At 45.5% G+C, this 129472-nt stretch overlaps 1 protein-coding gene across 1 annotated transcript; it reads left to right on the forward strand.

The window, feature by feature from the left end:
* The first annotated feature begins 20373 nt into the window (after positions 1-20373).
* Positions 20374-116469, forward strand: SLC67A1 (solute carrier family 67 member 1). The gene is made up of 10 exons (XM_073604142.1): positions 20374-20625; positions 29157-29254; positions 45223-45368; positions 53289-53421; positions 78242-78357; positions 78450-78560; positions 83873-83973; positions 103870-103971; positions 109593-109713; positions 115323-116469. Exons 1-10 carry the CDS (start codon positions 20389-20391, stop codon positions 115508-115510), a joined length of 1353 nt encoding a protein of 450 aa, XP_073460243.1. The 5' UTR covers positions 20374-20388; the 3' UTR covers positions 115511-116469.
* The last annotated feature ends 13003 nt before the right edge of the window (positions 116470-129472 follow it).

Consider the following 129472-nt stretch of genomic DNA (forward strand, 5'->3'; position numbering starts at 1 on the left):
ACAAACTCACATTTTATGCAGATCAAACAGGCATGTAAATCGTATAGCGGTAGTTGTGAGGGGTCCACCCAACATGTTTCAACTAAAAAAGTCGTCTTCTTCAGAATCTTCATCTACATCTTCAGAAGACGACTTTTTTAGTTGAAACATGTCGGGTGGACCCCTCACAACTACCGCTATACGATTTACATGCCTGTTTGATCTGCATAAAATGTGAGTTTGTTTTTTATTGTTATTTTTAATAAATCCAAGTTAATACGTTATTACACTATGTGAGTGTTTTCATTCCTCACATGGTACACGAATCTTTCGCTTGGCTTGGTGGTGCGATTATTATTGAGGAAATCGTGCTGATTGCTTCCCCCCCTTCCCTCCGTTGATGTGGTGATGACATCTAACCAGACAATACATCTAGACCAGTTGGTCACCAAGCCTTCTTGACCTGTTTTAGCATACGCTATTTCGGGCCACTACTTCTGGTAAGCCTCCATATCTTCTGGTGATGGTCCTGGCACCGTTTTCAAATTTCTGTGCACCTCTGGTCGTTTATGGTCCATTCATCTACCAGGCTACCGGGTCTAATTGATCTTCCTGCATATACAGGAAATACACCTGCATACCATTTATACACTGCTATCACGGACTTTTTCTTTTTGGTGTTATGGACTCTATATTTGATTTTGCCTTTGATGTTTAATTCATCTAAACACACATATGTATTATTCTTTCACTAGTCACTGTCATAAGTGCTCACATGAGATGTTTATGATTTGAATAATTTATGTTTAGTTTTTTCATACTGTATTCACATAATAGCGCCACACTGTGCATTTTTTAGTTGTTTTTTTTTTTTTCTCCCTGAGTCTACGGGTGTGTTGGCTGCTTACTTAGTTTGTTGTAGCGCAGCGCTGTATCATATTTCTTGAAATTCTATTACAGGGAATGTAAACCTGTAATAGGAATAGGGCATGATCGGTTCTCTTTACAGGCAGGAAAGACAAAGATTAAAAAAGAAAAAAATGACCTTGGCCTTTCCACGGCAGTGTTTACATCTGCCGAGCCAGATGTGACGTCATAACGTCACGCCCAGGCCTCCGAAGGTCATAGAGACTATCTGGGATGTCCGCTCCCACCGCCTGTAAAAACAATCAAGCAGCTGAACAACCACTATGATTGTTCTTATGTTGCAGGGAATCACCTGCAGAAAAGAATGATATGTGAATGATGCCTGTAGCTGCACCCATCATTCAGAAATCTCCACTCAAAGTCCAGGACGTCATATGACGGTGTGCGGGCGGGAAGTGGGTAAAGAGTTTTTCTGCCCTTGCCACTTCTGCACTTTGAAGATTGCATTTTATATGGACTACTAATTATTCTGATTAATGCATGTATAAGAGTATTTAAAGGGACAGCACTGTAAAAAAAAAAAAAAAAACGTATATAGCTACTATAAGGTTTATTTCACCTATATTGCAGAAAGCCCCAACATTCTCACTAGGAAAATTTCTTTGGCAGTTGTTAGTGATTTTTGATTTTGGTTGGTGTTGAGTTTAATTTTACACAGCATATCACATTATTTAATAAAAACAAGATGTTTCATAGTATATATTAGCGTGTTTTTACACAAAAATGTGTGTATCCAGGTAAATTACTGCACTCAAATGAAAAAAAAAATTGTTCCACTGCTCTGTACTTAATGCTGTATTACTGATCTTGTGTGCATGGTTCTATAGACAACAATGCATCTCATTTCAGATCAATAAAAAAAAAAACATCTTTTTTTTACTTCATTACTACAAGCATAGAATTCCTGGATTGCAGAGACCTCTAGTGGCTGAAACATATAACTACATCGCCCAAACCACTCAAAACAATAAAACACATGAAGTATTGAAAGTTGTCCAGGAAACAAAAATTTGGGAATGAAAGCTGTCAGCGTAGCCGTAGAACCTTTGGTTGTTCAGCGGATGTTATTTTGTTTCACAATGGCATCTATGATTTTTCTTTCAAGTTTAGCTAAAGTGGACTAAGCAAGAGATTTTTTGGAATTTGACCCCAGACATTGCTTACCGCTATGCCATCGATGTTTGGGATTTTTTTTTCCCCCAATGTTTAATCACTTAGGGACCGGAAGGATTTGCCCCCCTTAATGACCAGGCCATTTTTTTGCCATACGGCACTGCGTCCCTTTAACTGACAATTGCGCGGTCGTGCGACGTTCTACCCAAGCATAATTGACGTCCTTTTTTTTCCCACAAATAAAGCTTTCTTTTGGTGGTATTTGATCACCTCTGCGGTTTTTATTTTTTGTGCTATAAACAAACAAAAAAAAGAACAATTTTGAAAAAAATTTTTTTTTTTAAACTTTTTTGCTATAATATCAAAAAAGAAAAAAAAATCTTCATCAGTTTAGGCCAATACATATTTTTGGTTAAAAAAAAAAAAAAGCAAGAAGCGTATATTGATTGGTTTGTTATAGCGTCTACAAAATAGGGGATAGATTAATGGCATTTTTATTTATTTATTTTTTTTTTTTACTAGACGACCTGCAATTTTTAGAGGGACTGCGACATTGCGGCGGAACAGATCGGACACTTTTGACACTTTTTTGGGACCAGTGACGTTTATACAGCAGTCAGAGCTAAAAATAGCCGCTGATTACTGTATAAATGTCACTTGTAGGGAAGGAGTTTAACACTAGGGGGCGATCCAGGGGTTAAGTGTTCCCTAGAGAGGTGTTTTTAACTGTGGGGGGGGGGGGGGGACTGACTGGCGGAGGAGACAGATCGCTGTTCCTGATCACTAGAAACAGCAGATCTCTCTCTACTTCCCTGACAGAAAGGGGATCTGTCTGTTTACATTGACAGATCCCCGTTGTGGTTCTCCGAGGAGCGATCGCGGGTGGCCGGCGGACATTGCACCCTCCGGCCACACACGTCGCACTTGCGCCCCTCTATAGCTTCTTAAAGCGGTCGACGTACAATGAAGGTGATTCGCCCAGCAGTGCCAGTAGTTAAATACCTTCGGCATCCTGAAGCGCTGCACCTCTGTATTACCTCGCAGCGGCCATGTCCTCCTGACTGATGGCTACTGGTATACAGGTGTCATCAATCCCAGCAGTCAACGGGCATCCTCCGCACATTGCCAAGTGCGCCTCGCTTTCTTCACACTGCGCATGCGCGAGATCGGAGGTGCATGCTGGGTAGCTACACCGTATCCTGGAAGAAAGTCTGAACGGGCTTCAGATGCCCACACTGGTGATGGATGCCTAGAGAATCAAGAAGAGGCAGTGAGTTACATTGTATTTACAAGTAACACAAACGATTGCATATGCAGCTTTTGCCAATTTGAATGGCATAAGCTGCGACCATCACGGGGGGTGTTTTTAATTTAAAAAAAAAAAAAAATAAGGCTGGAGCACCACTTTAAAAAATCTCTCATGTTGTGAGTGCTGCCTGTGTGTTGGCCATCTCTTTACAAAATTTCCTGGATTCCCGGCATGCTTTGCAGCTTTTTCTCAATTTCTGGTTCAATAAATTTTATTGAAGGTTTACAGAAGTACAATGACTTGTAACAGGAATATAAAAAAAAAAGATGCATACAATGCTACAGTAAGGGCTATTCAGCACTAACTTGTCCTAAATTTCTAAGGACTACATATCCCATGGTACCTTGCTGACTGCAGGCAGTGATTCCTGCCCTGACTCCGCCTCCTGAAACTCCTCCTCTGTAGTTCAGAAGGCGGGGTCTGTGAAATGTGAGACAGAGCTGTGCTACTCACAGGGCATAGTGAAAGTAAATTTACAAAATTCAATATCGCTCAGAGTAATAGGAATAGGCTAGAAATAATTGGGATACAATCTGTAAATTAAGATATGAGTTTAAATTATGACCAAGAGATACACTTTATCCACTTGTCTACTAAGGTATGTTAAAGGTGGTTAAATCAAGCTTGGCTTTAAAATGATTGTAAGCCGTCACCTTGTAAAAAAACTATTAAATTTAAAAAAGAAATGAAAACCTTTGTGTATAGATAAAAAAAATGTATAGAAATACCATTTTTCCCCTTTTTTTTATAAGTGATCACATACCCTCTGTTCTCAGCTGCATAAGGAACTCAGAGAGCTGGGGGAAGAGAAACAGCACCACACTGATCTTCCAAATGAACGGCTGTTGGATGTCAGGACAAGTCTGATCGTTAGAGGAGAGCAGGCTGAGTTCCCAGCACAGCCAGAAAACTGACCACACCGTACTCTCATGCCTAGTGTGGTCAGTTTTTGCATAGTAAAGCAGAGGGACTGGCAGGAACACCAGGGATTTCACACAATGGAAGCAAAACAAAGAGAACAGGAGACTTTTTAACCACTTCCATACCAGGCACTTTCCCCCCTTCCTGCCCAGGACAATTTTTAGCTATCAGCGCTGTCGCACTTTTAATGCCATTGGCGCGGTCATGCAACACTGTACCCAAACTAAATTTTTATCATTTTCTTCCCACAAACAGGGCTTTCTTTTGGTGGTATTTGATCACCTCTGCGGTTTTTAATTTTTGCGCTATAAACGATAAAACAGACAATTTAAAAAAAAAACAACTGATGGACATTGATAGGTGGCACTGACGCCACTGATAGGCACTGGATAGGCCGCACTGATGAGGAGCTACTGACAGGCATCACTGAGTGGCACTGATTGGCACTTTGATGGGGCACTGACAGGCATTACTGATGGGGCACTGATTGGCACTGTTGTGGGCACTGATCGTCACTGTTGTGGGCACTGATAGGCGTTTATTATGGGGACAGGCTGACAGGTGTTGGGCACTGATTGGCACCTTTTAATGGGGGCAGTGCTGATTATCAGCACAGACCCCTCCTATGACAGGGAGAGCCGCTGATTGGCTCTCCCTGTCAGCGTGAACCGAGCGAAAGCTGTGGTTCACGCAATGATCAGCTGTGATTGGTCATAAAGGATCACGTGGTAAGAAGCCTCTGTCATTGGCTTCATACCACGATCGGAGTTGCGGTGTGTCAGACTCACACACAGCACCTCCGATCGCTGCGCTGCGCGCCCCCGCGGGCGCTCACCGGCTGTGTTATCCTGATCACGTCATATGACGTCCGGTCAGAATGTCTCAACCACTTTGCCGCCGTCATTCTGCTATATGGTGGGCGGCAGGTGGTTAATACAAGTACATGGTACAGCAGCCACATTCAGTATCAGGGATATGAAATGTTGGGTTTACATATTCTTTAAGAGCTGGGGATGGGTAAGAGCTGGGGATGGGTAAGAGCTGGGGATGGGTAAGAGTTGGGGATGGGTAAGAGCTGGGGATGGGTAAGAGTTGGGGATGGGTAAGAGTTGGGGATGGGTAAGAGTTGGGGATGGGTAAGAGCTGGGGATGGGTAAGAGCTGGGGATGGGTAGGAGCTGGGGATGGGTAAAAGCTGGGGATGGGTAAGAGCTGGGGATGGGTAGGAGCTGGGGATGGGTAAGAGCTGGGGATGGGTAAAAGCTGGGGATGGGTAAGAGCTGGGGATGGGTAAGAGCTGGGGATGGGTAGGAGCTGGGGATGGGTAGGAGCTGGGGATGGGTAGGAGCTGGGGATGGGTAAGAGCTGGGGATGGGTAAGAGTTGGGGATGGGTAAGAGCTGCGGATGGGCTTTCCCATAAGAGGGATTCAGGCGGCTCTAAAGCAAATCTGATCACTTATCTGAAAGTGCTCCTCCTTCCCATTGGCGGCACCACGGGGACCAGCTTGGCCAGTGAGAGCAGAAGGAATGCAGGGAACATCTATTGCCCAATCCTTCCTGCGACTAATGATCCCAGAAGCGACGTGTATTACAGTATGTCACTTCCCAGGTCACAGCTGTCATTCCTTGACTAGAATAGCCGAGGATGCAGCTATTCAAGCATGATCTGTGCTTGAATAGCTGCACTGCCAGTGTCTCCATAAAGAGTAGCTGTCACCTATAAGACCCCTTTCACACTGAGTCGCTTTACAGGCGCTATAGCGCTAAAAATAGCGCCTACAAAGCGCCTCTCCTCTCACTCCAATGTGAAAGCCCGTGTGGTTTCACACTGGAGCAGTGCGCTGGCAAGACATCAAAAAAAGTCCCGCTAGCAGCTTATTTGAGGCGCTTTATACCCGCGCTCTTAAAGCGACCCTGCCCATTGAAATCAATGGGCAGCGCCGCTGAAGCGCCAGTGCTTCCAAACCTTTATCGGTTAAAAGCGCCCCGCTAGCAGTCGAAAAGTGCCGCTAAAACAACGGCAAAGCGCCGCTAAAAATAGCGGACTTTTACCGCCGACGCCCGGGCGCTGCGGGTGTGAAAGGGCTCTAAATAATAAAGTCAATGCTAGAAAGATGGTCTATAAAAGGCAGCCAACATTCGCGTTGACAAACAAAACCTCAAAACATAAATATTAATAAATCAGTGCCACAAACAAAGAAACGTACAAATAAAAGAAAATGTGTGAAGTGTAATGTTCAAAAATGTCTTTTTCCAAATTCAGTTTCCATATAAGTCTCCATCACTATTAAATATAATATATTGAAAATATTAAATCACTAGATATCCATATATCTCAGTCTCTCGACTGATTGCAAACTCACCAGAATTAATGGCTGCCAAATCACAAGCATCACAAGCGCATAAGAGTGATTTATAGGTTTCCCCTTTAAATTGGCTCCAGCTTCTGTCCAGCTCCTCAGGGTACTTCACTCCAATGGGGGGGGGGGTGGAATTGTATCAGGTTGCTGTATAGACAAAGCTCAAATACCAGTGCAAAAAATAGGGGCCATAGTGTAGTAGTTATATCAAAATACAGTTGTAGCCCCCTCTAGTGTGCAACTAGTGTTAGTGTAGGTATATTTATTTTGGTATGACTCATAACTGTACGAGTCTGCATTTAGGTCAGCTTACTGCAGGTCAGACAGGTCAGGATGGCTCTACAGTGCAGGTCTTTGATACCTCTCCCTGGATCTAGAAGTTTGGAGAAGCTTCTGGAAATTACTGGGCGGAGGTCAGGAACTCCTGATCTGCATACTTGAGGCATACCTCCCAACCGTCCTGGATTGCCCGGGAAAGTCCCGCCTTTGGGAGGTCTGTCCTGGGTCCCGGGCACTTTCATTCCAGGACAATACAGTGTCCCGGGATCGCCCCCCTGGGCCGGTCTGATGCCCCCTAAAAATGCAACCGCATCGCCGCTGTCACTCACTGTCCTGGTGTACTGTACTCCTGGCCAAGACCCGCTATTATTCACTACCAGCCACTGCCTGGCTCACTGCCCAAAGTGGTTGCTAGCCGTGGCCTGCCTGGCGTCTAGCAACTAGTGACGTCATGACGAGGAGGAGAGCGGGGCCCCAGCATTCAGAGCGGAACCAGAGAAGGATTTAACTTCCTCCTCCACGCCTAGTAGTTAGCTCCACCCACCCCCTCCCTGTATCTTCTCCAGCAGCATGGATGCAGCTTTGATCTGTGGCTGCAGCGCTCCCCTCCCTCTCTCCTCCTCGTGTGTCACACACAGCGGGCATCTCCCACTGTGTGTCACAGAGCTGGATCTTTGTGTGTTCCGTGGCGCTGTAACAAGGTCCTGCGTCCTACACTGACTGGCTGGTGTGATAGTCTAGATGGAACACTGATTCAGTGTTCCGCCTATCATACGAGGCTGTGTAGGTGGCGGGGTCTTGTTACAGCGCCGCCGAACACACACAGATCCAGATCCGTGACACACAGTGGGAGATGCCCGCTGTGTGTGTAATCCAGGCTATGGTGAGTGCGCATCCATGGGCACAGTAAAGCTGCATTTGATGGACACAGTGAGGCTGCACTGATGGGCAGTGAAGCCGCACTGATGGGCACAGTGAAGCTGCATTCATGAGCACAGTGAGGCTGCACTGATGGGCAGTGAAGCCGCACTGATGGGCACAGTGAAGCTGCATTCATGGGCACAGTGAAGCTGCATTCATGGGCACAGTGAGGCCGCATCCATGGGCACAGTGAAGCCGCATTCATGGGCAGCGAGGCCGCATTCATGGGCATCGAGGCCGCATTCATGGGCATCGAGGCCGCATTCATGGGCAGCGAAGCCGCATTGATGGGCAATGAGGTTACATTCATGGGCACAGTGAGGCTGCAGTTCATGGACACAGTGAGGCTGCATTGATGCCCAGTGTCCTACTGTCACTCCACACCACACCCACCGCAGTGCACGTAGCATGCCGTCGGTCGCTTCCTCCTTCAAGTGTCCCTCATTCCGAAGTTCAAAAGTTGGGAGGTATGTTGAGGGAATCTGGCCAGTCCCCATGCAGAGGACCTGGCAGAGTGGCTGAGTCAGCCCTTAAATATGCCCAGCAGGGGAGTCAAGTGAAAGATGGAGTTCGGAGGAGGCAGTCGGTGGCCTAGGAGGGGTCCCCTAGGTGTAGGGGGGGTTCTACCTCCAGGTCGGGCTCGTGCTGGCATTGGAAGATCCAATCAACGTCTCGGTTTGAGAAGGAATCTTGCCCAAGGAGCAGCAGGAAGCAAGGAGGACAGTGTGAGTACATCACCCAGGAGGATAGACTGCCACATGTAGCGAGCTTTTAAAGGACAGCGCTGTGCTTTACCCTTTTATTCCTTGTCCTGGGAGATCTTTGGAGCAGCCAGGTGGGCTGGTAGACAAGCAGCCAGGATGTCTGGTAGTACCTGCAGGCAATGGAGCTGGAAGCAGTTCTACAGAGGAGATACTCCTGCATGTGGTTTTGCAACATTTTTGTGCTATTCTCCAAAGGGGAGTAAGAGCTCCGAGCCCACAAAGGACGTTTGCCAACTGATCCTTAACCCCTTGCCGCTTGCGCTATAGTCGAATGGCGATTTACTTTGCCGGGTGCATCTATTGATTGGTGTAAAGGGCCAATCATAGTGGCCCTTTACCACGTAATCAGCTGTGTCCGAAGACAGCTGATCACGGTTGTAAACACAAGCCGGATTCTGTTAACGGGACATCGGCACTGATTATGTGTCCTGATTACCAGTGCAGTCCCAACAGTGCCCATTAGTGCCTCCTCATCAGTGTCAGCTATCAGTGCAGCCTAAAAAAAAAAAAAAACCCCAGTAGTGATTAAATACCACCAAAAGAAAGGTCTAATTGTGTGAAAAAAAGATAAAAATGTCAGATGGCCACAGTGTTGCATGACCGCACAATCGTCATTCAAAGTGTGACAGCGCTGAAATCTGAAAACTGGCCTGGGCAGGAAGGGGGTGCCCGGTAGGCAATAGAGATTAGTCCAGAATTTGTTTTTCGACGAAATTCGACAAATTTGTTAATTCGGAAATGTTCAAATTAACGGAAATCCGTTTAACAAGTTTTTCTGAAATTCGAAAATTCGAAGATCCAATAATTCGAAAATTCAGAAATTCAAAAAATCTGAAAATTCGGAGATTCAGGAAATATGAAAGTCTGAAAATTCGGAAATTCGAAAGTCCGAAAATTCGGAAAATTGAAAGTCCGAAAATTCGGAAAATCGAAAGTCCGAAAATTCGGAAAATCGAAAGTCCGAAAATTCAGAAAATCGAAAGTCTGAAAATTCGGAAAATCGAAAGTCCGAAAATTCAGAAAATCGAAAGTCTGAAAATTCGAAAAATCGAAAGTCCGAAAATTCGGAAAATCGAAAGTCCGAAAATTCGGAAAATCGAAAGTCTGAAAATTCAAAAGCCTGAAAATTCAAAAGTCCGAAAATTCAAAAGTCCGAAAATTCAGAAGTCCAAAAATTCAAAAGTCCGAAAATTCAAAAGTCCGAAAATTCAGAAGTCCAAAAATTCAAAAGTCCGAAAATTCAAAAGTCCGAAAATTCAAAAGTCTGAAAATTTGAAAATCTAAAATAACTAACCAACTAATAATAACTATTAAATTATAAGTATTGGAATTTCCTTTCAAATTTGGATGTTAGTGAACGTAATGAATATGAATTTATCCGAAGTTACGAATTATCCGAAATAACGAATGCCGCATCTAAACGAACGGAACGTAACAAACTAATAATAATTATTAATAAAAAAAAATTATTATTTATTATTAATTATTCGTTACGTTCCATTCGTTTAAATGCGCCATTTGTTATTTCGGATAATTTGTAACTTCGGATAAATTCGTATTCGTTACGTTCACTTTTTTTAGTTTTCGTTCTTTCTAATCTTCGGATTTTCTTTCTTATTTTCGGATTTTCGAATTTTCAAATTTTCAGGTTTTTGGATTTTTGGATTTCAGAATTTTCGGATTTTGAATTTCCAAATTTATTTGAAATAACGAATTTCGATCGAAGTGAATGACCCGAAAAAAATAAAAAATAAAAAAAATGAATGAAATAAATTTTTTTGTCTTGTAGGCAAATGGTTAAAGACTGATTGTGTCCAGGAAGGAGAAGAGTCCAGGATCTTTTCTCTGTAAGTTGTCCCCATCTTTTAATTCAGTCAAGTTGGGCGTCCCATCACCCCTCTACCCCATCCGAGTTATTATTCCCAAAAAAAACAAGCCCAGGGACTGAAAAATGCCATAAATCTATCCCCTATTTTGTAGACACTAACTTTTGCGCAAAACCAATAAATATACGCTTATTGCGATTTTTTTACCAAAAATATGTAGAAGAATTTATATTGTCCTAAATTGATGAAGAAATTTGTTTTTTTACATTTTATTTTTTTTGGATATTATAGCAAAAAGTAAATAATAATGTTTTTTTTTTTCAAAAGTGTCGATTTTTTTTGTTTATAGCGCAAAAAATAAAAACCGCAGAGGTGATCAAATACCACCAAAAAAAAACCCCTCTATTTGTGGGGAAAAAAAGGACATACATTTTGTTTGGGTACAGCGTCACACGACCGCACAATTGTCAGCTAAAGAGACGCAGTGCCGTATCGCAAAAAAATGGCCTGGTCATTAGGGGGGAAAATCTTCCAGGGCTGAAGTGGTTAAACAAAAGAGTTGGGGATGGGTAAGAGCTGCGGATGGGCTTTCCCATAAGAGGGATTCAGGCGGCTCTAAAACAAATCTGATCACTTATCTGAAAGTGCTCCTCCTTCCCATTGGCGGCACCACGGGGACCAGCTTGGCCAGTGAGAGCAGAAGGAATGCAGGGAACATCTATTGCCCAATCCTTCCTGCGACTAATGATCCCAGAAGCGACGTGTATTACAGTATGTCACTTCCCAGGTCACAGCTGTCATTCCTTGACTAGAATAGCCGAGGATGCAGCTATTCAAGCATGATCTGTGCTTGAATAGCTGCACTGCCAGTGTCTCCATAAAGAGTAGCTGTCACCTATAAGACCCCTTTCACACTGAGTCGCTTTACAGGCGCTATAGCGCTAAAAATAGCGCCTACAAAGCGCCTCTCCTCTCACTCCAATGTGAAAGCCCATGTGGTTTCACACTGGAGCAGTGCGCTGGCAAGACATCAAAAAAAGTCCCGCTAGCAGCTTATTTAAGGCGCTTTAAGAGCGGCGTATACCTGCGCTCTTAAAGCGACCCTGCCCATTGAAATCAATGGGCAGCGCCGCTGAAGCGCCAGTGCTTCCAAACCCTTATCGGTTAAAAGCGCCCCGCTAGCAGTCGAAAAGTGCCGCTAAAACAACGGCAAAGCGCCGCTAAAAATAGCGGACTTTTAACGCCGACGCCCGGGCGCTGCGGGTGTGAAAGGGCTCTAAATAATAAAGTCAATGCTAGAAAGATGGTCTATAAAAGGCAGCCAACATTCGCGTTGACAAACAAAACCTCAAAACATAAATGTTAATAAATCAGTGCCACAAACAAAGAAACGTACAAATAAAAGAAAATGTGTGAAGTGTAATGTTCAAAAATGTCTTTTTCCAAATTCAGTTTCCATATAAGTCTCCATCACTATTAAATATAATATATTGAAAATATTAAATCACTAGATATCCATATATCTCAGTCTCTCGACTGATTGCAAACTCACCAGAATTAATGGCTGCCAAATCACAAGCATCACAAGCGCATAAGAGTGATTTATAGGTTTCCCCTTTAAATTGGCTCCAGCTTCTGTCCAGCTCCTCCGGGTACTTCACTCCAATGGGGGGGGCGGAATTGTATCAGGTTGCTGTATAGACAAAGCTCAAATACCAGTGCAAAAAATAGGGGCCATAGTGTAGTAGTTATATCAAAATACAGTTGTAGCCCCCTCTAGTGTGCAACTAGTGTTAGTGTAGGTATATTTATTTTGGTATGACTCATAACTGTACGAGTCTGCATTTAGGTCAGCTTACTGCAGGTCAGACAGGTCAGGCTGGATGGCTCTACAGTGCAGGTCTTTGATACCTCTCCCTGGATCTAGAAGTTTGGAGAAGCTTCTGGAAATTACTGGGCGGAGGTCAGGAACTCCTGATCTGCATACTTGAGGCATACCTCCCAACCGTCCTGGATTGCCCAGGAAAGTCCCGCCTTTGGGAGGTCTGTCCTGGGTCCCGGGCACTTTCATTCCAGGACAATACAGTGTCCCGGGATCGCCCCCCTGGGCCGGTCTGATGCCCCCTAAAAATGCAACCGCATCGCCGCTGTCACTCACTGTCCTGGTGTACTGTACTCCTGGCCAAGACCCGCTATTATTCACTACCAGCCACTGCCTGGCTCACTGCCCAAAGTGGTTGCTAGCCGTGGCCTGCCTGGCGTCTAGCAACCAGTGACGTCATGACGAGGAGGAGAGCGGGGCCCCAGCATTCAGAGCGGAACCAGAGAAGGATTTAACTTCCTCCTCCACGCCTAGTAGTTAGCTCCACCCACCCCATCCCTGTATCTTCTCCAGCAGCATGGATGCAGCTTTGATCTGTGGCTGCAGCGCTCCCCTCCCTCTCTCCTCCTCGTGTGTCACACACAGCGGGCATCTCCCACTGTGTGTCACAGAGCTGGATCTTTGTGTGTTCCGTGGCGCTGTAACAAGGTCCTGCGTCCTACACTGACTGGCTGGTGTGATAGTCTAGATGGAACACTGATTCAGTGTTCCGCCTATCACACAAGGCGGTGTAGGTGGCGGGGTCTTGTTACAGCGCCGCCGAACACACACAGATCCAGATCCGTGACACACAGTGGGAGATGCCCGCTGTGTGTGTAATCCAGGCTATGGTGAGTGCGCATCCATGGGCACAGTAAAGCTGCATTTGATGGACACAGTGAGGCTGCACTGACGGGCAGTGAAGCCGCACTGATGGGCACAGTGAAGCTGCATTCATGAGCACAGTGAGGCTGCACTGATGGGCAGTGAAGCCGCACTGATGGGCACAGTGAAGCTGCATTCATGGGCACAGTGAAGCTGCATTCATGGGCACAGTGAGGCCGCATCCATGGGCACAGTGAAGCCGCATTCATGGGCAGCGAGGCCGCATTCATGGGCATCGAGGCCGCATTCATGGGCAGCGAAGCCGCATTGATGGGCAATGAGGTTACATTCATGGGCACAGTGAGGCTGCATTTCATGGACACAGTGAGGCTGCATTGATGCCCAGTGTCCTACTGTCACTCCACACCACACCCACCGCAGTGCACGTAGCATGCCGTCGGTCGCTTCCTCCTTCAAGTGTCCCTCATTCCGAAGTTCAAAAGTTGGGAGGTATGTTGAGGGAATCTGGCCAGTCCCCATGCAGAGGACCTGGCAGAGTGGCTGAGTCAGCCCTTAAATATGCCCAGCAGGGGAGTCAAGTGAAAGATGGAGTTCGGAGGAGGCAGTCGGTGGCCTAGGAGGGGTCCCCTAGGTGTAGGGGGGGGTTCTACCTCCAGGTCGGGCTCGTGCTGGCATTGGAAGATCCAATCAACGTCTCGGTTTGAGAAGGAATCTTGCCCAAGGAGCAGCAGGAAGCAAGGAGGACAGTGTGAGTACATCACCCAGGAGGATAGACTGCCACATGTAGCGAGCTTTTAAAGGACAGCGCTGTGCTTTACCCTTTTATTCCTTGTCCTGGGAGATCTTTGGAGCAGCCAGGTGGGCTGGTAGACAAGCAGCCAGGATGTCTGGTAGTACCTGCAGGCAATGGAGCTGGAAGCAGTTCTACAGAGGAGATACTCCTGCATGTGGTTTTGCAACATTTTTGTGCTATTCTCCAAAGGGGAGTAAGAGCTCCGAGCCCACAAAGGACGTTTGCCAACTGATCCTTAACCCCTTGCACTATAGTCGAATGGCGATTTACTTTGCCGGGTGCATCTATTGATTGGTGTAAAGGGCCAATCATAGTGGCCCTTTACCACGTAATCAGCTGTGTCCGAAGACAGCTGATCACGGTTGTAAACACAAGCCGGATTCTGTTAACGGGACATCGGCACTGATTATGTGTCCTGATTACCAGTGCAGTCCCAACAGTGCCCATTAGTGCCTCCTCATCAGTGTCAGCTATCAGTGCAGCCTAAAAAAAAAAAAAAAACCCCAGTAGTGATTAAATACCACCAAAAGAAAGGTCTAATTGTGTGAAAAAAAGATAAAAATGTCAGATGGCCACAGTGTTGCATGACCGCACAATCGTCATTCAAAGTGTGACAGCGCTGAAATCTGAAAACTGGCCTGGGCAGGAAGGGGGTGCCCGGTAGGCAATAGAGATTAGTCCAGAATTTGTTTTTCGACGAAATTCGACAAATTTGTTAATTCGGAAATGTTCAAATTAACGGAAATCCGTTTAACAAATTTTTCTGAAATTCGAAAATTCGAAGATCCAATAATTCGAAAATTCAGAAATTCGAAAAATCTGAAAATTCTGAGATTCAGGAAATTTGAAAGTCTGAAAATTCGGAAATTCGAAAGTCCGAAAATTCGGAAAATCGAAAGTCCGAAAATTCGGAAAATTGAAAGTCCGAAAATTCAGAAATTCGAAAAATCTGAAAATTCTGAGATTCAGGAAATTTGAAAGTCTGAAAATTCGGAAATTCGAAAGTCCGAAAATTCGGAAAATTGAAAGTCCGAAAATTCGGAAAATCGAAAGTCCGAAAATTCGGAAAATCGAAAGTCCGAAAATTCGGAAAATCGAAAGTCTGAAAATTCGGAAAATCGAAAGTCCGAAAATTCAGAAAATCGAAAGTCTGAAAATTCGAAAAATCGAAAGTCCGAAAATTCGGAAAATCGAAAGTCCGAAAATTCGGAAAATCGAAAGTCTGAAAATTCAAAAGCCTGAAAATTCAAAAGTCCGAAAATTCAAAAGTCCGAAAATTCAGAAGTCCAAAAATTCAAAAGTCCGAAAATTCAAAAGTCCGAAAATGCAAAAGTCCGAAAATTTGAAAATCTAAAATAACTAACCAACTAATAATAACTATTAAATTATAAGTATTGGAATTTCCTTTCAAATTTGGATGTTAGTGAATGTAATGAATATGAATTTATCCGAAGTTACGAATTATCCGAAATAACGAATGCCGCATCTAAACGAATGGAACGTAACAAACTAATAATAATTATTAATAATATTATTAATAAAAAAAATTATTATTTATTATTAATTATTCGTTAAGTTCCATTCGTTTAAATGCGCCATTTGTTATTTCGGATAATTTGTAACTTCGGATAAATTCGTATTCGTTATGTTCACTTTTTTTAGTTTTCGTTCTTTCTAATCTTCGGATTTTCTTTCTTATTTTCGGATTTTCGAATTTTCAAATTTTCAGGTTTTTGGATTTTTGGATTTCAGAATTTTCGGATTTTGAATTTCCAAATTTATTTGAAATAACGAATTTCGATCGAAGTGAATGACCCGAAAAAAATACAAAAAAAAAAAAATGAATGAAATAAATTTTTTTGTCTTGTAGGCAAATGGTTAAAGACTGATTGTGTCCAGGAAGGAGAAGAGTCCAGGATCTTTTCTCTGTAAGTTGTCCCCATCTTTTAATTCAGTCAAGTTGGGCGTCCCATCACCCCTCTACCCCATCCGAGTTATTATTCCCAAAAAAAACAAGCCCAGGGACTGAAAAATGCCATAAATCTATCCCCTATTTTGTAGACACTAACTTTTGCGCAAAACCAATAAATATACGCTTATTGCGATTTTTTTTACCAAAAATGTGTAGAATTTATATTGTCCTAAATTGATGAAGAAATTTGTTTTTTTACATTTTATTTTTTTTGGATATTATAGCAATAAGTAAAAAATAATGTTTTTTTTTTCAAAATTGTCGATTTTTTTTGTTTATAGCGCAAAAAATAAAAACCGCAGAGGTGATCAAATACCACCAAAAAAAACCCTTCTATTTGTGGGGAAAAAAGGACATACATTTTGTTTGGGTACAGCGTCACACGACCGCACAATTGTCAGCTAAAGAGACGCAGTGCCGTATCGCAAAAAAATGGCCTGGTCATTAGGGGGGAAAATCTTCCAGGGCTGAAGTGGTTAAACTAAAAAACGCAGAGAGTTTAAAACTAATAGGCTCCATTTGCAGTTGTGCGACTTGACATGTAACTTTGGACACATAAGGAGGGGATTTACTAAAACCGGAGCACTCAAAATCTGGTGCAGATGTGCCTGGGAGCCAATCAGCTTCTAACTTCAGCTTGTTCAATTAAGCTTTGGCAATGGGCGGGTTTGAAACCGTGCGAGTCCAGCTGGACTGGATGGACTGGATGGACTTGTGTCTTTTTTCAACCTAACTACGATTTCAAACTTGCATTTCAGTGCGAGTTCGGGGGGGGGGGGGGGGATTTGAAAGACATCTGTGCTGGTTCATGCACAGAGATGTCTATTGAAATCGCCCCCCAAAGTCGCCAAAAGTCGTGCAGGAATGACTTTTGGGAATTGGTGCGGCGCCACAAAGTCGCCGTCGCACCGATTTGGCTGGTGCCGTTGCCGGCAATAGGCTCCAAATTTGGTATGCGATTTGACATGTCAAATCGGGCCCCATGTGAACGGGGGGGGGGGGATGCACAGCTGCACCAGATTTTGCACGCTTCCGTTTTAGTAAATAACCCCCATAAAGTCACATGACAAGTCGCAGCCCATGTATTTCAATGGAAGCCATGCAAATCTATACCACTTAAAGTCGCAGCGACTTTAAAACAGGTCCCTGCACTAATTTGGGGCGGCACAGTGGTGTAGTGGATAGCACTTTCACTTAGCAGTAAAAAGCGTCGCTGGTTCGAATCCCAACCACGACACTACCTGCCTGGAGTTTGCATGTTCTCCCTGTGTCTGCGTGGGTTTCCTCCGGGTACTCCGGTTTCCTCCCACACTCCAAAGACATGCTGGTAGGTTAATTGGATCCTGTCTAAATTGCCCCTAGTATATGAATGTGAGTTAGGGATATTAGATTGTAAGCTCCTGGATGGTAGGGACTGATGTGAATGTACAATGTATATGTAAAGCGCTGTGTAAATTGATGGCGCTATATAAGTACCTAAAATAATTTGATGTGCCGTAAACTCACAAAAGTCGCATCTTAACCACTTCAGCTCCGGAAGGTTTACCCCCCACCCCCACCTTCCAGACCAGGCCATTTTTTGAGATATGGCACTGCATTATTTTAACTGACAATTGCACAGTCGTGCGACGCTGTGCCCAAATAAAATTTATGTCTACCCCCCCCCCCCCACAAATAGAGCTTTCTTTTGGTGGTATTTGATCTGTGGTTTTTATTTTTTGCGCTATAAACAAAAAAAGACCAACAATTTAAAAAAAAAAACAATATTTTTTTACTTTTTGCTATAATAAATACCCAAAAATTAAAAATGTAAAAAAGCTAATTTCTCAGTTTAGGGCAATAGATATTCTACATATTTTTGGTAAAAAAAAAAACAAAACGCAATAAGCGTATATTGATTGGTTTGCGCAAAAAGTTAGAGCAAAAACAAAAAAAAATATATATATATATATTTTTTTACCTTCTGCTATAAAAAATATCCAATAAGAAAAATGGAAAAAAAAATTAAAAATTCTTCATCAATTTAGGCCAATATGTATTCTGCTACATATTTTTGGTAAAAAAAATCCCAATAAGGCCTCATGCACGCTGGACGTTTTTACAGCTGCTGTTTTTGGCTTCAGACAGTTTTTTTTCTACAGTCAAACTCCCCATTATGTTATCAGCTGTTTTTGGCTGGAAAAAAAACCCCAAAATTAGTGGGTTCCGAGAGGAGTTTTTCAGCTGGAAAAACGCTCTAACATCAAAAAACGCCTAAAAACACTGATAGATGCGGCTTAAAGTTTTTGATCCCATTGGAATGAATAAAAAAAAACACTTAAGAATGCTGAAAAAAAAACACTGGAAAAAAACTAAAAAACATTATTACAAAAATGTTGAAAAACTCATTGCAAAGCTACTGGCATTTTTATAACATTATTATAATGTCCAGTGTGTATGAGGCCAGTATATTAATTGGTTTGTGCAAAAGTTATAGCGTCTACAATGGGATTTTTATTTATTTATTTTTTACTAGTAAAGGCGGCGATCAGTGACTTATAGCGGGACTGCGATATTGCGGTGGACAATCTGACACTTTGTGGGAACCAGTGACACTAATACAGAGATCAGTGCTAAAAATATGCACTGTCACTGTACTAATGACACTGGCTGGAAAGGGGTTAACATCAGGGGCGATCAAAGGGATAACTGTGTGCCTAGCCTGTGTTTTAGTGTACTATGGGAAGTGCTGCCTCTGTGCTGGATGATTGGCGGGTGCCAGCGAACATGGAGTCCGCGGTACTCGCAGATCAGCTCCCGCTGTGTATAATCAGAGCGGGAGACTCTGAGGTGTCGGATTACATACTAGCAGGGGGGGGGCCCATCCATTAAGGGCGCGCCCCCCCCCCATCCAGGCGTCCATCCCCTTTCAGGACACCAGCGAATGGATTCCAATGCGCACACCTCCCAACTTTTTGAGATGGGAATGAGGGACACCTATCAGCAAAAGTATGCAGGCATAGGACACACCCCTTGCCACGCCCCCTTAAAGGAGAATTGTACAAAAAAAACAAGATTGGTTAAACCCACAAGTGCTTTTTTTTACCACTACTATTCCTTTATATTGGCTTTCGGAATTTACAAATGCAGCAATTTAGAAATCAGATGAAAGGTTTAGTGCTGGAAAACACTTTTTGATAGATAAAAAGTGCATTTTATATACATCTATACAGATCTCAGACCAAAATGAGGGACACATGAGGAGGAAAGAGAGACAGAGGGACATTGCTCCAAATCAGGGACAGTCCCTCCAAATCAGGGACAGTTGGGAGCAATGCAATGTGGGGAGGGGCTGTTTTGTTTTTTTGAACCGCCGATTAGAGCCAGAGGCTCTAATAGGCTTCAATATAGGGTGGACTCGGGTCGCAGAGAGTGCACTGCAATCCCACCCAGGTGTGTTACAACAGCAAATTAATATTCCCTGTTGTAACACTAATTCTCCTCCCGGCCAATCAGGAAGCCGATTTTGACACTGGTCTCCGAGTGGCTGAAAGGACAGGCGATCCTATTGGACGCCTAGGAGGAGGAGGGGAGGAGCTGGAAGCCACCATGGAGGAGAGGACACGGAGCCACTGCACTACACTGCCTGACACCCACCGATGGGGTAAGTGCTGGACCAACCGGCAAACGGCATGGGGGTGGGTGCCACTTGGTGGGGGTGGGTGGTTGTTTGCCACCCCCCCCACCGAAAAAAACCCACCAGCTGCCACTCCGTACTAGATACGTGATCCGGCGCAGCAGTGCCACCTTGCCACCGTATAAGTTATACGGACGACAAGTGGTTAATGTTATCATAGCTCCCTACTGTCCCTGATTTGGAGCAATGTCCCTCTGTCCCTCATTCCTCCTCATTTGTCCCTCATTTCGGTCTGATCTATATAGTTGTATATAAAATGCACTTTTTTTTATCTTTCAAAAAGTGTTTCCCAGTGCTAATCCAATTTCTAGATTGCTGCATTTGTAAATACCAAAAGCCAATATAAAGGAATAGTAGTGGTAAAAAGAACTTGTGGGTTTAACCAATCACTTTTTTTTTTAATATATATACAATTCTCCTTTAAGGGGGTGTGGCAGGGGGTGTGTCCTATGCCTACATACTTTTGCTAGTAGGTGTCCCTCATTCCCATTTCAGAACGTTGGGAGGTGTGATGTTATCAATGCGGCAGTTGCGCAAAAAAAAAAAGTTGCGTCCAAGTCGCACACATCCAAAGTCGCGATGTAAAAATCGCATAGCTTTGGAGTCGCACACGTGTGAGTGGAGCCTGAGAGTGAACTCCCTGCACTGCTCTCCTGCTGCCTGTTCTTGATGTAGACAGACCTTATATCAGGGTCATTTCCACTATTGTACTAACTGATATTCCTAGGTGCTGCAAAGAGAAGTTGCAGGAGTGGCCCCATGAATTGTAGTGACCCCCCCCCCAGTGTATGCAAAATCATATACTGCACCCTATCATTACTATAGAGCAGCAGTGGCTGCCATGGAAGCTGTTGCTGTAAGGGAGGGAGGGACTTGGTCTGAACTTTGCTCTGCACACAGGAACTGGGGAAAGGAAAAGTGGAATCCTCTTTATTCCTCCAGAAGTGTTCAGAGCATGCAGGCTGCAATGGCATCAGATCCGGGGCCCTCCAGATCCAAGCAGCAGGTCATCAGGATCACCTACCTGCTCTCAGCCCTGGACATCTCCTGCCTCTTCATGCAATTTGCAGTCACGCCGGTAAGTAGCCCAGACAATTATGAAATACATTGTAGCAAAGGTCACTGTGCTGACAGCCTTCTTCTATAGCGTGCATGACAACCTCCGTTATTACTTTGTTGCCAAGTAAATATCTTTCCAGGAACATTTCTGTGATGCCGGTGTAATGCAATTATTACTCACAATGCTGTCTTGGAGGACCACAGAACACTTATGCCCCGTACATACGATCGGACATTGATCGGACATTCCGACAACAAAATCCTAGGATTTTTTCCGATGGATGTTGGCTCAAACTTGTCTTGCATACACACGGTCACACAAAGTTGTCGGAAAATCCGATCGTTCTGAACGCGGTGACGTAAAACACGTATGTCGGGACTATAAACGGGGCAGTAGCCAATAGCTTTCGTCTCTTTATTTATTCTGAGCATGCGTGGCACTTTGTCGGTCAGATTTGTGTACACACGATCGGAATTTCCGACAACGGATTTTGTTGTCGGAAAATTTTATAGCCTGCTCTCAAACTTTGTGTGTCGGAAATTCCGATGGAAAATGTGTGATGGAGCCCACACACGGTCGGAATTTCCGACAACAAGGTCCTATCACACATTTTCCGTCGGAAAATCCGACCGTGTGTACGGGGCATAAGCCCATAGCTCCCAACTGTCCCTGATTTGGAGGGACTGTCCCTGATTTAAAGCAAAGTTCCTCTGTCCCTCTTTCCTCCTCATTTGTCCTCATTTTGATCTGATCTATATAGTTGTATATAAAATGCACTTTTTATCTATCAAAAAGTGTTTCCCAGTGCTAAACCTTTCATCTGATTTCTAAATTGCTGCATTTGTAAATTTCAAAAGCCAATATAAAAGAATAGTAGTGGTAAAAAAAAAAAAGCACTTGTGGGTTTAACCAATCTTGTTTTTTTTTTGTACAATTCTTCTTTAAGGAGTCGTGGCAAGGGGCGTGTCCTATCCCTGCATACTTTTGCTGATAGGTGTCCCTCATTCCCATCTCAAAAAGTTGTGAGGGTATGTAAGCCGCGCTCACATCGACAGGCCAAATTGCATGTCAATTCGGAGCCTATTGCCGGCAATAGGAGCGTTCCAAGTAGAAGAGAAGAAGAAGACCTGGACAGCCGCACACTGGAATGGATAAATCCATCTTTTTATTCAAAATACAGGATCATGGGGTACACAAAACACGACTGTGGGGTGGTACAAGAATAGCTGACACGTTTCGCACTTACACCAAGTGCTTACCAAGAATAGCTGACGCGTTTCGCACTTACACCAAGTGCTTACTCATGGTGTAAGTGCGAAACACGTCAGCTATTCTTGTACCACCCCACAGTCGTGTTTTGTGTACCCCGTGATCCTGTATTTTGAATAAAAAGACGGATTTATCCATTGTCCAGGTTGTCCAGGTCTTCTTGTTCTCTTCTACTTGCATCAGCATTTAGCCAGCACCTGGGGCTCTTCTCTTCCTGGAGATAATGAGACACAAGCACTCTGGTTTAAGCCCCTCTCTGAGCGGAGGATCCCACATCATCTCAATAGGAGCGTCCCAATCCGTGCGACGCCAACTTTGCTGCGCCGCTCCGATTTCCAAAAGCAGTTCCTGCACTACTTTTGGCGACTTCTGGGGGGGGGGGGGCAATTTTAATAGACATCTGTGCATGAACCCGCACTGATGTCTTTTCAAGTCAACCCTCGAAGTCGGACCTAAAATGCGGCTTTGTAATCGTGCGAGTTCATCTGATCAAAACTGTGTTCAGTGTGAACGAGGGGTAAGGCTCGGTTCACACCTCTGCATGGTGGCTGCGATTCCCGCACCCCAACCGCCGGCAGTGAAAACACACTGCTCGCCCTTTTCTTTGACTTCATATGGGCACACAAAAGACCCAGACTTAATAAGCGACAGCTAACACTACCCAAACTGTATGGAGGTTTGGCTGTGCCAGATCTTCACAAATACCAACAAGCAACTCATTTGACCAGACTGATTGACTGGAACCGCTACCAGTCTACCAAACTATGGACCCAACTGGAACAGACTCAATGTGCTCTACCCTTGAACAGAGCTCCCTGGTGCCATAAATCCTTACCAAGAAACATGAAAAATCATCCTCTGATAGGGGTTACCACGCGAACATGTTTCGTCTCTCTTTACACGATCCCGCCTCACGTCTATTAACTCGCCGCTGCGCCCGATCTTGGGATCCCCGGAATTCGTTCCGGGGTACACAGACCCAGTATTTCGCTACCCTATGAGCCTCAGGCTACTTTCAGGCGTCCCATTTCATTACGGACGGTCGGTGGCCCTCCCCAGCTGCCCTCATGAATTTAGAGGGACCATTTCGTTTAGATTTCTGGAGAGCCCTCCACCTCGATCACTTTTTCAAAACTCTACCCCCTCCGGGGAACTTTGAGCAGACTTTGACTACATACGAAACTCACTGTACAGAAGAGGGAGCTTTACCACACACCTTATCTGTCTCCTACCAACTGTTGATCACGCCACCAGACGGCCATCAAATGCACGCCCTCACAGCATGGGAAAGGGACTTACAATGCACCTTTACGTCACGGCAAAAACAAAATATTCTTTACTTTACATATAGATCTCCAATATGCACCAAGATGCAGGAAACCAACTATAAGTTAGTCACCAGATGGCACAACACTCCCGTGAAAATACAAAAGTTCTTCCCTTCTTCCTCGGATCTCTGTTGGAGGTGCCAGGGAGATCGGGGAACGATCCTGCATGTTTTCTGGACCTGCCCCAGCTTGGGGCAGTTCTGGAAGACCGTTCAACATACCGTACAGAAATTCACGGGAACGTCCTATCCTGGCGGATCCTGCTTTCTTCCTCCTCCATGCATCTAATATGTCAAGTAAGGCCTACAAAAAAATCGCTGATCAGACACCTGTTGGATGCAGCAAAGGCATGCATCCTCCTTTTATGGAAATCCACCAAATCTCCGACTGTGGGCATGTGGCTCAACAAGGTGGAAGAAATCAGAAAAATGGAAGATATGGTTCTTACGGCCAGACATCAAAATGAAAAGTACACCAGGACATGGTCCAGGTGGCTTATTTTTATATATTCTACTGAGGGACAGACTCTTCTAGAGAGGGATTAAAGGCTGGAGTGGGCTGGTGGGACCCACCGGCCGTCGTTTCGGATACAGACGACCCCAGTCACGTGCACGTACCACTTCCGTATGCCCCCTACCCCCCCCCTACCCTTCCCTTTTGTTTCCCCCTCCTATCTTCTTCTCCAACCTTTTCTCCACTCCTACTATTCTTCTTTCACTTCTTACTCTCTATTTCTTTGAAAAAGGAAAATGGCAAAGGAAAGAGCTAAGCATTTATATATGGGGAACATTACAGGGTTGAATTCTCCATACGCTCTTCTGTAGAATAGACATTTTATCAGGAATGGAATATGTTATTACCTTCTTTTCAGTTATGATAAAGAAAGAGGCTGTGTCCTCGAATTCTATATATGTTAATGTCATTTCATTAAGGAATTGCCCTTTCTTGAGCTTTAATAAACGTATATTTCGTAAAAAAAAAAAGAAAACACACTGCTCTGTGAAAATGCATGGGGGGGGGCTGAACGGCACCCCCACAAATGTAAAATCACAGCGCATGTGTGGGTACCGCAGGGAGATCGCATGGTCAAAATGACATGCCTGCGTTTCTAGCAGAAAAAGCGACCAATGTGATTTCCCTGTGGTCCGCACTTTGAGAAGGGTGCATGCACCTTTTTGCTGCTGGAAACGCAGACACGGCTGAAACCCACATATATGGAGCCGGGGGAAATGCCCAAAAATCCCAGTTTATTCATTTATTCGCTGCTCTAGTGAATAAAAATTCGAAGACGGACCTGCACAATTTAAACTGAGCAGGTGCTAAAAAGAAAAAAGAAAAGCTTCTGGCAGCTAAAACCGTATAGCAATCAATTAGTAAATCCAGAAATATAACAGCTGAAGTCACATGCAAATCTTGGCTTTTCCTGTAAAAGTTCAGCTTGGTCCAACCATTCCACCTCTGAAGTTTTGTTGCAGGTCATTAGGACTACTCTTTGCATTAAGGCCCCTTTCACACTGGGGCGGTAGGGGGCGTCGGCGGTAAAACAGTTTTACCGCGGTATTCAGCCGCTAGCGGTGCGGTTTTAACCCCCCCGCTGGCGGCCAAAAAAGGGTTAAAACCCCTCGTATAGCGCGGCTATATCCGCGGTATTACCGCGGTATAGCCGCGCTGTCCCATTAATTTCAATGGGCAGGAGCGGTGAAGGAGCGGTGAATACACCGCTCCTTCCCCGCTCCAAAGATGCGGCTAGCAGGAGATTTTTTTCTTCTCCTGCCAGCGCACCGCTTCAGTGTGAAAGCCCTCGGGCTTTCACACTGAACAAACAGCGGAGGCTGTTTAGGGTCGGTTTGCAGGCGCTATTTTTAGCGCAATAACGCCTGCAAACCGCCCCAGTGTGAAAGGGGTCTAAGGGAGCGATAGGGAGGCTTTAAACTAGGTAGGAGGGAATGGAGCTAAGCTTCATTATGATCATTACAGGTAGTTCCAGAACAAGGTCAGCTAGCGTCCATGTGCGCCGTCAAATTTGTTTCGTTTCGTATTAGAATTAATTCGTATTTCGTCATTTGTGTCCGAAATTTCGTACGAAATACACATTTTTCCCTAGGCTCGGTAACTTTTTGTAACAATTACGAATGTTCGTTATGATACATTTATCATTATGAGAGACTCCCACCATCCCTGGGCTGTGCTGACTTCCCGGAGTTTTTAACTTTTAGGTTCGTTAACTTTTCGTAACAATTACGAATGTTCGTTAGGAATTTGGATCCGGAATTCGTAAACAAAATTTCGTACAAAATTCGGAAGCATAGCAATTCGTATTTTGGATCCTCCCAAATTTACGAATTTACGGACTAATCGCACATGTCTAGCGTCCGATGCGAGCATGCCAAACTGTGCGCCCCCCAAGATGTATGAGCCTTATGGGGGTTGATTTACTAAAAACTGGAGAATGCAAAATCTGGTGAAGCTCTGCATGGTAGCCAATCCACTTCCAGTTTTTTTTTTTTTGTCAAAGCTCAGCCACTTAAAGTGGTTGTACACCCTGCACAACCACTTTTACCTACAGGTAAGCCTATATTAAAGTGGTTGTAAACCCTGGTAAAAAAAAAAACAAAAAAAAAACCCCCTGCAAGACAAAGGCATAATGAGCTAGTATGTATGCATAGCATACTATCTCATTATGAAATATTTACCTTAGATCGAAGCCCCCGCAGCCGTCCTCGTCTCCCCCTCCGGCCGGCGACATCTCTCCCGGGGGGTTACTTCCGGGCATCGCAGCTCCGGCGCTGTGATTGGCCAGAGCCACCATGATGTCGCGCACAGCGCGCGGGAGCCGCAGGTAACGGCACAGTACAACTGCAGCAACGGCGCGTACGTGCCATTGCTTCAGTTGGCTTAAGTGCGCATGTGCCGATCATGTCTGCACATGCAAATACAGGGATATCTCCTAAACCGTGCAGGTTTAGAAGATATCCAGTGCAGCTACAGGTAAGCCTAATTATAGACTTGCCTCTAGTTTAAAGTGGTTGTAAAGGGTTTACAACCACTTTAAGGACCGGGCTTATTTTGAAACAAGTTTAAATCATTTTTTTTTTGCTAGAAAATTGCTTAGAACTCCCAAACATTATATATTTTTTTTTCAGACAACCTAGAGAAATAAGATGGCGGACATTGCAATACTTTGTTCACACCGTATTTGCGCAGTGGTCTTACAAACACACTTTTTTGAAAAAATAAGAAAAAGTTAGCCCAATTTTGAGTAATTTTGAGTAAATTAATACCCAACATGTCACGCTTCAAAATTACGCCCGCTCGTGGAATGGCGACAAACTTTGACCCTTAAAAATTTCCATAGGCGACGTTTAACAATTTCTACAGGTTACCAGTTTTAAATTACAGAGGAGATTTTGGGCTAGAATTATTGCTCTCGATCTACCGATCGCGGTGATACTTCACATGTGTGTTACATCTGTTTACATCTTTAATGTTTAAGACCTCAGATCTCACATTTACACTTAGGCCCCTTTCACACTGGGGCGGCGTCGGCGGTATTCAGTAAAACCGCCCCGCTAGCGGCCAAGAAAGGGTTAAAAACCACGCGCTGTCCCATTGATTTAAATGGGCAGGAGCGGTGAAGGAGCGGTATACACTCCGCTCCTTCCCCGCTCCAAAGATGCTGTTAGCAGGACTTTTTTCCCCGTCCTGCTAGCGCACCGCTCCAGTGTGAAAGCCCTCGGGACTTTCACACTGGAGACACAGCAGCGGCACTTCGGGTCGGTTTGCAGGCACTATTTTTAGCGCAATAGTGCCTGCAAACCGCCCCAGTGTGAAAGGGGCCTTAAATGCAATAATAAAAATATATAATTTTTTTATTTTTTCAAATAAAAAAAAATTCCCCTTTAAGGCAGTTTGACGTTGCTTCTGTCATCCAACGTCATTGAGACGGGTGGGGGGGCCATCATTCCCTCACTCGACTCACAGCCTCAGAGGGGAAAGGATCGGATGATCTCCGCCGCTACCGGTGGTTCTGGTAAGTGGCGGAGACGACCGGAACGTGGCAGGAGGGGGGTGGGGGGTGGGCACCACCACCAATAAAAGTGATCTCGCAGTGAATATACCCCCAGAGACCACTTTTACCTTTAAAGAGGACCACTGCTGTTTCAGAAAATACCAGGGTTATGGCAGCTATCTGCTGCCATAACCCCGGTATTTCACGTCAAAGTACCAACGTACAGTTACGGCAGTTTGCGGTAAGTGGTTGAAAACCTCAGACTTGAAATATGAACAAAGCATATCCCTCTATAGTGTGTACTTGTCTCAATCCAGAGCACTAAGTGTCATTTTTGTCTGCTCCTTAATTTCTCTGCTATCAGCATGGGTCACTCCTGACATGTTTTCCTGATGAAACATGGTGACCAGGGGTGGGATCTCCAGCTGATTGACAGCCTCAGCTCTGTTCCTGTATGCTGTGTAAAGGGGGTGTGTCCCTTCCCTCCAATCAGCTCTCAGAGCTCTCCTCACTGAGCACTACAGAGTGTAACTTCAGCACTCCGCCACCTTTTTTCTGAACTCTCAGCCAAGCTTTATAAATTCAGCACTGCCTGCCTCTGGCCCACACCCCCTCCCAATGACAGCCTGTCTCTTGAACATACCCTCTGCCCAAGCAAAGCTTGCAACTTGCCTTGGGCTGAACGGACTTTGGCACAGGTGTCAAACTGGTGGCCTTCGAGCTGCAAATCCCATGAGGCAATGGAAGGCTGATGCCCTGTCAGAAAGCCGCTACCCATCAGAATATGTAATGGAAGTGACGTCCCGGCACGGCCATCTTGGTACACCCGCACTCGTCCACAGTAAGCCTAGTCAGAAGGCGGCAAGCAGACATCTTTTTACACCCACTGAAGTCTTGCATTTCACACTTAGTTTTACCAGTAAATTGAGCTTATATAGTCAAAGTGAAGTCTGTGTGACTGTTTTGATGTTGAATTTTAAAGGCATCGGCAAGCCTGCTGATCTTAAACGTTTGCTAATCTGACAGAACACCACAGATTTTATGATTCAACATCAAAGCAGTCACACGGACTTCCAAATACTGTATTTGACTATATAAGCTCCGTTTACTGGTAAAACTAAGTGTGAAAGGCAAGACTTCAGTGGGTGTAAAAAGATGTCTGCTTGTCGCCTTCTGACTTTAGGCTTACTGCGGGCGAGTGCGGGTGTACCAAGATGGCCACGACGGAACGTCACTTCTGTTGCATTTTCTGATGGGTAGCAGCTTTCTCATAGAACACTGGCTCCCACAGGCAGAGGCATGATGGGACTTGTAGTTTTTCAACGGCTGGAGGGCCTGCCAGTTTGACACCCCTGGACTATGGACTACAGGCATGCTGTATGCCTGCAGTGTCCTGTAACCCCGCCCCCCACCATAATGGAGAAGAGATGTATGGTCACATGACAGAAATTTTTAACCTTGTAAAAAAAAGGTAAGAACGTTAATTTCTAATACTGAGTAAATCAGTCATTTTGCCTGCCTGCATGGTTATAATTGTATTAGAAAAGTGTCTATATCATTGTATGTTCATAATTAGTGTAATTTCTGGTGAGGGAATGCGGTGGGATTACTGATTGAAGACCAGGGACGTTATTCCTAGGAATAAGGCTTCAAAGCCCCAAGGCTGTCCCTGGAAACCAGAGACTTTTGGCAAATATGCATGTTGTTGCAGTTACTTTACTATGGTTAACTTGCAGGTTGGCTAAAAAATATCACTTATATTCCCCAGCATGCTAAAAAAAAAGTCATACAGCTTGGATATGGCCAACAGCAGTGTTTAATAACGACTCACCAAATCATGTACCAAATCATGTATCACCATCCTACAACTTCCATCATTTCCTATCCATCACCCGTGCCTTCCCTCTAACTAACCATCTTCTCTTTGATGGCTCATATTTCAGTATCTGGCGAAGAACCTGGGCTTGGACACTGTAGGTTTCGGCTATCTACAGACCGTTTTTGGAATCCTTCAGCTCGTGGGAGGTCCAATTTTTGGCAGGTAAGATTTTTTTTAAAGTTAAATTCAATCTATTCGGCGTAGAAAACATGGACCCCATGGAACTACTTTTATATTTGTATGTCTATTTTCTCCAAACCGTATAGAACCGTTACTTCTTTGGTGGGAAAGTCTAGTCAATAAGTCTCTGCTTCCCAAGTATATCTAAACGCTGTTGTTCACATTATACCCACACATTATGGTGGAATCCAATTGAATTATCAGCCGTTGGGCACACATTTAGCCACCAATCCAAATCGCACACAGACAAGGGTGCGAAATGAACCCAATACCACAGTCTGGAAAGAGAAGAGTCTTACCTATAAGCCACCATGTTGCTGCTTTGGCAGTGTATGAATGTGCCGGTGAAGGTTCCCATTTCATTCTGTAGGTTAGTCTGCCCCAAACAGGGTACCAGCTGGGTTTTCGGGCGCTTCTCAACAGAACACCAGCATCCCATTTATTTCTACACACAGCCGCTATATCCCAATATGACATGCTGGTGCGGGTCCTTGAATGAACCCTGCATGCATTCTGGGATCCGCATGCATGACATATTGGGATATAGCGGCTGTGTGTCTCAGTAGAAATAAATGGGATGCCGGCATTGGGATGCATGGAACACTTTATGCATCCACAAGCCAGTAAAAGACATCGCTGCATGTTAGACGCATGTCTGCAGCGCCCCCTGTGTGAATGAAGACTAAAGACGAATATTTCTGTCATTCTATATCATCATTATCATCATGATAATCACACAATACAGGTGCTGGGGCATAACGCACTTATACTGTGTGATTATCATGATGATAATGATGATGATTGGTAATTGGAATATGGCACATGGAGGGGGTTAATGTACTCACTGATGTATTACTGACCAGTGGCGATTATTTTACCCCTTTGTGCTGCATTAGTGGCATTAGTGGCAGTGTTTATAAACCCCTTCATGCTGTAGCATAAAAGGGGTTAATTAACACTGATGGTGCCACTGTCATTAATGCAGCACAAAGGGGTTAATTGCCACTGGTCACTAATACATGAGTACATTAACCCCCTCCATGTGCCAGATTACAATTACCATTGTAAATTATTTAACCCCCCCCCCCCAAAGCATTAACCACTTTACATGTAAGACAAGGTGTTAACTCATTAACATAACAATGCCTTAGCTAACTGATCACTCACTTGCAGTGCACTGAGCTCTGGCAGCATCTTGTCTTCAATCCCTCGCACCTCTGAATCGTGACGTCACACAAGCAGGGACTAGGAAGCTCCTGTTGGGTGGAGATCACTCCGCCTGACAGGGAAGTGACACTCGCACCGCCCTGCGGCAACTCTGCCAGCGGGTAGCAGCGGCCCCGGTATCACATCGATCCAGACCCCCCCATAGTGACGCCGCTGGCCCCCTCTAAATGAACTGATGGGGCCCAGGGAATATATTTTAGGCCACCTGGGAGAGCCAGGGGAAGCAAAAATAAAGTCCCAGCAGCTGCATTTAGATGCCTGTGTGTCACGTCACATTCGGCTACCCATCCCATTTTGCTACCCGCTGGAGTGCGCATGCGCGCCGCCGCCATATGCGTTCCAACACTGTTGTAAGACCACTTTGCCACAGGGCCCCTTGTGGGCTCACTTCGCTCGCCACGCTTCGGGCATGGCCTCGCTTCGCTCGGCATAATTATAATCTAACTCTATGTCCACTTGGATGGTGGGGCTTGAACCTGGACTCAGGGGTGTGGCCACAAAATTCTGCGCAAGCGCAGATCACCACAGTGTTGGAACGCATATGGCGGCGTTGTGCATGCACAGTCCAGCGGGTAGCCAAATGTAATGGGTCGCCATATGTGACGCTACACCTCGTAACACAAATCTGGTGAGGTGGCGGAGGGAGAAAGCTTTAGAGTCAGTACTATTTTCTGGGGGGGGCAATTGCCCCATTGCCCCCCCCCCCCCCCCCCGATCCGCCCCTGTGTGTACGAGGCTTAACACCGCAGTAGAAGTTCAACTTGGAACCCTTCTATTCAATATTCTTCAGTCTCAGCAGTGATGGCAAGAACATTTGTATAAAATATGCTGGATCAGCTGATAATAAAATCAATAAGGATGGACAAACACAAGAAGGATCTTCAGTCAAGTGACTGTCATTTTCAAATCTCATTGGACTCGGCTTAAAGTGGCTGTAGAGGCTGAAGGTTTCTTACCTATGCATGAAGGTAAAAACCTTTTGCTTGCTGTTCCCCCCAACCCCCCCCCCCCCTCCAATACTCACCTGAGCCCCCTCCCGATCCGACTCCCTCTCCTTATTGGCTGAAACAGCACTGACACCCCTACTGACAACATAGGTGTGCATAGCCTATTCCTATTGCCCAAAGCTCACACACGTGCGTGTGTGCAAATATATACTGTAAATGGCCCTGGCACATTGATCTCCCTGCCAGCACAGTGAAAGAAAAATGGATAAACATTTCTCTTTTGGCAGATCCAGTAAGAGGGAGATCCTTCCCACCTCCCCGCTGCTACACAGAGCGATAATGCTAATGTGCACTAGGTGATTAGGGTGTGCCCAGGCACATGATGCATATTAGCACATTATGACTTTGCCTTGCAGGTAAGAAAAAACGCGTTTACAGACATCCCAAGTGTCCTGCGAGTTGCGGGAGTCTCCCGCATTTGGCTGCGGGCTCATGGACACCTGCGATCGCCGGGCGATCTCCCGGTTGGGCCTGTCACTCAGCCACAGACAGAAGACAGAGCAGCCCGAGCCGCCGAATAGATGGTGGCCGCTCGGGCTGCTCTGTCTTCTGTCTGTGGGTGAGTGACAGGCGGATGTGATGACGTCCCCGTTTGTGCAAGGTGGAGGACTGTAACAAAGTCCCGCCTCCTAGATAGAACACTGATCAAATGATATATTGAATCAGTGTGACTTGTGTCATAGGAGGCGGGAATTTGTTACAGTTGCCGCCGGGTTATTCAAATCTGTTTCAGAGCTCTGTGTAATCAGGCTGCATTTCAGGGGCACTGGTAAGGCTGCATTTCATGGGCACTGGTAAGGCTGCATTACATGGGCACAGGTAAGGCTGTATTTTCTGGGCACTGGTAAGGCTGCATTACGTGGGCACTGGTAAAACTGCATTTCAAGGGCACTGGTAAGGCTGCATTACATGGGCACTGGTAAGGCTGCATTATGTGGGCACGGGTAAGGCTGTATTTTCTGGGCACTGGTAAGGCTGCATTACATGGGCACTGGTAAGGCTGCTTTTCATGGGCACTGGTAAGGCTGCATTATGTGGGTACTGGTAAGGCTGCATTACGTGGGCACTGGTAAGGCTGCATTACGTGGGCACTGCTAAGACTGCATTACGTGGGCACTGGTAAGACTGCATTTCAAGGGCACTGGTAAGGCTGCATTACATGGGCACTGGTAAGGCTGCATTATGTGGGCACGGGTAAGGCTGTATTTTCTGAGCACTGGTAAGGCTGCATTACATGGGCACTGGTAAGGCTGCTTTTCATGGGCACTGGTAAGGCTGCATTACGTGGGCACTGGTAAGGCTGCATTACGTGGGTACTGGTAAGGCTGCATTACGTGGGCACTGGTAAGGCTGCATTACGTGGGCACTGGTAAGACTGCATTACGTGGGCACTGGTAAGGCTGCATTACGTGGGCACTGGTAAGGCTGCATTACGTGGGCACTGGTAAGGCTGCATTACCTGGGCACTGGTAAGGCTGCATTACATGGGCACTGGTAAGGCTGTATTTCATGGGTAGGGATGAGCTTCGTGTTCGAGTCGAACCCATGTTCGACTCGAACATCGGCTGTTCGATCGTTCGTCGAATTGCGAACGATATGGGCCGTTCGCGCCAAATTCGTGTGGTGCGTCACGGCCCATAATTCACTGCGGCATCGCAGTGCATTGCTTGCTGATGATTGGCCAAGCATGCACTATGACCCGCATGCTTGGCCAATCACAGCGCCGCCTTAACAGAGAGCCATAATTGGCCAAAGCCAAGGAGGCTTTGGCCAATTATGGCTCAGGGGATTTAGTACACGCCCCACACTATATAAGGCCGCCTGCACGGCGGCCCTGTGCAGTGTGTTCCGGTGTGCTTAGAGAGAGAGAGAGAGACAGTGTCATTTCATTTGAGTTAGCTAAATTAGGCAGAACAGTCAGTCAGTTAGCTGCACTTAAAGTGTATTGTGTATATATATGCATCCCAGGTGTTGCATATATATATATATATATATATACACTGTATTCAGTTTAGCTAGATCCGTTCCTGTTATCTTCTAGACTATTTACATTTAGTGCAGTGCATCCTGCTCACAGTGTTCAGCTAGATCCGTTCCTGTTATCTTCTTACTGACAGGCAGGCTTGTCTTGTTACAGTATTTTAAAGAAAATTACTGATGTTCTTTTGATCCTATTAGTACCACAGTCAGGCAGCTAGACTATTTACAGTTAGTGCAGTGCGTCCTGCTCACAGTGTTCTGCTAAACCTACAAGTTAGTGGGGTGCGTCCTGCTCACAGTGTTCAGCTAAACCTACAAGTTAGTGGGGTGCGTCCACCTCACAGTGTTCAGCTAAACCTACAAGCTAGTGGGGTGCGTCCTGCTCACAGTGTTCAGCTAGATCCGTTTCTGTTATCTTCTTACTGACAGGCAGGCTTGTCTTGTTACAGTAAATACAGCTACCTGAAGAAAATTGCTGGTGTTCGTTTGATCCTATTAGTACCACAGTCAGGCAGCTAGACTATTTACAGTTAGTGCAGTGCGTCCTGCTCACAGTGTTCTGCTAAACCTACAAGTTAGTGGGGTGCGTCCTGCTCACAGTGTTCAGCTAAACCTACAAGTTAGTGGGGTGCGTCCACCTCACAGTGTTCAGCTAAACCTACAAGCTAGTGGGGTGCGTCCTGCTCACAGTGTTCAGCTAGATCCGTTCCTGTTATCTTCTTACTGACAGGCAGGCTTGTCTTGTTACAGTATTTTAAAGAAAATTGCTGGTGTTCTTTTGATCCTATTAGTACCACAGTCAGGCAGCTAGACTATTTACAGTTAGTGCAGTGCGTCTTGCTCACAGTGTTCTGCTAAACCTACAAGTTAGTGGGGTGCGTCCACCTCACAGTGTTCAGCTAAAGCTACCTGTAGAAGGTTGGTGGTGTTCTCATACTACAGGCAGGCAGTTGATTTTGCTAGCTGCAGTATCAGTATATATATATATATATATATATATATATATATATATCCCAGCTTAGTGCAGCTACAGGCCATTAGTATGTCTGGAAGGCCAAGAAGGAGAGGCAGACAGTCACAAGCCAATAAGAGAGGGCAAGCAGGCTCTGTGTCTAGTGCTGGTCGTGGAGACGGTGCATCCTCATCAGCACGTGGCCATGGGACACGCTTGGCCTTTTTTTCGGCAGCTGGCCATGTTGAGCCGCAACATGCGGAAGACTTGGTCGAGTGGATGACCAAGCCGTCCTCATCCTCCTCATCCTCTCTCACCCATGCCCAGGGTACTTTGTCTGGCAAAGCAGCGGCCTCTTCCCTCGGCTCAATGTCATCAGTGACTCCTTCCCTAGCCCCACCATGTCCTCCTGAGGAGTCCCTCGAACTGTTTGACCACAGTGTTGGGTACATGCTCCAGGAGGATGCCCAGCGTTTGGAAGGCTCTGATGATGATACTGAGCTCGATGAAGGCAGTAACACGAGCACGGACAGAGGGGGTGCCCAAGAAGGACAGCAATCTGGCAGTCATGCTCCCCCTGCTGCAGCATACTGCCAGGTTTGCTCCAGTGATGAGGAGGGAGGGGATGATGAGGTCACTGACTCAACGTGGGTGCCTGATAGGAGAGAGGAGGAGGAGGAGGAGGAGGAGGCGGCACATCACCAACGAGGCAGGATGCCCTCCAGGGGCCAGCCTAAGGGCAGCACATTGACTGCATCACACCCCAAAGCTCCACATGTGCAGGGCGCTGCAGTCTCTGCGCGTTATTCAAAAAGTTCTTTGGTGTGGGCCTTTTTTGAGACGAGTGCATCAGATCGCACCGCTGCTATTTGCAACATATGTCTCAAGCGTATCTCGCGTGGCCAAAACATCTCCCGCTTGGGTACCACATGCTTGACCAGACATATGTTGACCTGCCATGCAGTTCGTTGGCAAGCGTATCTAAAAGACCCACACCAAAGAACAAAGAGGACCTCTGCTTGCTCCTCATCAGCTGAGATTTCCAACCCCACTAGACCTTCAGTCCTCTCTGAGACCTGCACTGAGAGGAATGAAGGTGTAGAATTAGGTGTGTCACAGCCACGTACTTGTGGGCAATCTGATTTTGGTACACCGACATCAGATTGTACCAGGCAAATTTCCCTGCCCCAGCTGCTGCACCGCCGAAAGAAGTTTGCTCCCAGCCATCCACATGCCCAGCGGTTGAATGCTAGCTTGGCAAAATTGCTAGCACTTCAACTGCTGCCTTTTCAGTTGGTAGAGTCTGCCCCCTTCCGTGAGTTTGTGGAATGTGCAGTTCCTCAGTGGCAGGTACCCAAACGCCACTTTTTCTCACGGAAGGCGATTCCAGCTCTCTACCAGCATGTGGAAGGCAATGTCCATGCCTCGCTGGACAGGGCGGTCAGCGGTAAGGTGCATATTACCGCTGACTCATGGTCCAGCAGGCATGGACAGGGACGTTACCTAAGTTTCACGGCGCATTGGGTGACTCTGCTGGCAGCTGGGAAGGATGCAGGACAAGGTGCAGTAGTGTTGGAGGTTGTTCCGCCACCATGCCTCCAAAATGCTAATGATTGTGACACACCTCTCTCCTCCACCCCCTCCTCTTCTTCTTCCTCCATGGCCTCTTCCTCGGAACCAGCGGTGCTCCGTAGTCGTTCAAGGGGCTACGCAAGTACGCAGGCCAAAAGATGCCATGCGGTGCTTGAGCTGGTGTGCTTGGGGGACAGGAGCCACACTGGGGCAGAGGTTCTGTCAGCTCTGCAGGGGCAGGTTCAGAGGTGGTTGACGCCACGCCAACTTAAGGCAGGAATGGTGGTTTGCGACAATGGCACCAACCTCCTCTCTGCCCTCCGACAGGGACAAATGACCCATGTGCCCTGTTTGGCTCACGTCCTTAACTTGGTGGTGCAGCGGTTCTTGGGCAGGTACCCGGGCTTACAGGATGTCCTGAGGCAGGCCAGGAAAGTCTGTGCATTTCCGCCGGTCATATAATGCCAGTGCTCGGCTGACGGACCTCCAAAAGGAGTTTAACCTGCCCAAGAACCGCCTAATCTGTGACATGTCCACCAGGTGGAACTCAACGTTGGCCATGCTTCAGCGGCTGCACACGCAGCAGAGGGCCATCAATGAGTACCTGTGCGACTATGGCACCAGGACAGGGTCAGGGGAGCTTGTTTTTTTTTTCCCCACACCAGTGGGCCATGATCAGGGATGCATGCACTGTCCTGTCACCATTTGAGGAGGCCACGAGGATGGTGAGCAGTGACAGTGCATGCATCAGTGACACTGTCCCCCTTGTCCACCTGTTGGAGCACACGCTGCGTGGAATAATGGACAGGGCACTTGAGGCAGAACAGAGGCAGGAAGAGGAGGACTTCCTTAGCTCTCAAGGCCCCCTTTATTCAGACAGTGTTCCTGCGTGCCCGCCGATCACACAGGAAGAGGACGAGGAGGAAGAGGAGGAGGAGGAGGAGGAAGATTGTGTCAGTATGGAGGTGGAGCCTGGAACTCAGCATCAGCAGCAGTCTTTAAGGGATCAGTCCCAAGAAACACATGGACTTGTACGTGGCTGGGAGGAGGTGGCTGCGGACCATGTCGTCCTTAGTGACCCAGAGGACTCCGGACCGAATGCCTCAGCAAACCTACGCTGCATGGCCTCCCTGATCCTGCAAAGCCTGCGTAAGGATCCTCGTATTCGTGGTATCAAGGAGAAGGACCAATACTGGCTGGCAACCCTCCTTGATCCACGTTACAAGGGTAAGGTTGCGGACCTTATCTTGCCATCGCAGAGGGAGCAGAGGATGAAACATCTTCGGGAGGCCTTGCAGAAAGGTCTGTGCAACGCGTTCCCAGAGACTGGGAGGTTACAAACTCCTGTTTCTGGACAACGTGTTGCTGAGGCTTCGGTCAGTCAAAGAAGGAGCGGTGGAGAAGGTGGCCGTCTGACCGATGCGTTCAGACAATTTTTTGGTCCGCAGCCCCAAGGTATGATCGGTTCCAGCAACCATCGCCAGCGTCTGTTTTACATGGTGCAGGAATACCTAGGGGCAAGATCAGACTTGGACACCTTTCCCACCGAAAATCCTCTGGGTTACTGGGTCTTGAGGATGGATCACTGGCCAGAGCTTGCACAGTATGCAATTGAGCTACTGGCCTGTCCTGCATCCAGCGTTCTTTCAGAACGCACATTCAGTGCTGCTGGAGGCGTGGTAACCGATCACAGGGTGCGTCTGTCCACTGACTCGGTCGATCGACTGACCTTCATAAAAATGAATGAGTCTTGGATCACCACCAGCTACCAAGCACCTGATGCTGATGTAACTGAATAATTTTTTTTGAAATCTCAGATCCCTTCAAAGACTGCCTATGCTGATGCTGAGTGACTATTCCTGAGTAATTATCCTCTTCCTCCTCAATCATCACGCTGATAGCTTGTAAGAGCATTTTTGGTTCTGGGCGCCACCACCAGTGCCTAATGCCGCGTACACACGGTCGGACTTTACGGCGGACTTTGCCCGGCGGATTTTTCGACGTACTTTCCGACGGACTTTGTGAATGAACGGACTTGCCTACACACAATCCACCAAAGTCCGTCGAATTCGTACGTGATGACGTACGACCGGACTAAAACAAGGAAGTTCATAGCCAGTAGCCAATAGCTGCCCTAGCGTGCCTTTTTGTCCGTCGAACTAGCATACAGACGAGCGGACTTTTCGACCGGACTCGATTTCAACGGATAAATTTTAAACAAGTTTAAAATCTAAGTCCGTCCAACTTTTGAGAAAACAAAGTCCGCTGGAGCCCACACACATCGAATTGTCCGACGAAATCCAGTCCGCCGGGCAAAGTCCGCCGTAAAGTCCGCTCGTGTGTACGCGGCATAAGGCACAATTTTTCAGCCCCTGTTTAACAGGGGTGTGTAATTACGATTTTTGATGTAATACTTTGCAGCAGGGCTCGTTCCTGCATTCCAACTAGAGTGTCTGTGAGGGGTTGCAGTGTTGTGGCACCAGCACCAGTGCCTAAGGCCCAATTTTTCAGCCCTTGTTTAACAGGGGCGTGTAATTACAATTTTTGATGCAATACTTTGCAGCAGGGCTCGTTCCTGCATTCCAACTAGAGTGTCTGTGAGGGGTTGCAGTGTTGTGGCACCAGCACCAGTGCCTAAGGCCTAATTTTTCAGCTCCCGTTCAACAGGGGCATGTAATTACAATTCTTGATCTAATATTTCACAGCAGGGCCCTGTGAGGGCTTACAGTGTTGTGGCCACAGCAACACCTAAGGCCCAAATTTCTGCTGAGTATATAGGGCAGGACCCTACTTTCAAACAACTAACTTACAAACGACTCCTACTTGCAAATGGAAGGAGACAACAGGAAGTGAAATCTACCCCTAGGAAGGGAAATTCTCTCCTGTAAGAGTTAATGTGGGAAAAACATTTCTCCTTTCCACTGATGCTTTCCAATCCATTGGGACAAAAAGTGAGGTGAAATCTTCTGAAGAGGAGGAAAGACAGCAAAACAAATGTCACAGGGGTGATAACCCTTCCCTATGTTTTCCAAAAAGCTTAAAAAAGATTTTTTGGCTGGAGCTAAACACGTTAAAAATGTACCCGTTCAAAATTACAAAGAGATTCTACTTAACAACAAACCTACAGCCTGTATACTGCTGTTCAGAGTATATAGGGCCTGGTGGCCCCACACCTTTCCTTATTTTAATTTGGGTGCGGGGTTCCCCTTAATATCCATACAAGACCCAAAGGGCCTGGTAATGGTCTGGGGGGTACCCATGCCGTTTGTCTCACTGATTTTCATCCATATTGCCAGGACCCGACATTACATTAAACCCGCAAGCAGTTTTAAATGAGATTTTTTCCTTTAAAAATGACATTTGGTGCAGGGACTGTTCTAAACATGGGAAACACGCGTCACTTTACAGGCATACTATAGACACCCCCCAGGTACGATATTTAAAGGAATATTTCACTTTTTTTTTTTTTACTTTAAGCATCATTAAAATCACTGCTCCCGAAAAAACGTCCGTTTTTAAAAGTTTTTTTTGCATTGATACATGTCCCCTGGGGTAGGACCCGGGTCCCAAAACCCTTTTTAGGACAATACCTTGCAAATTAGCTTTTAAAATGAGCACTTTTGATTTCGAACGTTCGAGTCCCATAGACGTCAATGGGGTTCTAACGTTCGTGCAAACTTTCGGTCCGTTCGCAGATTCTGGTGCGAACCGAACCGGGGGGTGTTCGGCTCATCCCTATTCATGGGCACTGGTAAGGCTGCATTACATGGGAACTGGTAAGGCTCTATTTCATGGGCACTGGTAAGGCTCTATTTCTTGGGAACTGGTAAGGCTGCATTTCATGGGCAGTGAGTTTTTGCAGGTTGGGATGTCTGGGTTTACAACCGCTTTAACCCCTTAGGCCCCTTTCACACACACATCTCCGTTTTGAAGGACTCCGCTTGCTCAGCGGGGGATCGCTCTGTTGTCTGTCTCCGCTCACTGTGCAGGGACAGACCTGTCAGAGCTCCGCTCTCTTCTATGGCGGATCGGATGAAAACGGATCACCTGTCTGTTTTCATCCGATCTAATCCGCCAGGCGGATGGAAAATAGGGTCTCCATCTGTCTGGATTCAGCGGATCGGAGCAGATCGGATGTCAGTGGACATGTCACCGTTGACATCCGTCGCTCCATAGAGGTGCATGGAGCGCCCGTTCAGGTCCTCCTAGAAAACTGACAGGCGGAAAAAAAAAGTAAAACAATTTATAAATGAATAATAATAAATAAGTAAAAGCAAATAAAAAAGCTGAAAAAACATAGCAACAAAAGAGGAAACAGATGATATTTTTCTTTATTGGCTAATTATAAAATGGCAAAGCTCAAAAACGCTGCACACAAACGCTCAAAAACACGACACTCGGGTGTGAATCCAGCCTGACTTTTAAAAACAGAAGGCAGCAAAATATCTGATTTTCATTGCTAAATACTCCATAATGGCGGCACTAAAACTCCCCCCTTTAGATGGAATCTCCCTTCAATCTGCTTGGCTGACAAGTGTTGTGATTTCCAGCACAGTCAGCATCTGCAAAGTTTATAATCTTCTATTCTACCCTTCAAGGTATTTGCTAATCATTGCTTTATCTGCAGAGTTTATACTGGGCAAGGTGAACGAACTCAAGAAGCTCGGCTGGTAATATAAAGAGTCACCAGCCGCTGGAGTATTGTGCCTTCCCTGGTTCTCCCAACCCCCCCCCCCCCCCCCATCCACTTACCAACATACTAATGACATTTTTAATTTCTTTTTTTTTTTCTTTTTTTTTTATTAAATATTCTATTGTAGACCCTGTGATCTCATCTCTGGGTCTCCTTGCTTCTCAATGCAAAAATCATGGCTGGTGGAAGGGTCCAGCAGGGTGCCCCCCCCCACCAGCCATGATCTGCCTGCATTGCATAGAAAAGCACAGAGTTCAAGTGATCACATCACTGGGTCTAAAACAAGGTATGGCATGAAAGCTGATTCTTCTTTCTTTCTTTTTTTTTTTTTTTGCACCATTCCTTTAGTGTGTTGATGAGTGAGGAGGGAGTAAGCAGGTTAAACTTCAGCTTTAAAACTGGACCAACCAGAACAACCAGGAGTCAGGCCGCTGTATGTCGGATTCATTTGCTTTTTCAGATATAAGCAGTGGCGGCTGGTGGCATTTTTTTTTTGGGGGGGGGGGCAGCAAACAATGCACCCACAGCCACCCCCCGGTCGGTCCACCCACTGTGCTCTGTGCCCACCCCTTTTTTAAAGCCAATTAGCGCCCCGGGCTCTAATTACGTGCTTCTAAAAAAAAAAAAAAGACCCCATTGGAATCCATGCGTCCGGCACCCTTCATGTAGATTAGGGGCCGGGTGCATGATTTGGGGGGCGGCGCCCCTGCGCCCCATGTGGACGGGCCACTACTGGATATAAGAAATATTATTATTATTATTATTATTATTATACACGATTTATATAGCGCCCACAGTTTACGCAGCACTTTACAATGTAGAGGGGGGACAACACAATTACAGTTCAATACAGAAGGGACGGGAGGGCCCGGCTCGTAGAGCTTACATTCTAAAGAAAGGGGGTGGTGGTATAAAATTAAATATATATTTATATAAATAAAAAATTAAAACTAGAACAAGTAAAGTGCTGCTGGGAATATGAAAAGGGAAGGTAGGCATTCCATGGCTCTTGTGTCCCAGGCCCGTAATTTGTATGCTGCCTATTGTTTCACTAGCAGACAGGAACACCAAGGAACTTCACATCTCAGGCCCCATTCACACCTGAGCAATTATCTGCTTAAAGCTCAAAAACGCTGGAGGAGAAAAAAAAAAGAATCAATTATTCTCTACGAAGACGGTTCACATCTCCACTCCGAGTCGCCTGAAGCCAAACAAGTTCTGGGGCTTTGTTTGTCGCTCGAATCGGGCAGATTTGGGCATTTTTGGCACGTTTGAATTCCCATAGAAATGAATGGAAACGCGTTTCTGCGTGATTTTTCTGCTCAAAGGAAAAAAAAAGTCAAAAATGAAATAGTAATAATATATGAATAAATAAATGTAAAACAAATACACAACCATCATAAATAAGTAAAATAAATGAATATGTAATAATAATTGATTAAATAATAATTAACTTCTAACTTAAAAAAATATTAAAGCGGAGTTCTGCTTAAAAAATAAATAAATAAAAAGTCAGCAGCTACAAATACTGCAGCTGATGACTTTTGATAATCGGACACTTAACTGTCCCGGGGTTTCAGCGATGCGAGGGGAATGAAGCCCCGCTCCTCTCCTCCTCCTCTCTTCGGCGCTGGCATTGTAACTGTGGCCACTGCGCATGGGCGAGCCGTGCCGCGCGTGCCGTGACTGGCCGGGCAATCATCTGGGACCTGTGACGTGTCCCAGATGATTGCCGAGAGGGAGGGGGGAGAGGTGATCTCCCTTCCGGTGCCACGGTGCGCCGGGAGGAAGTGGGAGCTGGGACCCTCTAAAAAGAGGGTACCGGCTCCCCCCCCAAAAAAATGACATGCAAAATGTGGCATGTCGGGGGGTCACCTCCCTTAAAGCGGAAGTTCCATTTTTGGGTGAAACTCCGCTTGTATGGCCGGCCTGAGGGATGTGCATTATTAAATACATTATAAATACATTATTATTATTATTATTATTATTATTATTAATAATAATTATATATTTTTTTGTGTTAGGGTGTTTAGTTATTTATTATTATTTCATTTTTTTAAGGGGTAAGGGTTAATTATTTATTTATTGTTATTTATTGTTACTTAGTATTAATTTATTGATTTTTTTTATTTATTTGTGTATTTATTTTACATATATTCATTCATTTATTATTATTCGTATAATAATAATAATAAAATAAAATAAAAAATAAAGATATGTTTTATAGCAGACAGTAAAAAATTTAATTTTTTTCAAAATTTTCAGTCTTTTTTCATTTTATAGGGCAAAAAAACCCCCAAAAAACACAGAGGTGATCAAATACCACCAAAAGAAAGCTCTATTTGTGGGGAAAAAAATGACATAAATTTAATTTGTGTACAGCGTTGCATGTCAAGACCACGCAATTGTCATTTAAAAATAACGCAGCGCCGTATAGCAAAAAAATGGCCTGGTTTATGAAGGGGGGGGTAAATCTTCTGGAGGTCAAGTGGTTATACTGTATGCTGTATTTAACCCCTATAGGTACTTGGGTTGATTGCATTTCTTGCTAATGTCACATGACAGTATTGGGGTTGATGGTGATGGGCGTTCTTGTCAAACGCTGCGTCTGCTATTTAGTCGCCAACGCATGCATTCAGCAAGAAAAGACCGCGTTTGATCGGTCTTCCCTCAATAGGACCCGCGGTGTCCAAAGAAGCGCAGCACAAAGCTGGTCGGTTGCGGCCTCAGAGCTGCCATGTGACATGTTCCGATGAAGAAAATGGGAAATTTTGAACCTGTGTTTCAAATGCGGAAAACAACGCACATCGCCATACGTCCTTTTACTGATGACGCTTCTAGATAATGAGCGGCTCAGTGTAGAGGAGACAGGTACTCTTTTCTTACTGAAGGCCGAGCTTCCAGTGTAAACAGTCGGTGGTGAACTGTCTTCTCAGGCGGTGACGTTTTATGAGGCCAGTCACCTCTGAATTACATGTCATGTGACCAGTGTCATTGATCTCATCTCAACGTCTGTAAATCATTTACATTTCCAATCTTCTATATTATCTGTATACTTGTCATAGAGGGAAACTGAGGACAGGTGCATTATGTCATTAACAAACACCTACAGGGGATGTAGAGGAGTACAACACAGGAAGGGTGCTTTTGTAGGGGTCTCAGCCAAACAATGATACCGTTATCTGACTGTTGCCAGGTTACCAGGGTCTGACTGTTGCCAGGTTACCAAGGTCTGACTGTTGCCAGGTTACCTGGTTCTGACTGTTGCCAGGTTACAAGAGTCTGACTGTTGCCAGGTTACCAAGGTCTGACTGTTGCCAGGTTACCCGGGTCTGACTGTTGCCAGGTTACCCGGGTCTGACTGTTGCCAGGTTACCCGGGTCTGACTATTGGCAGGTTACCCGGGTCTGACTGTTGGCAGATTACCCGGGTCTGACTATTGGCAGGTTACCAGTGTCTGACTGTTGCAAGGTTACCAGAGTCTAACTGTTGCCAGGTTACCAAGGTCTGACTGTTGCCAGGTTACCCGGGTCTGACTGTTGCCAGGTTACCCGGGTCGAACTATTGGCAGGTTACCAGTGTCTGACTGTTGGCAGGTTACCAGTGTCTGACTGTTGGCAGGTTACCCGGGTCTGATTGTTGTCAGGCTACCAGTGTCTGACTGTTGGCAGGTTACCAGTGTCTGACTGTTGGCAGGCTACCAGTGTCTGACTGTTGGCAGGTTACCAGTGTCTGACTGTTGGCAGGTTACCAGTGTCTGACTGTTGGCAGGCTACCAGTGTCTGACTGTTGGCAGGCTACCAGTGTCTGACTGTTGGCAGGCTACCAGTGTCTGACTGTTGGCAAGATTACCAGTGTCTGACTGTTGGCAAGATTACCAGTGTCTGACTGTTGCCAGGCTACCAGTGTCCGACTGTTGCCAGGCTACCAGGGTCCGACTGTTGGCAGGTTACCAGGGTCTGACTGTTGGCAGGCTACCAGTGTCTGACTGTTGGCAGGCTACCAGTGTCTGACTGTTGGCAAGATTACCAGTGTCTGACTGTTGGCAAGATTACCAGTGTCTGACTGTTGGCAAGATTACCAGTGTCTGACTGTTGCCAGGCTACCAGTGTCTGACTGTTGCCAGGCTACCAGTGTCTGACTGTTGCCAGGCTACCAGTGTCCGACTGTTGCCAGGCTACCAGTGTCTGACTGTTGGCAGGCTACCAGTGTCCGACTGTTGCCAGGCTACCAGTGTCTGACTGTTGGCAAGGTACCAGTGTCTGGCTGTAGGCAGGGTACCAGTGTATGACTGTTGCCAGGTTAGCAGCGTCTGACTTTTGCCAGATTACCAGGGTCTGAATGTTGCAAAGGTACCAGTGTCTGACTGTTGGCAAGGTACCAGTGTCTGACTGTTGGCAAGGTACCAGTGTCTGACTGTTGGCAGGCTACCAGTGTCTGACTGTTGGCAGGCTACCAGTGTATGATTGTTGCCAGATTACTAGTCATGACACGCCTGTATGTTTCATTTCTCTTGCAGGTTTTCGGATCAATATGGTGCCCGTGCCGCTCTCACGCTCTCCTTCCTGTCTGCATCCGTCTATTACCTAATCCTGGCATTCACCACCAGCATACCCTTCCTGTTTCTGTCTCGCCTGCCCTCTGCTTTCATGCAGGGCTTGCCAGGTACTGTATACAGCAGCCTTACTGATTATTCACTTCTATGGGTCATAATAGAGTAATAATTATCACTCACTTATGTATTCAGACTCATTTAAAGGAAAACTCTACTCCGTAGCCATTGTATTGATACTTCCGTCTAGTAGCAGGTAGGATTTACTATGTCAGGTGTTTATAGCAGATTTTAAGAACATGTAACATACAGAGTGCAGGGATCAGGAGTATGTAATGTACACAGTGTAGATGTCCGGGGTATGTACCATACAGTGTGCAGGAGTTAGAGATGGGTAACTTGCATAGTTCAGGGGTCTGAATTGTTTAATGTACATAGTTCAGGGGTCAGGAGTATGTTATGTACATAGTTCAGGGGTCAAGAGTGTGTAATGTAAATAGTTCAGTGGTCAGGTAATTGTAATGTACATAGGTCAGGGGAGTGTAGTGTATATAGTTCAGGCGTATGTAATGCACATAGTTCAGGGGTCAGGTAATTGTAATGTACATAGTTCAGGGGTCAGGGGAGTGTAGTTTATATAGTTCAGGAGTATGTAATGTACATAGTTCAGGGGTCAGGCATGTGTAATGCATATAGTTCAGGGGTATTTTTAATGTACATAGTTCAGGGGTCAGGCATATGCAATGTACATAGTTCAGGGGTCAGGCGTATGCAATGTACATAGTTCAGGGGTCAGGAGTATGTAATGTACATAATTCAGGGGTCAGGCATATGTAATGTATATAGTTCAGGTATTTGTAATGTACATAGTTGAGGGGTCAGGCGTATGCAATGTACATAGTTCAGGGGTCAGGAGTATGTAATGTACATAGTTCAGGGATCAGGTGTATGTAATGTACATAGTTCAGGGGTCAGGCGTGCGTAATGTACACAGTTCAAGGAATCAGGAATATGTAATGTACATAGTTCAGGGGTCAGGCATATGTAATGTACATAGTTCAGGGGTGAGGCGTATGTAATGTACATAGTTCAGGGATCAGGACTATGTAATGTACATAGTTGAGTGGTCAGGCATACGTAATGTACATAGTTCAGGGGTCAGGCGTATGTAATGTACATAGTTCAGGGGTCAGGTGTATGCAGTGTATATAGTTCAGGGGTCAGGAGTATGTAATGTACATAGTTCAGGGGTCAGGAGTATGTAATGTACATAGTTGAGGGGTCAGGCATATGTAATTTACATAGTTCAGGGGTCAGGCGTATGCAATGTATATAGTTCAGTGGTCAGGCATAAGTAATGTACATAGTTCAGGGGTCAGGAGTATGTAATGTACATAGTTCAGGGGTCAGGAGTATGTAATGTACATAGTTCAAGGGTCAGGCATATGCAATGTATATAGTTCAGTGCTCAGGCGTATGTAATGTACATAGTTCAGGGGTCAGAAGTATGTAATGTACATAGTTCAGGGGTCAGGAGTATGTAATGTACATAGTTCAGGGATCAGGAGTATGTAATGTACATAGGTCAGGGGTCAGGAGTATGTAATGTACATAGGTCAGGGGTCAGGAGTATGTAATGTACATAGTTCAAGGGTCAGGTGCATGTAATGTATGCCGCCGGGCCATTCAGAAAGGACAGCGTGCTTCGTGCATGTGCAGTAGGGAACCGGCTGTGAAGCCGAAAGGCTTCACTGCTGGTTTCCCTTAGCACAAATGGCAGCGGCAGAACCCGAGAGCAGATCTGAAAATCTGCTGGGGTGCCGACATCGCTGGACTCTGGGACAAGTAAGTGTCCTAATATTAAAAGTCAGCAGCTGCAGCATGTGTAGCTGCTGACTTTTAATTTTTTGCTGGGGCGGGGGGTTGGGCGAACTCCGCTTTAATTTCTGATTGATCTGCAGTTGCCATGGTATTGCACATGTGATCAGTTTTGACATACAACCATTTGATGACTTTACAGTTTGGATGGGAGTATAAAGCTCCTGTGACAGCATTCACAGAATACCTTGAACACAATTGTTTTGGGAAACCGTTAAATCGATGGGTTTAGTTCCTCTTTAAAGTGTTACTAGACCCAGGAGCCTGCATTTTCACTTTATCTGGTCTCCCACAGTACACACAACATGGAAATGCAATTATTTTAGTAAATATAAACCGCTAAATACCTTTTCTCACCAGCAGTATATAGCAGTCTTGTGTCTTCTATCAGTGTCTGGTTAAAGCTTGTAGGAATAGTTTTCATTCTCCTTTGACTGTCCTATGAGGCTGCATGACCCCTGACCCTCTGGACAGTGCTGATTGGCCCTGTGCTGATCACATGCACTCTCCCAAAAAAAGAAAAAAAAAAACTCTAGCAATACACACCAAACTGAGCATGTGCAGAGTTCCCATAAGGCTCTGTCATATCAGGAGATGGATTGGAGACTATGGAAGAAGGGGTGGATCAGAGAAGACAGGATCAAACAGAATTTTTACACAATGCGGAGCATGCTTTACTGCATATACAGACTGATTTTACTTTTGTGGGTTTAGTACCACTTTAAGTGTGGTGCTAATCATTTGTAACATTTTTAACATTGCAGTAACACGTAGCAAGAAATCAGATTTCAGTTTACTGTCCGTTCAGTTTAAGCCCTCGTTCACATTGGAGCAACTTGTCATGCGATTTGGCTAGTCAAATCGCATGACAAGTTGCACTCTATTGTCGGCAATGGCCCCGTTTAAATCGACGTGACGCCGACTTTGTGGTGCCGCATCGATTTTGAAAAAGTAGTCTCTACACTAATTTCGGCAATTTCAGGTGCGACTTACATAGACAACTGTGCGATTTTCAGATGAAGTCTTGCAATTTCAAAGCCGCATTCAGTGTGAACAAGGGCTAAGGGTGCAGCAGTTTGCTTTTGGTTTTACTCAACTGGTTTGGACATTTTTTACATTTCAGAACATTGGAACACATCATGCAATATCAAAACACCCCACTAGATGGCGACGTTACACCAACGTTGAGTCTTCTTGCTGATTGAGTGATTGAGCTGTGTGTTTGCAGAGCTGAATTATAATCACTTTTGTAAATAGAACACTAAACCAGCACAGCTTCCTATGGGCACTTCCTAGTGGAGTACATAGAGGACAATGTATACAGTTCTATAAAAAAAAAAAAATAGGGTCAGGTCTACAAAGAATTAAGTGTAGTTATAGATATCTTGCTAACCATTTTAAGAAGGGATGTGAACGATCTGTCATCCTCCACCATCGGTCTCACTGGCAAATCTGATGCGACTTTTACATTAGGCAATGTGTATTTGTAGCTGACATGCTAACTAAGAAATAAAGCGTTTTGCGTGTATATTATTTGATACTTAATGGTGCCAAACATGTGATACATTCTCAGTACATACTGCAACATTGTATCAAATTCAATACTAGTTCAAAAACTACAGTGGTACCTTGGATTACGAGCATAATTAGTTCCAGAAGAATGCTTGTAATCCAAAAGCACTCGTATATCAAAGCGAGTTTCCCCATAGGAAATAATGGAAACTCAGATCATTCGTTCCACAGTGACTGCTATTGTATGCAGTACCACATGTGGCCAGAGGTGGGGCGGGGGCACTGGAAAAACTCGGAGAGGCTCGGGAACAGAGCGTTTCTGAGTGTCACCGGCACCCTCCGCACCTCTGGCCAAATGTGGTACTGCACACCCCAGAGGCTTGAATCCTGTTCATCTTGCGAGACAACGCTTGCAAGCCGAGCCAGGATTTTTTAAAAATAGCTCCTATTGCGAAACGCTTGTAAACCACGTTACTCGCAATCCGAGGTATTACTGTAATACTTTATCCCCCCCTTGGCGCCCAACCTGTGGTCCTCGGGGCCCCTGCAGACACTAATCTGGGTTTTCCTATTGCCCTGTTATAGGAGTGATTTCTAGCAGTCTCATATAATGTGTCTCAAGTCTGACTGTCTCTTGAAGAAGGTTACCAGTCTCCAGCAACTACTATATCATGTTCACAGTCTCCTGTATCATTCCCACACTCTCTGACCATCTCTTATATAACGTCTGCAGTCTCTGACTATCTCCTGTATCATGTCTGCAGTCTCAGACCGTCTCTTTTATCATGTCTGCCGTCTCTCACCATCTCCTGTATCATGTCTGCAGTCTCTGATCATCTCTTATATAACGTCTCTTGTATGTTGCCCACAGTTTCTAACCAACTTATTTGTCATGCCCCCAGTCTTTGGCCATCTCCAGTATCATGTCAGCAGTCTCTGGCTGTCTCTTGTATCATGTCTGCAGTCTCTAACCATCTCTTGTATTATGCCTGCAGTCTCTGAACATCTCTTGTATCATGTGTGCAGTCTCTTACCATCTCTTGTATCATGTGTGCAGTCTCTTACCATCTCTTGTATCATGTCTGCAGTCTCTCACCATCTCCTGTATCATGTCTGCAGTCTCTAACCATCTCTTGTATCATGTCTGCCGTCTCTGACCATCTCTTGTATCATGTCTGCAGTCTCTGACCATCTCTTGTATCATGTCTGCCGTCTCTGACCATCTCTTGTATCATGTCTGCAGTCTCTTACCATCTCTTGTATCATGTCTGCAGTCTCTCACCATCTCCTGTATCATGTCTGCAGTCTCTTACCATCTCTTGTATCATGTCTGCTGTCTCTGACATCTCTTGTATCATGTCTGCAGTCTCTTACTATCTCTTGTATCATGTCTGCTGTCTCTGACATCTCTTGTATCATGTCTACAGTCTCTTATCATCTCTTGTATCATGTCTGCAGTCTCTCACCATCTCCTGTATCATGTCTGCAGTCTCTGACCATCTCTTGTATCATGTCTGCCGTCTCTGACCATCTCCTGTATCATGTCTGCAGTCTCTCACCATCTCTTGTAGTATGTCTGCAGTCTCTGACCATCTCCTGTATCATGTCTGCAGTCTCTGACCATCTCTTGTAGTATGTCTGTTGTCTCTGACCATCTCCTGTATCATGTCTGCTGTCTCTGACCATCTCTTGTATTATGGGCACAGTCTTTGTTTATATCCCTCTGGTTCCTCCTGTATTGAATTGTATTGTAACTGTACTGTCTGCTCTCATGTTGTAAAGTGCTGCACAAACTGTTGGCGTCTATATAAATACTGAATAATAATAGTAACATCCCGCTGTCTCTGACACAGAGTATTTACTGAATTGTATGTGAGGCCCTAACAAAATACAATGTAAACTGAAGCGCCACACCACCGCTAAGAGGTCCAGGTACAACTTTAGTCCAATAAAAGTCAGGGGGCCAATCCAAAAAGTATCCAATGCATTTCGGGGGTCCAATAGTGCCCTCTTCACCAGGGCCTGATTGACAACAATGTAAATTAGAAGTGAACTGGACCTTTTAATGGTACTTCTTCCAGTGTGATTACAAGCACAGGCCTTGTCAGCAGCTGGTTTCTAATCACATTGCTGTCAATCAAACCCTGATGAAGGGGGCGCTCTTGAACCCCTGAAATGTGTTAGCCACTTCTTGGATTGTCCCCTCACTTTTTTTTAAAAGTAAAGTTGTAGCTGTACCTTTTAGCAGCGGCCTGAAGCTTCAATTTGTACCACTCCCTTCAGCTGCCACGTTAAGTTAACCTCTTGCCACCAGCGCCTCCTGGCCCTTTAAGAGGTTTGGGATGCCGGGAGGAGGGGCGGGGGTTTATGATCACGTGACCACAGTGATTGGCTGTCACATGATTGGAAAGCTCATGTTCGCTGCTTGCTGAAATTTCCGTTACCTGCCGGTAACTGTCCCGGGAGCGCGCAGCGCACGTGACCTCAGCACAGCTGTATTTGCACCAATTCACGCAAATATGTGGCTGCTTGGTGCCAAAACCCACACGCTGAGAAGCCACATATTTGCGTGCGGCCAGCGTCAAGGGGTTGAGGTGGAAGTTAAGTGGATTTCTGCTTTCTGTTTGTCACCTTTGCTGTGACCAGTATTTCCCTTTTGTGTCACTCTTGATACCATATCACAGATAGCATAGCTCCCAACGGTCCCGGATTTGGAGGGACTGTCCCTGATTTGGAGCAATGTCCCTCTTTCCCTCATTCCTCCTCATTTGTCCCTCATTTTGCTCTGATCTATAGAGATGTATATAAAATGCACTATTTATCTTTCAAAAAGTGTTTCCCAGCGCTTAACCTTTCATCCAAATTCTAAATTGCTGCATTTGCAAATTTTAAAAGCCAATATAAAGGAATAGTAGTGGTAAAAAAAAAGTCCTTGTGGATTTAATTAACCTTTTTTTTTTTTTTTTTTGGTAATTCTCCTTTAAGGGGGTGTGGCAGGGGGGTGTGTCCTATGCCTACATACATTTACTAGTAGGTGTCCCTCATTCCCATCTCAAAATGTTGGGAGGTATGCAGATAGTTCGGATTCAATATGGTTGACTTTCTCTTTTCAGAATGTGAAAAGAGTCCCAGGGATCTAATGTGGGTTCAGTAAATCTTTAGAGCACATGACTGAAGGCTACAAAAAAAAAAAAGCCGACACGTTTCAGGGACTCAATACTTCCCTTCATCAGGGCTCAGATGCTGACCCTAATTACAGAGAATACTGGACAACAATGTGAAGTGAAAGGATTAAAGGGTGCTCATTTGGGTCGCAGGTCACCCCTTAATCCTTCACCTTTACAGTAATTTTTTCATCTTTTGAAATATTAAATCTTCTGCCCTTGTTGTTGTTTTAACTTTGGATAGTAAAACTTTTTTTTTCTGCCAGTAAATACCTTATACAGCCCACTTCCTGTTTCCTTTTCTGGTCATTAGTCTAAGTATATGACATCATGCACAGCTCTCTCTCTCACTCTTGTGAGAGTTTGCCAGGAAGGGAGGGGGGAATTAGTCATAAGAGAGCCAATGAGAGCTGCAGAGCTGGAGGTGTGTTTGTGTAAATCCAGGAAGTGAACAGGCAGCAGCTTCAGCTGCCCACAGTTAAAATGGCTGCAGCCAGACTCAGTGGAGGGAGAATTCTGCAGCATATTTTGGAAACTACAGAATCACAGTGTATATAAAATAATATGCAAAGTGGTTGGAGGGAAGCTTCAGAATGCCAAAGATGTTTTTATTACACATTATGTGAGCAGACTGCAGTTCCTCTTTAAGTAAATATAAACTGCTAAATACCTTTTCTCATCAGCAGTATATAGCGGTCCTGTGACTTTTATCAGTGTCTGGTTAAAGCTTGTAGGAGGAGTGACCTACACAGTTGTATATAAAATGCACTTTTTATCTTTCAAAAGATGTTTCCCAGTGCTAAACTTTTCATCCAATTTCTTAATTGCTACATTTGTAAATTTCAAAACCAGTATAAAGGAATAGTAGTAGTAAAAAAAAGCACTTGGGGGTTAACTAATCTATTTTTTTTTACGTATAATACTCCTTTAAGGGGGAGTGTCAGATTTCAGTTTACTGTCCGTTCAGTTTAAGCCCTCGTTCACATTGGAGCAACTTGTCATGCGATTTGACTGGTCAAATCGTATGACAAGTCGCACCCTATTGTCGGCAATGGCCCCGTTCAAATCGATGTGACGCCGACTTTGTGGTGCCACATTGATTTTGAAAAAATAGTTCCTGCACTCATTTCTGTGATATCGGGTGCCACTTATATAGACATCTGGGCATGAAGCCGCACAGATGTCTTCAAAGTCGCACCTGAAGTTGCACTGATGTGCGGCTTTGAAATCGTGCGATTTTCAGATGAAGTCGCACAATTTCAAAGTTGAAACGCGATGGCACCTTCGATAAAGATGTACTGAACTCCCATTATATCTATGGCACACCCATCGTTACACTTCCCCAAGGATATTCCGGCTGACACAAACCTTCCTCTAAAGTTCTGATCCCGCCTGTTTTGGGTCCCGCACTCCACCAACACTTAACTTCATTCTCAGAATATAATAAAGTTTTTTTGTTTTTTTTGCTCTCTTTCTCAGGAGCTCAGATGATCATCACTGACCTGACGACGGCCGAGGAACGCGCTGGCTCGCTGGGAAAACTCGGGCTCTGCTTTGGAGTCGGGATTATCATTGGATCCTCGCTGGGAGGATACATAGCCACCACATTCGGGTGAGATAGAATTGAAGGAAACTTGTCTCATGTGCAAAATAAAAATCACTACTGTTTTAAACTATAACTATATGAAATATCTGATATCTTGTGATAGCTTTGGAAAGATGACAGGTCCTCTTTATGGAGATATCAGGGGTCTATTAGATCCCTGATGTCTCCCCATGGCCTCAAAAGCTGCTAATCAAACACAGATTGTGCTTGGTTAGCTGCTTCCCTGGACATAACAGCCAGGGAATGACAAGGAATGTTGCTTGTGGCTTCTTTTCGTCCCTGGCTTTTCTCCTCTTCTCTAAGGCCTAATTTCCACAGGCGTACCGATCAGTACAGCATGCGAAGGGCCACGTCCATCCACGTGGGATGCACAGATGCTCCATGTGGCCCGCCGCACAGACCTTCGTGAATGTCCAGGCGCATCCCTGACTGTACATTGGAGTGGGTTAGATCACTCCTCCCAACTTTTTGAGATGGGAATGAGGGACACCTATCAGCAAAAGTATGCAGGCATAGGACACACCCCTTGCCACGCCCCCTTAAAGGAGAATTGTAAAAAAATACAAGATTGGTTAAACCCACAAGTGCTTTTTTTTTACCACTACTATTCCTTTATATTGGCTTTTGGAATTTACAAATGCAGCAATTTAGAAATCAGATGAAAGGTTTAGCGCTGGGAAACACTTTTTGATAGATAAAAAGTGCATTTTATATACATCTATATAGATCAGACCAAAATGAGGGACAAATGAGGAGGAAAGAGGGACAGAGGGACATTGCTCCAAATCAGAGCAAAATATTACAGCGCACGCATGCAAAAAAGACATTTACCTCCAGCAGGGCTAGTTTAAAACACCTAGACAATTTCAAAAAATATTATCAAAAAATATGGGGATTTGGTCACACCATATTGCTATATGGTGCTAAGCCGACTTACTGCAAAAAAGTACCCCATGATTAGTGGGTCCTACACTATCTATAGACTGGGAGATCCTGCTTCTCTGAACCATGAGAGCCATACACTCTTCTAAATGGGAGAACTTTGAGGTCTCCACCCATGACACAAGTGGACACTAATGAGAGGTTCAGAGAAGCAGGATCTCCCAGTCTATGGATAGTGTAGGACCCACTGATTATGGGGTACTTTATCGCAGTAAGTGGGCTGAAGCACCATATAGCAATATGGTGTGACCAAATCCCCATATTTTTTGATAATATTTTTTGAAATTGTCTAGGTGTTTTAAACTAGCCCTGCTGGAGGTAAATGACTTTTTTGCATGTGTGCGCTGTAATATTTTCTTCTATTGTATGGTCTTATGGCTGCACCAGCTTTAATGCATCTTTTAGGGTGTGCCCCCCCCAAATATCTTGTTTGTCTATTGCTCCAAATCAGGGACAGTCCCTCGAAATCAGGGAAAGTTGGGAGCTATGGGTTAGATGCCTTCAAGAACCTCCCTCTTTATCGCAGCACACCGGGCCCCCTGCGCCGCTGTCTTCATTTAACCAAGGGGGGGGGGTCAGTTGTTTCTTCTAGAATTGTGCCTCAGCCTTAAGCTGGCCATACACCATACAATTTTCCTGTTCAATTTTCTTTAGATTTACCTTCAACTATGTAGTACAAGGGCCTGCCTGATTGCATCCAAATTGAAAGTGTTTAGGTTTGACCTCCTATTATATGGTTTTGGTAAATCTAAAGGAAAGTTGAACAGGAAAATTGAATAGTGTATGGCCAGCCTTAGGACGACACACATGTACTGCACCACATCATTGGGGGAGGGGGGTTGTCTGCAAAAATCATGAATGATCCTATAATGCTTCTGCTGGGAATGGTTAGCGATGTGATGGGAGTGGGAGGACTATAGAGATGATACAAGGCAGACACCACTGTTATGACTTCTTTCAGGAAACATTGAGAAAAACCACCAGACCCAGCCCACTTCTCATCATCTGTCCACCATTTATGTTAATGAGGGAAAGCTGCAATGATATAAAATAAAAAAACTTTATTTTTCATAGATTAAAAAGTAAAAAAAAAAAAAAACATAAAACTATTCAGATAAATTTTGCAGCAATACATCAGCTGGTAGATGTGATTAAAATAATTGATAAATGCATACACAGCATTTGTGAACAGCCATAGATTGGTGATGACCTCTAATAATTATAGTCCTCACAATTCTACTTATTCCTTATCCAGTATATATATTTCATTTTGCAATAGAATAGTAGGACCTGTGCCAGCAGTGGGATTTCTTTTGTTTTAAAGTGTTTTTATTTAATTGTACTTTTCATTCAGCTATGTGCCGGATCACGTTTAAATATGTGTGTGTGTATATATATATATATATATATATATACAGTGTATATACATATATATGCAGAGAAGGTGTGTGAAAATGAGGCCTACAAACACACACACTCAGCGCCAGATCAATCCCACGGTTCTATATGCAGTGTAAAATAATTAAATAAACAAACATTTGAGAGTATTAAATCCCACAATAAAATGTGCGACATTGAATAAATAAATTAATAAATATTCAAAAATGTCAAGCAGCTGTTTAAAAAGGAAAAAAATGGCATAAATAGATAGTAAAAAAAGTCCAGCAATCCAAACTAGATCATGTAATACTAAAAACAGCGCTAAAAAAAGCCACAAAAAGAAGTGTCACAGTGAGTGGCTAGAAACACAAATATAAGTCTATATGTAGAAGGTAATGATGATGACGGTACAAAGTTTTTCTAGGTGTAGAATCACTGATGTCCAGGCGTGCACCTTTCACCAGAAAGAAAACATGTTCCACCACGTGATGCACACTCCCCAAGGGGGTCAAACTCACCAGAAGCCAATATTAAAAGGGCATTGGGTAAGGTACTCAGCATCCACTTCAATAGTCAGTCATCATCATCAGCAGGTATCACTGGTAAGGGGGCTCCATATATATCATAAAACATAAGAGCAACACCGACATAGCGAAATCCTGTTTATTCATGTAAAAAAAAACCCCTATACAGCAGTGTTCCCCTTAATCCTAACTACGTACATTGTAACAATTTGAAATAGGCAAATAAGTAAGCTCAGAGGGCGCTGTCACTATGTCTAGCCGTCCAGGATAGAATGTGTGTTTCCCTGCAGGCACCACACTATCTTCCTGGTAGATGGTAGTAGACAGTGGAGCGCAAGTGTCACTTCCGGATCGTCGTGTAGGCCACGCCCTGACCGGTTTCGTCATCAAGGACTCTGTAGAAGTCCGGTTTCGTCATCAAGGACTCTGTAGAAGTCCTTGATGATGAAACCAGTCAGGGCTTGGCCTACACGACGATCCGGAAGTGACACTTGCGCTCCACCGTCTACTACCATCTACCAGGAAGATAGTGTGGTGGCTGCAGGGAGACACACATTCCATCCTGGATGGCTAGACATGGTGACAGCGCCCTCTGGGCTTACTTATTTGCCTATTTCAAATTGTTACAATGTACGTAGTTAGGATTAAGGGGAACACTGCTGTATAGGGGTTTTTTTTTACATGAATAAACAGGATTTCGCTATGTCGGTGTTGCTCTTATGTTTTATGATATATATGGAGCCCCCTTACCAGTGATACCTGCTGATGATGATGACTGACTATTGAAGTGGATGCTGAGTACCTTACCCAATGCCCTTTTAATATTGGCTTCTGGTGAGTTTGACCCCCTTGGGGAGTGTGCATCACGTGGTGGAACATGTTTTCTTTCCGGTGAAAGGTGCACGTCTGGACATCAGTGATTCTACACCTAGAAAAACTTTGTACTGTCATCATCATTACCTTCTACATATAGACTTATATTTGTGTTTCTAGCCACTCACTGTGACACTTCTTTTTGTGGCTTTTTTTAGCGCTGTTTTTAGTATTATATGATCTAGTTTGGATTGCTGGACTTTTTTACTATTTATGATATATATATATATATGTATATGTGTGTGTATATGTATATGTGTGTGTGTGTGATCCCGCTCCTCTGGGTAGGTGGCGTGCATGCATGCTGCTAGTGGCTCGGTCCCGCCGTGATCATACTCAGCGGGAACCCAGCAGCGGGTACCGCAGACTCGATGTCCGTCGGCACCCACCGATCATTTAGCACAGAGACGGAACAACGGTTTGCTTATGTAAACAAGGCAGATCGCCGTTCTGTCAGAAGGGAAGGGATGGATCCTATGTCTCTGCAAAGCAGGTTCATGGATTCATCTCTTCCCCTAGTAAAAGCCCCTCCCTCACTGTAGAAAAATACTGGCTAAGCACACATTTAACCCTTTGATCGCCCCTGATGTTAACTCCTTCAGAGCCAGTGTCATTAGTACAGTGACAGTGCATAATTTTTAGCACTGATCACTGTATTGGTGTCTCTGGTCCCCAAATAGTGTCAAAAGTGTCAAAATGTCTGCTGCAATATCGCAGTCCCGCTATAAGTCGCTGATCACCGCCATTATTAGTAAAGAAAGTAAAAACTAGTAAAAAAAAAAAAAATAATATCCCATAGTTTGTAGACGCTATAACTTTTGCGCCAATCAATCAATATACGCTTAATGGGATTTTTTTTTTTTTTTACCAAAAATATGTAGCAGAATACATACCGTATTGGCCTAAATTTCTGAAGAAATTTTATTTTTTTTTTCTATTCTTTTTTATTGGAAATTTGTTATAGTAGAAAGTTAAAAAAAATGGTCGTTTTTCTTTTCAAAATTGTCGGCCTTTTTTTGTTTTTAGCACAAAAAATAAAATCCACAGAGGTGATCAAATATCAAGAAAGCTTTATTTGTGGGAAGAAAAGGACATCAATTTTGTTTGGGTACAACGTCGCACGACCGCGCAATTGTCAGTGAAAGTAACGCAATGCCGTCTCGCAAAAAATGGCCTGGTCATGAAGGGGGGTAAACCTTCTGGAGGTCGAGTGGTTAACATTCCCTCTATGTCAGTGGTTCTCAACCCTGTCCTCAAGTACCCCCAACGGGACATGTTTTGGGAATTTCTCTTAGATAAAATAGCTGTCCAAATACCAAGTCATTGACTAATCTAATCTAATAGTGTGTATGGGGGGTCTAAGGGACCCCTTTCCACCCCCCGGGCCCCATAGTAGCTCCATGGTCTGCTATGGTATGGCTGCTGTTAGGTCATTGATACAAATGGAATGTCGTTCGGTAACAATGAGTGTGAAATGACTTTTATTTATTACGCACATTGATGGCAGATGAGAAAATCTGAGAAACATTTGTCTCTTTGGAGACAGAACACCGGAGTGACACAACGGCGTCCCTCTCACCCCGATGGAGCACCTATCTGTGAATCAGAAGGGAAGTTTTGTCTTCACGCCTTTTTATCACATCTTTTCCTCCTGGAGATCGGATCTGTTTACTGAGCTCTCCTGGAGACAAACATTGCACACATTTCTGGCATATTTCAGTGTCAGGAAACTCTGCAGTCAGTTTGAAGTTTCTTCTAATTGATAAAATCACTCAGATATTTAACCTGACCTAGAACCAGAAATATCGGTGATGTTAAGTACATGCACTGTTACACTTTCAGGTATTTACTACCTCCCACAGAGATCACAGTACTCCCCCTGGCAATGTCTTCATCTGCTTTTCTCTCCAAAACTCCAGAGCCATCTTTGTTCAGGCATCATCCAGGCTCACCATCCACTTCCTGGACTGAGATGCCGGCTCACCGTTAACACAATCATGTAAATCCTGGTGTCTGTGCAGTTCTTGGCTGTGTTCACAAATGACTGACACAGATCAGCCCCTGCTGCACCCTCTCACTTTGTGACTTGCTACAAGTTACAATGTTGCAGTCTAATCACTGGGGGACAGGACTGAGGAAATGTATCCCCCCCCCCGCCTGCAGCGGACTGAAGACTGAGTCTAGGCAGAATCACTGTTCTGGAGGTTAAGGATGGCTATTGGCTTTACCTTGAGTCTGACTACTAATCTTAACTTTAAAATCCATCCCTACCCGCCGATAAACCTGGAACCTAACCTTCAAATACAACCTGACCCTCAAATACAACCTGATCCTAAACTCCAACATGCCCCTCAAATCCAACCTGACCCTCAAATCCAACCTGACCCTCAAATCCAACCTAACCCTCAAATTCAACCTAACCCTCAAATCCAACCTAACCCTCAAATTCAACCTGACCCTCAAATTCAACCTGACCCTCAAATCTCACCTGACCCTCGAATCCAACCCGACCCTCAAATCCAACCCGATCCTCAAATCCAACCTGACCCTCAAATCCAACCCGACCCTCAACTCCAACCCAACCTTCAACCCGACCCTCAAATTCAACCCGACCCCAAATCCAACCTAATCCTCAAATTCAACCTGATCCTAAAATCCAACCTGACCCTCAACTCCAACCCGACCCTCCAAATCCAACCTGATCCTCAAATCCAACCCGACCCTCAAATCCAACCCGACCCTCAAATCCAACCCGACCCTCAAATCTAACCTGATCCTCAAATCCAACTTAACATTTGAAGTTAGCCATACCCCCTAAAGAAACCTTTACCTAACCTCTAGCCAAGACTTTCTCTATTACTGAAAACCGCTATCAATGCCCGGACAAAGTCCTTTAGCACCCAAGGTGAAAAGGCTCAAGTGCGCCCCCCTCCCCCATGAGCTGTCCATCAGCAGCAAAGGTGGCAGGCCCTGACCTTTTTTGCTGCCCCTCCTGCTGAAGCACTCAAGGTAGCTGCCCCTTTTGCCTACCCCTTGGTTCCGTCCTGCTAGCTATTAATAAATGTTAACTACCAAATACACCGAACATCACACTAAAAATTACTTGCAGTAAAAAAACAAAGGAGGTGATCCTGGAAACTTGGGAGCTGCCGGGTCTGAGTAATGCTATCACCCTCTGCCTATAATAATGGTGCAGGATCGTCTGAATTGCGAAAATGGATGAACAGTATCACAGGCCTTTCAGTAGTTAGCTCAAATTATGGATTCAGGGAATCCTACCCATAAGTTGTACCTTTTTAGCTGCAGCTCTCTCTACATCCATTCAGACTCCAGAATTTATACAGCTTCTCTGAGAGTTCAGAAAAAAAGTGGGTGGAGATCTGAAGTGACATTCTGCAGGTCCTAGGGAGGAGAGCTCTGAGAGCTGATTGGAGGGGAGGGAAGAAACACCCCCCGCCCCAACCCCACCCCCTCTCATCTGAAGTGACATTCTGCAGGTCTCAGGGAGGAGAGCTCTGAGAGCTGATTGGAGGGGAGGGAAGGGACACCCCCGTCCCAACCCCGCCCCCTCTCACCCCCCCCCCACCCCCCTTCACACAGCACACAGGAACAGAGCTGAGTCTGTCAATCACAGTCTGTGTGCTGGAGCTCCCTCCCCGTCACCATTTTTCTTTTGGTGTCAGGAAAACTTGTCAGAAGTGATTCATGCAGATAGCAGAGGAAGAAGGTTTACAAACACTTTAAAGTCCACCTAAAGGTCCAGTGTTGAGGGGGTTTACCAGACCCTTTGCTGTAATCACCTAAATGCCATAAGTTGGAGAGGTGTCCACTTTTGGCCACATCATGTATTTCAGACCCGTATTCTGCGGTTCCGTTGTATCTGTCCTCTGACTTTATAAACAGTCCGACTTTGCAGTCTGCTTCTTGTTTTGATACTTTATTTAGAGGCAACAGACCCGCATTGTCGATGGTGTTTTTAATTCACGAGTGGCCATGAGAGAAGTTATTATTCGGAGGCCCACAAGCTCACATTTTCTTGCTCCTAGGACAGAACGCATATTGGTTGATGTCATTGAGGAAGAATGTAACACGGGCCGTCTACCCACACTGCGCTATTCTGTATTATGTACTGAAATCTGGAAACTAGTGACCAAATGATCCTTGTTTATCACTGACAGTTCAAGAGTACCTGTCACTTTGTAGGTTGGGTAAGTGTGACGTTAGCAGCTACAGTGAGGGGGAGTATTTGACTCCCCTGCTGATTTTGTAGGTTTGCCTACTGACAAAGAAATAATCAGTCTATAATTTTAATGGTCGGTTTATTTTAACAGTGAGAGACAGGAATAACAACAAAAATATCCAGAAAAAACGCTTTTCAAAAAAGTTTATAGATTTATTTGCATTTTAATGAGTGAAATAAGTATTTGATCTCCTATCAATCAGCAACATTTCTGGCTCCCAGGTGTCTTCTATACAGGTAACGAGCTGAGATTAGGAGCACTCCCTGAAAGGGAGTGCTCCTAATCTCAGCTTGTTACCTGTATAAAAGACACCTGTCCACAGAAGCAATCAATCAGATTCCAATCTCCCCACCATGGCCAAGACCAAAGAGCTGTCCAAGGATGTCAGGGAGAAGATTGTAGACCTACACAAGGCTGGAATGGGCTACAAGACCATCGCCAATCAGCTTGGTGAGAGGGTGACAACAGTTGGTGCGATTATTCACAAATGGAAGAAACACAAAATAACTCTCAATCTCCCTCGGTCTGGAGCTCCATGGAAGATCTCACCTTGTGGAGTTTCAATGATCATGAGAACGGTGAGGAATCAGCCCAGAACTACACAGGAGAATCTTGTCAATGATCTCAAGTCAGCTGGGACCATAGTCACCAAGAAAACAATTGGTAACACACTACGCCGTGAAGAACTGAAATCCTGCAGCGCCTGCAAGGTCCCCCTGCTCAGGAAAGCACATGTACAGCCTGTCTGAAGTTTGCTAATGAACATCTGAATGATTCAGAGGAGAACTGGGTGAAAGTGTTGTGATCAGATGAGACCAAAATCGAACTCTTTGGCATCAACTCAACTCGCTGTGTTTGGAGGAGGAGGAATGCTGCCTATGACCCCAAGAACACCATCCCCATCATCAAACATGGAGGTGGAAACATTATGCTTTCAGGGGGTGTTTTTCTGCTAAGGGGACAGAACAACTTCACCGCATCAAAGGGACGATGGACGGGGCCATGTACCGTCAAATCTTGGGTGAGAACCTCCTTCCCTCAGCCAGGACATTGAAAATAGGTCATGGATGGGTCTTCCAGCATGACAATGATCCAAAAAACACGGCCAAGGCAACAAAGGAGTGGTTCAAAAAGAAGCACATTAAGGTCCTGGAGTGGCCTAGCCAGTCTCCAGACCTTAATCCCATAGAAAATCTGTGGAGGGAGCTGAAGGTTCGAGTTACCAAACGTCAGCCTCGAAACCTTAATGACTTGGAGAGGATCTGCAAAGAGGACAAAATCCCTCCTGAGATGTGTGAAAACCTGGTGGCCAACGACAAGAAACGTCTGACCTCTGTGATTTATTTATTTAATTATGCAGTAAGTATTATTGGAAGTATATCTTATTTTATTCATTATTATTTTTACTGCTATCGCTTCTTGTGGAAATTTTAGGAGATTATTAGGAGCTTATATATTCTTATCCTTTATTTATATGGGAATATGAGGATAATATTAGCGCAACTGACCATTCTTACTATTTATTGACCTCTGTGATTGCCATCAAGGGTTTTGCCACCAAGTACTAAGTCATGTTTTGCGAAGGGGTCAAATACTTATTTCACTCATTAAATTGCAAATCAAGCATTTTTTCTGGATATTTTTGTTATTCTGTCTCTCACTGTTAAAATAAACCGACCACTAAAATTATAGACTGATCGTTTCTTTGTTAGTGGGCAAACATTCAAAATCATCAGCAGGGGATCAAATACTTTTTTTGCTCACTTGTAGGTACCTTGTGGCGAACTCCAAGTATCCTAAGCAAGCAGGAAAAATGAAGGTGTTTTTTTTAGAATTATACCTGAACTTAGAGTCAGTACCAAGACAGAGTCATCCAGAGCTAAGTTATCAAATGTATTTTGACTTGATAGAAAATTTGACTTCTTCAGCAAAGTCAATTCATTAGCACAGCCTCCTCCCTCCTTGCACATCATAGACCCTTTGCTTCTGGGAGTGTCTAATTATTGTCTGTGCTGGCCCAGCTCCTTCACTCCTCCCCTTGCTTCTCTACATAGGGTGACGGGCATCCCGCGATTCTGTTTTTGCGCAATTTTACCGTGATTCGTCGGGCGACTATCGCTGCAAAATCGCTCTGCATTGTGAACGGAGCCTAAAGTGTATTTTTTCCCAAAAAATTGCATTTGAAAGACTGATTTTTACTTGTAAACAGCAAATGTCTAAAAAAAGGCCTGGTCAGTAAGTGATTATAGCAAGTCATAAAGGGGGAAGCTGCAGCAGGGGCTGATCTTTGCCAGCAGGGCCAGTGCTACCACTAGGCAAACTAGGCAGCCGCCTAGGGCGCCCGGCCACTGGTTTTCCTACAGTACTCTCTTCTATCTACAGCAGGCAACTAAGTCTCAGCATCAGCAGGCACCCGCACACCGTTCGCACATAGTGTCAGAGGCGCAGTGGTGGCGGAGGACTGTGTATGTGTCCCGACTCCTGAATGAATGGAAGCAAGCAAACATTCATTGATGGGCGCTGGTAGGCTGCATTGATGGGCGATGGTGAGGCTGCATTTGATGGGCGCTGGTGAGACTGCATTTGATGGGCACTGGTGAGACTGCATTTGATGGGCGCTAGTGAGGCTGCATTTGATGGGCGCTGGTGAGGCTGCATTTGATGGGCGCTGGTGAGACTGCATTTGATGGGCGCTGGTGAGACTGCATTTGATGGGCGCTGGTGAGACTGCATTTGATGGGCGCTGTTGAGGCTGCATTTGATGGGCGCTAGTGAGGCTGCATTTGATGGGCGCTGGTGAGGCTGCATTTGATGGGCGCTAGTGAGGCTGCATTTGATGGGCGCTGGTGAGGCTGCATTTGATGGGCGCTAGTGAGGCTGCATTTGATGGGCGCTGGTGAGGCTGCATTTGATGGGCGCTAGTGAGGCTGCATTTGATGGGCGCTGGTGAGGCTGCATTTGATGGGCGCTGGTGAGGCTGCATTTGATGGGCACTGGTGAGGCTGCATTTGATGGGCGCTGGTGAGGCTGCATTTGATGGGCGCTGGTGAGGCTGCATTTAATAGGCGCCGGTGAGGCTGCATTTGATGGGAGCTGGTGAGGCTGCATTTGATGGGTGTCGGTGAGGCTGCATTTGATGGGCGCTGGTGAGGCTGCATTTGATGGGCGCTGGTGAAGCTGCTTTTGATGGGCGCTGGTGAGGCTGCATTTGATGGGCGCTGGTGAGGCTGCATTTGATGGGCGCTGGTGAGGCTGCATTTGATTGGCGCTGGTGAGGCTGCATTTAATAGGCGCCGGTGAGGCTGCATTTAATGGGAGCTGGTGAGGCCGCATTTGATGGGAGCTGGTGAGGCTGCATTTGATGGGCGCTGGTGAGGCTGCATTTGATGGGCGCTGGTGAGGCTGCATTTGATGGGCTCTGGTAGGCTGCATTTGATGGGAGCTGGTAGGCTGCATTTGATGGGCGCTGGTAGGCTGCATTTGATGGGCGCTGGTGAGGCTGCATTTGTTGGGCGCTGGTGAGGCTGCATTTGATGGGCGCTGGTGAGGCTGCATTTGATGGGGGCTGGTGAGCCTGCATTTGATGGGCACTTCATTAAAAAGGTGGGGGTTTACATAGGCAGGGAAAAGGGGGTGGAGTCAGGGGTGGAGCCAGGGGGGGGTGGCAAAATGGGGTTTTGCCTACGGTGTCAAAAATCCTTGCACCAGCCCTGTTTGCCAGACATTTGCAATTGCAGTGAAGAACTGCGCAGGCATAGGTGTGCGCAGCATCTTGCATTAGGGTGTGCACCCCAAAGCTTAAATACATATGCATGTGTATATGTACTGATGGTGTCAGTAGGGCAGTGGACAGTGTAATTTAGTTAATTTTCTTTTCCCCAAATTTTTGGGCTTGTGTAACATTTTTTGGGGGGGATGAAATATCAGTGGTCAAAACAGGGGGGAATATGCAGCACACAAGGCAATTAGGGTGTGCCCAGGCACACCTGGCACACCCTGTGCGCACGCCTATGTGCGCAGGTACCAGAATTTACACGATTGTGTCATTTCTGAGCCAGCATCTCAGTTCAGGAAGCAGATGGCGACCATGGATGATGCCTAAATAAAGAAGGTGCTGTGCTTCTAAAAGGAAAAGCAAATTAAGACAAGGTCGGGGCGGGGGGGGGGGGGGGTACTGTTATCTCTATAAGTAATAAATATCTGACAGTATTAAACTGACACATTACTCAGCATGAACATATATGTCTGATAGGTCCACTTTAATATTAAATTATTAAATGTTCAGATGCTTTTAGACATAAACATCCTGATCTGGCCATATGGTGGAAAGTAAGGGATAGATTGTGTATCAGAGCTGCGGGCATGCTGGGACTTGTGGATCTCTGACAGCTGGAGCTCTCTGGTTTGCCTGTGGCCAGTCTATAGTATACTGTTTGGCCCAGTAAAACAAATGTATAGTGACAGCTGTTCCATAATGCTGTGGAATTTCCCTATACATAATGGGGGCGTTTATAGAACAGAGACGTTTTCTGTGGGGCTGATGCAGGACTGACCCGGGAATTGCCGCATGAGGGTCTCTTTGTTCTCCGAGTGGTTTCCTTTCATGCGGCTTGTGTTTTGATGTGCAACGTAGGAGGCATACTGTATATCAAGATACATCGACTACAGGCGCAGGGATGTGATTGGCTGAGCCAGGACCCTTCCATCCGGAGCAGAATCCACGCTCCAGGCAGATATGAAAGATTCAAATTAATGCAACTCTGTGATCATTAATGCATCATTTTATTTATATATACTGTCTGTGTGTGTGTGTATGTGTGTGTTTATATATATATATATGATAGACAGACCGACAGATATCTCACAAAAGTGAGTACACCCCTCACATTTTTGTAAATATTTTCTTCTACCTTTTCATGTGACAACACTGAAGAAATGACACTTGTCTACAATGTAAAGTAGTGAGTGTACAGCTTGTATAACAGTGTAAATTTGCTGTCCCCTCAAAATAACTCAACACACAGCCATTAATGTCTAAACCGCTGGCAACAGCCCTAAGTGAAAATGTCCAAATTGGGCCCAAAGTATCAATATTTTGTGTGGCCACCATTATTTTCCAGCACTGCCTTAACCCTCTTGGGCATTGAGTTCACCAGAGCTTCACAGGTTGTCACTGCAGTCCTCTTCTACTCCTCCATGATGACATCACAGAGCTGGTGGATGTTAGAGACTTTGCGCTCCTCCACCTTCCGTTTTGAGGATGTCCCACAGATGCCCAATAGGGTTTAGGTCTGGAGACATACTTGGCCAGTCCATCGCTTTTACTTTTAGGAAGCACCAACACAAGGAACCGATCGGTTCTGCTTTAGAGCAAGAGGCATGCTGATCAGAGGAGAGAGCAGAGTGACAGAGAGTTGAGCTCACCATTCTGCTGTTTCTCCTCCTTTCACTGTCCAATCACAGGCTGGAAATGTTAAACCTTTTGGCAGGCAAAATAGCTCCCTTTTATGCACTTCATCTGTGGATTTTGCTGTTTGCCTGTTTTAATGGTTTAGTCCAGTGGTGGCCAACTTGAAAATTCTAGGAGGCCTCAAGTTGGGTGCACAAAAGCAAAAAAAAAATGTAGCTCCTCAAATTTTGGTCCTGTTATATTTTTCATGCTCACTGAAGAGAATGTTGAAGTAAAATAATCCAGATTGTTGGTGTCAATGACAGTAATAGTAACTCCCAGCATTGATGTCAGTGGTTGCATTAATGACCCCCACTATTGGTGTCAGAAACTACAATAATTACTACCAGGAATGGTGTCAGTAGCGACAATATTAATCCCCAGCATTGGTGTCAGTGACCTTAATAATAACCCCCAGTATTGGTATCAGTGGCTGCAATCATTACCCCCAGCATTGGTGTCACTGACTACAATAACAACCCCCAGCATTGACGTCAGTGACTGCAATAATAACCCCCAGAATTGGTATCAGTGACTGAAATAATAACCCCCAGCATTGGTGCCAGTAACCACAATAATAACTCCCAGCATTGGTATCAGTAACAACAATGATAACCCTAAGCATTGGTGTCAGTATCCACAATAACCTCCAGCTTTGATATCAGTTGCTGCAATAATACAACCCAGCATTGGTATCAGTGGCTGAAATAATACCACCCAGCATTGGTATCAGTGACTGCAATAATACCACCCAGCATTGGTGTCAGTGGCCAAAGGAATGACCCCCAGCATTGATGTGAGTGACTGCAATGATAACCCTCAGCACTGGTGTCAGTGGTCACAATAATGACCCCCAACATTGGTGCCAGTGGATGCAATATTAACCCCCAGCTATGGTATCACTGGCTGCAGTAATAAGCCCTAGCTTTAGGGTTGCCACCTGTCCAGGATTCACCCGGACACTCCGGGTTTTGAATCCTGTGTCCAGGTTTCAGTCTGCATTATTCAGACCGAGCTATGAATCCCCAAGTAACCGAGATAGTCACACACAAATCTGTTGCCATCTGGAGCTGAAGGCAGCTGTTTTGGGGCAGGTTTGACATCATTGGGGGGGCGAGGCGATGATGTCAACAAGAGCAATTTGACCACACCCAAAGGTGTCTTTTATAATCCTATAGTGTATACTACGAAAAAATAAATGGCCATGTGCCACTAAACTGTTCGGGTTTTGGCTTGAAGAAAATGCTAGGCAACCCTACCTAGCATTGGTGTCAGTGGCCACAAGAATGACCCCCAGAATTTGTGTGAGTGACTGCAATGATAACCCCTAGCATTGGTGTCAGTGTCTACAATAATAACCCCCAGCATTGGAAACCATGACTGCAGTAATAGGTCTCAGCATTGGTGTCAGTGACTGCAATAATAGCCCCCAACATTGGTATCAGTGGCCACAATAATGACCCCCAGCATTAGTGCCAGTGGATGCAGTAATAACCCCCAGCATTGATGTCAGTGACTGCAATAATAACCCACAAAATTGGTGCCACTGACCTCAGTAAAACTTCCACATTGGTGGTCAGTGGCGACAATAATAGTCCCCAACATTTGTGTCAGTGGCCTCAGCAATCACCCCCAGCATTGGTGTAATTGACTGCAATGATAACCCCCGACACTGGAGTCAGTGTCCTCCGTAATAACTCTACGTTTGAGGTCAGTGGCAATGCTGTTAAACCTCACCTCACCCCACCCCCATTTGTGGTCAGTGGCAGGTGGTATTTAACACAACTCCATATTTAAATACCTGATCCCTCACTGCTCTCTCTGACAACAATGGGCCTCTACTGTTGGGCGGAGATCCCTCTGCTTGACAATACTGGCTTCATTTCAGTGCTGATTGCTGTAACAAGCTTCCAGCCATCTCTTTGTAAAGAGTCCAACATTCGGTGGGCTGCACACAGAGAGATGGCGGCCCATGGGCTGAGTGTTGGGTTCCAGGGGTTGAGCTTGTATGGGCTGAGCGTTGGGTTCCAGGGGTTTAGCTTCTATGGGCTGATTGTTGGGTTCCAAGGGTTTAGCTTGTATGGGCTGAGCGTTGGGTTCCAGGGGTTTAGCTTGTATGGGCTGAGCATTGGGTTCCAGGGGTTTAGCTTGTATGGGCTGAGCATTGGGTTCCAGGGGTTGAGTTTCTATGGGCTGAGTGTTGGGTTCCAGGGGTTTAGCTTGTATGGGCTGAGCGTGGGGTTCCAGGGGTTTAGCTTGTATGGGCTGAGCGTTGGGTTCCAGGGGTTTAGCTTGTATGGGCTGAGCGTTGGGTTCCAGGGGTTTAGCTTGTATGGGCTGAGCGTTGGGTTCCAGGGGTTGAACTTGTATGGGCTGAGTGTTGGGTTCCAGGGGTTGAGCTTCTATGGACTGAGCGTTGGGTTCCAGGGTTTAGCTTGTATGGGCTGAGCGTTGGGTTCCAGGGGTTGAGCTTCTATGGGCTGAGTGTTGGGTTCCAGGGGTTTAGCTTGTATGGGCTGAGCGTTGGGTTCCAGGGGTTTAGCTTGTATGGGCTGAGCGTTGGGTTCCAGGGGTTGAACTTGTATGGGCTGAGTGTTGGGTTCCAGGGGTTGAACTTGTATGGGCTGAGTGTTGGGTTCCAGGGGTTGAGCTTCTATGGGCTGAGCGTTGGGTTCCAGGGGTTGAGCTTGTATGGGCTGAGCGTTGGGTTCCAGGGGTTTAGCTTGTATCCGCACAGCAGGGTTTCTATGGATCCACAAACTACTTTATTTTCCTTCCTGTAATTTAACTTTTTATAATTTTATAACTACGGTGTGCTTGAAATTATTTGTTCTCTTCCTTATCATGACATTGAAACTCAACCAACAACCCTGTGACTACCTACCATAGAAATGTAGTGAGAACATCTACATATATCGTATCATGCATTGCATAAATGATGACAGCATAGAGGGTTCTGTGCATTACATAATTATGGAAACTATTGAATTATCAATGGGGTTACACCACCTTGGCATACTTTTCTGGGTCAAATATCCAGAGAGGGTAGCAAACTAATCCATTTTAAAAATAGTATTTTTTAATTTAGCTGTACAACCCAAATTCCCACAAAGTTGGGATGCTGTGTAAAATCCACATGAAAACAGAATCCAATGATTTACAATTCTCATAAACCAGGGCTTGACAAATTTTGCTTTGAATCTAGGAGCCAGCTAAAAAATTTAGGAGCCAGGTTTTTTTTAACTAAAAAAGCTTATGGACAGAATATGTAACATGTTCCCGAAGGTGAATTTATCCATTAACCTTTTCGCTGCCGCTGTCATCACTGCGTTTCTTGCACACGTTTAAAACATTTTAGGACTGAAGATTACATAAAATCCCCAAAACATACAATATTACCGCAAAAGTCTAAAACACAAAATTTCAGTAAAAAACACATTAGAGTTAACCAACATTCGGGTCCCAGATCCAGGGACACTGTTAACAATCTGTGTTTTGCGTGCCCACTTTCCCGGGTAGGCATGCCCATACCACACCCACTTTTTGGGTTGTCCCACCCCCACCCTTCCCCTTGTGGCCACGATACCAGCAATTAATGCCCTTTTGAGTTACTGTGCATGTGCAGCAGCTTAAATGAGGTTCATGCTGTAACAACATTGGCAGGACAGAGGGCCGAGATGTGGGACTGTCCCAGAAGATTCGGGACAGTTGGCATCTATGTGTGATGATGTAATAGGAAAGTCTGTGTTTTGTGTGCCCACTTTCTGGACAGGCATGTCCATACCACGCCCAGTTTATGGGTTGTCCCGCACAGACCTTGCCTCTAAATATGCAGGGACCGCTCACTTGCCATGGTACCTGCAGTTAATGCCCTTTTGAGTTACAGTTCATGTGCAGCAACTTATATAAGGTTGATGCTGTGATCCAGGGACATTGCCTGGGACACAACAATGGCAGGACAAAGGGCCAAGATGTGGGACTGTCCCAGAAAATTCGGGACAGTTGACATCTATGTGTATGACATAATAGGAAGGTCTGTGTTTTGTGTGCCCCCTTTCCAGGCAGGCATGCCCATACCACGCCCACTTTATGGGTTGTTCCACCCCAACCCTGCCTCTGAATATGCAGGGACCCCTCACTTGTGGCCATGATACCTGCAATGAATGCCCTTTTGCGTTACTGTGCATGTGCAGTAACCTAAATTAGGTTCATGCTGTGATCCTGGGACATTGCCTGGGACACAGCATTGGCAAGACAGAGGGTCAAGATGTGGGACTGTCCAAAAATAATTGGGGCATTTGGCATCTATGTGTAATTATGTAATAGGAAGGTTTAGGGGATGAACAGGGGACTTTAGGAGGTGAAAATTGGCAGGACAGAGGGTCAAGATGTAGGACTGTCCCAGAAAATTCGGGACAGTTGGCATCTATATGTCAAGATGTCATCAGAAGGTCTGTGTTTTGTGTTCCCACTTTTCAGGCAGGCATGCCCATACCACACCCACTTTATGGGTTGTCCCGCCCAGACCCTACCTCTGCATATGCAGAGACCGCTCACTTGTGGCCATTATTTCTGCAATTTAACTCCCTTTTGAGTTACTGTGCATGTGCAGTAACCTAAATTAGGTTCATGCTGTGATCCTGGGACACAACATTGGCAGGACAGAGGGTCAAGATGTGGGACTGTCCCAGAAAATTTGGGACAGTTGGCATCTATGTGTGATGATCTAATAGGAAGGTCTGTTTTTATACAGTATGCCCACTTTCCTGACAGGCATGCCCATACCACGCCCACTTTAGGGGTTGTCCTACCCCAACCCTGCTCCTAAATATGCAAGGACTGCTTACGCGTGGCCATGATAACCGCAATTAATGCCCATATGCATCCTTTTCTCCATTATATGCCGTTTTCGCTGTCTGGGTTTATGAAAGGTTTGCTAGCAAATAGGTAATGCTTAAAATTATAATAATAATAAATAAAAAAATATACATCAATAAATTATTAAATAAAAATATAAAAAAATTGTAAAAAAAATTTGTCCAGCCAATACAATTTTGGATAGTTTGGGCCCTGTACCCATAGAATGAGTCAACATATGTAATATTCCAATTTTACTTTTTTTAATTTCAATAAATTATTCCTTAAAAATATTTTAAAATATAATTTTTTTTTGTCAAGCCAATACAATTTTGGATAGTTTTGGACCTGACATATTCTCTGTACCCATAGAATGAGTCAACACAGGTAATAAATGCTTCAAATTTAATTTTTGTTTTATTTCAATAAGATATTCCTTAAATTAATTTAAACATTTTTTTATTTTTTATTTTTGTCCAGCCAATACAATTTTGGATAGTTGTGGCCCTGACATGTTCTCTGTACCCATAGAATGAGTCCACACTCCTCTTTAAAATGTCTACATACATTTTGCAAAGACAGCAGGTGCCCCCCCATGAAACTCTCACTTTAGTCCTTGTCACAAATATGGATGAGTCTTCCTGCTTTTTGGGACATTTTGCACAAATATTCTTTCGAATCTGTCAGATTTTGAGATTTTGCAGACCCCCCGATGCCTTTTGTCTCCTTTACAGTAAATGTCTAATTTGGTCAGGAAGCCAAGCGCTGGACACACAGAGTGTCCTTTCTGACATCGCTAATCGCGTCTGTGCAAGATGGCGACCACAATGGCTCCTTTGTGCCCTTAGTGGGGTGAGGCCCATGTCACTGCCGCAGTATGTATGAAAGGGAGGAGGGGGGGAGCTGCTTGTTCAGAGATGGGGAAATCCTCCATCGGATTCAATGCTTCTGCCCTGCGGACCGGCAATAATTACAGCTCTGAAAGAGATAACTTCCTCCTGAATAGAGTATGGCCTGAGGCCCGAGGTCTACGGGGTCCAGGGGACGTGGAGGCTTTATAATAGATTTCCTGGTCTGGGGCTTTATAGGAACACAAAATGTTTTCTGATGTTCCCGAAGTTCCCGTGACCCTGATTGCAGGGTTGCAAAAATGTATTTTTTTTTTTTTTTAAAGGACAGATGAACTAAAATTTAGGGACAGTTGAACCGTACTAGGATCATGTATGAGTATATACAAGGCAACACAACGGGCTCCTACTCCCATGTGAGTAGTCAACCAAAGAAATTGCAGTAGCACCTACTTAACACCAGAGGAACCTTCAGGGCCCCGGTGCAAGAAACCATGAAGGGCCCCACTGACTGCTGGGGTCCTTTCCATCAGTCCCAGTGCCCTTTCTATCGTTCCTGGAGCCCTTTTCCTCTGGTCTCAGGGCTAGAGTTGCCACCTCATCCCTTTAAACCTGAACACATATGAATTACACAGGTTCTGGGGCTAATTAAATGCAGATAAGGCAACAAGTGAGTTTAATTAACACCTTAATCAGCCACAGAACCTGTGTAATTCATATGTGTTCGGGTTTAAAGGGATGAGGTGGCAACCATACTCAGGGCCCTTCCCCCCCAAGCCCGGGGGCCCTTTACTCTTAGTTCACACTGCTGGGACTTACCATGCGACCTGCGACACAAAGTCACATGACAAGTCAAAACGCATTCATTTCAATTGGTTCCGGTTTACTCAATGCGTTTAATGTTGCAAGGACAAAAAAAAGTTTACTGCGCTACTTTTTCTGCGACTTTGGTGCGATTTGAGTGTCATAGACTGCAATGTTAAAACACAAAAGTCGCAAGCAAGTCACATGGCTTTGGGGTTGAAGCGGTGCAAAGCGAGCCTAATGCCCCGTACACACGCTCGGACTTTCCGACGGCAAAATGTGCGATCGGAGCCTGTTGTCGGAAATTCCGACCGTGTGTAGGCTCCATCTGACTTTTTCCATCATCCACCCAAAATTTGAGATCTGGATCTCAAATTTTCCGACAACAAAATCCGTTCTCGTAAATTCCGATCGCGTGTAGACAATTCCTGACGCATCAAAGTGCCACGCATGCTCGGAATCGAGCAGAAGAGCAGCGCTGGCTACCGAACTTCATTTTTCTCGGCTCATTGTACGTGTTGTACGTCACCGCGTTCTTGACGTTCGGAATTTCCGACCAACTTTGTGTGACCGTGTGTATGCAAGACAAGTCTGTGCCAACATCCGTCGGAAAAAAAAAAACATGGATTTTGTTGTCGGAAAATCCTATCGCGTGTACGCGGCATTACGGTCCCGCAGCAGGACCATTTCACATGTTCTGCAGCAGCCCCCTTTCTGCCATCTTGGCCCCTCCTCCCCATGGTGGCAGGATGCCAGGGCCCAGTTGCAATTGCGACCTTTTTAACGCTGGTAGTTCCACGACTGCCCTCCGCATTTATGTGCCGCTGTCTTTTTCTGGGGCACACACCATTAACGCCCCCAGAACTGTGACCAGAGCTCAATTTTTACATTAAGGCTTCATATACACTGCTGCTGGTAAACGGATGTTTAGGAGCAGTTGTGCGTTTTTTTTTTTTTTAGCTGCCACTGAAACGCTGCAGTCACTTTTAGGGCTCATTCACACTAGTGCTGGCCTTGTGTTCATATCGCTCTTCAGAGAGCATTTGACAGGTGGTAAGGAAGCGTTGTATCGCCTCCTCACACGCTGCTTTGAACCCCACACCAAGTGCGCTGCAACCGTTGCGGGGCTCTTGCAGAGCAACCCCTTTTTCACTTGAAGGGGTAAAGTTCGGGGACACTATGCCCGTTAAAGGCGATGGGGTATAATTCCCGACTTGGCATGTGTATACCCTTGGCCGCTGCCTCTGCAGCTAAAGCTAGCAGTTGGGGGGGGTGGTTTGGGGTTGCGGTAAAAGCGTGGCTCAACTGTGGGGTTTTACCACCCTCCAATGGCTAGTGTGAACAAGCCCTCAGGCACCAAATAGTTGTCTTGCTGGATTTCTTGAGAAAAGTAGGTAAGAGTTGGGAGACAGGCAGAGAGCAGTACATAGAGAGCCGTTCTATGAGGATGGTACTGGAATAAGAAAAAAAGCACAATTCAAGTTGCTCAGTCGGGTTCATTTCCTGTGTAAACAAGTACTGTATATTTGCTTAGAGAACTGCTGGGAATTGGATGTTGGACTGGATGCACCTTGCCAGGCAATGACTGTGTGCTACAGCGTTGTAGGTCACATTTGTCACTTAGGCTTATTTAAAGCAGAACAGCATCTAAAAATACCAATATAAAAATGATTAGCCTTTGATAAGATAACATAATAAACAACAATTGCAATATCGACAGAGAAAGCAGAGTCCCCCCCCCCCCCCCAAAAGAGCTTCTTGTCCTCAAAGCCAGCATCATTCCACTTCCACTTCATCTGAGCCCAGGCCATCCGGAACCCACCCCTAGCCTGCGACTGGACAGTGAAAGGAGAAGCAGCACCCATGATTAGCTCATCTGTCATGCTGCTTGTCAGTATATGTACTGATTGGCTGCTTGTGCTGCTTCTTCCTCCCAGACTATAGCCATGCTGTACAGGGATTTCAAGAGGCTGATACCGGCTTTTTTTAATTGGGGGGGCACATGGTGGGGCACAGCATAATGTTGGGGGGGGGGGTCAGGGCCCCCTCTGCCCCCCCCCCCCTAGGGACACCATTGCCTGGGGGCAGCGCAGCACAACCCACATCACAGCACCTGCCACGCTGCCGTAGGGAGACTGAAGTGTCCATTCACCCTCTGCTCCCCACTGTTGATCACTGGAGGCCCTGAGGGAGAGACCCTTCTACAGTGAGAGGTCACCACAGCATTTTGTTTTGGACAGCGATGAGATGGGTCAGAGCCTCTGTTGGCTTTTCATTGGCATCTGTATCTTTGTTGGCAAGATTTCCCTTTTCTTCCTGTAAGCACAGGAAGCAACTATGAGAACTTTGTCTGACTTATGAAATGGAAGAGACAATGGGGGTCTCTCATCAACTGCCAGAGAGTTTAACAAGACTCGTGGCCACTCACTAAAATTAGAAGAAAAGAGGTTTAACCTTAAACTACATAGAGGGTTCTTTACTGTAAGAGCGGCAAGCATGTGGAATTCCCTTCCACAGGCGGTGGTCTCAGCGGGGAGCATACATACCACAACATACAGGGATATACAATGTAATACTGACATATAATCACACACATAGGTTGGACTTGATGGACTTGTGTCTTTTTTCAACCTCACCTACTATGTAACTATGTAGCTATATGTAATTCATTTGTCTTTTATATCTCCTAAGAGTTCATCTTTTGAGTGTTTATTGAGGAAGGTGTCCGCAGCAATGCGCACGTTGTTGGCTCGAGAGATCCTTGCTTGGTATTGTGTTGTGCACCATTTGTATTATTGGTACAGATGAGGTTTGATGTATTAACTCTCATCATAAGAATTCTTTAAAGCGGTTGTATACCCTTATTTGTTATAATAAGGCCTATGATGAGGCTTACCTGTAGGTAAAAATGAATATCTCCTAAACCTGTACGGTTTAGGAGATATTCACTTAGCATGCAGCCGCTGACGTCAGCTGTGGAGGCCCGGCTGTAGGTCCGGCAGACGCTGCCGAACCTTGCCGGGAAGAAGTCTCCCGTGCACATGCATAATCTCGGAGCCATGAACCCGGAAGAACGGTGGACCAGGATCAGATGCCGAGGCCTTGTTCTAAGGTGAGTATTTCACAATGAGCTAGTAATGAGCTAGTAGAATTCAGGGGATGGCATAACAGTCATATCACATCGACATACATTCACATTATAATACATACTCAATCACATTTAGTGGACGGTCCACAGTAGTCACATGTGAAAGCATATGCAGCACTCTAAACAGCCATCCTCCCTACAGACTCTCCTTCACCCGGGATCATTAGTACCCACAGTAATGAGCTGTTTGTAGTCACCTCCTCCTTAGGACCCTCCAGGGAAATAGCCTCACCCAGGGAACTCTTAGCCTGCTGCAACCCCCCCCCCCCCCCCCCCCCATGAGGGTCAGGAAGTCAACAGCCAGCCCTCCAGGGTGCAGGTCCACCCCTCCTGCCCTGTCCACATGCTGGTTACATGTGGGGTGTTCAGCTCTCATACCCCAAGTGCACTAGGGTTCCTCCTAACCTGGCTTACAGTATACAGTGGAACCTTGGTTTACGAGTAACGCGGTTAACGAGCGTTTTGAAAGACGAGCAACTTTTTTTTTAAAATCCTGACTCGGTTTGCGAGTGTTTTCTCACAAAATGAGCAGGATTCAAGCCAACGGGGTGTGCAGTACCGCATTTGGCCAGAGGTGCGGGGGCGCCGGGGAGACTCGGAACGGTTCAGAGCCGTTCGGAACCACTCGGAAATACTCGGAAATACTCCATTCCTGAGTGTTTCCGAGCCTTTCCGAGGGTTTCTGAGTTCAGCCGAGCTTTCCCCGAGTATTTCCAAGGCTCTCCGGCGCCCCCCCACCTCTGGCCACATGCGGTATAGCATGCAATAGAAGTCAATGCGTAACGAATTATCTTAGTTTCCATTGACTTCTATGGGGAAACTTGCTTTGATATGCGAGTGCTTTGGATTATAAACATTCTCCTGGAACGGATTATGCTCGTAATCCAAGGTTCCACTCTATGTGGGTACTCACTCACCCATGACATCACTGCAGGAGGGCTCTAACTAAAAGGGTCCTAGCACCTGATGACACTGTCTGCTGTAACTGGACACTTTTCTGGCACAGAGCCACCTAGTGGCAAGCTAGCTAACTGCATCTGCCTACACCTGCTTTTTCCTAACACGCAGAAAAAGGGGGGTTCCCTTTAACAGATATGCAGGGGTGCTATTAAATCTTTATAGCACTCCCACACATCTTCTAACGTGCACGTTTTCGTGCATGCCAAAATGCATGGTGCCACAGCACCATAAAGCCCAGTGTGGCCCAATTTTGCAAAATCGACTTCCTTTGCGCCTTCCCTGCGTGTAGGGCAGCCCATCAAAATGAATGGGCCGCCCTACACGTAAAACATGGGAGTGCAGGAAAACGCACAGAAACACATGCGTGCTCTGTCCCCCTTAATAAGACAATATTTCCTTCTGTCTAGTAAGATAATTTGCATATATTGGATGATATAATTGACGGAAATGTATTGACTTTTGTCTGTAGTTTTGTATGGGAAAAACAGTTTTAAGAAATGCCAAACAGAAGTATTTTCTTAAATATATAATTTTTTTTTTGTGAAATTGATACCTTTTAAAAGTCCTGAAAAAATCCACTTATTTGGTTTGATATCTTGAGAAACACAAAGAGGAGGCAAATGAAACAACTGGTGTGTTGTGAATGACCCCCAACACTCATTTAGTTGTATGTTGGGTGACCGGTCCCCTTGAAACCACCTACTGCCGGTAATGTGTGAACGTGTGGAATATATTAGAGACCCAATTACCACTAATTACGTTTTGTCTCCATACTGATGTGCATCTCTTTGTATTTGCAGACTGTATACGCCCTCCTTCATCGCCCTGGCTGCCAGTCTCGTTTGCTGTGTCATCGTCTTAATTTACATACCGGTACAAACCAAAAAAACGCAAGGCAAGCCCGCCGCTGAACAAAGTAAGGCTTTGTCATTACACGTTAATCGCTCCAGGCCTGATTGTATCATTCTGGGAATTTACAACCTCACCAACTGCCAATTTCCATTACAGGTAAACCCAAGTCTACCAGTGTCTTCAGCGTCGGAGAACTGCTCAGGCTCATGAACTATCCTGGAGTCATGCCGGTGTTCATAGTGAAGGTTCTCTCTGCTTTCCCAATTGGTAATAATTAGGAACAAAAAAAATAAAAATAAACCCCATTATCATTATAGAAAAACAGCGACAGGCTTAAAGCGTAAGGTCCCAGTCATACTTTGCGAGACAAAATGCACAGGAAACGCAAATGCGTTGTTCTTGCGGTGTCATTATTTGCCAATGGCACCCCAAACGCAGTTAGCAGACATGTTTTGTTGCCCAGCAAAACTCGCAAAAAAAAGTCCTCCACACCTGAAAAGGTGCACAGGGATTTTTTTTTCTCTGAGAATGGGTGCAGGAACTCCCCACTCTTAAGTCACCCCTTGTCTCTGCCCCCTACCCACCTCTGAGCACCGTCCCTTATCTCCGCCCCCTACCCACCTCCAAGCACCATCCCTTGTCTCCACCCCCTACCCACCTCTGAGCACCGTCCCTTGTCTCCGCCCCCTACCCACCTCCAGGCACCATCCCTTGTCTCCACCCCCTACCCACCTCTGAGCACCGTCCCTTGTCTCCGCCCCCTACCCACCTCTGAGCACCGTCCCTTGTCTCCGCCCCCTACCCACCTCCAAGCACCATCCCTTTTCTCCACCCCCTACCCACCTCCAAGCACCGTCCCTTGTTTCCACCCCATACCCACCACCAAGCACCGTCCCTTGACTGCGCCTCTACCCACCTCCAAGCACTGTCCCTTGTTTCCACCCCATACCCACCTCCAAGCACCGTCCCTTGACTCCACCTCTACCCACCTCCAAGCACTGTCCCTTGTTTCCACCCCATACCCACCTCCAAGCACTGTCCCTTGTTTCCACCCCATACCCACCTCCAAGCACTGTCCCTTGACTCCACCTCTACCCACCTCCAAGCACCGTCCCTTGACTCTACCTCTACTCATCTCCAAGCACTGTCCCTTGGTTCCACCCCATACCCACCTCCAAGCACCGTTCCTTGACTCCGCCTCTACCCACCTCCAAGTACCGTCCCTTGACTCCGCCTCTACCCACCTCCAAGCACTATTCCTTGACTCTACCTCTACTCACCTCCAAACACTGTCCCTTGGTTCCACACTATAACCACTTCCAAGCACAGTCCCTTGACTCCACCCCATACCCACCTCCAAGCACTGTCCTTTGGTTCCACCCCATACCCACCTCCAAGCACCGTCCCTTGTCTCTGCCCCCTACCCACCTCCAAGCACCATCCCTTGTTTCCACCCCATACCCACCTCCAAGCACCGTCCCTTGACTCCGCCTCTACCCACCTCCAAGCACCGTCCCTTGTTTCCACCCCATACCCACCTCCAAGCACTGTCCCTTGACTATACCTCTACTCACCTCCAAACACTGTCCCTTGGTCCAACCCCATACCCACCTCCAAGCACCGTCCCTTGACTCCGCCTCTACCCACCTCCAAACACAGTCCCTTGACTCCGCCTCTACACACCTCCAAGCATTGTTCCTTGGCTGTACCTCTACTCACCTCCAAGCACTGTCCCTTGGTTCCACCCCATACCCACTTCCAAGCACCATCCCTTGACTCCACCCCATACCCACCTCCCAGTTCCGCCCCTTGACTCCACCTCTACCCACCTCGAAGCACTGTCCTTTGGTTCCACCCTATACCCACCTCCAAACACAGTCCCTTGACTCCGCCTCTACACACCTCCAAGCATTGTTCCTTGGCTGTACCTCTACTCACCTCCAAGCACTGTCCCCTGGTTCCACCCCATACCCACTTCCAAGCACCATCCCTTGACTCCACCCCATACCCACCTCCCAGTTCCGCCCCTTGACTCCACCTCTACCCACCTCCAAGCACTGTCCTTTGGTTCCACCCTATACCCACCTCCAAGCACCGTCCCTTGTCTCTGCCCCCTACCCACCTCCAAGCACTGTCCTTTGTTTCCACCCCATACCCACCGCCAAGCACCGTCCCTTGGCTCCACCTCTACCCACCTCCAAGCACCATCCCTTGTCTCTGCCCCCTACCCACCTCCAAGCACCGTACCTTCTTTCCACCCCATACCCACCTCCAAGCACCGTCCCTGGACTCCACCTCTACCCACCTCCAAGCACTGTCCCTTGGTTCCACCTCATAACCACCTCCAAGCACCATCCCTTGACTCCGCCCCTACCCACCTCCAAGCACTGTCCCTTGGTTCCACCTCATACCCACCTCCAAGCACCATCCCTTGACTCCGCCTCTACCCACCTCCAAGCACTGTCCCTTGGTTCCACCCTATACCCACCTCCCAGTACCACCTCTTTTAGAGAAAACAGAACCAAATATTGTTTTGTGGTGCTAAGTATTCTGTATGGAATTTCGTGATTGTAATAGGGAAAGCAGTAAAAATGTATCCCATGCAGCCAGCAACAATGGCCCCCAAGCAAAAATAAACACTCTCAGCAATAATGGACCCCCCCAGCAACACTAGAACGCTTGCAACAAAATACTGCCTCGCAACAACAGACCCACCCCAGGAACAATCGACCCCATCAGCAACAATAGATCTCCCAGCAGTCAGCATTAATAGACCCGCCAGCAACAATAGACCCCTCCTCAACAGTAGATCACTCCCAGCAAGCATTGACCACCAGCAGCAATAGACCCCTCCCTCAACAATAAATCCCCCCCCCAGCAGCAATAGATCCCCATCCCTATTTTTTGCATCCAGCAAATTGATCTCCCAGCAGCCAGCATTACTACACCCTTCAGTAGCTAGCAACAATAGACCCCTCCTCAACAGTGGACCACCACCAGCAACATAAGACCCCCTCCAGCAATAATAAACCCCCCTCAAAAATAACCCCTCCCCCAGCAACAATAGATCCTCTAGTAGCCAGCATTAATAAACCCCTCAGCAGCCAGCAACAATAGACCCCTCCCTCAAAAGTAGATCCTTCCCAGCATGACCCACTAGCAACATAAGATGGGAGGGGAGGTCTTATGTTGCTAGTGAGTCAATTGTTGCTGGGAGGGCAGCAACAATAGACCCCTCAGCAATAATAGATCCCCTGGCAGCTGGCATCTTTGGACCCTTCAGCACAACTGATAATCCCCTGCCACTGCACACATTCAGTGCTGGAGGTGCCGGAACTGTGTTCCCAGCATTCCCACAAAAAAAAAGGCCTGAAGATTCAGAATCTTCTTTGCCGTACTTGTCGCTCTTAGGGCAGCCCATTCAAGTGAAGGGTGCCCTATGTGCGAAAGAGTGGAGTTGCGCAGAAAAAACACAAAAGAATACAAGGGTTTGGTGTTATGTAGGAGATGAATGATTGTTTAGCCCTGCCAGACAGTACTAGTCTATGGCACAGGCCGCTTAGCTGCATACACCGCATGTATGCGACTGGCGCATGCAAACAGCGGCAGCCCCTCAGCTTATATAAGCTTAGGACAGGCTGACAGCGGCAGCCGCTGTTTGCACGTAGCCACACACCAAGCAGTCACCTGAGGATGTCAGAGCCTGGATGCGGTTGACTACATCCAGGCTCGGACATCCATACCTAACCAAAGGTAACCTCATGGTGTACGACTACATAAGAACAGCAGCGGCCGCTGTCAGCCTGTCATTCGTTCATACAGGCTGCTATTCACATGCATCAGTGATTCTTGCTGGCTTTTGCCGCTTGAATCCAGTGTATGCATCTGAATGGTTGTATGAAGGAGGCCTAGGATGCACAGTCACTGCTGAGGAGGAGGTATCAACTGAGCTCTGATGGAGCTCCAAAATATGAACATCCACAAATCGGGCTACAAACAGGGGAGGAGCTCTAGAATATTTATGGCAGAGATAAAGCTGTGGTGCTCTGTGAAATCATTGAGCGTTTCTATTCACAATTAAACAGAAGTATTGAAGAATGAAATTATAGACCAGAAGGTAATGTGTTCTTTCTAATGTGACTTTTTTAACTACTTTCCGATTGCCCTACAGAAGTTTTACTGCTACAGGGCAGCAGCTGTGCGCAGGATTACATGCATATATACGTGATCCTGCACTTCCAGGGAAGGGGGCCCGAACGTGCGCCGCTGGCACCGCACTCCTGCTGTGATTACGCTCAGTGTGTACCGCAGACTCAATGTCCGCCGGCACCCGCCGATCCTCAGCCACAGAGACAGAACTGCAATCTGCCTATCTGACAGGAGGGAAGGCATGGATCCTTTGTCTCTGCAAAGCAGGGACTAGGATCCATGTCTTCCCCTAGTAAAAGCACCTCCCATACAGATTAGAAAAACACTGGTCAGGCACACAGTTAAACCTTTGATGGCCCCTGATGTTAACCCATTCCCAGCCAGTGTCATTAGTACAGTGACAGTGTATATTTTTATTATTTAGCACTGTTCACTGTATTAGTGTCACTGGTCCCCAAAAAGTGTCAGTTATGGGGCGTACACACGGGCGGACTTTCCGACCGGACTGGTCCGACGGACTTTCCGACGGACCTTTGACAGACTTCCGACTGACTTTTTTTTGCGAACGGACTTGCCTACACACGACCAGACTTTCTGGCAGACTATGTCCGCCGGTCTTCCCGACGGAGTTACGACGGACTTTCTGAATAAACGGACTTGCCCACACACGAACAAGTCCATTCATTTTGAACGTAACTCGGGTACGACGGGACTAGAAAAGGAAGTAAATCTTGCTGCTTTTATCAGCGAGATTGACCCCTCTCGAGCTCCGTCGCGGGGCATATCAGGCCCTTAGATCTGGTATGGATTTTAAGGGGAAACCCCTACGCCGAAAAACCGGCATGGGGGTCCCCCCAAAATCCATACCAGACCCTTATCGGAGCACGCAGCCCGGCCGGTAAGGAAAGGGGGTGGGGAAGAGCGAGCGCCCCCCCCCGGAACCGTACCAGGCCGCATGCCCTCAACATGGGGGGGGGGGTGCTTTGGGAGAGGGGCTTATCGGAATCCAGGAGCCCCCTTTAATAAGGGGGTCCCCAGATCCGGCCCCCCACCCTATGTGAATGAGTATAGGGTACATCGTACCCCTACCCATTCACCTAGGGAAAAAGTGTAAATAAAAAAACACACTACACAGGTTTTTAAAGTAATTTATTAGACAGCTCCGGGGTCTTCTTCCGACTTCAGTGGTGCATACTTCTATTCGCTCCCCTGCTGCTCTTCTTGGCCACGTGGGGTAAGCATGTGACTCAGCTCCTTATCATTTCACATGACAGCTCTGGTGCTTGGTAATTGGCTTCTCAGGTACCCAGCATTGTCATGTGGGGGCAGGGAGGCATACCTTGTGTAAGCTCGAAATCATGGTTGAAGTGCTATATTGTCTGTTTGTACTTGAAATAGAGACCTCCATTTATTGTACTTTGTGTCTGCAGGTGTCTTCATGCTCATGTTTCCTATCATTTCCGTTGACTTCTTTGGTCTTAATGCGGCGACGGCTGGATACTTAATGTCTTATTTTGGCATTATGCAGCTGGTAAGTAAATGCACTGTGATATATGTAAATTGCTACTTCCTACCCATACAGGATGCAGGTTTTTAGGCTGTCACTCACTATAAATGACCCCCCCCCTTTCCCCCTGGTGTCTACATTTTACTTGTGGTGGAAATATAGCATATGAGAGTTTATCAGCTAAAACTCCCTATCAATCATGAAATTCTCTCTCACAGATTGAGAATGATCAAAGATGGTATTGTCTATGGCTATGCCTACCAGGAGTGTAATGGGTATCTCAGATCCAGGGGCATTGCTAGGTCTACAAAAGATCTGGGGCTAGAGCCCATAGCAGAGTAGTAAAGAAAGTCATACGCCTGGGCAGGCATACACATGTATATACAGTAATATACGTGTGTGTATATATCCCCAGAGAGCCCCCACTTACATCAGGGTCCCCAGAGAGCCCCCACTTACATCAGGGTCCCCAGAGAGCCCCCACTTACATCAGGGTCCCCAGAGAGCCCCCAGTTACATCAGGTTCCCCAGAGAGCCCCAACTTACAGCAGGGTCCCTAGAGAGACCCCACTTACATCAGGGTCCCCAGAGAGCCTCCTCCTTACATCTGGGTCCCCAGAGAGCCTCCCCCTTAAAATCAGGGTCCCCAGAGAGCCTCCCCCTTAAAATCAGGGTCCCCAGAGAGCCTCCCCCTTAAAATCAGGGTCCCCAGAGAGCCTCCCCCTTAAAATTAGGGTCCCCTGGGAGCCTCCCCCTTAAAATCATGGTCACAAGAGAGCCAGTGTCCATTCACCCTCTGCTCCCCACTGTTGATCACTGGAGGCCTTGAGGGAGAAACCCTTCTACCGCGAGAGGTCACCACAGCATTTTGTTTTGGACAGCGATGAGATGGGTCAGAGCCTCTGTTGGCTTTTCATTGCCATCTGTGTATTTGTTGGCAAGATTTCCCTTTGCTTCCTGAGCTGAACTTTTTCTGACTTATATGGAATGGAAGAGGCAATGGGGGTCTCTCATCAACTGCCTATACTAATAGGTGATTAGTCAACCTCTACCTTGAGAAGCCTTAGGCTCCTGCTTAGGTTGCCTTGTAGATGATTTGACTCTGCTAGGTCATATGATCACAAGGCCACTGCCACATCAGACCTTAGGCTTTAGCCTCGGTTGCTTTGTGGATGATCTGGCTTTTCTAGATCATGTGACCATTCAACCACTCCCACGCCAGGTTTTAAGCTCCTGCCTATATTGCCTTGTAAATGGTTTCGCTCTACTTGGTTATGTGATCACTCAGTCACTGCCACACTTGGCCTTAGGCTCCTGCTTTGGTTGCTTTGTGGATGATCTGGCACTTTTTAGGTTATGTGATCACTCAGCCACTGTAATACCAGGCCCTAGGCTCCTGCTTAGGTTGCCTTGTGGATGATCCTGCTCTGCTAAATCAAGAGATTATTCAACCACTGCAAATCCAGGCCCTAAAGGCTAGGTTCATCTAAAATTTTCTTCACTTCTGTAAAGCTGGAAGTATGCCATGCCATCAGCTCTTTCCTAGGTTGCCTTGTGAATAATGGAGCTCTGCTATGTCACGTATTCACTCAACCTGCCTAGGTTGCCTTGTGAATGATCCAACTCTGCTAGGTCATGTGATAACTCAACTATAACAAAGGTTAAAAAAAATGTGAGCATACCTATAGATGCAGGAAATGGTGAACTTAGCTTTTAAGTTCATGATATGGCTTTTTTTAGATCATTTGACCATTCAACCACTCCCACGCCAGGTTTTAAGCTCCTGCCTATATTGCCTTGTAAATGGTTTCGCTCTGCTTGGTTATGTGATCACTCAGTCACTGCCACACTTGGCCTTAGGCTCCTGCTTTGGTTGCTTTGTGGATGATCTGGCACTTTTTAGGTTATGTGATCACTCAGCCACTGTAATACCAGGCCCTAGGCTCCTGCTTAGGTTGCCTTGTGGATGATCCTGCTCTGCTAAATCAAGAGATTATTCAACCACTGCAAATCCAGCCCTAAAGGCTAGGTTCATCTAAAATGTTCTTCACTCATGTAAAGCTGGAAGTATGGCATGCCATCAGCTGTTTACTAGGTTGCCTTGTGAATAATGGAGCTCTGCTATGTCACGTATTCACTCAGCCTGCCTAGGTTGCCTTATGAATGATCCAACTCTGCTAGGTCATGTGATAACTATGACAAAGGTTGAAAAAAATGTGAACGTACCTATAGATGCAGGAAATGGTGAACTTAGCTTTTAGGCTCCTGCTTAGGCTTCTTGCGGATATTCTGGCTTTGTTTGATCATGGGATCACTCAACCACTGCCATGCCATTGGCTGCTACCTACAGTAGGTTGCCTTGTGAATGATTGGGCTCTGCTAGATCATGTGTTAGCTCAGCTAATGCCAGGCCAAGCCATAGGCTTCTACTTAGGTTGTCTTGTAAATGATCCAACTCTGTTGGGTCATGCAATCACTCAGCCGCTGCTACACCAAGCCATAGGGTCCTGCCTAGATTTGTTTGTGAATGAGCAGGCTCTGCTAGGTCATGTGATCACTCAAATACGACATGAGTTGAAAAAAATGGGAGCATCCGTGTAAATGGAGGACAAGGTGAACATAGCCTTTAAGCTCTTCCTTGTGGATGATCTGGCTTTGCTAGGTCTTGGGATTAGTTAACCGCTGCCATGCCATGCCATAAGTTCCTGCCTAGGCTTCCTTGTGGATGATCTAGCTTTGCTGGGTCATGGGATTAATCAACCACTGCCATGCCATAAGCTCCTGTCTAGGCTTCCTTGTGGATGATCTGGCTTTGCTAGGCTATGGGATTAGTCAACCACTGCCATGCCATGCCATAAACTCCTGCCTAGGCTTCCTTGTGGATGATCTGGCTTTGCTAGGTCATGGGATTAGTCAACCACTGCAATGCCATGCAATTGGCTCCTGCCTAGGTTGCCTTGTGAATGATGGGGCTCTGCTAGGTAATGCAATCACTCAACCACTGCCACGCTAGGCCAAAAATTCCTGCTTAGGTTTCCTTGTGAATGAGCAGGCTCTGATAGGTCATGTGATTACTCAACCATGACTTGGGTTTATAAAAATGGGCCTGTAAATGCAGGAAAAGCTGAACTTTAACCTTTAAGCTTCTGCCTTTGCTGGGTCATGGGATCACTCTACCACTGCCATGCCATGCCATTGGCTCTTACCTAATTTTCCTTGTGAATGATGGGGCTCTGCTAGGTCATGTGATCACTCAACTACTGCCAGGCCACAGAGTCCTACTTAGGTTGTCTTGTAAATGATCTAACTCTGCTGGGTCATGTGAAGCCCTCAACTACGACATGAGTTGAACAAAATGGAAGCGTCCCTGTACATGGAGGACATGGTGAACATAGCCTTTAAGCTCCTTCCTGGGCTTCCTTGTGGATGATCTGGCTTTGCTAGGTCATGGGATTAGTCAACCACTGCCATGCCATGCCCTAAGCTCTTGCCTAGTCTTCCTTGAGGATGATCTGGCTTTGCTAGGTCATGAGATTAGTCAACCACTGCCATGCCCTAAACTCTTGCCTAGGCTTCCTTGTGGATGAACTGGCTTTGCTAGGTCATTGGATTATTCAACCACTGCCATTCCATTGGCTCCTGCCTAGGTTGCTTTTTGAATGATGGGGCTCTGCTAGGTAATGCAACCACTCAACTATGACATGGGTTGAAAAAAATTAGCGTGCCTGTAAATGCAGGAAAAGCTGAACTTAACCTTTTAAGCTTCTGCCTAGGCTTCTGGGTTTGCTAGGCCATGTGATCACTCAACCACTGCCATGTCACACCCTCAGCTATTTCCTAGGTTGCCTTGTGAATGATCGGGAACTGCTAGGTCATGTGATCACTCAACCATGACATGGGTTAAAAAAATGGGAGTGTGCCTGTAAATGCAGAAAAAGCTCCACTCAACCTTTTAAGCTTAGGCTTAGGCTTCTGGCTTTGCTAGGTCATGGGATCACTCAACCACTGCCATGCCATGCCATCAGCTATTTCCTAGGTTGCCTTGTGAATAATCAGGCTCTGCTAGGTCATGTGATCACTCAACTACAACATGAAGTTAATAAAATGTGAGCGTCCTTGTAAATGCAGAAAATTTCTTTAACTTTGCTTCTGGAAACCAGCAAACTGTGTCCCTGTATAGCCTAACATTTGCTTTAGGCCTGAGTCACGGCACACCGGTCTATTTTTATCTGTTTGATCTCTCCCTTTCTGTTTGTGTCATTACCGCAAAAATATTAAATAGGACATTTTTTGAAAAGGCCGTGTTTACTTTAAACCGTCCCGTGTTTGGACATACAACACTGGAGCCTGTAAATAGCGGAAGTGTACACACGCCATGTTTTCTCACACAACGCAAACAGATGGACCGCCGATAACATTTCAGATGGAGTTTTAATGGTAAATAAAAGATCAGAGAAGGTTCTAATCTTCATAACACGCTGGGACCATAAACATCCTGGCTGCCGGAACTCCGGGATGTCTCTGGGCGTAGCGACTTAGAAAACAGAAAGCACATTCTCCGATTCCGAAACCAACAAAAAGTGCAAAACCGTTTTAAAGGTTAAAGCTAAAGTTTAATCTACTTAAATGTTTCCTTCCCTGATTTCCCCTTTTACCCTCTCGTCAACATGTTAATGACATTTTTAAATTCCAAACCTTATTTTAGACCCAAAGTCAATTGGTAGTTAGAGTAGGGAGGAGTGTATTACTATAGTATCAATGTGGTCTACCAGGGTATCATCCCATAAATATAGTAGAACAGAAAGTGGTAAAGGGCGTGGGGACTTTAGATTCACTTGAGACAATAAAACCAAAGTTATAAAAACATACACATTTTATTTCAATTTTACATATTAAAATAGCAAATCGTCAATTAAAATACACATAGAGTATGTACAAATGAGATTACAGTCAGTGTCACCTTCCTGTTATAAATCTTTGAGGTAGGTCTATGTGTTTCGCGGGTACTCCCGCTTCTTAAGGACCAACAGGAGCTATTTAAACCTGAACTTTACCCATAACATCTTAATAAAATAATCATGTTCTTGAGCAAAGAACATACATTCCACAATATTAATTATGCCCCTGATGACGTCAGATGCGATGAAACGCGTAGGGAGGAGCCACATACACACGCTACCACGTATGCGCAGCCGATCATTGGCCATTTTGGTGATCCAATGCCTGTCTACATGCTTGTTTTGAATGTCAGATATGTGAGTGGAACTTTGAAAATGTATTAAAGCACTGCAAATTATATGGAAGACCCTTCAGGAAAGCCAATTAGGGGAACCATGCATTATTTTAGACCCAGTTATGTCATCCCTGGGTGTTTGTGCTTCTCTCTGAAAATCAGGCAGATCATGGCTGGTGGGAGGGGCCGGCAGGGATCTGTACATAGTTTCCTATATAACATCACAGCACCCTGCCTCAGTACTCCTTTCAAGAGTCCTCAGTCCTGATGCAAGCAGTGGGCTGGTTCTTGGGAGGAGTTATGCAAAGTGTCAGTATAGAGGAGTAGGCTTTCCTAGACAGATGGCATTTGCATGACCCCCCAAGGTAACGCCTCCTTGTGATGCTGAGTCTCCATTAATGAAATGTTTTAAATCCAATGAATGAAAGGAGCAGGCCAGGGAGAGTCGGGCTGTCTGACTCACTGTACCTTCTATTGCACACTGTTAGAAGCCCACAGTGTGCAGTGAAATCAAAGTAATCAATTTCAGTACAGGAGAGGAATGCCAACTCCATCAGACTGACATCCACCCATCAAGGCAGTTTGATATTTGCATAACTCCCCCCAAGAGCCAGGTCTGCATGCAGATATCGTCAGTCTAGGAACGCCCACTCCTCCATACAGATTAAGCCACTTTGTATAACTCCTCCCAAGAGCCAGCCCACTGCTTACATCAGAAGTGAGGGGTTCTGAGGGGAGTACAGAGGGAGGGGGCTGTGATGTTTTCAGGAAGCTATGTAGAGCTCCCTGCCGGCCCCTCCCACCAGCCACGATCTGCTTGCATCGCATAGAGTAGGGATACGCAATTAGCGGACCTCCAACTGTTGCGAAACTACAAGTCCCATCATGCCTCTGCCTCTGGGTGTCATGTTTGTGGCTGTCAGTCTTGCTATGCCTCATGGGACTTGTAGTTCTGCAACATTTTGAGAAGCACAGAGGCCCCTTGATGACATCACTGGAGTCTAAAATAAGCTATGTAATGAAAATGAAAAAAATTAGGGGAGAGGGAGGAACCAGAGAAGGCAAATAAAAAAAACACACACATTCACATACATATGGTATATCTATTCAAATAATTTTGCTACATATGTAAAATACAGTATTTCATTTAAAATGTAAATACAGGTTATAACTATTATTATTATTATTATTATTATTATTATTATTGTTATTATTATTATATTGTATAATATGATGTCCCCAGAAGTCATTGTAGCATTGCCCCGTTGAGATTGCTGTGTGTAGACTTCCCTGGGCTTCCCCCTGATTATCTTGCTGCCAGTTACTACTTAATTATCCAATAATTAATCCAGGGAGTATGTTTTTTTTTTGTTTTGGTATTTATTGTTGGAACTTGGATGGTAGAAGGGAATGGTGTAATACTCCAACTGGAACTATTTACAGATGAGGACAACTCTCACCTCACCAGGTTAAATGTGGTAGCAGACTCTCCGCTATACCATACTCAGGCCCGGACTTACTCCCTTTGCCGCCCCAAGGCCGGGTCCTTCAATGCCGCCCCCCCCCACACACACACACACCACCATTCTTGTCCTTTATCGATGACTGCTACAATAGATCAATTAAATAATGCAGAATCATTGGGAGCCCTGAGCATGTCACTTGCCACTATGCCTGCCACCAGATGGGGATGTCACTTGCCACTATGTCTGCCACCAGATGGAGATGTCACTTGCCACTATGTCTGCCACCAGATGGAGATGTCACTTGCCACGCTGCCACCAGATGGAGATGTCACTAGCCACGCCGCCTGCCACCAGATGGGGATGTCACTTGCCATGCTGCCACCAGATGGAGATGTCACTTGCCACGCTGCCTACCACCAGATCGAGATGTCACTTGCCACGCTGCCTGCCACCAGATGGAAATGTCACTTGCCACACTGCCTGCTTGCCACCAGATGGAGATGTCACTTGCCACACTGCCTGGCTGCCACCAGATGGAGATGTCACTTGCCACACTGCCACCAGATGGGGATGTCACTTGCCATGCTGCCACCAGATGGAGATGTCATTTGCCACGTTGCCACCAGATGGAGATGTCACTTGCCACACTGCCTGCCACCAGATGGAGATGTCACTTGCCACACTGCCACCAGATGGGGATGTCACTTGCCACGCTGCCACCAGATGGAGATGTCACTTGCCACACTGCCTGCCTGCCACCAGATGGAGATGTCACTTGCCACGCTGCCACCAGATGGAGATGTCACTTGCCACGCTGCCTGGCTGCCACCAGATGTTGATGTCACTTGCCACGCTGCCTGGCTGCCACCAGATGGAGGAGGGTGGAACAGTAATGCTGACATTACTTCTCGATCTTTTCAAAAATGGCGCCGGGCAGCGCAATCTCGCTACTGCGCATGCGCCGCCCAGCCGAGCACGTACGAGCTTTCCTGAGCCCAGCCGGTTTCGGAACAGCGCATGCGCAGTAGTGGGCGGCTCGCGGCCATCTTTTCTAAGGGCACCGGTGCCCTTAATCGACTTTAACAGGCAGCCTGAAAGGGGGGGTGGCAGCGAAGTCACCGCAGGTGCGGCGCCGCCCCTGCACCACTGCCACCCCGAGGCCTGGCCTCGGTGGCCTTGTGGCAAATCCGGTCCTGACCATACTGCACTCATATGGAAGAAATAAGTCCTTTGTTTGCTCCGGCAGCAGACTTGATGAAACTGTTTTATCCTCAGGACACTCACTAGCATCCCCTTTGGCTGACACCGGTCCACTATTGCTCCCAACTGTCCCTGATTTCGAGCGATTGTCCCTAATTTTGAGCAATGTCCCTCTGTCCCTCATTCCTCCTCATTTGTCCCTCATTTTGGTCTGATCTATATAGATGTATATAAAATGCACTTTTTATCTATCAAAAAGTGTTTTCCAGAGCTAAACCTTTCATCTGATTTCTAAATTGCTGCATTTGTAAATTCCAAAAGCCAATATAAAGGAATAGAAGTGGTAAAAAAAAAAAGCACTTGTGGGTTTAACCAATCTTGTTTTTTTTTGTACAATTCTCCTTTAAGGGGGCGTGGCAAGGGGTGTGTGATATGCTTGCATACTTTTGCTGCTAGGTGTCCCTCATTCCCATCTCCAAAAGTTGGGAGGTATGGGTCCACCGACTCTACTAGCTGAAGGGATGGCCCTCACAGGACGGGCCCCGTGAGACAGATCTGTACTGACAGTAGGCAGAAACCGATCCTTCCTGGTGTGTCCCCCTTCCAGTCAGCTTTGCAGGACATCTGGGTTGCAGCTTTATCTCGGATTCAGGCCCTCAGGTCGACCACCTGGGGCCGCATTGGCAGCCGCCCCCTCCCTTCAGGACCCCGCTCTCCAGCTGAAGACCCCGAGCATATATACAGTCACCCATCATGCATTGGGGCACTTTCCTCTGCCAATGGCCAGGGCTGTAACTACGTCTATGCTCTCACATGTCAGGTTTCCTCCCATAGTTCAATATGTCCCGTCCTTTTGGACCAGTGTGAAACATTCAGACAGCATGAGCAGCATCTGAGCACCATGAGCAGACCCTACCAATGGATCCCTGCTCCCTGGTAGGCAGAGAGCATCTGAATTTAGCTGGCAGTCTTCCTGGTAAGCAGAAAGACCCAGAAACTCTACTCTCTTCTAGCACCTACCTAGGAGGGTGCTACATCGTTTCGGGATTTTAGGTACTTAGTGATGTCTTTAATCTTTTTTTAACCCCAGATTTACATTTGACTGATGTGTAGACTCTCTTCTGGTTATTATTTTTTCCCCCTGTATCCATGTAGGCATAGCGGACATATGTCTATATTACACAGGGGGGCCCTTGTTAGTGGCCCCTGATCTTCCCAGGACAGAATGTTTTATGGCAGCTGTGAAAGGAGCATCTGTGTTTTGGGTGAATGGGCCCCCGGCATGTACACAGAGATCTGGGTGGTTTTTATTTCAAGCAAAGCTCATTTCCTTCCTCTTTTGTTTACAATTGACAAAACGCATTCCTGACGAGCTGATATTTTGCTTTGTTCACGCTTCAAAGACTACAAAGTTCAACTGAATAAAGAAAAAAAAAATGATCTCTGCGAACTCAAAAAGGTATGTAACCCCAACAGTGACCTTCTCTTATTTGCTCCTTTTTCATCTATTAAATAAACCATTGACACATACCATTACTAATACCTGTTGATCCTGCCAGAAATCATGTTGTCCTGTGCACTCTGATGATCTCAGGCAATGTTATCAGCAGCAGCGGTCCGTCCATTAGGGGCGCCCGGGCGCCGCCCCCTCTCTTCAGGTCACCCCCTATATGCAACGGATAGATTCATGCATAGCATGAATCTATCCATGGCCACCACTGTCACCCCCTATTCATGCGTCCGGCCCCTTTGAGGGCACCGGGCGCATGAATTACAGCGGCCAGGGTTCTTTTTTGAAGCACGTGATTAGAGCCAGAGGCTCTAATAGGCTTCAAAATAGGGTGGGCTCGGGTCGCAGAGCACTGCGACCAGAGCACACCCAGGTGTGTTACAACAGCGAAAATTCGCTGTTGAAACACTGATCCTCAATCCGGCCAACCAGCAGCGGGTGTGTGACCCGTTTTCCAATTAGCCGAAAAGAGAAGACTCACGATTGGCCGCTGAGGAGAAGGAAAGAAACAGAAGCTGCTGCCGCCGCCATTATGACCCATGGAGAGCGGGAGAACAAAAGGCCGCCGCCGCTGAGCAGGGGAAGAAGCCAGGGATGGGCTAAGTGCTACCAACCGACTGGGGGGGGGGCATACTGTTTGACGCCCCCCAAAATAAAACTTCCACCAGCCGCCACTGGTTATCAGGAAGTGTCAGGACTACAGAACCCCCCCCCATGTTAACTATCTGTCGTTCTGTATTTTTCCATTATTTCTTCCTTTCTTATCTCCATTCCTTCCCCCCCTCTCTCTTCCTTTCTTGTTTCCCTCCTTTTCTCTATCCTTCCTTTCCCTAATTTCTTCCTTTTTTTACCTCCTTTCATCTCTCTTCCCCCTTCCATTTTTCCCTTTATACTTCCTTCTATCCGTCCCTCCTTTCCTCTAGATTTTCTTCTGTCCTTCCTTCCATCTAACCCTTCATCATTCTAGCCTTCCTTCTTTCCGTACTATCTTCTATCCTTCCTTCATTCCTGTCCTCCTTTCATCTATTCTTCCTTCTTTTCCATCTTGCTCTCCTTAACCTTCTGTCCAACATTCCATTCTGTCTTCCTTTTCTCCCTCTGTCTATCCTCCTTGCTTTCTTCTATCCATTCTTACTTTCTTGCTTCCCTCCTTTTCTCTTTCCTTCTTACCTACATTCCTTCTTTCCCCCTTTTTCCCTTCCTACCTCTCATTCGTTTCTTTTTTACCTCCTTTCCTATTTCCTTCCACCTCTCCCTCTTTTGGTCTGTCCTTTTTACTGTCCTTTATTCCTTCTTTCCCTTCTTCCTTCTCTCCTTCCTTCTTCCCATAATCGCCTCCATCCTTCCTTCCTGCCTTCCCTTTTCTCCTGTCCTTTCCTCTATCCTTCCTTCACTCCTGCCTTTCTTCTTTCCTTCTCTCCTTTCCTTTATCCTGCCTTCTGACCCTCCTTTCTTTCAGTTTTGCTTTCCTTTAATCTTCAGTCCAATTGCCCATCCTGACTTCTTCTCTCCCTCTATCCTCCTTCCTTTCTTTTATCCATCCTTTCATTCTCTCTTCCTTTCTTGCTAACCTCCTTTCCTCTCTCTTTCTTACCTCCCTTCCTTTCCCCTTCTCTCTTCTCTCCTCCCTTCCTTCTAAACATTCCTTTCTTTTTTACCTCCTTCCTTCCTTCCTTCCTTCCTTCCTTCCTTCCTTCCTTCCTTCCTTCCTTCCTTCCTTCCTTCCTTCCTTCCTTCCTTCCTTCCTTCCTTCCTTCCTTCCTTCCTTCCTTCCTTCCTCTATCCTTTTTCTGTCTTTCTTTCCCTCCTTCATTCTTTCCTTCCTTCTCTCACTATCCTTCCTTCCCTCCTGCCTTCCTTCCTTTCTTCCTTCCTTCTTTTCTTCCCTCCTTTCCTCTATCTTTCCTTAATTTCTACATCCTTCCCTTTTTCCTTCATCACCCTTGCCTTCATCCTTCCTTCCCTCCCTTCCTCTCTATCCTTCCTTCCTCTCTCCTTTTCCTTTTATTCTCTCCTTCCTTCTTTTACTATCCTTAAACCTTCCTTCCTGCCTTCCTTCTTTTCTTCCCTCCTTTCCTCTCTCCTTCCTTCATTTATTTCTTCCCGCTATCCTGCCTTCCCTCCTTTTCTCTACTCTTCCTTGCATTTCATTTTACTTGTCTCTACCCTTCTGTTTATCCTCCTTTCCTTTCTTCTTTTTCTCCCTCTATCTATCCTCCTTCCTCTCCTCTATCCATCCATTCTTCCTTGCTTCCCTCAATCGTTCATTCCTTCCTTATATCCATCCTTTCTTTCTTATATTATCCACATAGTATTGGTAAATTCTTCTAGTGGTTTTGCTCCACTTCCCACGGTCCAGAAAAGTATTCTTGAAGTTCATTCCACCCAGACTGGCCCTATAGATTGTACATCCTGGTATGACTGTGCTAATAGGATGACATTTAATTATCTGCCATCACAGGGACTGGTATTAAAGTTCAGTGTGCTCTGTATAGTGGTGCAGATAGATCAGTGTATATGATGGAGGTAGATGGTGCAGATAGATCAGTGTATATGATGGAGGTAGATGGTGCAGATAGATCAGTGTATATGATGGAGGTAGGTGATGTAGATAGATCCGTGTATATAATGGAAGTAGGTGGTGCAGATAGATCAGTGTATATGATGGATGTAGTTGGTGTAGATAGATGAGTGTATATGATGGAGGTAGGTGGTGTAGATAGATCCTTGTATATGATGGAGGTAGGTGGTGTAGATAGATCTGTGTATATGATGGAGGTAGGTGGTGTAGGTAGATCTGTGTATATGATGGAAGTAGGTGGTATAGATAGATCAGTGTATATGATGGAGGTAGGTGGTGTAGATAGATCAGTGTATATGATGGAGGTAGGTGGTGTAGATAGATCAGTGTATATGATGGAGGTAGGTGGTGCAGATAGATCCGTGTATATGATGGAGGTAGGTGGTGCAGATAGATCCGTGTATATGATGGGGGTAGGTGGTGCAGATAGATCAGTATATATGATGGAGGTAGGTGGTGCAGATAGATCCGTGTATATGATGGAGGTAGGTGGTGCAGATAGATCTGTGTATACGATGAAGGTAGGTGGTGCCGATAGATCTGTGTATATGATGGAGGTAGGTGGTGCAGATAGATCCGTGTATATGATGAAGGTAGGTGGTGTAGATAGATCTGTGTATATGATGGAGGTAGGTGGTGCAGATAGATCCGTGTATATGATGGAGGTAGGTGGTGTAGATAGATCAGTGTATATGATGGAGGTAGGTGGTGTAGATAGATCAGTGTATATGATGGAGGTAGGTGGTGTAGATAGATCAGAGTATATGATGGAGGTAGGTGGTGCAGATAGATTAGTGTATATAATGGAGGTAGGTGGTGCAGATAGATCAGTATATATGATGGAGGTAGATGGTGTAGGTAGATCAGTGTATATGATGGAGGTAGGTGGTGCAGATAGATCTGTGTATGTGATGGAGGTAGGTGGTGTAGGTAGATCGGTGTATATAATGGAGGTAGGTGGTGTAGGTAGATCAGTGTATATGATGGAGGTAGGTGGTGTAGGTAGATCATTGCCAGGTGAACTCCGGGGCGTGTGACCTGGTGAAGGAATTTAGGAGGCAGAAATGCGGTCCGGAATGCAGTCCTGCAATGTGTGCTCTTTGCTCACCACGCTGGCTTTGTATGGCCGCAGGGCTTCCTCCCGGGCCCGTGTGACACAGGAGTGGCCTATTGTTGGCTCACACGGGTGGCATTACACACAGCGGCTCCTGTGTATATGCGTCTGTACATGTCATCCAGGCGGGGTTGCCCCACTCCCATTGTCAGACGATTGTTCTCTTTGCAGTGAATGGCTCGGCCTTGTTCTCACACTCAGACTGTGAGAAAAGGCTAACATTTCACTGCATGGAAAAGGGGCAACCCGATATCTCGCTCCGGGTCCCATGTGTGGTGGAGGGGCAGATATCGCAAATCCGGATTTACTTACACCTGGAATCTGCTAAAGACCGCGATCAGTTTTCACTCTCTCTTTTATGTGGCGATTTCATTTAATAATCTCCTCAACTGGGTTTAGATTGAAGTTCATATTTTTCGGACTCTAAGACGATCTCCACAATCGCCCCGCAAACTGAACCCCGACATAAAATCACTCACCCCTATCTATCATCTGTCTGTATATTCTATATTGTGCCTGACAACCTTTTTGTCTATTTTTTTGAGCCAGCCTTTCTTCTTTTACCTTCTTTCCTCCCTCCTCCTTTCTGTTTTTTCTCCTTTCTATCCTTCCCCTTCTCTCCCATACTCGTCTTCCTTTCCTTTCTTTCCTTATTCCCTTATACATCCATCCATTTATCCTTTCTTCCTTCCCCTTATCCTTCTATCTTTCCTTCCTTCTTTTTTTCTTTAACATTCCTTCCCTCAATCCTTATTTCCTTCCTCCTTTCTTTACTTCTTTCCTTTCTTCTTTATTTCGGTCCTTCCTTCTCTGCCTCCTCCTTTATTTTCTTAATGCTTTCCCTCCTTCCTTCTCACCTATACTCTACCATCCCTTCCTCTCCAGCTAGCCTTCCTTCCTCCTTTCCTTTTTTTTTATTTTATTTTTTTTCCTTCTTCCATCCTTTCCCTTATCCTTCTATCCTTCCTTCCTTCCTTCTTTTTCTCCAACTTCGCTTCCCTTAATCCATATTTTTTTTCACCCCTCCCTCTGTCCTTCCTCCATGCTAACCTTCCTCATTTCTCTCCTTTCTTTCTTCTTTACTTCAGTCCTTCCTTCCCTGCCTCCTTTCCCCTTTCCTTTTAAATATTTTCCAATAACGTCCCTTCCCTCAACCCATCCTTCGTTCTTTCCCATCTTCCTTCCTTCTTTCCTGTGTTCCTTCTTTCTTCTTTCCTTGCTTCTTTTACCCTATCGTCTTATCCTTCCTTCCTTCTTTTCCTCTAACTTTATCCTTCTGCCCTCCTTTCCCCTTCTTCCTTGCTAATCTACATTCCTTCCTTCTTCCTTGCCCTCCCTCTTTCCTTTTTCCTTCATTCTTTACTTCCTTCCTTCCTTCCTTGCCTCCTTTCCCCTAGCCTTCCTTCATTCCTTACTACTTTACCTTTAACTTTCATTCCCTCATTTAATTCCCCCTCCTTTTCTTTTCTTTGCTTTTCTTTTCTTCCTTCTTTTCTTTTCTTCCTTTGTTTTCTTTTTCTTTGCTTTTCTTTTCTTCCTTCTTTTCTTACTTCTTTTCTTCTTTTCTTCCTTCTTTCCTTCCTTCATTTCTTCCTTCCATTCTTCCTTTCCTCAGCTCTTCCTTCTTTCTTCTTTTCCCTTCTTTCTTCTTTCTTTTCTTTTCTTCCTTTCTTCTCTTCCTTTCTTTTCTTTTCTTCCTTTCCTCAGCCCTCCCTTCCTTCTTTTCTTTTCTTTTCTTCCTTCATTTATTCCTTCTGTTCTTCTTTTCCTCAGCCCCTCCTTCCTTCTTCTTTTCCCTTCTTTCTTCCTTCTTTTCTTCCTTCTTTTCTTTTCTTCCTTTCTTTTCTTTTTCTTTGCTTTTCTTTTCTTCCTTCTTTTCTTACTTCTTTTCTTCTTTTCATCCTTCTTTCCTTCCTTCATTTCTTCCTTCCGTTCTTCCTTTCCTCAGCTTTTCCTTCTTTCTTCTTTTCCCTTCTTTCTTCCTTCTTTTCTTTTCTTCCTTTCTTCTCTTCCTTTCTTTTCTTTTCTTCCTTTCCTCAGCCCTCCCTTCCTTCTTTTCTTACTTCTTTTCTTTTCTTCCTTCTTTCCTTCCTTCATTTCTTCCTTCCGTTCTTCCTTTCCTCAGCCCTTTCTTCCTTCTTCTTTTCCCTTCTTTCTTCCTTCTTTTCTTTTCTTGCTTCTTTCCTTCCTTCATTTCTTCCTTCCGTTCTTCCTTTCCCCAGCCCTTCCTTCCTTCTTGTTTTCCCTTCTTTCTTCCTTCTGTCACCCACCAGCCATTACCTGTCTTGTAGTGATCCTAGGGCCATGGATAGAACTGACCGTAGAGTGAATTAGGGGAGCAGATGTGTTGGATGGCTGTTCCCCCTCCGAAGAGATATTATACCTTATTTTTTTCATGGGGCGTTATATGGATTTTTTTTTTTTTTTTCTCTCTCTTTCTTTTTTTTACTTTTGCAGTGACAGGGCATCTTTAAGTTTTCACACCTGTGAAAAAAAAAAACATTTTTTACAATGTGGTGAATGTCAAAGGTCATGATATTTTAGGGTTTGTTGTAAGATCATAAGTCTTAAAGTGTTACTGTTTGTTGTACATGAGATCAGGTTTATAGACTATGTTTTAAAGACTACATTTTATCACAAGATGTCTGGCAGAATCAACAGGTATTCTTTTCCATTTATTGATCAGATCTATTAAGACACTTTTACAGCTGAACCCTGAGAACAAAAAATACACCTAAATCTATTCTTTAAAAAAGGATATAAATCCACTTTGTGTGCTACATATGTTTACAAACACAGATATTCCTTTGTAAAATTAGCAGTGACATCATCACTGTGCTGTACACAGCCTGTGCAGGGAGCAGAGCCGTGGGAGGGGCCCAGCAGGCTCCACCCACTTCAGACTTCCTGCAGAAAACCACAGGAGGGGGCGGAGACAGGACCAGTCCCCCTGCACAAGGGGAGAGAGCAGCAGTGAGCGGTCTTTATTACAGAGGGATAGTCTCACACTGGATTACTGCACAGATCTGGAAGAAATGCACACAGCTCACGAGATTCAAGAAGAATACACACGATGAATGGATTTAGACAATATTTGCTGATTCCAGAGTATATTTAACAGAGCGAAAGGGAGTAAATAAGGGAAGTTTAATGTTGGGTTTACATACACTTTAAAGGTGAATAAGGGTTCTGATTGGTTGTGGGCCCCAGACTTCTTATAGAACTTAAAGTATGCTCCAATGTTGAACTCTTCCTGACATAATTCCTGACTCTGTTTCCATCCACCTTTGTGTGTTCTAGTTCCTCCTGTTACATTCTCCAAAATATAAAATAAATACAAACCCAGCAGGGATGGTGGGAACCCCTCATAATGGGCACAGCAGGTAGGCAGACCCAGGAACTCAGCACAGGGATGGTGGGAATCTCTCATAATATTCAGAGCAGGTGTACAGACCTGAGAACCTAGTGCAAGGGTGGTGGGAACCCCTAATAATGGGCACAGCAGGTGTACAGACCCTGGGAGCTCAGCGCAGGAGAGGTCGGAAACCCCTCATAATGAGCAGAGGAGGTGTAAGACCTGGGAACTCAGTACAGAGGTCCCATCCATAAAGTCCCAGATAGGTACTTCTATCTATCGGATGGTTTAACTACCTAGGGTCAACCAATTATTGAAATATCAATTTTGGGGCGAACTGCCTCCTTAAATGTTTTGTCGCATTTATCACATAAAAAACGAAATGTAAAGCCGCTTTGAGTTATAGTAACACTGTAGAGAAACCCATTCCTACTTACAAAATAAATCAGACCTCTGCAGAGAGACCACTGCTTCCACACAAAGAGCAAAAAGTCAATTTCTACAGCATGCTGGCAGGAAACAGGCTTTTCTACTCAGGCCGTGGCTGCTTTCTAAAGAATATTAACTTCTTGCCACCTGCGCTATAGCCGAAAGACGGCTACAGCGCGGGCTTTAATTGCCGGGAGGGCATCCATAGACGCCCTCCCGAGTATGCACTGTCTGCGTGTCCTGCTCTGTGATCACCAAGTCTATGTTCCCGGCCCCTTACCACGTGATCAGCTGTCAGCCAATGACAGCTGATCTCGTGATGTAAACAGAAGATCGGTAATCAGTATTTTTTTTTCCCTCACTGTCAGCATGAGGGGAAAAAAAAGCTGATCATCGGCTTCTGTCAGAGGGACATCGGCCCCTCACACAGAGAGCCGCGGCTGCCTCATCTGTGCCCACCAGTGCCACCTGCTAGTGCATCTATCAGTACACACCAGTGCCCACCGTGCCTACCTACCAGTGCTCACAGTGCCACCTACGTTTGCCCACTAGTGCCACCTATCAATGCCTACCAGTGCTGCCAATCAATGCCCATCAGTGCCACCGATCAGTGCTGCCTATCAGTGTCACCTACTAGTGCCCTTCAGTGCCACCTATCAGTGCTTATCAGTGCCACCTATCATTGCCCGTTAGTGGTGGCTTATCAGTGCCTATCAGTGCAGCCTATCAGTGCCCATCAGTGCAGCCTCATCAGCGCACATCAATAAAGGAGAAAAATTACCTGATTTCAAACAGGTTTTGTTTTTTTTTCAAAATTTCCGGTCTTTTTTCGTTTTTTTTTTAGCAAAAAATAAAAAAAAAAACAACAGTGATTTATGCGATTTTTTCCATTATATGCGACTTGTCACTTTATGCGATTTTTTTCATAATATGTGATTTTCTTCATTTTTATGAGTTTTATTGGATTTACTGACTGTATTTCTACATTTTTGGACTTATTTATGCTATTTTATTCATGCGACTTTTTTTCACTTTATGCCATTTTTATTTTTATTTTTTCACTTTTATACACTTTATGAGGTTTATTGGACTTGAATGAATGTTATTTCTACACGTTATTATCCTGTTAGCCACTTGATGTCACATTGAAGAATTGTCATTAGCTACAATATTTAGTCACATTATTTTTGTGATATTTGATTTACTTTTACATTTTAGTTAGCGCCACATATTTTTTTTATCTAACAGTGATTAAATACCACCAAAAGAAAGCTGTATTTGTGTGAAAAAACTGATAAAAAGTTCATTTGGGTACAGCGTTTCATGACCGCACAATTGTCATTAAAAGAGTGAGAGCGCTGAAAGCTGAAAATTGGTCTGGGGCAGGAAGGGGGTTTAAGTGCCCAGTAGGCTAGTGGTTAACTACAATGCCTCGTACACACGATCGGACTTTCTGACAACAAAACCGTGGAATTTTGTTCGAAGATTGTTGGCTCCAACTTGTCTTGCGTACACACAGTCACACAAATGTTGGCCAACAATTACAAAAGTAGTGACGTACTATGTGGTTTTTCAGCTCTTTTGCGCCACCCTTTGTGCTCCTTTTGCTAATTTTGTGTTACTAGAAGTTTGGTGAGTGTTGATTTGCGCTTTTCTTTTAGCGTTTTTCATTTAGCGCTATTATTATTATTATTATTCTTAATATCACTAGAAAGAAAAAGCCTTTGAAAATTCATTTGCAATAACTTCATCAGTATCGCCAGCAAAGCAGCTTCATTATTATCCCATTAAAGAAGAAGAGAATTGTGCGCTGCATTTGGAGATTTCATAATTTGCCGCATCACAAATGTTAATTCTCCATTACGAACGCTAGTTTACAAGACCGACCGCTTCTGCTTCTGAGCATGCGTGAACTTTTGTGCGACGGACTTGTGTACACACGATCGGAAAGTCCGACAACAAAATTTTGTTGGCGGAAAAATTGAGAACCTGCCATCCAACATTTGTTGGCGGAAAGTCCGACAGCAAAATGTTCGATGGAGCGTACACACGGTCGGATTGTCTGCCAACAAGCTCACGTCCAACATTTCCTGACGGAAAGTCCGACCACATGTACGCGGCATAAGACTTTGTACAACCTTGGTTTTGATGAACCTTGAGGCTGGGTTCACACGAGACATGTGCGGTTAGTTTCGTACGAAACTAAAATTTCGTATGAAATTCTGTAAATTCCTACATTCGGGAGGATCCGAAATATGAATTGCTATGCTTCCGAATTTTGTACGAAATATGAAATTTTGTTTATGAATTTCAGATCCAAATTCCTAATGAACATTCGTAATTGTTACGAAAAGTTAACGCACGTAAAAGTTAAAAACCCCAGGAAGTCACCACAGCACAAGGATGGTGGGAGCCCCTCATAATGAGCACAGCACAGGGATGGTGGGAGCCCCTCATAATGAGCACAGCACAAGGATGGTGGGAGCCCCTCATAATGAGCACAGCACAGGGATGGTGGGAGCCCCTCATAATGAGCACAGCACAAGGATGGTGGGATCCCCTCATAATGAGCACAGCACAAGGATGGTGGGAGCCCCTCATAATGAGCACAGCACAAGGATGGTGGGAGCCCCTCATAATGAGCACAGCACAGGGATGGGGGGAGCCCCTCATAATGAGCACAGCACAGGGATGGGGGGAGCCCCTCATAATGAGCACAGCACAGGGATGATGGAAGCCCCTCACAATGAGCACAGCACAGGGATGATGGAAGCCCCTCACAATGAGCACAGCACAGGGATGGTGGTAGCCCCTCATAATGAGCACAGCACAGCCCCTCATAATGGGAAATCCCCATCCAATTCGCGCTGGTGTGAACCCAACCTCACTGTTTTTAGCTGATTTAATCTGAGAGTTAAGTTGGGCATTAAGAAAGTCACTCTGGTTTACGAATAATTTACTGTTCAGAAAATAAGAAATTATCTTTTATGTTTCCCACTTTATCCATAATGTGAAATTACTTTATTTTGTAGGTGGTCCAGGGATTTATGGTCGGACGGTTAACAAGCTGGTTTTCGGATGAGACTCTACTGATCCTAAGCATGGCGGTTTCTATGGGAGTCGGACTGGGTCTGGTAAGAATGTGTCACTTTGCCTTTTACACATCTATAGGCTAAAAGATTTGAAAAGGAAGCTTTAAAGTGTTCACCTCTACAAAAAAAAAGGTGTACTAACACCATACAGCCTCCCAACCCACTGGGCCCTTCTTTACTTACCTCTGGGGTTCAGTGACCCCTAGAGGTCTCAGTATTGATTACATGGTCTCTAATAAAGACCAGGATCACTATTGCTGCTGGTGGGGTAGTTATTATAATATTACACAAGCCATAAAATAATAATACGATAAAATGAAAAAACAGTGGTGGACAGGGGCATTGCTAGGTCTACAAAAGATCTGGGGCTAGAGCCCATAGCAGCGTAGTAAAGAAAGTCATACGCTTGGACAGGCATACACATGTATATACAGTAATATACGTGTGTGTGTGTGTGTATATGCCCCCAAAGAGCCCCCCCCCTTACATCAGGGTCCCCAGAGAGCCCCCCCTTACATCAGGGTCCCCAGAGAGTCCCTCCTTACATCAGAGTCCCCAGAGAGACTCCCCCTTGCTTCAGGGTCCCCAGAGAGCCCCCCTTACATCAGGATACCCAGGGAGCCCCTCCTTACATCAGAGTCCCCAGAGAGACTCCCCCTTGCATCAGGGTCCCCACAGAGCCCCCCACTTACATTAGGGTCCCAGAGAGCCTCCCCCTTGCATCAGGGTCCCCAGAGAGCCTCTCCCTTGCATCAGGGTCCCCAGAGAGCCCCCCACTTACATCAGGGTCCCCAGAGAGCCCCCCACTTACATCAGGGTCCCCAGAGAGCCTCCCCTTGCATCAGGGTCCCCAGGGAGCCCCCCACTTACATTAGGGTCCCCAGAGAGCCTCCCCCTTGCATCAGGGTCCCCAGAGAGCCTCCCCCTTGCATCAGGGTCCCCAGAGAGCCTCCCCCTTGCATCAGAGTCCCCAGAGAGCCTCTCCCTTGCATCAGGGTCCCCAGAGAGCCCCCCAATTACATCAGGGTCCCCAGAGAGCCCCCCACTTACATCAGGGTCCCCAGAGAGCCTCCCCTCCCCTTGGGGACCCCTGCGGAGACTCGGGGCTATTGGCCCCAGATTCGAGGCTATAGCCCCAAAAGCCACCCCCTAGCGATGCCACTGCCTATTATTAATATAAAAGAGAGACATCAATGGATGTAAATAAAAGTTATAAAAAAAAGAGAATGTACCTCAAAAAAATGTTCAACCCCTTAAAGTTATTCTCTGGTGTGAATGCTGCAGTGGGTAGCGGGGCTGCTTCAGGCATGGGTTGGGGACCCAGAAACTGTGAGAGATAAAGGCAAGAAAGGGAAGAGAAGCGCCAGGCAATTCCTAGTGCAGCATTATTTTCATGAGATAAACAATTACTGACAATATGGATTGCACTCACATAGTGCTCAGTGGGTGAGGGCTTGCCACGTCCAGCACGGGAGCATAAACTGCCAATTTGTCCCTTTGATGGTGGGCCACGAGCGCCGTTAACAGCGGGGAGCTGCAGCCTTCAGGAACCTCAGGTAGACGCCAGCTGGGTTACTCGATGTGAAAGGGACCATCCGGCGTCTACCCGAGGTTTCTCAAGGCTTCATCTCCCCACTGTTAACGGCGCTTGTGGCTCACCATCAAAGGGACATACTGGTGGTTTCTGCTCCCATGCTGGACGTGGCAAGCCCTTACCCACTGAGCACTTTGCGAGTGCAATCCATATTGTCAGTAACGGCTTATCTCAATAAAATAATTCTGCACTTGGAATTGCCTGGCGCTTCTCTTCTTTCTTCCTTTCTTTCCCTTTCCTGTATAAAATAATATAACTTCTGCGCTAAGCTATGGCTCCAGTGTTTTTGGGAAAATTCCTTCTAGGCTCCAGGCATCTCCAGAACGTTGCTCAGGTCTCGGTCTTTTGGGAACGCTTGACCCCTGCTGCCCTCTTTCGAGGTGCTCAAAGTCATCAATACTATTGGAAAATCCTTTTGCTAAAGATGTCCGCCTGAGATGTCTTTGTTCAATACATAAGACCATATTCCTGATAGAGGGATCAAACCCAAAAGCTTCACCACCACACCAAGCCGCAGAAGAAGGGCTCTGAAGAAGAGGGGACACCCTCAAAACACATTAGCATCTACAGAACCCTGGGACACCTGCTTGGTCTTTCATGAGGAGGGGTATCAGCTCTGGTCTTTCTATTGGACAGTTGTTATAGGCTTGTTGCTCTGCATTGCTTGTTAGTAATATCACTTTTAAACCTCTTATTGACCCCAGATGTCTCCATAAAGAGGACCTATCATCTCTTATTTCTATCACAAAGGATGTTTACATTTCTTGTGATAGGAGTGAAAGTGATAACAAAAATGAAAGGGACAGTGCAAAAATAAGAAAAATAAAATAAATAATAAAAACATTTATTATTTTTAAAGCGTCCCCATTCCTCCGTGCTCGTCTGCAGAAGCGAACGCATACGTAAATGGTGTTCGCACCACACATGTGAGGTTTATCTACTAAACTTAGAGTGAGAGCAATAATTCTAGTGCTAGACCTTTTATGTAACTCTAAACTAGTAACTTGTAAAAAATTGAAAGCATCGCCTATGGAGATTTTTAGGTATCGTAGTTTGTTGCCATTCCATGAACATGTGCAATTTTAAAGAGTGACATATTAGGTATCTACTTATTCTGTGTAACCCCATCTTTTATTTTTTATCAAAAATTGGGTTATATTTTGTGGGGTTTTTTTGTATTTAAAGTGATACTATAGGTTCCTTTTAAAAAAAATAAATAAATAAATAACAAACATGTCATACTTACCTCCACTGTGCAGCTCATTATGCACAGAGTGGCCCCGATCATGCTCTTCTGGGGTCCCTCAGCGGCTCTCTCGGCTCCTCCCCGCATTAGATAAGCCCCTGGGAGAAGCACTCTCCCGGGGGGGTTACCTTGCGGGCGCGCTCCCGAGTCCGGCATTCGGCGTCCATAGAGGGGTAAATGAAAAATCCTGGACAGCCGCACTCAAAAGTAATCTTCGATCTTTATTTAAGTATAATCATAAAAATACATGCCACAGCATCACAAAGCAGGAAACTGACGCGTTTCACACTGTAGTCAGTGCTTAATCATTTGATTAAGCTATGATTAAGCACTGACTACAGTGTGAAACGCATCAGTATTTCCTGCTTTGTGATGCTGTGGCATGTATTTTTATGATTATACTTAAATAAAGATCGAAGATTACTTTTGAGTGCGGCTGTCCAGGATTTTTCGTTTACTTCCCAATTACCAGCATTGCTTGCAGCTGTTACTTCCAGCATAGAGAAAATGTTTGTTCCTCACAGACCTGTTTCGGAGAGGTGATATTTTTCTCATTCGGCGTCCATAGACGCCAAATGCCGGACTCGGCCCCGCCCTCCACCGGCCACAGTGTTGGATTTGATTGACAGCAGCGGGAGCCAATGGCTGCGCTGCTATCAATCTATCCAATCAACAGCTGAGGACCCCCTAGCCGAGAGACGACGCGTCCCTGTGGGACAAGTTTGAGGGTTCAGGTAAGTAAAATGGGGGGGCGGTCTATGGGTACCCAAACGCAACTTTGGCACGCTAATGTTTTTTTTTTTAGCTCTGCGCCAATTAACTCATCGCCATCTATCGTGAAGACAGGGCTTGTTTATTTGTACAGATTCTAAAGGTTACTAATAATACCACAATAACCGTTGCAATAAATAGCAATCTTCTGCAGCATGTCTACAAAGGCGCTCTGAAACAACACCCTGTATTGTTGCTTGTAAGGCCAGAAGGAGGAATCCCATTGATGTCAAAAGCTTTGGCGTTCAAATAGCGGAACTGCCATAACAAGCCGCCTGTCCTAAAGAGATTCGTAGTTTGTGCTGCAGACTGAACAAATAAAGTTTTTCTTTTTTCCATTCTCCCATGCTTTTGTCTCAGTAAGTGTCTTGTACTAATAAGGCTGTGTACACAGCGTATTATAAACCTGCAACAACTACAACGTGTAGTAACAAATTCTTTATTTCTGGCCAAGAATAATTGTACTTACAAATATTGGGTAAGAAGAAGCAATCCCTGTGTAAACAGAAGACCAAGCTGCCATGTTGTTTTAGTGAGCAAACTTTGTTATTTTAGGAGCATCCTTTTAAGTGCCTTTTGTTGATTATAATAAGTGAAAAATGAAAAGCTTAGAAGTTTAATCTGATTGTATTTTGCCTTCCCTGGTTCCTCCCTCCCCGCAGGTGGCATAGCGTGGACAGGGCCATTGGGGCGGTTGCCCCAGGCACAAAATTCTTAGGGGTGCAAAAAAGCTGTGCTGACCCGGGGGAACCAGTGACGGGACAAGGTCATCTGGAGCCCAGGACGAACATGCCAAACTGAACCCCCCCCCCCCCCCCTCAACGATGTATGAGCATTTATTATGTGTCAGCAAAACTCTCCCCACAAAAACACTGAGCATTAATCTGCCTGCTTACCCCTAAGCATAAATCACCCTACTCCCAGTACAAATTTGCACCCCTGCTGAAATCTCCCCTCTCAGCACAAATCTTGAACAAGCTGAACCTCCACCCCAGTCTCAAGTCTTTTGCAGAATGTTTTGTTTTCTTCTAAGATTGCCCTGTATATAAGTAGCTTTCCTGACGGGGGGGGGGGGGTCTTCACTAATAATCAGTGCATTGATTATCAGTGCAGTCTATTAGTGATGCCCACCTGTGCCCACCAGTGTTGCCAATCAGTGCCCATCTATGCTGCCTTTCAGTGCGCATCAGTGATGCCTGTCAGTGCTGTCTATCAGTGCCCATCCTTGCCACCTATCAGTGCCAACCAGTGCTGCATATCAGTGCCCATCAGTGCTGCATATCAGTGCCGCCTATCAGTGCCAATCGATGCTGCATATCAGTGCTGCCTATCAGTGCCCATCAGTGCTGCATATCAGTGCCGCCTATGAGTGCCCATCAGTGGTACATATTAGTGCAGCCTCATTAGTGCCACCTATCAGTGCCCATCAGTGCTACATATTAGTGCTGCCTATCAGTGCCCATCAGCGCTACATAATAGTGCCGCCTATCAGTGCCCATCAGTGCTACATATTAGTGCTGCCTATCAGTGCCCATCAGTGCTGCATATCAGTGCCGCCTATCAGTGTCCATCAGTGCTACATGTTAGTGCAGCCTCATTGGTGCCGCCTATCAGTGCTGCATATCAGTGCCTCCTCATCAGTACCGCCTATCAGTGCCCATCAGTGCTACATATTAGTGCCGCCTATCAGTGCCCATCAGTGAAGGATAAAAATTACTTACTTACAAAATATTGTAACGGAAACCCAGAAAATCGTTTTTTTTCCTCAAAATGTACTTGTTTCATATGTTTAGCAAAAAATTTAAAAAACCCCAGTAGTGATTAAATACCACCAAACGAAAGCTCTGTCTTCAAAAAATGATAAAAAAATTCATATAGGTATAGTGTTGTATGACCGCACAATTTTCATTCAAAGTGTGACAGCGCTGAAAATTGGCCTTGGCTGGAAGGGGGTAAAAGTGCCTGGTATCGAAGTCATTAAAGATGAAATAATGATTTTAGAGCTGCAATAATTTGTCCTTTTTTTTTATATCTGTCATTTTTTTTATGCAGGTGGTGATGACGAGTGTCCTCCATTTCTGCATTATCGCCCTTCCAATGATTTTCTTCCTCTGTGTCTCGGGAATCATCACTGACAGCATCCTAACCAAAGCCGTCCCCCCTTCTGAGACCGGTATGTACACCGCCACCTGAAATATCCCCCCCGATGTGCAGGTTTAGGATTTCCATCAATCCTTCTAAGGAGACGGAAGGATCATTATACTGAAAATGATTGGTTCCTCTCACATAGATAGGCTGGTTTTATTTTCACAGCAACGGCTGGGCAACATTTACCAATCAAAGGGGAACTCTAGCGCTATCCCCCAAAAAACGGACTTCATCCTATCAGATGCAGTTACATTTGGCAGCACCGCTGTAATCAGACAGCCACAGGTTACAAGGCTGTCTGAATGTCGCAGTACAAACAAATGGCCCCTGCTCTCACCTATGACTATGGGGTATAGGTGTAGCGCTATAGAAAGATCATATTAAAAAAGTCCATATATTGAATCATAAAGAAATTCCAGGTTAAAGTAATCTGAGTCAGTTCACAATAAATCTCTGTAGACGTGAAAGGAGAAAGAACCCGTCACCATCACCCAAACACACCGACCCTTCCCGCCAGCAAGTGGGTTAAACAGCATAGCATTATTAGATGGTGTCCACGTTTCCCATAAATCGAAGAGATTCCTCTTGTTGCCCAGAGCTCCTCACTCCATTGATCAACCCAAAATGACGGCATATACTTTTAACCAGAGTGGTTATGCCAAAAAGGTCAACTCCAGAGATGCAGCAGGATATTTTGTATACATGGGGATGAAAAAGGACAGACTCATTGCGCAAACATCCCAAGCAAGCACAAATTTATTTAACAAAGGTTCGCAAATAAAAACTCACACATAAGAAGTAAGTAAGGTTAAAGCAGATAAGGAAAGTGGCCAGCGCTTCCTACCAATAAGATGGCCGCAGCTCCTCCGTCCTCTCCGATGCGTCGCTCGTCCCTAAGCTCCGCCCAACGTTTCGTCACAAGCGTATAACTGGCCTTTGCAGCAAGGAGCTCATGGAAGGACAACTCGTGCAAAACAAAACCAAAAAAAATTCCCAGCTCAACCTACCGACCAGTCTGCAACCAACTGAATTGTCCTGTCTAACAGCATGCATTAAAAACAGGGGCTTAGTCTGCACACATCGGCAAATACAAACATAAGCTACAGAGCCCGTAAAGGCACCCCGGTATTTTCTGTAGTCCTAACTCAAAATTTTGAGAGCCCCCACAGTGGCAGCACATGTATTATAATGGATAGGAAGAGGGCAAGTGAGCCCTGAGAGAGCCCACCACTCCTAAAAGACACAGGGGCGCACTGAGCACCCAGCATAAAGCACAATGGCAGCAAAGGTGTCCAGTGCCTCCCCCAACCAATATTTCGACAGTACAAACAAATGGCCCCTGCCCTCACTTATAACTGGCCTGTGCAGCAAGGAGCACATGGAAGGGCGACGCATGCAAAACAAAACCATGCTGCCATAGTGCTATATGCTGGGTGTCCAGTGTGCCCCTTTGCCTTTTTTAAAGCGGTGTTCCGCCCAAAAAAAAAATGAAAGCCAGCAGCTACAAATACTGCAGCTGGTGGCTTTTAACAATAGGACACTTACCTGTCCAGGAGTCCAGCGATGTCGGCACCGCAGCTGTTGTTTCCATCAGCTGTTGGTTGCTGCCACCGCCATTGCGGGTAAGGGTACCCGGCAGTGTAGCCTTATGGCTTCATGTCGGGAACCCTACTGCGCATGGGCAAGGCCCCCGCTCCCCTCTCCTACTTGTCCGGCGACAGGGAGAGGAGGAGGGAGCCCCGCAGTGATGTCACAGGCCGCGGCCCGTGACATTTCGCAAGTGGGAACAGGATAATTGTCAAAGACAGGTATCCTGTCCCCCCCTCCCCCTCCGAAAGGTGCCAATTGTGGCACCGGAGGGGGAGAGGAAACAAATGAGCGGAAGTTCCACTTTTGGGTGGAACTCCACTTTAAGGAGGTGTGGGCTCCCTCCAGGTTCACCTGCCCTCTGCCTATCCGTTATAAGGCACGTGCTCCCATTGTAGAGGCTCTCAAAATTTAGAGTTAGGACTACAGATACCGGGGTGCCTTGATGGGGCTCTGTGGCTTAAAACGGGATTCCGTCCCTGAAAAAAAAAAAATTAAAAGTCAGCATCTACAAACACTGCAGCTGCTGACTTTAAATAAGTAGACTTACCTGTCCTGGGTGCCCGCGATGTCGGCCGCCCGAGGCCGACCCGTCCCTCGGCTCTCGGTTCCTGGCACCGCCATCCTAAGTAAGGGAAACAGGCAGTGGAGCCTTGCAGCTTCACTGCCAGTTTCCTACTGCGCACGCGCGAGCGGCGTGGCGCTCTGTGAATGGCCCCGTGGTGTTCTGGGAACACACACAGTTCCCAGAAAGCAACGGGGCCGCTCGCCGAGGAGCAGAACACGCCGCGGAATAGGAATAGGCAGATTAGGAAGACTGCCTAGCAACAAGGGTTTAGGTAAGTTTAAGCATTTTTTTTTCACATTTTTTTAGGATTTTTCATGGAATTTTTTTTTTTAGGGTGGCCCTCCACTTTAAGCATGTATTTGCAAATGTGTGCAAACTAAACCCCTGTTTTATAATTGCCAAATGATAATTTTACATTGCGGGACCATGCTGCGGCTCTAAGCCAAGCGTTTGGCTCGCAGTTGCGGTGTGGCCCTATTGATCTCAATGGGTGAGTTCGACAATGTAGAGCCGTAGTAGTACCCACCAGTATAGTGCTTGTCAGCTTCTCCAGCGGCCCATCGGGTATGAGATATGTGTACTTACACTGTGCCAAGCTGGACTAATGTAACTATACAATTAGGATCATACCCAATGAGCTCAGTTTCTCGCGGATTGCTTTCACCTGCCGCTTGATATAAAAGGATCTAATTACTCTGTGGGCTTAATTACCTGACAGCAGGCCAAGCAAGCTGAAAACATCTATTGAGCCATTCCACTTAAGTTTTAAATTACTCCAGGTAGGTGGTTCACATTCTTCATCTTCCCATACTGCTGGCTGGGAAATCAGATCCAATGACCTGAGCACCTCAAAGTAATGAAAAGAACATTATATAGAAAGTATTGTATAGGAGCATTGAATTCTGTAGAGGACAATGCTGTGGATTATAATGACCATATAATGAAAAGGTAACTTAAAGCCATCCTGTGCTTTGCCTGTTTATTTAAAAACTGCAGCATACCTTACCTTTCCTTCACCCCTTTGTCTATCTGCTCACTGCTGGTAGCCAAAATGAAAAAACAGTGGTGGACAGGGGCATTGCTAGGTCTACAAAAGATCTGGGGCTAGAGCCCATAGCAGCGTAGTAAAGAAAGTCATACGCTTGGGCAGGCATACACATGTATATACAGAAATATATGTGTGTGTGTATATATCCCCAGAGAACCCCCCCACTTACATCATGGCCCCCAGAACCCCTCCACTTACATCAGGGTTTCCAGAGAGCCTCCCTTACATTAGGGTCCCAAGAGAGCCTCCCCCTTAAGTCAGGGTCCCCAGAGAGTCTTCCCCTTAAAATCAGGGTCCCCAGAGAGCCCCCCCCTTGCATCAGGGTCCCCAGAGAGCCTCTCCCTTACATCAGGGTCCCCAGAGAGACCCCCACTTAAATCAGGGTCCCCAGAGAGCCCCCCACTTAAATCAGGGTCCCCAGAGAGCCTTCCCTCCCCTTGGGGACCCCTACAGAGACTCAGGGCTATTGGCTCCAGATTCTGGGCTATAGCCCCAAAAGCCACCCCCTAGCGACGCCACTGGTGGTGGAGAAAAGGAAAATCTGGACAGTCGCAATCCAATATACGCCTTTATTGTAAAAATCATCAAAGTTCATGTAACAGCAGAAATAAGGGCAAAATAGCTGATGCGTTTCACAACATCATCGTTGCTTAGTCATAGCTAAATGACCATACATTATATTGGCAAATATGTACTGGTGTAAAATATATCACATGATAAACGTAATTGTCTTCAATTGCAAACATATGCGGTCAGAAAGAGACATACACAGCCCGTGGAAGACACGGAGATGGACCAAATAAACGAGGTAGTCAAAGTATCTGTAAGTTAAAAGCATGTTACAAGTTACAAAAAAATAAATAAATGGACCTCAAAGTGATCAATGAAAAACAAAATAGCAATTAGAATCATCACCGTGTGAATTCCAGGAAAAATGTATGAAAACATGAAACAGTAAAAACATTTAAATTCAATTATAAACAAAAAACATTTGCATATGGTTACAAAGTAACCTTTAATAATGAAAAATATCTAAAACTTATATATCTAAAAACTTAAAACATGCGGACTGTGCCCAGTGAGAGTAGAAAACCTCCCTGGCATCAGTGTCTGTAAATGATGTCCTGCCACTGATTTCGGAGGGAGGAATAGTGCTCCGTCATTGGTGTCAGGGAGATAGTGCTTCATTGATGGTGTCAGTGGAAAGAATGATACCCCATCACTGGTGTTAGTTGCAGAAATAGAGCCTCATCAATGGTGTTAATGGGAGGAATGGCTCCTCCTGCATTGGTGTCAGTGGGAGGATTGGTGCCCCATTCATGGTTTCAGTTGAAATAGAGCCTCATTAGTGGTGTCATTTGGGGGAATGGTGCCCCATCCTTGGTATTAGTGGGAGGAATGGTGCCCCATTCATGGTGTCAGTGGGTTGAATGGTGCCCCATCATTGGAACCAGTGGAAAAAATGGTGCCCCATCTTTCGTACCAGTGGAAGGAATGGTGCCTCATCATTGGTACTAGTGGGAGAAATGGTGCCCCATCATTGGTACCAGTGGGAGAAATGGTGCTCCATTATTGGTACCAGTGGGAGAAATGGTGCCCCATTATTGGTACCAGTGTGGGAGAAATGGTGCCCCATTATTGGTACCAGTGGGAGAAATGGTGGCCCATTATTGGTACCAGTGGGAGAAATAGGGCAGCACAGTGGTGTAGTGGATAGCACTTTCGCCTAGCAGTAAGAAGGGTCGCTGGTTCGAATCCCAACCATGACACTACCTGCCTGGAGTTTGCATGTTCTCCCTGGGCCTGCGTGGGTTTCCTCCAGGTACTCCGGTTTCCTCCCACACTCCAAAGACATGCTGGGAGGTTAATTGGATCCTGTCTAAATTGTCCCTAGTATATGAATGTGAGTTAGGGACCTTAGAGTGTAAGCCCCTTGAGGGTAGGGACTGATGTGAATGCACAATATATATGTAAAGCGCTGCGCAAATTAATGGTGCTATATAAGTACCTGAAATAAAAAAATAAATAAAATAGTGCCCCATCATTGGTACAAGCGGGAGAAATGGTGCCCCATCATTGGTACCAGCGGGAGGAATGGTGCCCCATCATTGGTACCAGCGGGAGGAATGGTGCCCCATCATTGGTATCAGTGGGAGGAATGGTGCCCCATCATTGGTACCAGCGGGAGGAATGGTGCCCCATCATTGGTGTCCATTGGAGGAATAGATTACCAAGGGCCAGATAAAGGCAAGCAAAGGGCCACATTTGGCCCCTGAGTCACAGTTTGAAAACCGCTGAATCAAAGCCAAAGAATACATTTGGGTGGACTTAGGACCCATTTACGCCAGCAGCAACGTATCCATGTACTCCATTTGTAATTAAAAAAAAGCACCAAGTATTCCGTGATACTGACTGTGTTTCTGTATTCTAGGTGCCATGCTGGGGATCTGCGCCTCCATCCAGCCTCTCACACGCACCATCGGCCCCACCATTGGAGGATATCTGTACAAGCATTATGGAGTCCCGGCGTTTGGCCTCTTTAACATTATAGTTAGTCTGTTATTATTAATGTACCTTGTCAACAACCGAAACAGTCGTAAAGTGGAAAAAACAACATAATATAGGAATCATCTGTGAACATTTGGGGACTCTGGTTTTTTTAGGGTCGGCTCCACTCAAAACTGGCATTTTGCAAAACTGGCATTGTGTTCTGCACAAATGCGGGCGTGCCGTATCACACGCTTGCTTCCGAAGTCTCTCTGGACTCCATCAGTGGGATATCCTTTACTAGACTTTTGCACCCCTAATGGATTCTCCATAATGTAAAATTAAAAATGAATCGACGGGGAAAGCTGCTAAAAAGTGCCACCATTGTTATGGCATTGGAGGGTGGAGCAGTGACACAACTGTGATTACAGCCCCATTGTGGGCGCCTCAATTTCCATTAATTTAGATATATAATAATGTATTTCATTCTGCTGTAAAACAATTACGAGATGAGTTTCATGAAAGTGCTTTAAAGTTGTTTTTTTAGTAGGCTGGAACAGAACAGATCCCGCTGTACATCCGGCAGTCATTAGCGCTGCAGATCTCAAAGACACCCTTGCTGTTGTCGTGTCTCCGCCCCCTTTTCCGGTTCGCTATTCACAAAACGCTGACTAAGGAAAATCATCATCTCTGGCTTTTACAGCGCTGTCAATCTATCAGTGCCTGTTCAAAATTTAAGTATCTGGCTTGAATAGTTTGGCTAGAGATGGCTTTAAGACGATTTATCCACCATACACGTTGATTTATATGTACAGTAGATATTCAAAACAAATCATCTGAGAGTCCAATTTTTTTTACTATTGATATTTGTACATGGAAAGACAACATAGAACAACCAAAGTGTTTTGGGGAGTTCAAAGGTCTCCGCCTTGGAGATCCATCATTATCATTTTTATTGTACAGTTCTGTCCCCTATGGGGCAACGTACATGTAGTAATTCATCCCATGATTCTATTTGCTTTCCAAACCCTAGTTACGTGCAGGGCCGTATGAAGGAATTTTGGGGCCCCAAGCAAAATGGACATGGAGGCCCCCCCAACCCCCCCCCACACGCACGCACGCAAAGCCCCCCTTACTACTCACCCCCCCCCCGTGTTCTTTTAACCCCCCTCCCTACCGCAGGAGATTCAGTTTTCTGTTCCCGGCCGGCCGGAATGAAAGGAAGTGAGCACTCAGTGTGTGCACTTCCTTTCAGTCCACCCGGGAACAGGAAACTAAATCTCCTGAGTTCTGTACCACGCGGACTGCAGGAGGAAGGAAGAGGAGCTCGGCCACGCTACAGGCTGCAGCTTATAGGAAGCGGCGGCGCGGCTGGGGCCCCAGGCCAGCTCGGGGGCCCCAAGCAATTGCTTGTTTTGCCTGTCCTGTCGCGACGAGCCTGGTTACGTGGTCTGACCTGCCCACCTCCCCTCCTGCTGCAGCTGATCAGACAACAGCTAGGAAGGAGACGGCTGATTCATAGCTGCAGCTTGTCTCGACTCTGAGCACTTTCCCGAGACGAACAATGCAAAAGGAATGCGGAAGATGAGACCCCCCCCCCCCCCCCTGCATTCTTCTTAACATTTGGTGGTCTCGGGAAAGTCCTCAGAGTCAAAACCAACTGCAGCTATGAATCTGACATTTCCTTTATAGCTATTGTTGGATCTGCCATGGCAGGAGGGGAGCGGAGCGGGTTGGAAACACTTGAGAAACAATGGACAACTATGTGTACTTTGTCCCATAGGGGACAGAACTGTGACATAAAAATTATAATGATAGCTCTTCTTTAAAGATGCTGGATAGATACAGTATGAGGATTCAAGAATTGCACAATCATCAGGATCCACTGATCTTGGTTATAGGGTATTGCTGATTCATTGATTCACTGATCCTGGGCCTAGGGGTATGGATGATTCTTTGATCCACTAATCTTAGTTACAGGGTATTCTTGATTCGCTGATTTGATGATCCTGGGCATAGGGTGTTGATGATTCTTTGTTCAACTGATCCTGGTCAATTTTGAAAATGTGACAGATACACCATGGTCTTACCATCAGTAACAAATTACCTACCCAAGCTTCCCTGGGGTATGTCAAGATTTTCTTAGAGTTCAACGTTCTAAGAATAAGGCTCCATGCACACTGGAGCTCAAAAACTTTTTCTGGATGCCTGATTGCTGGCAGAAAACGCTGGTTGAAAAACACGCTTTTTTCAGCGTTTTGTACTAGCGTTTATTGGCGTTTGGCGTTTTTTGTGGTCAGAAAAACAGCTCTTTGAACACGATTTTATGGCGTTCAGAGAATAGCCCATAAACTCCACTGCTGATAAAAGCTAAAATACGTCCATGTGTGCATGGACACATGGGATAAGTGGAGTTAATTGGCTGTTAAAAAAAATGCCCAAACTCCAAAAAATGGCCGATTATGAGCTCCAGTGTGCATGGAGCCTAACTTTGCGTTGTATTCATTTTGTGTAATTTGTAAGTCATTTTTGTATATCAGTGATCAGATACTTCAATCGATAAGGGATAAGTGAACGTTTACTTGACCTAATGCCAGTGTCCTCCCCTACCAATAGCTTAAAGTGGCCCTGGATGTCCACTATGAAAAGAACCTTCCTGTACTCCTTACGTGCTATTGGCTAGCCTCTAAATTTAAATTGTGACAATAATGCTGTACTCAAGTCTACTTCACTTTCTGGTCCTTGGCTTTTGGGTGCCAGCTCATCCATGCCTGTGCTTTAAACCTATAAAATAATTTTCCCTAAATTGGCAAGCCTCTGGTTATTTACCTGAAGTAGATTTCAACTTCTGCTCTACAGGCTCCTCCTGCTCAGGGTTGGGCCAAGGGGTAGGCGAAAAAAGTGGCCTCCTTGAGTGCCTTAGCAGAAGGGAAGGCGAAAAAGGGACATGACCTGCAACCTATTCTGCTGAGGTAGTCCACAACTTACCGGGGAACAGTTTGGCCCTATTGCCTTGAGGGCTAAAGAATAGTGTTTCAGTACTGCTCGTGCTTGCATTAAGGTGACACATAAGTGGGCAGTTAGATATGCAGGTAAGTTACATCTGCTCCAAGAATGTCTCATAAACATGAATGCATGGCGTAGAAGTAGGAGGTGTGGTGTGGACAATTGACTCCCTCATCTCAGGAGGAACAAGAGGAATTGGACTCCCCTACCTTTACCCAAAACCAGTCAACTACAGGGCCAGATTTCAAGACTGTCATCTCCTACCCATAGACCTGAGAAGACAGTTGGCTGTTCCAATGACAGTCTGTGGATGGTGGGGCAAGCAATCAGACAGGCTAGAAAATCATCTCTGATAGTCCATCCTCTTTCTCCCTGTTCCCTTCAGCTCTTCCATACACTTCAGACTGTACAGTCAACTAAAGAAAGCCCTCAAGGCAGTCAGATTATGACTGCAGGAGCGACCACCCTTTGAAATCTGGTAGCAGCCTTATGCCCTGTACACACAATAGGATTTTCCGATGGAAAATGTGTGATAGGACCTTGTTGTCGGAAATTCTGACTGTGTGTGGGCTCCAGTAACACATTTTCCATAGGAATTTCCGACACACAAAGTTTGAGAGTAGGCTATAAAATTTTCCGACAACGGATTTTGTGTGTACACAAATCCGACGCACAAAGTGCCACGCATGCTCAGAATAAATTAAGAGATGAAAGCTATTGGCTACTGCCCCGTTTATAGTCCCGACTTACGTGTTTTACGTCACTGCGTTCAGAACGATCGGATTTTCCGACAACTTTGTGTGACCGTGTGTATGCAAGACAAGTATGAGCCAACATCCGTCGGAAAAAATCCATGGATTTTGTTGTCGGAATGTCCGATCAATGTCCGACCGTGTGTACAGGGCATTAGAGTTTACATACATTCGCTTTTATTAGCTTCAGAACTGCTTTTCTGGCCATGTAAGTCAATAGGATTGCCAAAGGAGCTTGATGCAGCTTAGAAGGTGATCAAAAGAGGTGTCTTTGTTGCTTCTCCATCCTGAGTGGAGACACCTTAAAGAATGAATATCTCCTACGTCTACTGTTTAGGAGATATTCCAGCGAGCAGCAGTCGGTGATGTCACCGGCTCATGTGCTCTGAAGAAACGGCATACCCGTGCCGTTCCTTTAGAGCTGGGTGCCGTGACTGAGACTCCCTAACGCATGCGCATGTGACCATTCAAGCTTCCATAGCCCGTGAACCCAGAAGGAAGACCAGGTGAAGATCTCTTAAAAGTCTCTGCAGCTATGACAGCTCATCGCCGGAGGGCTTAGTTTCAAGGTAAGTCTTTAATAATGTGCTAGTATATTGTGCATGTTAGCACATTATGATGTTTCCTTGCAGGAGAAAACTTTTCTATTTTTTTCCCAAGAGTTTACTTCCGTTTTAACCTCTTCCCAACCGCCTATAGCCAAATGACGGCTATAGCATGGTTGCACATTTCCTGGGAGGGCGTCTGTTGAGAATCAGAATCCTGCCTTCCCACGCGCCCCTGGGACACGCATCAGGAGCATTCTGTGGTCGCTGTGTTGTTTGGACACAGCTGATCACAGATCGGGGTAAAGGGCCAATCACAGCGGCCCTTTACCATGTGATTAGCTGTGTCGGATAACAGTATAATCAGGATTTTGCCGGTTATCGGCAGCCCTTTCCCCACACACTGTCGGAGCCGGTAAGCGGCAATCCACACAGGGGACATCTACACTGATAATCAAGGCACTGATCAACAGTACCCTAATCATCAGTGCAGCCCCATCAGTGCCCATCAGTGCAGCCTGTCAGTGCTCATCAGTGATGTCTGTCAGTGCCACCTCAGCAGTGCCCATCAGTGTGGCCTGTCAGTGCCACCTCATCAGTGCCCATTAGTGCAGTCCCATCAGTGCTCATCAGTGCAGCCTGTCAGTGCCCATCAGTAATCTCTGTCAGTGCTGCCTCATCAGTGCCCATTAGTGCAGCCCCATCAGTGCTCATCAGTGCAGCCTGTCAGTGCCCATCAGTAATCTCTGTCAGTGCTGCCTCATCAGTGCCCATTAGTGCAGCCCCATCAGTGCGGCCTGTCATTGCCCATCAGTGATGTGTGTCAGTGTCGCCTCATCAGTGGAGCCTCATCAGCGCACATCAGTGATGGAGAAAAATTACTTATTTACAAACTTTTATAACAGAAACTAAGTAAAGCTTTTTTTTCAAAATTTCAGGCTTTTTTCATTTGTTTAGCAAAAAATAAAAAACCCGGTGGTAATTAAATACCACCAAAAGGCAGCTCTATCTGTCTTAAAAAAATGATAAAAGTTTTGTTTGGGTACAATGGTTAATGACCACGCCATTGTCATTCAAAGTGCGACAGCGCTGAAAGCTGAAAATTGGCCTGGGCAGGAAGAGGGTAAAAGTGCCCAGTAGGCAAGTAGTTAAGATAGGAAGCGTAGTACTGGCCGGATCACCAGGTATATAAAAACAAAAAATTTTAAAAATTAAAACGAATGCAGCCACCACATTCAAGGATTGTTAAGCTGTAATATATTGTTTGTTTTTGGGTTTAGATACACCTAACTGCAATCTAATGCACCTAAAAGCACACTGTATTATCAGCCCATTGCCTGGCAGGATCCACAGTTGGCACATAATGAGTCTAGATGACCAGAAATACACAGCGGTACGCACAACTTTAACCCAATCTGCTGGCAGTGCACTCCACGTTCCATGTGCAATGTCAGCCATGGTTGGTTTAATAATTTACTACCAGTGAATTTACTGGCAAATATTATCGTAGCCAGAACACCCACTCATTGGTTTTACAAGCAGCCATTCAGGGCATGAAAAGAAAGATCGATAGTAAAATCCAATATAACTGTTTGTGTAATGGGGCAGCATTGGGCAATGGCAAGAAAGTTCATTGTTTCACTATTCAGTCATCGGGCAATAAAGTGTCAGCTCATAATGAAGTAGATTGTAACGCAGTGTGTAAAGGGTGCCGTAGACATTCGATCTTCTTTTATTGGTATGTAGTGTTATCAGAGATCATTTTAATAACCAAACTTGCTTTGATTAGGCTTCTCACAAAAAAAAAAAACTGTAAAAACCCAAAAGGAGAGGGGGTGGTCTTAAGAAAAGTCCAACTATACAAAAAGCCAAAGAAGTACCAACCCAATGGTCAGAGTCTATTGCAATATTTTTGTTAAATGATCAATAAACGGGTTTCGGTGTTCAGACACTCCCCCTTCATCAGGGCTACAATGTATTTTGTAGTAATAAAGGGTAAGTTCACTTTTTTTGCTTGGACCTTGGATGGCCTCAATGGATTTGTATTTCTGCCCATCTGGTCCTGGGATTTACCAATCTCACAGGTCTTGTCCCTCCCCCCCAACCTGTGACTGGACAGTAAAAGGAGAAGCAGCAGACTGATGGGATTCTCTCTTTCACTCTGCTCTATACTTCTGTCAAGAGCTTCTTGTTAGCACACTTCTGCCTCTACTCGCCTTCTCTTTTTAACTGGAGTGAAGGGAAGAATCCAGTACTAACTTTGTATGGGGAAGCATGTGACTTCCCATAGATCAATATGGTACTTACACAGGGCTTTGTTCCTTCACTCTTGTAGATGAATGGATGGTGGGGTAATTTTAAAAACCCCACGGGGCTGGCAGTTATCTGAACATGTTTTTTTTTTTCACAGTGTGGACAAATCACGGGTTTACGTTAAGATGCCTGACCTGCAGTAAAATATAATCAGTTTACAAATGTTTCTTCTCTCCTGTTATCTGGGAAAAGTCTAACCTTTTTCCCCAGAGGAACCCTAAAATCCTTTTTCATGTCTCAGGAAACCCCTGCTAAAATTAATTCATATGGGCCCGGTGGGAAGAATGACCCTTACATTGGTGGTCAGTGGAGAAAATTACCCTTACATTGGTGGTCAGTTGGAAGAATGCCCCTTTCATCGGTAGTTGGTGGGAAGAATGTCTTTACATTGGTGATCAGTTGTAAGAATGCTCCTTACATTGGTGATCAGTGGGAAGAATGTTCCTTACATTGGTGATCAGTGGGAAGAATGTTCCTTACATTGGTCCTCATTAGGAAGAATGTTCCTTACATTGGTTGTCATTGGGAAAAATGTTCCTTATGTAGGTGGTCAGTGGAAAGAATGTCCTCTACCTTGGAGGTTAGTGGGAAGAATATTCCTTATATTGGCCATCATTGGAAAGAATACGCCTTACATTGGTGGTTAGTGGGAAGAATGTCCCTTACATTGGTGGTCAGTGGGAAGAATGTTCCTTACATTGGTGATCAGTGAGAAGAATGTTCCTTACATTGCTGATCAGTGGAAAGAATTCTCCTTACGTTGGTGATCAGTGGGAGGAATGTCTCCATATTGGTGATCAGTGGGAAGAATGCTCCATAGATTGATGGTCCGTTTATATATTGGTGGTTAGTGGGAAGAATGTCCCTTTCATTGGTGGTCAGTGGAAGAATGTCTCTTTCATTGGTGGTCAGTGGGAAGAATATTCCTTACATTGGTGGTCAGTGAGAAGAATGCTCCATAGATTGGTGGTCAATGGAAAGATTGTCACTTACATTGTTGGTCGGTGAGAAGAATGTCCCCCACAGCAGTAGGCAGAATTCCACCATTGCAGACGGCTAAAAAGATCATTGGTGTCATTCTGCTGGCTCTGCTAAGTATTAATAGTCCTGTAATTATCTAGGTAGCATCTGATGGGAAGTCAATCAGCCAGAAATGAAGGAACCCTTAGCAATCTCTAGATCAGCCTTTCTTAACCTTTTCAACACAGAGGAACCCTTGAAATACCTTTCCATTCTCAGGGAACGCCTGCTAAAAAAATACTGAATCTATATTTCACGATACATCCGTGTGATGGTCAGTAAGAAGAATGCTTCTTACACTTGTGGTCATTGGGAAGAATTACCCCCTTACAGATAGCTAAAAAGATCAATGGTGTCGGAGGGAACGTATCTGAGAGACAGAAATGGCTTATTGGTCAAGGAACCCTTAGCAACCTTCTGAAGGAACCCTGGTTAAGAAACCCTGCACTAGAGGAACCCTGGTCGAGAATGGTTGTCCTATCTGCTTCAGAGGTGCTTGTTTAGTAATTTGATTGGAGTTCTCTTTTATTGTCAAAAATATAAGTGCGGGGAGTGCTTGGAGTTCAGTTTTCACCAAAAAAAATTCTATCTACCTTGTCAACCCTCTTTAGAGTATATTGTTTTGTCCAAAAATACAACCTTTCTTTAATGTCCTAGAATGTGATGGCAGTAGGGGGAGGGACTGATGTATATGGTTCAATGACTTGTGTAAAGCATTGCAGATAAATTGTCAATGCTGTATTTTTAAATAAGTAAATAAATAAAACATATTAATGATATACAATTTTCGTTTCATTGTGTAGTTGGTAATCAAATCTAGACTTCAGGAAGGAATATTTGTTGCTTGAATACGATATGGCTAATGTGGCTACTATCCTTCTTATCTCAATACAGGTCTGTGGGTTAGCACAGACCTATAAGGACTCATTGAAGATGATAAAATCTCTAGGTCAGTGATGGTGAACCTTGGCACCCCAGATGTTTTGGAACTAAATTTCCCATGATGCTCAGCTACACTGCAGAGTGCATGAGCATCATGGAAAATGTAGTTCTAAAACATCTGGGGTGCCAAGGTTCACCATCACTGCTCTAGGTGGTTTATACCACACTGTATCTCAGTGGTTATTTAGCTAGGATACTGATTGCACTGGGATGCATAGGCTGGCCCTAGAAGGGCAGGGTTAGGAATGGCATCTGGGGAGTCTACTATACTATAAGAAATTACAAGGCCGCCATTGCTGGCTTCTTGGTTATCTCTGGTTTTGAAACGTTCTGATTTACTGACCCGGCCCTTAAAGTCACAGCTCCCAAAAGTGACTATGAACTTATTCCGATCAGCATGACAGTCAGGCAGTTAACATGTCACATGACATGAGGTTTATTTTAAGGAATTTTTATGAGGTAATAAGACTTTTACCTGTTTGCTAATCTTGCTAGCAGTTTGTCTGCTATAAAACTGGAAACAAAGATCAAGGATCCCTCTAGGTACTGCCCCTTATAGATGTAATAGTGAACTGCAAAATGTATAACTCTCTAAAGCCCCATACACACTATCAGATTTTCTGCTGAGTTTTTCCTACAGATTTACCAAAACCATATAATATGAGGTAAAACCTTAGGAGTTTCAATGTGCATGCAATTAGGCAGGCCCTTGCACTACATGGTTTTGGTAAATCTGAAGGAAAAACTCAGCAGAAAATCTGATAGTGTGTATGGGGCTTAAGAGTGGAAAAAAATGAAGAAAAAGGGAGAGGATGAATGGGATGGGAGTTCTCTGTAAGCAGATAATGTATAACTCAAAATAAAAGACCTGTATGAGCTCTACCAACCCAATGTATATCTAAAAAACACGCAGGCCGATCAAGTTCCTCCACCCCAAACTCGCTCATCCGTGTCTTTATGGACCTTGCTTTGTGCACTGGTCCAAATCATCTGGTGGAGGGGGGACTATGGTGGGGGGTTGATCTTCAGGGGTTGGGCTTGGCCCCTTAGTTCCAGTGAAAGGAACTCTTAAGGCTTCTGCATACTAAGTCAATGAAAAAAAAAACCAGACCTGTACTTTTTTTTTATGAAAATGTGAAGTATATTCCTCCTGCACGCCACACGGGAATCAACCGTGTGGTTAACAGGTACTGCAATGATTCCTGACTGGTTACGGTGTATACCATGGATAAGTTAGGTCATTTCGGAACCAGGCAGGGACCCTTCATCAAGCATCAATGCCTGATAAAGAGTCCCTGCATGGCCTTGAATTGCTGCATATCTACAGTGCCTTGAAAATGTATTCCTACCCCTTGAAAATTTCCACATTTTGTCATGTTACAACCAAAAAATGTAAATGTATTTTAGTGGGAATTTATGTGATAGACCAACACAAAGTGGCACATAATTGTGAAGCGGAAGGAAAATGATAAATGGTTTTCAAACGTATTTACAAATAAATATCTGAAAAGTGTGGTGTGCATTTGTATTCAGCCCCCCGGAGTCAATACTTTGTAGAACCGCCTTTCACTGCAATTACAGCTGCAAGTCTTTTTGGGGATGTCTCTACCAGCTTTGCACATCTAGAGAGGGACATTTTTGAACATTCCTCTTTGCTAAATATCTCAAGCTCTGTCAGATTGGATGGAGAATGTCTGTGAACAGCAATTTTCAAGTCCTACCACAGATTCTCAATTGGATTTAGGTCTGGACTTTGACTGGGTCATTCTAACACATGAATATGCTTTGATCTAAACCATTCCATTGTAGCTCTGGCTGTATGTTTAGGGTCGTTGTCCTGCTGGAAGGTGAACCTCCGCCCCAGTCTCAAGTCTTTTGCAGACCCTAACAGGTTTTCTTCTAAGATTATTATTATTATTATTCAGGATTTATATAGCGCTAACAGTTTACACAGAGCTTTATAATATTAAAGGGAGACAATACAGTTATAATACAATAAAATACAAGAGGGCCCTGCTCAGAAGAGCTTACAGTCTAATAGGGTGGGGGGCAGGTGGTACAAAAGGTTATAACTGTGGGGAATGAGCTGATAGAAGTGGTAAAAGATTAGTTGGAGACGTGATAGGCTTCCCTGAAGAGATGAGTTTTCAGGGATCGCCCGAAGGTAGCAAGAGTAGGGGATAGCCGGACAGGTTGAGGTAGCCAGTTAGATTGCCCTGTATTTGGCTCCATCTATCTTCCCATCAGCTCTGACCAGCTTCCCTGTCCCTGCTACCACCATGTTTCACAGTGGGGATGGTGTGTTCAGGGTGATGTGCAGTGTTAGTTTTCCGCCACACATAGTGTTTTTTTCTTTTAGGTGAAAAAGTTCAATTTTGGTCTCATCTGACCAGAGAACCTTCTTCCACATGTTTGCTGTGTCCCCCACATGGCTTCTCGGAAACTGCAAACAGGATTTCTTATGGCTTTCTTTCAACAATGGCTTTCTTCTTGTCACTCTTCCATAAAGGCCAGATTTGTGGAGAGCATGACTAATAGTTGTCCTGTGGACAGATTCTCCCACCTGAGCTGTGGATCTCTGCAGCTCCTCCAGAGTTACCATGGGACTCTTGGTTGCTTCTCTGATGAATGCTCTCCTTGCCCGGCCGGTCAGTTTAGGCGGATGGCCATGTCTTGGTAGGTTTGCAGTTGCATCTCCCACAGCTGCTCTACCAGTCCAGGGATTTGAAATCCCTGCTCTTCTATATGCAGCGCTTCCAGGATAGACCAATGAGAATCTGACCAATCAGAACCAATCTGGTCTGTCCCTAAAGCACTGCATGGAGAAGAGGAAGAAGAGACAGGCACTTTTTTTTTCGTTTTCATTCATGAACCGTATCTCTTCCAAAAAAATAGCATTTGAAAGACCGCTGCGCAAATACAGTGTGACATAAAATATTGCAACGATCACCATTTTCTTCTCTAGGGCAGGGGTAGGCAACTTCGGCCCTCCAGCTGTTTTGAAACTACAAGTCCCATGAGACATTGCAAGACCCTGACAATCACAGGCGTGACTCCTAGAGGCAGAGGCCTGATGGGATTTGTAGTTTCACCACAGCTGGAGGGCCGAGGTTGCCTACCCCTGCTCTAGGGTCTCTGCTAAAAAATATATATATATATATTTAGAATGTTTGGGGTTCTAAGTAATTTTCTAGCAAAAAACGAAGTGAATTTTAACTTGTAAGCAACAAGTGTCAGAAAAAGGCTTATGCCGCGTACACACGGTCGGACTTTTCGTCTACAAAAGTCCAACGGACGCTGACGGACTAAAGCTGGCTGGTAATCCGATCGTGTGTGGGCTTCTCCGGACTTTCAACGGACTTTTTTAGCCTCAAATCCGACGGACTTTAGATTTGAAGCATGCTTCAAATCTTTACGTCGTAAGTACGACGGACCCCGAAGTCCGCTCGTCTGTATGCTAGTCCGACGGACAAAAAAACGACGCATGCTCATAAGCAAAAACTAAACGGAAGCACTCGGTCTAGTAAAACTAGTGTTCGTATTGTAGGTAGCACATTCATCACGCTGCAAAATCTGGGATCGTTGAATGCAGCGCATTTTATTTCTTCTTTACGAAGGCTCTATAAAGAACGAAGGTGTTTTGCTGTTCATAATCAGAGTTCTCCCAAACTGATTTCTGGATTCTTTTTCTCTTTGATCTCATGAATGATATAGTATGCATTTTAAAAACAATGTTTCCATACTAATAATACTTTTTCCCCTTTTTTTTTTTTAGGTTTGTAAAGTTACCACAAAGAACCCATTATTCTGTTTTTTTTTTTTTATAGTGATTATTTTTTAGTTTTTAGATAAAGTTAACCCAAAGCACCGTTTTTGGTTACGTAAATTTTTGGATTTTCAAGACTTACCACTTGAACATTATTAACATTAGTAATGTATTTTTGGTGTGTTTTTTTTCTAACTCAATGAGATTGTTGTCCCTTGTTAATTTAACATTGTGTGTAAAATCAATGATTTCAAAGAAAAAACATAAAAAGTCTTTTGCTAAACTCAAAAAATGATCCATTTATTCATGGTCAAAATAAAATAAAGAGGAAGTCAACGCTGGAAAAAGTCGGTGTACCAGAAAATTGGGATCTTGCGGAGTCCATATAAGAGGGAGCACAATCTGGTCCAAGAATCCCAGAGATCAACAGCACCAGCAGATGATCTAGATGTCCCCAGACTGTGGTCCTACAACAGCCTGCGTCTTCTGTCAGACCAGACTGAACCCAGGTCATCATTTTCTTCTCTTCCCTGCAGCCTTTCCTCCACGCTGCCCTGCAGCCTTCCCTGTAGCCTTCTTTTGAGGCTGTGGCTCTGGTGTTTCAGTTGTGGCAGGAGGAGGAGGAGGAGGAGGAGGAGGAGGAGGGGGGGCTGCCTCATGTAGTTGGGTGTTTTGTGTTAGCGTGCCCTGCAGCCCCTTATGGATTGTTTCCCCAAATAGGCGCTCACAAATGAGGCGCTGCTCCCTATTCATCTGAAGAAGCCTGCTGGCTAAGTAGCAGCCATAGGATTCTTCCGCTTCGGGGGGGCTCCTTAAAAAACGGGTGGCCTCTTGCATGAGGCGCAGGGATGCGTCCTGTGTGACCATCCCCTTCCTGGCCCTTTTTTTGGGAAGGTGGAGGGGAGGCACTTGGGATTCGGTCAGGCTCCTACTGGGCCCAGCCACCTCACTTGGCCCAGCCACCTCACTTGGCCCAGCCACCTCACTTGGCCCAGCCACCTCACTGGGAGCAGCCACCTCACTGGGAGCAGCCACCTCACTGGGAGCAGCCACCTCCTGCCTGACACTGGGCCCAGCCTCCTCCAGGATGATGGTGAATCCGGCCTCCTCCAGGCTGTCCATGGGCCTGGTCTCCTCCTGCCTGCCACTTTCCCCACATTCCTCCTGGATGGACTCATCCTGTGTATAAAAAAAGGACAATAGTTTGAGTATATTTTTTTGGGTTCATCAATGACACACAGTTTGCTTCTCATGAATAGCTAATTCAATGTGAATACTTCTCTTTAATAAAAGAGTCTAATCAGACACCCTAATTATTTCAAGCAGGTGCCAAACATATTTAGCCACTACTGTCAATTGATATGTATACCCAATTTTGAGTGCCAAATTATTTTAGACAATTATAACATCCAGTTAACATCATTAATATTAGTACAGTAAATATTTGTTAAAATAATTTACCTGACTCCAGATGGTCATATCTGGTTCATCCAGGATGGAAGACCCAGCTTGCTCCTCATCAGCCTCTGCTGGGGTGGAGGGAAGGGTGGAGGGAAGGGTTGAAAGTGATGGCCTGGCTTCATTCTGGTCATCCAGAAAACAAAGTTGATTATAGTACCACAGCCTGGGTACATAAACATCATCTGCTGATGCTCCTGATCTCCTTGATTCCTGGATCTTCTTATGCTCCCTCTTATACATGTTCCTCAAGACCCCAATTTTCTTGAGCAATGTCTCCATTGTTGCTTCC

Source organism: Aquarana catesbeiana, linkage group LG11 (genome assembly GCF_042186555.1).
Source record: "Aquarana catesbeiana isolate 2022-GZ linkage group LG11, ASM4218655v1, whole genome shotgun sequence".
Classification (NCBI taxonomy): domain Eukaryota; kingdom Metazoa; phylum Chordata; class Amphibia; order Anura; family Ranidae; genus Aquarana; species Aquarana catesbeiana.

Coding starts and splice junctions, on each gene's coding strand:
- SLC67A1 (XM_073604142.1), top strand. CDS start 20,389: ATGGAAGCTGTTGCTGTAAGGGAGGGAGGGACTTGGTCTGAACTTTGC. Junction 83,974..103,869: donor ATTTTGGCATTATGCAGCTG/GTAAGTAAATGC, acceptor TTTATTTTGTAG/GTGGTCCAGGGATTTATGGT. Junction 109,714..115,322: donor CGTCCCCCCTTCTGAGACCG/GTATGTACACCG, acceptor TCTGTATTCTAG/GTGCCATGCTGGGGATCTGC.